The 144179-nt window shown below is 43.0% G+C and overlaps 1 protein-coding gene across 1 annotated transcript; it reads left to right on the forward strand.

Moving 5' to 3' along the window:
* Positions 1–8129: 8129 nt before the first annotated feature.
* Positions 8130–59046, forward strand: CDH20 (cadherin 20). Its single transcript, XM_007080575.3, has 11 exons — positions 8130–8475; positions 16394–16688; positions 17445–17564; positions 20212–20379; positions 24957–25144; positions 34406–34659; positions 41237–41373; positions 44142–44263; positions 48782–48899; positions 53567–53818; positions 58047–59046. Exons 1-11 carry the CDS (start codon positions 8230–8232, stop codon positions 58550–58552), a joined length of 2406 nt encoding a protein of 801 aa, XP_007080637.2. The 5' UTR covers positions 8130–8229; the 3' UTR covers positions 58553–59046.
* The last annotated feature ends 85133 nt before the right edge of the window (positions 59047–144179 follow it).

Below are 144179 nucleotides of genomic sequence, written 5' to 3' on the forward strand. Positions count from 1 at the left end.
ATTAGATCGTGATAATCTTTGACAACCCTTTAAACCCCTTAAAAAAGATATATGAGCCTCAAAAAGGTTAAGCAAACACCCAGCACCACCCATTGAGAGGCTGAGCTAGAAAGAGTCTTTAGCCAAGATGTCCAGAGAGTCCAAATTATGCATCATTTTCCAAAAGAGAGGGAGGTTTTGTATTAGAAGAGAAGTTTCTCTTTTCCTTTAACAGAATAAATAATAAACATCAGTGAGATTTTGTTTTCTTTTGTTCTGTAAGTTTCTCCTTCCCTTGAGCAGAGTAGCCAGTTGGCCTTTTTGCATACATTCCTTCCACACTGGAGAAATGAAAGATACAATACACATGACTCCAATGTGACAGTGGATATTACGTAAAGGGAACAATGTCTGGGAGCTGACAGGTCAAAAAGTCCCTAGCTGAGATGAAGCTTCAGATCAGTTTCACCAAGTCGGCCACAGGAAGCCACTTGGAGCAGGCCTCAACCTGGGGCATGAGCAGGGGGCTGGATGCAGGGTGAGCTCTGGAAGCAGCGAGAAGCACTCTAAAGGAGAGGAAGGAGCTCACGTTCTTTATGCCCAAAGCTGCTTTGAAGTTTTGGACTAAAAAGAGAAGGAAAGTTCTTCCTCTTTAAATAACCAGCCATAGAAGGATGAATTTTTTATCCCTAAATCTAAAGCCAATTTTATTACCTTGCCTCTAACGAATGCCTCCTCCCAACTTCCAGCTGTAGCCGAAGCACAGAAGTTTCCTGCCATTGGTTCAGACCCCCTCCCCGCCCCGTTCCCCACCCCCATACCCACATTCCTTCACATCCATTCAGTGTACAAGCGATGGAGACTCTGCCTCCTCAATGGTTTGGACTCCTCACCAATCCTTTTCTGACCCGGGATTCCTGGTTGGAAGTTCTCCTCGCAGGTTTCCCTGGACTCTCTACCGCCTGGCCCACGGGCCCCCCCCACACTCCAGTGACCCCACTAAACAGTGACCGGAGTGGCCCGCCTGCACACTCAGAAACCTTTCATCGCTCACTGTGAACAACTACAGATACTCAAAACATTTCGGCCCAGCAATGTCCACAGCTCCTAGCTACTGGTTTCTGCCTGTCTCTCCTGCTCATCTCTCATCAGCTCTTGAATGGGCCCCATTCTCCATGCAAATTCAAGTGTTCTTCTCCTGCCGGGCCTCCGCACCCTGCGTCTGCACCTTGCCACTTGCATTTTCTTTCACTTGGAATGCCCTCCTCTCTTTCCTTCAAGGTCTAGTTCACATGCTACCTTAAACTTTTCCTCACTGACGCACATCATTTCCCCCTCCCCTGCCCTGGCCTAGCACTGTTTCCAGGGCTCTGGCGGGCCTTCTCACAAACAGATCTGTGTCACAGTCAGTCATGCACAAAGCGCGTGCGACAGCCGCTCCTGAGAAGAACCCAGGTGCATCCGTTCACGCTCTCCGTCGCACTTGCCAAGAGCTGCGGTGTCAACACTCTCGCCATGACCAGTTTAAGGAGCTGCAAAGGGATGTGCAAACCAGCTCTTGTGAGAGCAGGTGGGAGCCTACGAGCCATCCCAGCACAATGCTCTGTCTCTGTGTAAAACAGGAAAAGAATACCTTTTTGTGGAATTCTTGCAAAGACCAAATGGTAAAGTGAAGGTAAAGGACTTAACACAGGCTGGCATAAAGTGAACACTCCACGCTAATACTTCTGCTGTTCCTGCTTCTGTTATTCCTGCTGCTACAACACTGTCATCCCTGTCACTAGCGATGCTGTCACGCCTACGCCCACTCCTACCACTATTTCTACCACCAGCATTAACGGCAGTATCTCCCCTACCAAACTGTAAACTCCTTGAAGGAGGGAAAAAGAACTAACATTTATTAAGCACCTACTGTTTTTCAAACACAAGGCTTTGACCATCTGCCAAATACTGTGCTAAGAGCTTTGCATGTATTTTCTCGCTTAATGCTGCCAATCACCCTCTAAGAGTCTACAATGATCTCCAGTTTGTAGACGACAGACAGACTGAAAAAGTTTAAGCCACTTGCTCAAGACCACACAGATCAGAAGTAGTAGGGCTAAAACTGAAACTCCGTTCTGTCTGGCTTCACAAACCACTATCGACTAAGCATATTTGAGGTTCCAATATTTACCAAACTGAGAAATTAAGTCTTAACTTTGGCACACTGACTTCTGCCAAAAACTCTTCTTCCTATGGATTAATCTTTATAGTTCAGGAAAGACTGTGGTCCAGGAAAGAACTGTCCTGTTTTCCTAAAGTTCTGTACAAAAGCGAAGTTATAAGAGAAAATACTAAGCAGCAATTATCTGCAACTTCTTTCAAAGAACTTTAGCCGAAGAATTACATTTCAAACACATGCTTTCTTTAAAATGAACAAGCACAAATTAAAGCAATTATAAAGGCCACATAAGGCTACAAATTAGTGAGCATGTGAGACAACTCTGAAAAATCAAAATTGATCATTCTTGTCTAACAGTAGTCAAAAAAATTGCCCGTGGACTGAACTGTACTTTCATTAGCTTGATTAAAAGTGAAAACTGGAGGAAGTGTAAAGTAGGTCAAAAACTTCCTGACTCCTTTAGGATTAAAACATGGACTAGATACTAAGTATGCGTGAAAGGAACTCGCAAGAATCCATTTGCCATTCTTGGAAGATACAGAAAGAAAAGACAGGGCAACCTCAAATGGAAAACTGATTCTAATGGGAACGAAAGCAAGGAGGAATTGGGCAGGAACTCTTGTGAAAGGACTTCTAAAGTGTATATGCCTTTTTTGTGACCCGAGCTAGGGAGTTTACAGCTAGGGGCATCAGCAGATACCCGGGATGCACACAGCAGGATTTATTATGGGCCTCATCAGGTTTTTCAAAGCCAGTTTCTAATTACATAATTCATGCCTTCTCCCATTTTTTTGTTCTACTCTTCTCACCCACACATGGGGACACACACACACACACACACACACACACACACACACCCTCATATAAAACCAGATACTGTTCCTAAACTCTTCGGTTCAGCTACCCTGTGCCTCCCCCTCAGCCACGTCAGCCCCATGCTTCCATTTTTGAACTTCTTAAAAGCACTCCCTCTCATAAACCAGTCTGGTTGTGGGGAAGAAAATGAGAGTAGAAAGAACCAGCGGTGAGAAAAGGAAGATGTCAGAGGCGATAACAGCTTGAGTGAACACTGTAACTGCTGAACCGTTAGGTTCGGGATTTCCAGTTTCTGAGGAACTTGGAGAAATGGGAATTCATCGAGATACACGTCAGCGAAGTTAGAACAAGCAAGAGTGATAACCACCTTCTCTAAGAAGTATCCATGGAAATTAAAGTATTCTTTGTTTTTCTACTTCTGGTCTATTAAAAAAAACAAAGGTCTACCAAAATTCCTCAATTCTAGACACACCATCAATCTATTAACAGCCTCTTGGAGTGGTAAAGGAAGGAAACATGACCACATTAAATGTATACACTGACACTAAGCCGTATCTGTTTCAGAAATGCTAACTTTGGGGATGGGGACAGTGTCACGAGGAAAGTCAGGCATGGAGTAGCAGAATAGAAGTGAGAACACAACCCAAATCCAGGAAATCTAGTACCTGGACAACCTCTTCTGGCTGTGCTGAGGGTCGATCGCCTCCGGAGATGGGTAGCTTTGTGGAAGCTGGTATGCTGATGGCCACAAGAGAGGGATGAAGCTTCTATCATTCATGACCGCCCAGGAAGAAACAAGATGGCACGTCTGTAGCAAATAAAAAAGACTTCTGGTCAGAGAAGTGTCTCATCTTTCAGCACACAAAACCACAGTACACACCTTCTCCAAAACACATCCCCAGTGGTAGACTTTGGTCTGTAGCACACACACACACACACCCAGATTCAGGAATGCTACAAGTTCATTGACACAAGCAATGGAAGTAATTTCTTTACAGAATTTCACAACGGGAATCTTGCTGTTTGTGAACTGTACATATTCAAAGATATCATCATCATATGAATTTTTCACTCCAATTTACACTCACAACCACCTGCTCTGTTCTCTCTGGGTCCTATATCCTATTCTGAAGAATTGTGACTCCTATAAAGTACAGTATTTTTGCTCATATTTCTCAAGCGAGACACCTGATTGAGGCAGGATGGCATTGTGACACTGAGATGCGTTTCGATTCAATGTCGATGCACGTCATAGTACACTGTCACAGCTCACTGTAATATTTAGGATCTTCACAGGTTTCTTCTTTTTCTTTTTAAGTACATTTTTAAGGCTCTTTCCTTAAAAGCGATAGCTTAAGTTTAGTTCCCCAAAACCACAATATCATCATCTATGTTTACCTCTTAAAGGCATGAGGCTACGTTAGAAAATTAAAACACCTTCCCTTTATAGAAAGAGTCTGTGGCAGAGGCAAGTGACTTTCTGCTTCTACAGAGATGTCATTTGAGCTTTACTGAGTAGTACTTCCATTAACCATGAAAGGCTCAGGAAAACTGGAATAATGAAGAAAGAAATCAGAGGGAGACCATAAAAGCCCAGTTCACTTCAAGGAGAAAGCAGTAACCATCCCTTCCCCCTCCATCTTAAATATCACAACGAATTTAAGTAATGAAATAAACAATTCACCAAGAGCACACTTTATATCTACAACTTTAATTTCTTCCTACTGTGTTCATTACCAAGCTGTTTGCTTTCTTCAGGCAGGATGGGGGAAAAACTTTTAAAAGACTCATTTAACACAGAAGTCAATTTCCACTAATGTATTCTCGGTGTGGCATATGTGGTCTTCCAAAGCAAATCCATACATACAAATATACATATATTAGTCTCTTCCTTTATACGAACAACAGAAATCAGCCCACCTTCAAACATGCCATTGCTGTTATTATCCCGTAAGAAAAACATGAACAGGAGAACCGTATTTTTTATAAAAAGTGAAAATGGGTTAGTATTTCTGATAGAACCGATTTCCCTTCACGTGTATAAACAGCCCTAATTATGAAAAGATAATGGAACTTTTGTATAACCCAGACTGTACTTTCTGAAAAGTTAGGCAGGGAGTATTTTTCATGTATTCTGCCCCCGAGGAAGCAGGAATAAAGTGCTTTCCATCAACTGCAGCTATCGAGTTGTTTAACACAAAAGAGTTTACAGGCACAGCGGGCTTTGATATTTCATGTCTGTGACGGGGAGCGTGAGAGGGGCACCCGGACCACCGGAGCTTTCACAGGACCACCGAGGGGGCTCCACAGGTCCTCAACATCCACCCTCGGCCGTGTTCGCCAAAAGGGAAGAACGTGAGGCCTTTGCACTCGTGTGTAGGAGGCCAAAGTGGGCAGGAGAGACAGATGAAAGCTGAGGCAGCTGAACCGCCTACAAAATATTCATCACAAAGATTCCAAAGAACACCTTTTTTTTTTTTCTCCTTGAGCTCTTCAGAGCACACGGAGGGAAAGACGGGGGGGGGGGGGGGTTAACTGGCAAAAATGTATGCATGCGTAGTCTGTAAGAGATGAGAAAATATAAGGGACAGTATTTAAAATCCCTCAAAATTTCCTCAAATCTCATTCTGTCCAGAAAATTCAGCCAGTCCAAGCAGGCAAGGGGGCATCTACAAACCCCACACACAAACGCGTATGCACTTGGGCACTTAGAATTCAAAAGCAAGATGTTAAAACTAGCCAGAGAAAATACAAAATCGTCAAAAATAATGCTTAGGCAAAATGTATACATGTGAAACACAGATATTAAAGGAAATATATTAAATAAAGTGTGTGTGTGTGTGTATATGTGTGTGTGTATGTGTGTGTGTGTGTGTGCGTGTATGTGTGTATTGAGTTTAGTCTAACTTTGATAAATGCAATCCCAGAAAAGAATTTTTCTCTGTTCTACAGAATTTTCAAATAGCTAGCTGGTCCTTCATTAAGCTCCCTTATATGGAAAAAAAAAATAATGTTGTTTATTAGAGAATTAGGCTGGGTCAGAATCTACTACCCCATAGCACTTATCCCAGATATAGAAATCTGAAATAATATATATACATTAAGTCCTTTCAAAATTATAGTCCAAAAAGTGCCCATGAAATATGGTTCAGGCTCAGTTTCGTCGTTTTTACACACTTGGTCGTTCAAATGTCAGCTGGCTCCCCAGCCATTTACAGAGTACGTTCGCCTACATTCTCTCAGCTGATAGATCCTCAGGGTAGTCCTGTGGAGTAGGTACAATTATGCCTCCCTACTTAATAGGAGGAACGGAAGTTTACAGAGTGAATAAGTCAGAGGTAATGAAAATACCACCAGGGGCTGAAGTATCGGACGCTTAATCTAATGCTCTCTGGGGAAGTTACACATGGGTTTGTGCTTCACAACACATGGAATAATCCCCTCGTGATGACGCATCACAGTGTTCTGGCGATAGCTTTTTGGGGTCATGCCCTTCGGTCCATCTTTTAAGCCCCTAAAACAGCATAGCTGTTTCTCACCAATCTTTGTTCATTAATCCATCTCCTCGGGTTAAGACTCCTTCTTCCAGAACAAGACTCCTTCTTCCCTGGAACTGGGTTTCTGCCTATCTGTCCAAAGAGGAAACCGCTAATACTTGGTGAGCAACCTTCTAGCACACGACTGTTCTTTATTAACAAACACGTCACCTTAAATAAGGTACACCTAGCTTGCTTTTACTTAACAGTCAATCTGCCTTTCAAGCTAGAACTTGAGCCATAGCCTCCCATTCTATTACAGAAATTCCCTGGTCTCCCCCAGCTTGTCCTCTTTATCAGTTCTCTCTGAAGTGATTTCTTACCCAGAAATGAAATGGCATATTGTGTGAAGTGATTATAAGATATCTTTTTAATTCTTTTGTTCATTTCAACAGTGAGTATTTGAGAGGTCACTAAAATGAGTTCTGATGACAGGTAGAAGGTGGTAACTGAGATGGCATCAATGCGTTCATTTTAAACCACTTGCAGAAATGGAGCATTGTTTAGCTACATGGGTCGGAAATTCCCAAATACACACATTTGTTCTGAGATGATGACAGCAGTTCGCCACATCAACAGTGAAAACATTAAGCCCTCAGAAGTTACTTTGGTTGTGCTGACAGAGTGGTGGAAGGGCTATGCCATTTCATGACACCCAGCCAAAGTCAAGGAAGAAAAGGTTGATGAGGTCATAGCCCAGGAGTGAGGTCACCAGCTAATCTGACTTCATAGCAACAAAAGAAGTTTGACTGATTAAAAGGTGTCCCCAGGGTAGAAGTCAACATCCCTTTGTCTAAATGACTCTTTCAGATCAGGAAAAAAATGTGTTGGCTAGCCTCTCTTCAAATGCCCACAGAGGCATGTGACTAATGGCACTTTTAAAGTCTGGTGTGAGTGATATAATGATTAACTGGCCGTTCAAATCCTAGAAAGGTCACATTAGCAGCCCCTCTCAGTGCTTCAGAGCCAAAGCAGTAGAGTGTGAAACTCATATTCCACCAGGGGGTCAGAGAATGATTAGAGTCAGAAAGGGATCTGTAGCTGCCTGTAAATGAAGTCCAAGATTCCTAATATTATCGATAACATGGGGTAGACACAAGATAATTGTGGGTGGCAAAAAAAGATAGTTAGATTTGCTTTTGGTTTTTTAATGAGCCAAGAAAAGCAGTTGGGCTAATGAAAATATTAGTTATTAGCTGTAAATTTTGGAAGCGAACGCTATTTTTAAAAGTTTAGGAGGCTGCCTGATCATAAATATTTCAAAGAGCGCACTATTAATTCAAGCCAATCAATAATACAGCATAACCCTCCAACTATGATATCAATGAGAAGAAATTTATTCACCAGTTTTATTCCCACTGAAATCCATATCCAAAGGCTTGCGACTGATTATAGCTAGATAGGTTGTCTTCTTTTTATTAAAATATTATTTGTTACTCAAACATTTCTAAAGCAATAACATGTTATGACTCTTTAATTCGTGGAGTAGAGAACGGAATATTTACTGACATTTCTTGAAAACTTGCTATAAGCCCACAGGAAAGAACGGACATCATCACAGTGTGTTCTCCTTCACTTGACAGGAAGTCAACTTCAAGCAGATTGACCTGAATCGGGATCTCATTTGAGAAGCCTAAGTGTCCAGTAAACTGTAGTAGTTATTTTTTATTTGGAAAACCCTCAAGTTCCAGTGGCTTTATCATCCTGTACTTTACTTTCTGAAAACCTGGCAATCCCATGTGGACTTCTGGTAGAATGAGCAATGCAAAGAGCTGGCTGGGACTTGGCATGTCCTTGTACTTCTGGGGACTGATGGACCTTACGACCACCGTTCTCTCCGGCACGCCAACACCACCAGGCAAATTAGAAGCGCTCCTGTCAGATAAGCCACAGACACACTCGCGGACAAAGAGGAGCTGGGTTTGGAATCAGTTTTTTGTTCTGGAAGAGTACACTGGAACTGACCCTTTGTATGTCGGCAAGGTAAGAATGGCCACATAGACACATTATCAGGGTTCTGAATATTGAAAGAGAATATGAATATGAACTGAATATGAAAAGGTCACCGAGCCCATGTTTGGGTCCTGAGAACAATTTTACCTAGCGGTATGTTACTTGACAGCTAGTTGAAATCTAATTTTTGCTTTGTCAGATACCAGTCAGGAAAGGAAAGATTTCTCTCCTTGTTCATATGTCTGTTCTAAGTGGGAAAAAACAAGGAATTGGATTTTGGAGGAAAAGCCTGGGACTCTGCGAGAAACATTCGAGTCCCAAAAGAGGCAGCAGCAGCCTGGGGAATAACAGGATGGGGAAGAAACTGGGAAATGCAAAGGGAGGAGTGGAGGGAGGGTTTTTTTTACTTTGCTTTGTTTTGGGTTTTTTTGTTGTTTTTTTTTTTTTTTCCAAAGCATTTCCACAGGTATTGCCTGGGGCCTAAATTTAATGGAAAAAAAAAAAAGAATAAAACATTCTTCATTTCAGAAGATCCTAGCATGCACTTTAGAATAGTTGGAGACAATCAATGAATATATTTATAAACTTTACACTCGAATTCCCTTGATTTATCTATCATCATTTCATTTTTAATCCAGGCTTTCTCCTGTGTTTACTTTATTTGGATGCTAATCAGAGACCATTTTGTGAAAGCAACCAAGTGAGAGAAAAGGGGAAACAAGGACCTAATTAGAAAATAAATAATTCATTCAAATCATAACTTAAACACTTGTTTAGCACAGAGGCTAAGAATGTGGATGGGCTTCAGAGTCAAACACATGTGGGTTCAAAACCCAGCTTTACCAACTGCTTCCGGAGTGACTCTGGACAGGACACAAAGCCCCATTAGCCTCTGTTTCCTCAAACATCAAATGGGGATAATAAAAGAACTACTACTTCCCAAGAGTTGTCTCTTTCCTCAACTCCCACCCACTTGTGGATTCAGATCTGACTTCTGTCTGCTGCATTAAAGTTGTGTTTTCAGTGCCCCCAAGGACCTCCCTACTACCAAATCCTGTGGTTTCATATTATGGAACTGCCCAACACAGCCTCAGACGCTGCCCACTAGTCCTTCCTTCTTGACTCACTTTTCTCTCTCTGCCTCATGATCGTCACAATCCCATTTTCCTTCCTTCCTCCTCAGCCTCTTTGCTGGTCTTCTCCCTTCACCTGACCCCCTCCAATTAGTGGTCCATCTCGTCAGCTTTGCCTGGGGTCTCTTCTCTACCCACATTCATGCTCTGGATGGATCTGCCACGCCCTATGATTTTCAACACCACCTCTAAACCGATGAATCCAAAACCTCTATCTCTGGCTCAGACCGCTCGTCTGGGCTTCAGACTCATAAACCCCACTGCACACGTGATAGCTCCCCATTTATGGCTCAAAGCCCTCCCAAACACGGCATATCCGCTAAGGAATTCTTGGTTTTCTTCCCAAATCGAGTCTGCCCACCCCCGGCGTCTTCCCTATGTTCGCACTGCCATCACGCAGTTTGTAAAACCTTTCTCTTGCCCCCCACATGCTCTCCACCGGCAAACTGTCAGTCCCTTGCCAAAACATATCCCCAAATCCTTCATTTCTCCTCCCTCCGCTTCCCCTGTCGCCTCTCACCTTTGCAAACGCCTAGACTCCCAACCAGTTTCCGCACCTCCACCCACACTTTCTTCCAATCCAATCTCCACACATGAGAGTCAGGCCATGTCCCTCTTCTTCCATCCTTCAATGTCCTCCCATTGTACTCTGAATCATCCAGACTCCTCCCCACGGCTGCCATGGCTATTCCTCTCTGACCCAGCCTGCCTCCTGGCCTCCTGCCACACTGCAGGCCACTCTTTCTTTCCCTTGCTCTCATGTTCCAGAGACATAGCTTCCTGGTACTTCCTACCACTTGCCAAGCTTTGCCTTATTGTTCCATAATAAAAATTCTTCGTCTGGCTTCTTTGGTGGTTGGCTTCTCCTAGCTCTTTAGGGCTCATTTTGAATCTAGGTCTTTCTTGACCATTCTCTAAGGTAGGCCCCTTGGTCAGGCTCTCTCACTACCATTATTTTCTTCAGACCTCTAATCACAACCCGCAATATCTCATTCATGCGTTTATTGACAGGAGCATTGTCTGAAGCCTTTGGACTAGACTCTAATAAGGGCAAGGACATTGCTCCCATTTTATCCCCAAGGTACTCAAAAAGACACTTAATAAGTGAATACCTCGTGGTACAGTAAGGGTTAAATAAGCTAGTACATGCAAAGTGCTCAGCACAGTACTTGGTCCAGAGTAAGATCTTCACAGCCATTACTCTGTAGCGGTAGTGGTAAGGATAGTGGTGGTAACAGTGGTGGGCAGGGATTTCGTCACAGGAACTCAGTAGCTCAGGATGCACACGCCTAGTGCAGCTGCAAATCTCTTAGCCTCAAAATCTGTGGCTTTGACTTTCTTTCTCTCCATCCCTCATGCACAACCTGTCACCACATCCTGTCAGCATCTCCTTGCCAGTTTCTCTCAGAGTCACCTCATCCTCTCCAGGCTCTGTCATTACTGTGGTCCCTCTGCTCCTCATGATTAGATTAACTAAGCAGCCACTGCCCATCTCCCTGTAGAGAGGATCTTCCCATTCCTCCCCCCAGGACTCAGGACATTCATCTCCTTGAAGCACCCTTTCCATCATGTCACTCCTCTGATTAAGAAAGCGTTGTGGCTCCAGTGCTTATCAGAGCTCTTAGCATATAGTTCAAGGGCTTGCAGAAAATGAGTCCTTCTCCCTTACCCGGCCCTCCCCCATGATTTCTCAAATCTAGTCCCGATCCCAGTCACGCTGGTCTCCTTACTGACCCTGACACACACACCTAGGGCATCTGTCCCTACCTCAGACATGTACTCAGGCTACTTCCCTGCCCAGGACACACAATCACCAGCTCTCTGCTGAATCACGTCCAGATTTCTCAGGGCCCTAGCTTAAAAGCCACTGCCATCATGAACACATCTTCTATCTATTCAGAATTCCAAAGGCTTCTAGCTACTCATTATTTGTAAAATATTTCTTCCAACTAGACATACATGGCTACTGCTAAAGTAAGTTTCGGAAAATACATTTGTATTCAGTAGTTGCTTTGTGTGCATGTACAGTCTAGAGCCCCCTTCCCTTCTCCCGTGGGTGGAAACTGAGATGCCATCTGTAGCCTTCCCTACGCTTCTCCAACCCTGAGCACCCAGCACAGAGCTGGACATATAAAACTACAGAAAGACGAGAGCACCTAACGTTTTACCGGGCTTCCACAGGACCACGTGCCAGGCACAGTCACACAGAGCAGGTCACTTAACCATCAGAACAATGCTGTGAGGCGAGTATGATTCACCACTTTCCGATAATCAGCCGACCGAACACGGCTCAGAGAGGTTATGCTTACTGCCCCCAGTTACAAAGAAGGTAACAGGAATTCTGACACTGAAGCCACGGGTTTTCCTTTTCATTGCCCTGAGACTTGGCCCTAAGAAATACACACAAGAGTCGATGGCGTTAGGGTGACACCGGGAATCCAAGCAAGCCTGACTGCTTCCTGACAATGGGAATACTTGGCTGTGTAGCACCCTCGAGTACTCAGGATTAGTGCCCACCCTTTCCTAACTACCCCAACCCAGGACACAGAACACCCTGCGTGCATCTCTACAGCCACCTTGTTCAACCAACACTGCGCAGCCACTGAAGTGGGGTGTGACCTCCACATTTTATATTCACTTACCCAGGCACTTCCCTCCGCCCTCACTTTGGTATGAAAGAGAATGCATCCACTTTCACTCCCTCTCCCCCCAGGGGCATTCAGTTTGTCACCTTGAGCTCTGGAAGATGTCTGTTTAGAGAGCCTGCCTGAGTATTTGCCTATTTCAGAAGGAGTATGGCAACAATTACCGGCTGTAATTGGTATGGCCTTATAAAACCCACACTGGGCTTTCCAGGGACAAGGCAGTGTCGAGTTAAAGCTAGATTATATTGACATATGCAAAGAGGGGGATGCAGAGAGCCTGTGCCTGGGCACGACGCTGCGGTTCCAAGGCATGCCGAGGTCCACAGCTCCACGGCAGCTGTCTGACCACAAAGTGGAAGCACTACTGCATTCCTGGAACTGTACGAGGCACTATGAAAGATGACCAAAAAAGAGTGAAAATCACCCTTGATTTTAAAATCCTAAATCAACCAAGATTTGTCATAATCTACATGGACTGCCCATCATTCACTACTCCTTTAGCTGAACTGAAGCATTACGAGGGTAAGTAGGATATCCACCTGTCTTATTCTGCCTGGATTTGGGGGAGAAGAATGTTCTCCCAAGATGTGCATGAGCATGTGCTGCCAACTCCATTCCAGAAGCTCCTTACCTTCTTCAGAAGAGCTGGCACTCAGTCAGTGTTAGTTGAATTAGATACGGTGAAACAGAAAACACATTTTTAGTACACTGCCAATCTGCTGAGTGACTTCGGGGAAAGCCGTCAACGTCTCATGTTTGCAACGGTCGCAACCAAACGTGTCTTCTACGGCTGGTAAACCCTAATACTGAATGTGCACTACCAAGCTGCTCCGGAAGCTGGGGTCTCTCGGCTCTGTGTTCACCTTACCATACTCCACACGGTGATGTCAGGACGCAGACTTTTCCCGACCAGCTTCCCCTTGGGTTCTGACTGTACAATGTACTAGAGGGAGAACCAGAGGCAGGAAGAGGGAGAAGGGACTTGTTCCTGGAAGCCAGCAAATGGCTCCAGTTCCTGGATGCTTCCCCCACCCCCAGCACAGCACCAGCCTCGCCACACCCCCTCAACAATAGCAGCACGACCGGATGGCACACCCTTCTCAGAAATCGGAGTCTGAAGTCTGAGAGATGTGCATGATAGGGGCACGTCCACTGAGCTCCTGAAGCCCCAGCCCCAGGCGGCCGCGCTCCCTCCTCTGATGCCTCAGGCCCAGCCTCCTCCAAACATCTAGATTCCAGAAGCGCCAACTGCTGCCCTCTGTTCCCCCAGCCAGAGGGACGCTAGCTGTTTCCTGGAATATCTCTCTCTCTCTCTCTCTCTCTCTCTCTCTCTCTCTCTCTCTCCAATACTTCCATGTTCCCTTTTTGCCTTTTCAATCCTCCATATTAAATTCACTCTGCGAACATAACTCGTTTAGGTTTTGTTCCCTGACTGGATCCTGAACTGATACAATGATATTCCTCAGAAAACAGTTCTGTGTAAGCAGATTCTGGTCCCTTTCATAGCTGGTCCCCATCTCTTCTTGTTCACGAGAGGCTCATCATGCCTCTTGTTCCTTCCTCCCTCCCTCTCTCCTCTCCCTCTTCCACACAGGCTCACACACACACACAGAAGCTACCTGCAAGATGCTTGCTAGCTCTTCTGAGACAAAGGGAACAAGATCCCACAAAATGCTTTAAACCTAACCCTGTACCCTACGTGCCCCATTCGATACACTTGTACTGAGCATTTGCTGCATGTGAGAACCCACACTGCGATGAAAGCCACATGGTTCCCGCCTTCAAGGAACCTACCATACAGAGTTCCTCAAATTCTTCTCCCAGCACTGACAAAAACAGAGAACAGATCTGAGGTTCAGCCCAGATTATACTGACCTCAGCCAGCCGGATGGCTCCTAAGGAACTAGAACCCCCTGCAGGAGCAATGATGTTAGTCTTCTGTTATTTATTAAGCTCTCCCCACAGGCAGAACACTTATGTTTGGCCTATAATGATAGAGAGCATGCTTAGTTTTTTTAAGGACCACAAGATAAAACTTTTTAGATAATACGCAGAACACCTCAAAACAGTCCTGTGTACTTCATGTCAGATATTCTTTTCTCTTCCCCCTAAATAATCTGCCATGCCCTAAATGAACCTATCTCATTCTAAGTAAATGTTCTATGTCACATGCCTTAAGATTACATGTCTTACAACATATATAAATACTGAGCAACTTTTTTTAAGTTAAAAAACATCCTGAGGTCCTTGTCCTCCTTCGCCCAATTCCATCCCTTTGCCTGGAAACACAGCTCCCGATGGAATGGATTTTCATTTCTTTGTGGCCAGGTCCCAACAAAATGGCTTTCTATTCTACACAATAAGAGCTGGCCACTTCTGCTTTTTTTTTTTTTAACTGCATTATTAGAAGATTCGGATTGCAAAAAATAATAATACTGTACACGGTATGAGGAAACGTGAGAATTGCATATTCTAAATCGAATTCTTGAAGTAGAAAAAAAACCCACAGCTATTTTTTCAGTCAATTTTATTCCCTTATTTCTCTTCTCTAGATAAGACACAGCTGAATTCCTCTAGGCGGCAAAACAGTTGCCCGCATGATGTGGCCGTGAGTCAATCTGAGATCACCTCAGAGCCAGCCACAACCTCCAAACCCACCCTTGTCTTAGGATGCCGTGAATACATTTTTCAGGTGTTCCCCTGGTATCTGTGCCACCTAATCCTCAGAGTAACACTGTCCCAGCAATGCTTCAGGCAGCCTTCTGCAGCTTTTACTGTTAGACTGTGCATAATAAAAAAGCCAACAGGTGGTTTCAGCCGTCTCTGCTAAACTCTTGAAGATTTGAAGGAAGCAGAGAAGATTTGGGGCTGTTAAGACCCTTTTCTCTTTGCACATCACCATTACTATCATCATCATAATCGGCCCCATTTGTAGCGCTCCTATTATGGGAAAGACAGTGTGCCAGGTGCTTTACATCCATTAATTTCTAATGATCCCAACAACCCTTCAAAGTAAGTATTAATGATGTTCTCCACATTTATAATATCAGAAATTTGAGACTAACAAACATCCAGTACTTTGTCAAGGGCCCTCAATTTATAACCGCCTTCGTGTTTTAGACCCCATTTATCTGCCCCACTAGCTTAAGCGTAACACCGGGTTGCCTGATTTATAAACTAAATCTCTGAACTGTGCAAAGTGCTAAAACCCAGGCAACCACAGACCTAGTGGAGGCCCCCTTTAGAGAGAAACTCTTATTATATGATAACACAAAATTCCAGGATTCTTGCCATAGAACTATATCTATAATTAGAGATGCAGAAGAAACGTCTTTCTAGGCCTACTATGAAAATAGGGCCCCGGACTCCTTTTGAGAGTGCATCAGTCATTACAGACAGAGTAATCCAGTAGAAAACACATTTGGATGGGCAGATAAAAGCATGGCCCCATCCACATACAGATTTGAGTGGTTCAATGACAAGCCCAGGAAACGGTCCCACCAAAGAGAGATACATTCATGCAAATAACAACCACCTCCGGTAAACCCATGTTGACACCTAAAACACAAGCACTCATAGTCCTACCGAATGCAATTACTGGATTCGGACCACAGCATCAGAGAGTTTCAAGAGTCCCTGGAAGTCACTTAAAATTTCCAGTACAGTGGCCGCAGCCTATTTTTAAATCAGTTCATCAGTTTTTCAGGCAACTTGAATCATCAGCAGGTTTTTGAAACTCAAAAACTTAATTTATGTCAAAAACTTTACTTTTAAATATTAGGCTTGTTCATTTTTTTCTTAAGTGGAAAAGCTAGGTTCCTCCTTATGATACTTGTTTCTATTCTCATGCTGGGGGCCTATACTTCCCAGAACTCCTGTTTTCTAGACTTCTCAGGGAAAAGAACCTAAAGATATAGTGGTAAGTCTAGGATACTGAACGGGATATGGAAAAACTTTACTTACTCATCAGTCTGTATTTGCTCCTTGATACAATCATGTTCAACGTATGATAATTCTCTGTAGATCAACATTTTAAACACTTGAGTGAAAAAAAAAATTACTCCTGTTTGAAAGGAGGTCATAAGTTTGGACCAAACTGACAATCAATTTATTTCCAACACCTGTTCATATCCATAATGAGATTCCAAGTTTCTCTATTTGTTTCCCCAGCTCCATTCAGACATGGACAGAGGGGATGGATCCATCAAATACATCCTCTCAGGAGAAGGTGCAGGCATCGTGTTTACCATCGACGATACCACTGGAGACATCCACGCCATTCAGAGGCTTGATCGAGAGGAAAGGGCCCAGTACACTTTAAGGGCTCAAGCCCTAGACAGGAGAACAGGCAGGCCTATGGAGCCGGAGTCTGAGTTCATCATCAAAATCCAAGACATCAATGACAATGAGCCCAAGTTCCTGGATGGACCTTATGTCGCCACTGTGCCAGAAATGTCACCAGTGGGTAAGGTGGAGAGTCACTGATTCTCACAAAAAGCAGTTCTACAGAAGATCGCCCTCTTTATACCCAGAAAGAGAGAATGTGCAGAACAGCTCACAAAGTATAAAACTGGACCAAAAATGATAACCAAGTCCTTAGGCAGGAAACTACACAGACACTGAAATCAGTCATATTAAAAAATAATAGTAATAATAAGCCTAGCATGGTTATTTGGTTCTGATTCTTAAAAGACAGATGATAGACGGATACATGTTTGGTTCATGAGGAAGAAGCATTTTGGTATTATCAAAAGAGCAATGAAGAACCCAAAGGCTGTGTTCCTCTTGCTGGTTACTAAGAATTTAAAACCCAAATAACTCGGGGAGCCTGGGTGGCTCAGTCGGTTAAGCGGCCGACTTCGGCTCAGGTCATGATCTCGCGGTCCGTGAGTTCGAGCCCCGCGTCAGGCTCTGTGCTGACAGCTCAGAGCCTGGAGCCTGTTTCAGATTCTGTGTCTCCCTCTCTCTGACCCTCCCCCGTTCATGCTCTGTCTCTCTCTGGCTCAAAAATAAATAAACGTTAAAAAAAAAAAAAAAAAAAAAAAAAAAACCAAACAACTCTTGTCCCACTAGAGAGGCACCAGATAGGAGTTATGGAAACCTGACCTCAAAAGGGATGCTCCCAAGGAAACAAACGTAACAATTCCAAATGCCCATTCAGGACTGCATCCAGCCTTTAGCAATTCAACTTGAACAGGTTTCCATCATCTCTCTTCCTCAGGGACCTCTGTCATCCAGGTGACAGCCACAGATGCTGATGATCCAACCTACGGCAACAGTGCCCGGGTAGTATACAGCATTCTCCAGGGCCAGCCATATTTTTCTGTGGACTCCAAAACAGGTATCTGATGCAAGTTGTGGGAGGTGGTTGCTTTATTCCCTATTAATTTATAACTGCTGCTTACGGCAAACTCAACTCTCCTTTTCAAGGACTCTCTAGGGACCGTATAATACAAAGGAGATTGTTACAAGCTTTAGGATTAAGACAGGAAACCAGCACTGCCCCGGTGGGTAAGAGCAGGGCTACGTATAGACAGTGTACCAAATGTGACTGGAGAGGCCAGAAAGCCTGCCTACACAAAGGTATATCCTCACTAGCCTTCAATAACTCCTACAGCTGAATTTATCCCCAGGGAATATCTTTTATCTCTCCAGAAAGACCTGAGAGGATTGACACATTAACCTGAGCTTGCTAGAGAACTAGGATCATTGATTTTGAAACTATGAAGAGCCTTAGGGGAATCATCCAGTCCATCACTGGTCACTTAACAGATAAGGAAATTGAGAACTGAGACCTAACAAAGTACTTCTATTTATAGATATGTCCCCTGACATGTGGTTTGATGTTCTTCCCACTGAGCCACCCTGCACTAAGCAGAAAACACAGCCAGAATAAATGGATGCTGGGACACACAGGTTTTGTTGAGGCGGGGGAAACGGCACAGAGCATGAGATGTGGCCCCCCAAAAGGCAGGTACTGAGTGGGAAGCTCTAGCAGGGGGGACAGCATAAAGAACTGGATGGGTAAGGAGGAATGTGGCAGAAAAGACAGAAGTTTGGTTTTGTTTTTCTGTTTTGTTTCAGTTCTACCTGACAGTTTTGACTACTCTCATTATCTTGCACTTGTGCCAATCTTTCTTCCTTTTGAAACACTGTCACAGACATTACCATATTTGAGCCTCCCATTATTCTTGTGAACTCATGAAACACATGAGTGCGCCACTGTTCCCATTTTACAAACCAGAAAATTGAAGACCTAAGAGTAATTAGCAAGGAACTTGAGTGAAGAAACTTACAGTCACAGAGGTAGAGTAAATGGTGAACACTCAAAGTCACCTCTCCATTTGAAAGAGAAAAAATACATTTCCATTAGCAACCTGATAGAATTTTTTTTCCCAGAAGTCCTAAGGGGAACGAGGCATTCAGAAACTTATATCATAAAAGTAGAAAGTGAAGGAGTATAAATTAGTAGGAGGAAAGAAAAAAGGTTGCAGTGAGGGACTTCTATAAAACGGTAACTTTAACAATTCTACAAATGGATGGGGGGGGGGGTAGTGAGGAGATGCCCACAGGGAAGAAAAATACAGAAGAAGAGGGTAATGTGTCCTTTATATCCTAAGAGGAACCTTACATTATTTTGACAGCTCCCAGGGGGTATCTTTAGTGTTAAGGTCAAAAATACATGAAAAGATAGTTATTGCTGTGCCCATTGGGCATTTTAAAAAAGGAAAATGCTGCATATTTCACTTAAGAATGGTGTTACTATAATGCAATATATACACTACAGGAGTAAACTGGAGACAGGTTTGTGGTTCCCAATGTCTTCTGTTTGCATGCAAAAGGTCTATTTAGCCCAGGGTCATGCTGTAAACTTGCAGTAAACAAGCCTTTAATCTTTGCCTAGAGTGCTAGAGAAGTCAACTTTTCTAAGTAGCAGGGCTAAAAAGGAGATAAAACATTACAGCACATCCTCCGCAGGATCAAAACAACACATTTCACTGGATTTTGATTTAGACCCCTCTTCTTAAATGGCACTGTATCATCACAATGTGATGCTGCTCCTCACTGTCTGGGGAAGTTCGTCCCTTACGCATGTTAAAAATGAACAACCCAACAGAGCATCTTTCATGTCCCGGCTCACGGAAATCAGTGAAGCACAGAGGTAAGCAGAATGTAACAAAACCGAATGGATATATAAGAAAAGAAAGCGTATCAGAATTCCAAACCTGCTTACAGGTATAGGGGAGGCAGGGAAAAGCAGACTAGGAGTGAGCTGCCTAAAGAAAAGTCATTCACACTACAAAGGCTCTAGGGGCTGAAGAAAGAGCAAGCTGAAAGAGGGAAATCTAAAATCACAGATTTGCAGACATATGAGGCTTTGTTTTCCAGACGCAAAGCCCCAGTTTTCTCTGGTAAGACAGAGACCCTTGAAATCCGCCCAGACTGCAAGTCCCTAACTCTGTTGGAGAACACTGCTGCCACCTCCTGTTCTCTCCCGGTAATGCTGCCAAAGGAAATGGGCTCTGAGCTCTTCCTGAGGGAACAGGGCCTACTCACCAATTGTTTAATTAAGCACAGCATTTTTTTGAAGCTAGACTCCTGACCTCAAGTTTAATAAAACACAGATGATTTGCATCTCGACTCTAGATATTAACAATGCACAAGGGAGAAACCTAGAAGCCCATCTTAAACACTGCATCTGTGGTTTTATTTTTAAAAACAAAATCTTAGGGCACCTGGGTGGCTCAGTCGCTTAAGTATCTGACTCGGTTTCACCTCAGGTCACGATCGCACAGTTTGGTTCGTGGGACTGAGCCTGTTCCCATTGACAGTGCAGAGCCTGCTTGGGATTCTCTCTCTCCCTCTCTCTCTCTGCCCCCACCCCCACTCGTGTGTGCACGCGCACAAGAGCTCTCTCTCTCAAAAAATAAATAAACAAAACTTTTAAAAAAAATAAAAATGAAAACAAAATCTTTTCTGCCCTGCAGGTGTCATTAGGACAGCTCTCATGAACATGGACCGAGAAGCCAAAGAATACTATGAAGTGATTATCCAAGCCAAGGACATGGGAGGGCAGCTTGGAGGGTTAGCTGGGACCACAACGGTCAACATCACCCTCTCAGATGTCAATGATAACCCACCCCGCTTTCCCCAGAGTGAGTACCTAACCAATGAGAATACAGATCTCAGGCCAGAGGGATGCACCTATTACAGAAATGAAAGAAAAAGGGCAGTCTGAGTTCCTCCTTAAGTTCAATTATCCATGGGTTCCCTTCATACATTTATTGTGCAATTCTCACATAAACATTTCCCTTCTGGGTCCCAACATCCCATGGCACTATACCAGTGTTTCTCACTTTTTTCATTATCACCTCTCTCTGAAGCTCTTCTAAACTTTTTTTTTTCCTTGATCGTCATGCCCTGCACCCTGCCCCATAAAATTAAATAGTAAGGAATAAGATTTTGTTGGATAGGGGTGAACTTTAGAAAGCTACAAACCACTGTAGCGTCTAAGATTTTTTTTTTCAGATCTCCCCCTTCCCCGAACCAATGTTTGTCCCCTAGGAGACAATACTGCCCTGTTGAGAATGCACACAGAGAAACTAAGCCAAAACTGTAGGTGAACACATAGCAGCCTAACTATTTAGCCAGTCAACTCATAAGAGTACCAAGTACCTGCTTTGCAATGGCACCGGCCATGAGGGATACAAGATACCTGAGATCCAGTTGCTGCCCCCATGAAGCTTAAAATTCAGCTGGGGAGTACATATTCTAAACTCATAGGAAGTTAACCAACAAGTAGATTTGCCATGCCAGTTGAGTAGTGCAGAATGAAACTTTCACAATGAACTAAGAAGCCTTCACAGAAGGATGATACCTCAACAGGGGACTGAAACATATAAAAGATTTAAATAGAAAGAAAGGACATTCCAGAAGGGGGAAGCCATTCAGTCATTCAAAAAAATTTTTGTTTTGGGCACCATCTAGGTATGGGACATAGAGCGGTTTACAAAACAAACAAAATCTCTGCTTTCCTACAACTCATTCGAGTAGAATCGAAATGTAAGAAAAAAAAATACATATATATATATATATGTATCTCTACAACAGAAAGACCTGGAAATAAAGTAGCGAACGGAATTTTATGTTCAAAGACCGCCTAAAAGTGGAGACGTGCTCTTCAGTGTTTCAAATGTGTTATATTTCTAAAGGAAGTCACTGAAAAGTTTTCGAGCAAGACAGAGACATAAAAGAAGGCTAATCTGACAGCCAGGTACAGGAGGGGTTGGCAAAAGTGGAGGCTAGAAGCTGGGGAACCTGTCAGGGGGCTTTTACAATGGTCAAGATTTGACCTAATAAGGACTTAAAGAAACAGCAGAAGGAGTGGAGTGGGACTAACAAGAAAACATGGATTTCTGTCTCCTGATTTCCTGGCTGAAGGAAACATGGCAGAGGGTGGAGTCAAAGATGACTACGATGTTTTAAGTCTGGGTGACAGAAGAATTGTAGTACTGATGGAAATAGAGGATGCATAATGGAACCAGTGGCAGGGGAGGAGGAAGACAAATACGGATTTGAATATGAAGTGACAGCAGGACAATCTGATTGAATGTCCTTAAGGAAGGTGGAAATACAGAGCTGTAACTGTGGAATGGAGCCCAGCAATGGAGAAGGGAATTTGAGAATCAGATGCCTAAAGGGAGCCGTTGGAGAAATGAGAATTCCAGGTGAAAGCACCCACAATTCCAGGTGAAAGACTTGACCAGGGAAATCAGGTTAAAAAAAAAAAAAACTAAACTAAACTAAAACCAGAGTCAAACCAGACTAGTAGCTGAGTAGCTATATTCTGAACCAGACAGACCAAGTGAGCCATCTCCTTTATCTCTGAAAGATAGAAGAAGTTCAAATACTCACATACAACTGGTGTACACAAAGACCCCCATGAGATTTTATGAAACAGAAAGGCAGAATACTAGGTAAGAATTTCACGAATGGCACAAGCAAGTAGGCTGAGAAGCTAATCGGCTCTACCATACTGAAGAGCAGTGCATCGTGGAACAGTTTGTGAAATGCCATATGGATTGGTTTCTTACTGCTTTGCTGATTCTGTGGGTTCTACCTTTATTACTTCACGAATGGCTCGTATTGCACACTATAGATTATATACACTATATACATGTACACTATAGATACTATTTATACTATATATATATATATATATACACTATATATACTATATATACTATATATACTATATATACTATAGATTCTTGAACATCCTTAAACTACCCTATTTGGCTTTTAAATTTGACACTAGAGGGTATCTCCAATGAAAACAGGGCAAAAAACCATGTTATTATGTAGCTCCTAAGTGTGTGAATTTGGACAAACCGCAGGAAACTCTTTTCACCCCAAACCTGCCAACTTCACAACGGCATCACACAACACAACAAGAAAGAACCAGGGTTTTAGTCCTGCCCCGCAAGCCAACATCTTAACACCCATTCTAAAGCAAACATTTTGAGTTGTCACTTTTTCAAAATAATGGAGAATCCAGCGTAGAGTAAAAGCATGGACTATGTTGCACAGAAGATGAAATGTAAATACATAAAAGTAATCGTCGTTAGGGAGCCTGGGTGGCCTAGTCAGTTAAGCATCCAACTCTTGATCTCAGCTCAAGTCATGATCTCACAGTTCCTGGGTTTGAGCCCCGTGTCAGGCTCTGCACTGTCAGCACAGGGCCTGCTTGAGATTTTCTCTCTCCCTCTCTCCCTCCACACTGAGCATGGAGTCTGACATAGGGCTTGATCCCACGACCCCAAGGTCATGACCTGGGATGAAATCAAGAGCTGGATGCTCAGCCGACTGAGCCACCCAGGCACCCCTTGACTGCTCATTTTAAAAATTCAATTTTCCTTCTTTCTTATAAATATTACCATAATTTGATCATGGGATGTTGACCAAATGACACAACTATTATTTTATACTGAGCAAGCTCAGTTACCTTTAACTGAACCAAATACAAAGGAATATCGAGATCTTAGGCTATTTATTTCTAATACAATCCATCATGTGTAGAAATCTTACGTATACGCTTGTTTAAACACAGAACACGTAGCTTTCCTGGTGTGGGAATAATACTTGTTAGTTTTTCCCAAAAGTTCTACAATAATCCTCAACAACTTTGGAAGAGAATGGAAAGAGATCATGAAATCCAAGTGCCTGCCAGCTTAGTACAGAACTTAGCAATTTCCTGGCTCATATTTGCAAAGAACAGGCTTTATTTCTTTTCCTGTACAAGGGAGGGTGCTGTGAGCTGGTTGGGTGCTATCAACCTCCCCAAATCTTTGTGAAACTCAAGCCCTTACATCCCAGGCTTCCCTGCAGCTTGCCAATACATATTAGAATAAGAGACCATGAACATACTGAAAATGTGATTGTGTGATTTTCCTTGTTATTTAGTCAGTCACATTTTGATTGACAAAATAATGAAGAACGTCAAAAAGTTGAGCCCCAGAGAAGGTAAGTTAGTGAAGACACAACTCTTTGAAAATGAAAATGAACTAAATTTAATTGTGAATTCAAAATATCAAGTTGAAAAGGAGAACATTTCCAACTCTGAGATTCTCACAGATGTGACGGCTTTTGGGATATTCTAACCTGGAACAAGAGAACAAGACACAACAGAGGTCTGCAGTGGGCAGGGCTGAGGGCAAGGACGCACTGATGGACAACACATGGAGCTGGAAGCTGGTCGTAGAGTAGCTGGAGCTGCTCTTTGTGGCTGTTCTTCATTTAGAGCTCACTGATCCCCACTAAATATGGGCAAGTGGACAGAGCTAGAAACTCCATATGCTGGCCAGGCCACGAAGGAAAATGTGGGCATTTCAAGTGTGAACAGAATAAATACATACTTTGCAATCATAATATTTTTTCCTTTGTCAGAAGGAATTAACATTTGGGGAAACAGTTCATTAGGAGGGACCGAAAGATTGGAAAGCAAGAAAATTCCTTCCACTCTGAAGGTAGAGTCACTGAGAGAAGAAATATTTTGGGGACACCTGGGTGGCTCGGTCGGTTAAGCGTCTGACTCGTGATTTTGGCTCAGATCATAATCCCACAGTTCATGGGTTCAGGCCCCGTGTTGGACTCTACACTGACAGTGTGATGCCTGCATGGGATTCTCTGTCCCTCTCTCTACCCTTCCCCCACTCTCAAAAATGTAGAAACTTTAACAAGGGGGGTGGAGAAGAAATATTTTTGTTTTCATCTTGTCCTATTCTTTTTTTTTAATATTCATTTATTTTTCAGAGACAGCATGAGTGGGGTAGGGACACAGAGAGAGAGGGGGACAGAGGATCCGAAGCAGGCTCTGCTCAGACAGCAGCAAGCCTGATGTGGGGCTTGAACTCATGAACCATGAGATCATGACCTGAGCTGAAGTTGGACGCTCAACCAACTGAGCTGCCCAGGCACCCCTCATCCTGTCCTATTCTTAGGATTAGGTCAAGCTATTTTGGTCCCTCCTTATCAAACATCCAGTATAGACTATGACCTCATAATGTTTGCTCAGCCTGTATGGATTTCAGTTTTTCCTCTGTAAAACTCGAGTTTTAATTCTTAAACCAGGAGGAAGGCATTTTGCCCAGCATGTCTGATATGATTTGACACTATTGAGGCATTTTTTATAGCAACAGATTACACGAATGCATGTTCTGACCTTTCTTCACAGAACATTATCAGATGAGTGTGTTGGAATCAGCTCCAGTTAGCTCCACTGTGGGTAGAGTATTTGCCAAGGACTTGGATGAGGGAATCAATGCAGAGATGAAATACACCATCGTGGATGGAGACGGTGCAGATGCCTTTGACATTAACACAGATCCCAATTTCCAAGTTGGCATCATAACTGTGAAGAAGGTAAGGCAACCCCTCTTTTCAAATCATGTTAATGGAGGCTGGGAATACATATGAGGTCAGTAAGGGCTGTTACACTAGAGGTATGTAATGTTTTAAATCCTCGGACAAATGTTCTTTCCACTTGTTAAAAAAAAAAAAAACCTCCTTTCGCTTACATGTAAACACTGGCTGTGTCATCATTTTACAGAGAGGGTACCATGTGATGATAAAAATATAATTATGTCATTTCTCCTAAGTCATTACTTAATCACTTAAAAAACTGTGGTAGCTTAATTCACTAATGATGTTAATGACTTGATCAATGTTTACAGTTGAATAACACTCAGATTTCACTATTTTACACCATAAATAATAAAGCAAGCTATAATATTATTTATGAGTCAATAAATAACATGCAGAGATTTTTTAATTGCTACTCGAAGATCCACAGATGCTAATTAGTCTTGGAAAAGTTTTATCAAACATAGCTACTGAGTGGTATTATCACTTGAAATTCCTTTGCTTCACAAATTACCAAGTTTTCTGAATATAAGTTTTCTGAAAATCAATTTTTTCTGTGACATAAAACACATATGGATATATCGGGGTGGAAAATAAAACCTTAAAAAATTGAAATTTTATCGTCCTAGTAGCTCTATATGTGATAAATTCAAAAACTCATTGATTTAATCTTCCATCTCCTCTACTTTAAATACATCTAAGATATCTTATTTATTCAACAAATATTTGTCGAGCATCTACCTATGTGCCAGGTATCACTCTACACGCATGATGTAGACAGTAAGTAAAATAACTGAAAATATCTGCCTTTGTGGAGCTTACATTCTAAAAAGGGGAAGAAGATAGTTGAAATACCAAATAAATCAACAAAGTAATATAGTACTAGGAAGTGACAAATGCCACGGTGGGGAGGGGTAAAACAGAACAAAAGTGAGATCAGAAAAGCCAACATGACTTCAAATTTAAATTGGGTGTTTGGGACTGGCTTCACAGACAAGCGACATTTATACAAAGATTTAAAGTGGGTAGATTACAGCACAGAGCTGGGCAGGTTGACAACGCACACCCCTGGGAGGTGCCTTACAAATGACTTCAGTGAGAACTACACACAGAGCCCTGCAGACAGGGAATGGGCATGGAAATGTTGTTCCAGGCAAAACCAGTGCCAAGGCCCAGAGATGGGCTCTGTCTAGTCTGTTTCAAAAGCAACAAAGGGGTTGATAAGGCTGAGTACAGGGGAAGACTAGTAGACGAAAAAAGTCAGACCTATACGGTCTGACTTATAGGATCCTATGAAGAGTATAGGATCCTATAAAGAGTATAGGATCCTATACTCCTTATCCTATAGGATCTTACAGGCTACTCTAAGTACTTCTTCCTCTGAGTAAAGCAAGGAACACCTGGAGGACTTCAAAACATGTATGACGTAACTGGACTTTCATTATAAGATAATTACTCTGTAGGCTGTGTGGAAAAAAGACCATAACAGAGAAGCAATAATCCAGGTAGGAGATGATGGTGGCTTGGCCTAGGGTAGTAGGAATGGAGGTGGTGAGATGCGGTCAGAATCTGGATATAATCTGAAAGTAGAGCTAACGAGATTTCCTAACAGCCTGAATGAGGATGAGAAAGAAAGAGAAGAACCAACTGAGCAACAACAGAGCTGCCTCTAACTGAGATGGGAGAATCTGCAGGTAGAGAAGGCGGCAGGCAGGTGGTGACAAATACTGGGATTAAGTGTGGACATCTTACCCAGATGGAGATGTGTAGTAGCTACTGGTTATAGGAATATGGAGTCTAGAGAAGAGTTCTGGGCTGGAAATATAAATTTGGGAGTCACAAGCATATCAATGCTGCTTAAAGCAAATCCAACAGAATGACATTCCAAGGGACTGGGCACATACGGAGAAGACAGTGAAATGAGCCCTATAGCACCCCAGCATGAAGAGGTCAGAGAGAAGGGCAAGGATAAGCAAGGAGACTTAGAAGGAGAGATCAGGGAAACAGGAGGAAAATCGAGGGAGTGTGGTACCCTGGAAGGTATTAAAAACTGTTTCCAGAAAGACAAATGCTGTTGAAGATCATGTGAGAACATTGAAAGCCGACCACAGGGAGATCATCGATGACTTTGACAAAAGCATCAAAGTCGTAACTTAGAATGGAGCACAAGTTAATAATGTCTTTAACGACAACTTCACTACACGCTATTCCAGAGTTGAATTAACACTGATTTAGAAGGGAAAAGTTCACATGTTTGTCCTGTATTTACACAAGCAATATACAAACACAGCAAAAGAACAGATGTATTCAGCATTCCACCAACCAGAAATCTTTATAAACCAGCACACGATGACCTCAAAACAGTGTAAAGTGCTGGTATTAACTTCAGAATAATCAAATGAACCTGGATGTAATTTAAATATTACAATTTTGTATTTTATTCTCATCCTTTGAGCTCATAACACATTAGAATTATAAAAGATGACTAAAAATGGTAATACCAATTTGGTATATGACATAAGATTAAGAACACTCCCCTATGATGTGGCATGCCTCAAGTAAAGAGTTAATAATACACTGCCTACCATGACTGGTAACTGTACACAAGGTAAATGCTCAAAGATTTGGAGAATTATTGTTTCTTTAATGCAAAAATTTTCTTTAAAAAAATTAAACAATCAGAAAAAGAGCTTTTGGCATTCCCCATATATTTTAAATTTCATTTTGTATCTTAAAATAATATATAAGATAATTCAAAATAATAATATATCAGTGTATTTTAAATTATTAGAATATGGCTTAGACCTTATTATAGGCCATTTATTTAAAAAAAATACTAACTATTACAATTTTGTATCTGAAGGGAACCCCACAATATTGTTTCTCCAGCTCCCTTATGTGGAGAAAAGATTAAACCTTATAAGATAGACCACTATCTTTCACTGTCATTACTAAAACTATATCCATATTTAATCAAAATAGGCATCAGTTTTGCCAAGGTCATTTGGATTTCTCTTCTGAACTTAGGAGGTGATAGAAAATAGAATTAAAAAAGAGGTCAATAAGTTGGGTAGATGGACAAGTCAAATATAATAAATACTTTAGAGGCTATTGACTGCTCAGTCTGTACTTTTGGAACAACATTCACTCAGATGCCTGACCCACACCCATCTTCCTACTTTGTCATTAATAATGTCATATAAAAGTGAAACAGAAGTTCTGCTTTTGATTTATTTCCATAAGCCCTGTTATTTGTCTAAAAAGCACATACTTTTTCAAAAAGAAAAATTAAGTTGAATTGATAGAATTGGGTCTTCATAAAACCACACTGATTACTACCCAGTATCTTGGGTCTTTTTGGCTTTTAAGTAATCAATCAATTGATTTCCAGTCTCTTAACTCAAATGCTTGAAAGATAACTTGAAACACGTATTTTTCAGATTGCTCTTTATTCTAGACGAGCGTGCCGTTATGCCCTACTCCAGTCTTCAGCATGTCTTCTATCTGCCAGCATACAACAAGCAATTGTTTGGAGTCCATTTTCCTCTTAGGCAGGCCACAAAAAGCAAAACTTCCATATTTCGTCAAATCTAAGGTGCTCATGAAATGTAAATCACATCATTGTTTTATAAAAGAAAAAAAAAACTCTTGCACTTTAAAAAAGAAAAAAAAACTCTTGCAATTCAAATGATACAATGCTTTCTTCTTCCTTACGGTTTTTTTTGTAAAAAGCTCTTATTGACACAGATACATGTGCTTCACTAATATCAGAGTTACTCCCTGCTGTTGTTTCCAGGCCATTCTGCCCACACAACAATTTTTGTTTCATTGTCAAATCATAGTATAATCATTCTGGAGACATTTTAGAAGGTAATAAAGTTCAACACATGTAGTCCCAACAATGTGCAGAACTCAGCTGAAATACATGCATGCTATCTCCTGCTGGGCCTAAAGCAACTGTAAGATGCCATCAATTGGAGAAACAACTCTATTTCCAAAATGTTAAAATATGAAAAGATGCACGCCTTAAAATCACTGAAATACTGTAACATAAAATCTGTGTATATTATCACCCAACTGGTACTTGTCAATACTCGTCAATACTTGAACTGAAAAACTTTTTTGCACTATTCAATGTAACATTTTTTGCTGCCTTTCAGGTTTTAGGCCCTTGCTAGGCACTGGGGAATAAAAATCTAATTCTTAGCCTTTGCCCTTGAGTTTGGTGAAAAGAACCAACAGGGTCACATTTGTAAAACAAAGAAAGAAGAACCGTAATAAAAGAACCACAAAACATGACAAAGTACTATAGGAACAGAAGAAGGAATAATTAATTCTGCTGAAGGAAAGTACATCACTATTTTGTGCCCAATTTTTGTGGTTCAATTTGCAAGAATATAATGGCTCTTCTTATGTGCTCTAAGTCTAGGAAATTTCTTGAATTTGGAACTTGGGTTCTAAGATTATTCTTCTTTGATTTACTATTATGACTATGGAAATAAACAATTCTTTGATGTTAAAAAATAAGTACAAAAACTTTTCAGGACAAAAGTCAAATTCCTATATCAATTGTGAGCAACTTAAAGCTTAGGGTATTTCGGGCAATGCTTTCTTTCAATTTTAAATCATAAAATTACTTAAGTGAGGAGACAATCTTAATGTAATCATCACTGGGTAATTTATTTCCAAAAAAATTTTAGCAATAACTAAAAACTCACTTTAGTCCTTTCAACAGATAGTACTGGAACAACTGGATATCCATATGCAAGAGAAACCACTTTACTACCTCACAAAAACAAATTCAAAATGGATCATATACTTACCTAAACGTAATAAACTAAAACTATAAAATTTCTAAAAGGAAACATGGAAGAAAATCTTTCTGACCCTTATCAGGCAAAGATTTCTTAGATATGACACCAAAATCCCAATAAGAAAGTGATAAACAAGACTTTATTAAAAGTAAGAGTTTCTTTTCTTCAGGGCACCTGGGTGGCTCAGTCAGTTAAGTGTCCAACTCATGATTTCGGCTCAGGTCTTGATCTCATGGTCATGAGATTGAGCCCCACATCGAGCTCTGTGCTGGTCATGGAGCCTGTTTAAAATTCTCTTTTTCTCTCACTCAGCCCCTCCTCCACAAGCACCCATACATGCTCTCTCTTTCTCTCTTAAAAAAAAAAAAAGTTTCTTCCCTTCAAAAGCACTGTTACAACTAATCACAGGTTGGGAATAAATATTTGCCAACACATGTCAGATAAAGGACTTGAATACAGAATATATAAAGAACTCTTCAAGAAGATATAAAAAACTGCTAAACATTAGACATTAGGGAAATAGAAATCAAAACCACAATGAGATACTTCATATCCACTAGGATGGCTAAAATCAGAAAAACGGATAAAATCAAGTAATGACAAGGATGTTGACCAGCTAGAACTTTCATACATTCCTGGAGGGAATTCAAAATGATACAGTCACTTTAAAAACTGGTGTGGAGGGGCACCTGGGTTGCTCAGTCGGTTGAGCGTCTGACTTCAGCTCAGGTCATGATCTCACAGTTCATGGGTTCGAGCCCTGCATCAGGCTCTATGCTGACCGTTTGCTCAGAGCCTGGAGCCTGCTTCAGATTCTGTGTCTCCTTCCCTCTCTGCCCCTCCCCGCTCACACTGTGTCTCTCACTCTATTTCTCAAAAATAAATAAATGTAAAAAAAAAAAAAAAAAAAAACTTAAAAACTGGTGTGGAGGGGTGTCAGGGTGGCTCAGTCAGTTAAGTATCCGACTTCAGCTCAGGTCATGATCTCACAATTTGTGGGTTCGAGCCTCACATCAGGCTTGCTGTGGTCAGTGCAAAGCCACCTGGGCGCTTCGGATCCTCTGTCTCCCTCTCTCTCTGCCACTCCCCCACTCACACTCTCTCTCTCACAAAGACTAAAAAAAAAAACAAAAACAAACAAAAAAAACTTACAAAAATATATAAATAAAAATTGGTCTGGAAGTTTCTTATAAAGTTAAAAATACATTTAACCAGATAATCCTACAATCCAACTCCTAGGTTTTTACCCAAATTAAATAAAAATCTATGTTCACACAAAAACCTGTATGCAAATGTTCATGGCAGCTTTATTCATAACCATCAGAAACTGGAAACAACCCAAATGTACCTCGAGTAGAGAAGATATAAATAAACTGGTACACCCATATCCATACAGTAAATAGTAATAAAAAGGGACAGACTATTCATTCACAAAATAACATGGATGAATTTCAAACGCATCATGCCTAGTGAAAGAACAGATTCAAAAAAGTATTTCCTGAACAGCTCCATTTATACATTTTTTTTAATTTTTATGTTTTTTTTAAATTTTTATTTTTGAGAGAGAGTGAGAGACAGAGAGAAAGAGAGACAGATGGTGAGTGGGGGAGGGGCAGAGAGAGAGGGAGACACAATCTGAAGCAGGCTCCAGGCTCTGGGCTGACAGCACAGAGCCCGACCCGGGGCTGGAACTCGTAAACCACAAGGTCATGACGTGAGCCAAAGTTAGATGCTCAACCACCCAGGTGCCCCTACTACGTTCTTATAATAGAGACACAACATGGATCAGTGGTTGCCAGTAGGAGGGACTGACCACAAAGGAGCCACTGGACAAGGAGCAATGGTGGGGTAATGACAGTGATGGAACTGTTCCATATCTTATCACGGTGGAAACATAACTATGTGTTAAAACTTACAAAACTTTATACTAAAAAAAGACGAATTTGAATGTATATAAATTAGACCTTAATTAAAAAGAAAATACAAAATGGGGTGCCTGAGTGGCTCAGTCAATTGAGCATCCAACTTCAGCTCAGGTCATGATCTCACAGTTTGTGAGCTCGAGCCCTGCATTGGGCTCTGTGCAGACAGCTTGGAGCCTGGAGCCTGTTTTGGATTCTCTGTCTCCCTCTCTGCCCTTCTCCTGCTCACGCTGTCTCTCTGTCAAAAATAAACATTAAAAAAATAATAATACAAATTTATACCAAATTACAAAATGACTTAAAATTAAGGAAAACAAACTTTACCTAGCTCAAACCTACCATAAACAACAGTGCCTACTTTGGGTTACCAATAAGCAAGAATTCTAAGAGAACATAATGTAATCTAACAGGAATAGATGAATATCTAAATTTTGAGAGTAAGTATAAATAAAATAATTCGTAGGGCACTTGGGTGGCTCAGTGAGTTAAGCATCTGGCTTAGGTCATGATCACACACTTCGGTGTATTCAAGCCCCTTGTTGGGCTCTGCACTGACACAGTGCACAGCCTGCTTGGGGTTTTTGGTCTCTCTCTCTGCCCCTGCCCCAGTCACACTGTCCCTGTACCTCTCAAGATAAATCAATAAACTTTAAATACACAGATAAATAATTGGTAAAACTATTCCTTCAAGTAAAACTACTCCTTCCTATCATATAATCTGAGTGGTAGATTTCCCTGTTAATAAAACTTTGCCTTGTTTAAAACCATTTTATTTATTTACTTATTCACTAAGTTATCTCTAAACCCAACATGGGGCTCAAACTCAAAACCCCAAGATTAAGAGTTGCATGCTCTACTGACTGAGCCAGCCAGGCACCCCTGAAGCCTTGCCTTTTGACTAAGAACTAAGGAGACAGGCAAGCTGGTGGAAATGGTGCCTGGTTTTAAATGGGAATGGCTGACAGCAGGACACAAGGAATACAATGTGTATGTTGTAAGTAAATGCAAAACAAGTAGTAAGGGAACAACAACAAAACAATGTTTTGTTAGAATTTGAAAATACCCAATTTAATTAAAGCCACTTCTGCTGTTTCTCAAAAGCTAAGCACTTAATTAAATGGACACATGCCTCTTTCTAACATCAAATGTGCTGACATGCAGCATATTTTATGAAAAAAAGTGCCAGTGAATATTTAGTTAGAAAAATTTAAGTCACTGCCAAGTGGACAGGTGACTTTTAAGCTTTAGTTACTGCTTCGCTACCCACTGTAATTATTTTAAAGGTTGGACTTGCCATGATTTTTTTTTTATTATTGGTGATGTTTTCAGGTAATTGTTGCTCAAAACATTTTGATATTTTTTTAAAAAAAATAAATGGATCATTCTTTTTTTTAACATAAAAATAAACGGATCGTTCTTAAGGGATACCATTCAAGTTCACTTTCTACCCTAAAATGTTGTATTTTTTTTTTTTGACAAAATATTCTTAAGGTATGAATAGATTTTAAAAAAAGGAACCATCAAAAAAATTGTATGTATAACATGGAATGTTACCAGACAAAGTTAAAGTTTTGTGGATGGCCTCTGAATGAGGAATTTAAAAATCTAGACCAGCAGGGCACCTGGGTAGCTCAGTGTGTTAAGTACCCAACTTTATCTCAGGTCATGATCTCACAGTTCATGAGTTCGAGCCTCGCATCAGGCTCTGTGCTGACAGCTCAAAGCCTGGAACCTGCTTCGGATTATGTGTCTCCCTCACCCTCTCTGCCCCACCCCACTTGTGCTCTGTCTCTCTCTCTCAAAAATAAATAAACATTCAAAAAAAATCTAGACCAGCATTTCCACTCTGACACTACGTAACCATGTCTGCTTAGCCCAGTATTCTGAGCTTCCTGTGTCTCAGTCTCTCCAACTGTAAAATGAGGCCATGGACTTAGGTTCTTAAAAGAGATTTTACAGGAGAACAGCTATGGTAAACTTAATACACAAACACTGATCTAACACAGTGCTCTGAGAACCCTTGTAAGGTGCTTATGGTAGCTCCTTGGGGGTAAAATTCACTATTGCCTCTGTACTTAAGAATTTTTTTAAGAAGAAAATGGAAAAGACTTAGGCCTCAGTTATATGTATATTCTGAAACTGGCCTCAAAATCTCTCTTAATTATCCCATCTTTTCAGACAAAGGAGTATCTCTAAAGATAAGGTAACGAGGTTGATTAAAGAGGAGGCACATTAGAGTTGAGCCTGCCCAGAGTACAGTGGATGTCCTGATCAGGACACTGGCTGCCTTCACTCTCTGAGGTGTCTAGCATCTTCCTTACCTTCTTTACCCGATTTGTGGAAAATGACCTTAAGAACAAGAAATACAGAACAAGGGAAAAATTCCCTTGTTTTTCCCTTTGCCTCTTTCCCACCATTTTAATGAGGATGGAAACCCACCCCTAGCCGTCAATCTTGGCCATCCTTTAGAACCTTGACATACATGCTCACGGCTAATCAATTTTCCTGTTACTGTTACTTTTCAGCCCCTGAGTTTTGAAAGCAAGAAAAGTTACACCTTGAAAGTGGAAGGAGCCAATCCTCACCTAGAGATGCGTTTTCTGAACCTAGGCCCATTTCAGGACACAACAACAGTGCACATCAGTGTGGAAGATGTGGATGAGCCCCCCATATTTGAACCTGGCTTTTATTTTGTGGAGGTTCCTGAGGATGTGGCAATTGGAACAACCATACAGATCATTTCTGCCAAGGACCCAGATGTGACCAACAACTCAATCAGGTTTTTCCACAGATTTCACCTTTCCTACATTTTCTAGCACTTTTTCCCTTTTGCTTCTTCTGAAGACTCTCCTTAGTTCTTCCTGTTTAAATAACACGGCCTTTTCACGTTATTTAGAAGTATTATGTCGGCAACTCACTGTCAACTGGTTTAGCAAAAAGCACACGTGTGCACATACACACACCTTAGTTTTCAATCATGGCCCTAGTGACATTTTGAGATGGATTCTTTGTTGTCATGGGCTGTTCTGTGCATGGTACAATGTTTAGCAACATCTCTGGCCTCTACCCACTAAATGCCAGTAGCACCCCTGAGTTGCAACAACCTAAAATGTCCCCACGTTTACCAATGTCCCAGGAGGAAGGGGTGGGGAAGTCAAAAGCATCCCCAGTTGAGAACTACCAATTCACATAAAGCACAGACAGACACATATATTACCAAAACATTAAAAAAAAAAAAAAAAAAAAAAACCTGTCAAATCTTAGGGCACCTGAGTGGCTCAGTTGGTTAAGATCTGACTTCAGCTCAGGTCATAATCGCACAGCTCGTGAGTTTGAGCCCCACATCAGGCTCTATGCAGACAACTCAGAGCCTAGGGCCTGTTTCAGATTCTGTGTCTCGCTCTTTTTTTGCCCTCCCTGCTCATTCTCTCTCTCTCTCTGTCTCTCTCTCTCTCTGTCTCAAAAATAAACATTAAAAAACAGTTCTTTAATTGTCAAATCTTAGTGAGGAATACAAAAGTGATCATGGCACACTCTCAATTTTTAGGAACATTTTTCTACTTTAAAAAGATTAGAAAAAAAGTATACTATATGTATTTCCATACACTATAGAAAAAAACATAGAAACTACTCCTGTCCAAGGCTTCAATCCCATGTAGAATGGCCAGACAGGGCTTTCTATTTCAAGCCTTCAGATCAGTCTCTCCAAAGTATGTTCTGAACTTAAAGATTCCAATCAAGATGCTTCCCCATCAAGGGGCAGAGGAGAGCGGCTCCTACAGCCATGGGCATTTCCTCCCATCAATTCTGGAACCAAAGTGCAAACAGCTGGTGGACAGGTTGACACCTCAACCTTCCAGAGCAACTGCCAAGCCTCTGAAGCTCAACACAAAAGATCAGGATTCCAAGGCTGTTTGAGGCCATCTGTCACATTCATTGTGGAAGCCACATGGTAAAATGGATCTGGGGCTTTGGTGCATGCAGACAATACATTTTAAATGCACCCAATTTATCAAATGCCTTTTCTATCATGGGTACTTCCTTCACCTAGTGCTATTTTGTATTTAAAATGTGCTTCTTCAGTTCAACGAGGACAGTTCTCTCCTGAGAATAACTATAGTAGGGGAAATCTGCTTCGTCTAACCAATTAGTGAACATTTCACATTTTCAGGCATTACAGAAACGGCTAAAATGATTTTGCTTGAATTCTGATCTCTGATTGTTAGAAGCCAACTAATCTTTCTAGTATAAATTATACCAACTTTATAGAAGTGATATTTCAACCTTAAACTTTTTAAATGTATGATAGGAAGGAAAAAGTTAGTGAAACTATATTATCCCCAACAGAAATGATACATAATAACCATAACATAAATGAAACAAATTCTGTAAATTCATACTTTCAGAAGGCAAGAAAACACACACACATATATATTATATCTATCATATATTAGAGATAAAATAATATATCATAGATATAATATATGTATCTTCTAATCAATTAGTTAACCTACTCATGTTAGGGAAGATACTGTGAGGAAAGCTTCAGAGAATAAAACTTTATGGGGGGAAGAGAGAAGTAAAACAAACACAAGCTTGAAAATATCAGAGCCCATGTCTAAAACAGTCAATCAGAAGACCCAGTGGATACTTCTGCATCTTCTTTTTGGATTCTAACTCTGGACTTCCACATGGTTAGCACTGGAAATATGACTGTTAGACGAGTCACACTGCTAAATGACAAGCAAAAGGGACTGAATGGAGTCAGAAAACACACACCCTAGAGTGTATGTGCAGTATTCAAGACTGAAGTCATGATCTCAAGACATATGTAGAATGAAAGCAAGATACCAACAGGCCTACATCCACTACTGCCATGGAGCAGTAAGGCACACACAATTAAGAAACCCTGTCTGGCTAACAGAAAATGCTGCTTCAGATGACTGGCCTTTGAAAACCATCAGTAGGGGGGCCTGTGTGGCTCAGTCGGTTAAGCATCCGACTTCAGCTCAGGTCATGATCTCGCGGTTTGTAGGTTCAAGCCCCGCATCAGGCTCTGTGCTAACAGCTCAGAGCCTGGAGCCTGTTTCAAATTCTGTGTCTCCTTCGCTCTCTGCCCCTCCTCTGCTCATGCTCTGTCTCTCTCTGTCTCTCAATAATAAATAAACGTTAAAAAAAAAAAAAAAGAAAAGAAAAAGAAAAAGAAAACCATCAGTGGGTCAGCATCAGGAAGGTAGATAATGAAGAGGCTTTCTATTCCAATAGATCCCAGTCAGGAGGAATCCACGAGTGAATGACTCGGCCAGAGGCAGAGAGCAGGGTCCACTGGACGTATTCTGGGGCAGCACTCTAGGTCCTGAGAGAGAAACTGGCAAGAACAGCCTGACGGCCACAGGCCTGGAGACAACAGATAAGCATTCAGGCAGAGAGGGCAAGGGATTCCACTTATCAGAACTGGGGGTAATTTTCCCTCTGCATTTTGGGTGCAAAGGAGAATTCATATTGCTAGCTTTAGGGTCCCTGACTCTTTGTACAGCCTCACAGCAATAAAGAATGGTCCCTAAACCCAAGTAGAACATCAGGGGTCCTGGATTCTCAGAAGCAAAAACACTTAAAATCAAATCTCTGGAGATAATTTAATAATCCCACTTGGAAATTACTGTCCTGTTATCTTTCCCCAAATTGTTCATTTTATCCTTATTTTTTCCTATAGAAGTTATTTTCTTTTAAAATAATTTGCATGTTATATGCACCTTGGCTACTTCATCTTCTACATTTTTATTAAAATTAATGAGATTTATATTCCTAAAAAGCAAACACATATTAAATTGCCCTAAAATCAATATATCACCTGAAGTTAAAATGTTATAGATAAAAGGCCATTTAATTTTTTAAAAAGATTGTTAGGACTTTTATAATCTCCTTTCTAGAAAGTCTATGGCACGTTCAGGCGTATAAACTGGTCGTGATTTACTAGTAAACCCCAAAACTAAATCTCAATATTTAGTTACATATACATGAAAAATATAATGTTTAATATCTCCTAAACAATTTAGGATCTCCTAAATTTTTTAATAAATGCTACAGGCACTTCTGGCAAACAGGAAACTGAACCATTTGGCAACTGAAATAGACTTCTGCTGGTATGGAAACAGCCTGCCCTCCTGTGCTCTCCTACGGTGTGTGTGTGTGTGTGTGTGTGTGTGTGTGTGTGTGTGTGTGTGTGGATTTAGCAAGCCTGCCCGTTGACGCCCTACCTTCAAATCGCTCCCAAATTCCGAGTGTGTCCTCAGCCAAGCCATTAAGCAGGGAGCCCAACAAACACTAGTTATTGTTCACTGAAGGCTGTTTTGTCTGTGTATATTATGCCTATTCTGCCCATAATAGGTGAGAATATTATGGTTAGAGAAAGGAAAACCACCTACATAATTCACTAGTGTGTCCCAATGTCCCATTTTCCATCTGTACCTACACCTTTAATTTGTTCTCCTGCCTCCTGAAAACTGGCCCAGCGTCCCATCCAGGGCAGGGAATGCTACTGCTGCCGCAATTCAGTAGCTTCTGCTTTGGGAAATCGGAGGGGGGTTCCACCTGCTGAGGAAGGCTTCTCTGAGGCGAGCGTGTGGTGCTTCTGCTCGGTATGTCACCAGGCAGTACCGTCAGGGTTCTGTCAGTTACTTCTGTCGCTCCATCTCCTACACTGTCTGTGACATTTGCTGTGGCGCTGTAGGTCTGAGTGTAGAAAGCTGGCGCATCATAGAGGCCGGGGGCTGCCTCGGCACTGTGCCTACCGCTTGGAGAGCCGCCACCAGGGTTATGGCTCTGTGGGCTGAATGGCTGACTGAAGAAAAGACTGTCATGAGCCAACCAGTACTTTTTTCCAAAGACAAATTCAACTCTTCAAATAGTGAACTTTAAAACTACATCACTAATTACACCTAGAAAAGAAACGCTCCAATTAATTTTAAGTGAAATTTTTAGGTATTGTTGGTTCTTTATTAAGAAGCCAATAGTTTGCTATCATGGCTTAATCTATCTTCAAGAAGAGAGAAGGCCGTGTTCCCTTAAAGAATTTCCTACTTTCCATGTGCAGTAAGGCGGAATGGTGTGGTGGTTAGCAGGAACCAGAAACCAAACTGCCCAGGCTTGATTTCAATCTTGAGCAAGTGACTTAACCAATCCAAGCCTCAGTTTCCCTACCTATAAAATCAAGACACTGTTGGGGCGCCTGGGTGGCGCAGTCGGTTAAGCATCCGACTTCAGCCAGGTCACGATCTCACGGTCCGTGAGTTCGAGCCCCGCGTCAGGCTCTGGGCTGATGGCTCGGAGCCTGGAGCCTGTTTCCGATTCTGTGTCTCCCTCTCTCTCTGCCCCTCCCCCGTTCATGCTCTGTCTCTCTCTGTCCCAAAAATAAATAAAAAACGTTGAAAAAAAAATTTAAAACAAAAAAAAAATCAAGACACTGTACCTACCTCTTAGGGATACTGTAAGTATTAAATGAGCCAATATATGTAAGGTGTATAAAGCAGTGCCTGGCTACAGTAAGTGTTCATTAAATAGGGTCAGAAGCAGAGAAAGGCATTAATGTACTTCCTTAAATTTCCCAACTCTTGGAGAATTATAACTGAAATGATTCCAACTTCTCCAGCCCTTAGTGGTCACCTTTCCCTTTAATTCATAATCTCTGAACAGCCATTCTGAATTCCTACAGAAAAAAAAAAAATACGTCTTTGGAAGAAAACATTTTACCAAATAATACATATACATGACATAATACACACATACATATGTGTGTATGTGTGTGTGCATATATACATATCTACACCCTCGTACATATTTGAAACAGGAGTTTTACCATCAATATTTACCCTCACAGCAGTCTGGCATGCGTATGTTCTATTTCATTTTCTTCAACGCTAGTCTGAAAAACAATGCACTAGAGAAACTTATCACTCCCATCAAAATGGCAGTTTCCCAGTTTCCACAACTTTAAGATATACACTGTAATCGCTGAGAACTCTAAATAGAATTCTGAACCCAATATATTACAGTAGTTTTTACATGTACATATATAAATATATATGTGCTACCTTTGCAAATTATTAGCTGTTTAACTGTATGAAAGTGACTTAACTTCTCTTAGTTTTCTTTTCTGCTAATTGAGAGAATACCTACCTCCTAGAGATTTTATAAGAATTTTAAAAGAAGCTATAAAATATCTGGTATTCCATAAATGGCAGCTATTATAATTATTCACCATTACCAAGGACTACATAGATTCTCAAGAATGGTTCTCAATCATGGTGACATATTATGGAGGGTTTTAAACGTACAGATGTCTGAATCTCCCTCCACACTAACTGAATCTCCCCAAATAAGGACCACGTGAAAGAACACAAAGGGTCAGACTGCCAAATCAGGTTCAACAGGAATTATGGAGTACCCAGGTAAATAATAATTCAAAGGATACAGACAATAGCAAACTATGAGGTAAGCATTCTGTCCTTACAGAGGTCTAAAACCGTCAGGTAAATATCCTTCTTTTCCTGTGTAAGGATGAATTTTGGTCGACACTGAACATGAAAGATAAATGCAATGAAGCGCACTGCCTGAACAAGAATGTAGCCATTTGGGTTATGGAACATCTGCTTTGTATATCCCATTCATTATATAACTTACATGATATTTTCTAACAAGTTGTGCCCCATAAATTCATAAATTCCAAGTTTATTTACATGATGCAACCCAGTCAAACCTCGTTCGCCCTACTAAAAATATTGCATGAATAAGGACTCTCTAGCTATTAAACACTATTACTGTGTTTGTCAGATCAGTCATTAGCATGTTTACAAAGGACCTAATGCAAAATCTTTCCTTCTCAATAGGTGATACTAATTATAGGGACTGGAAACACTAACTACAATTTTTCCAGTTCCAATCCAGCATTTCAAAAACTTAAGTGAATAAAATTCATTTTGAACAAAGACATGCAGAGATTGATACTCAGAATGTCCCAAAAGCCTTGGGGCAGTATTAAGATTTAAAAAGCTGAAATGGATCTTCAATTGGCTTAAAACTGCCCTAAGCCTTGGTACCCTGTTTTATTTCAACTTATGAATGAGAAAATTCAAGCAGTAATACTTTGTTGTTGGTTTTTTATGGGTTTTTTTTGGGGGGGGGCGTTGGTGGGGGATTGTATCTGGACATGATGAAAACAGCAAATGCAGTCTTCTAAGTGTCCATAACTCAGAACTCGTTGCACCATGTTTCCCATAGTATGCACTCAGTTCTCTCATGAAATATGCTGTAGTATATTTATCCAAATAAAGCAACGCATTTAATCTGTGTTTTTGCAGATATTCCATTGACAGAAGCAGTGACCCTGGAAGATTCTTCTATGTTGACATTACAACAGGTGCCCTAATGACTGCAAGACCCCTTGATCGGGAGGAGTTTTCTTGGCATAATATCACTGTCCTTGCTATGGAAATGAGTAAGTAACACAATAAATTGCTCTCCATAATGTGACAAAATACAAGCATTGTAAAATGTAGACATTTCTAGAGCTTGTTGGAACAAGCATTACATTCTTTATGGGAAGAGACGGAAATTATGGTTTATACAAGCAAGTGAATGCATTTAGTTCAAATACTTACTGAGTATCTCCGATATACCTAGTCCTGTGCTAGAGATTAAAAACTAAATAAATAAAAAATAAAAAATAAAAAACAAGACACTACACAAAAGCAATACCAAAAATAGCATCCTTAAATCAAGGAGCTAGACTTCTATATGAAGAAAGGGACAATTCCTGAGAAACCTAAAAGGCTTTGAATCCTTAAGAAGACTGGAATGCACACAAATAGTATGGTCAGGGGGCAAGAATTCCTGTCCCCTTCAAGCGTCCGTACAGCTGGACTAAGAATCAAATTGACATGAGACAGATTAACAAGAGAAAATCTAATTTAACAGGCGTATATACAGGGAATCCACACAGACATAAAAATTCCAAAGACAGGCACAATGAGCTATACCTGTCATTCTGAACTACAGAGAAGGGGGTAGGAGTTTGGAATTTCAAAGGAAAGGAATGCACTTTACAGGACTATAAGAAAAGCAAATGTTTAGTAATCAGAGGCTAGCCTGACCATACAGATGCGTCACTCAAATAAAATCTGTTGATAACCCTTATTCTGGGAAAAGTTCCCAATTTAGATTCTTCTCTGTGGGTTAAGGGAGGGACAAAAGTCTGTCTTGAACCCACAGGGCTTCAAGTCCTTCAGCTCAAAATAATCCACATGCAAGAGTGGCACATGGGTGTGGGGGGGGGGGGGGAAGGGGGTTGCTGTCCTTAAGTATAAAATATCATCACTGGATGAAAGGCAGCATTTATAATATATCACCCTTACTATGCACACACATACACACAAACATGGACACAAAAATTTGAGACATCTTGCACTAAAAGGCAGATTTATGGGGCGCCTGAGTGGCTCAGTCAGTTAGGCATCTGACTCTTGATCTTGGCTCAGGTCATGATCTCACAGTTCGTGAGTTCGATTCCTGCATCAGGCTTGCGCTGACAGCACGGAGCCCGCTTGGGATTCTCTCTCTCATGCTCTCTCTCCCCTTCCCCCACTCGTGCTCGCTCACCCTCAAAAATAAACATTAAAGAAAGTAATAAAAGGCAGATTTATGAACATAAATGTAAAAATGGAAAACTACTAAAAACTAGATTAACATTTATTATAAACTTCACAAAAAAGTGGAGTATTTACTACTATACTCAATTTTTTTTCATAACACCTGGTGATGGTAAAAGTTCAGGGAAATGCAGACCCTGAGGTACTGGCAGAATTATGTACAGCCATTCAGAGAGGCAAATGGGCAAGTACGTTTTGAATTAAGATTATCAAAAATATTCACAGTCTTTTTCCTCAAGAATTCTACTTATAATAACCCTCTTAAAGAAATAATCATAGATACCAACAAAAATCCATGCACCAAATGTCTACCGCAGTGTTATTTTAACATAAGGGGGAAAGTGGGAATGACCTAAAAGTCTAATAACACGAGTCTGAGTAAATTGTTATAACCACACAGTAAAATGAGATTATCAGCAGATATTAACATACATGTCTTCAAAGCATATTTCAATGACACAGGATAATACTTCCTAAAAGTTCTAAATCCAACTTTTTAATTTTGCTTAATTGCAGTCTATGCATGTGTGTGTATGTTTCCATACTTTCGGACACATATGTAACATTACATATATAATGGATACAGCCGGTGGTGGGGTTGTAGATCATATCTACCCTGATTTTTTTTTTGTATTTTCATGATTCCTTCTATAAACAAGTACCATGGTTATAATGGAAAAAAATTTAAGTATGTCAGCACTTTTGGTAAATAGGCAATAGAAATATTTAAGGGGAAAATATAGCAGAGCACAGGTCTTTGGGGGAAAGAAAGGAAAAAAGAGTAAGGCATTCTGAGATTTCATAAAACTATTTAGGAAGAATAATTTACGTGTCTTATAATTTCTATTTTGTCTTCCTGGGATGTGGCCAAAACAAAAAAGGACAGCAGGAACATTCCTGGGGCTGTGAAATTGTCCTGTGTGCCATTGCCAAGCAAAAGACAGACCAAAAAGACACACTCCCCCGTGAGTGATTATGAGTAACTTCTCCTGCCCCGGCTAAAGATACAGATTTGGTGTGTGTTTGATCCTGAAATATCTCCTTAGTCCCTAAGCAGAAATAAATGTGCAGTGTTATCTGGACTCCCACAAATAGCTTGAAACCTTCTGAAATATAATTCGATTATTATTCCATAGGAACTGATTACTCCACAGGAATCAAGCCAAGCAATGCCACAGAGTATACATCCAATTAGAAATGGGCTGTTTTCAAGCCCAGAATACAGAACTCACCTGTCTTTAATTCCAGAACCTGAAGCGTGAGCCTCTTTTTTAGACGCGTTTTACGATACTCACCACCCCCTGGGAGTCAGACTCTTCTCCTCAACCTCCTGACGTCACACACTCTCTCAGACACACCCCTTGTTTGCCCAGGCGCCTACGTTCTGACCGCACTCTTACTAGGCAGCACACACACCCTGCATTTATCTTGCCATCTTCATGTTCTTTACCCATTCCTTTAAAACGACAGACTGACAAGGTGAAAACCCATTCCAGCAAAGAGCCACCTTCTTGGACTGCTGACCTCTCACCTTTGGTCTTCTTTGTGTTCTCTTTAGACAACCCTTCCCAGGTTGGAAGTGTTTCCGTCACAATCAAAGTCTTAGATGTGAATGACAATGCTCCAGAATTCCCCAGATTCTATGAAGCTTTTGTATGTGAAAATGCCAAAGCAGGGCAGGTAAGGCAGTCTGTGTGGTGTGTATGTTGGTTAATCTCCAACACATAAAAAGAACCATTACTGGGGCGCCTGGGTGGCTCGGTCAGTTAAGTGTCCGACTTCGGCTCAGGTCATGATCTCACGGTCCGTGAGTTCGAGCCCTGCGTCGGGCTCTGTGCTGACTGCTCAGAGATTCTGTGTCTCCCTCTCTCTCTGCCCCTCCCCTGTTCATGCTCTGTCTCTCTCGGTCTCAAAAATAAATGAACGTTAAAAAAATTTTTAAAAAAAAGAGCCATTACAGATAACCAAATGTGCCCTCAAAGAAATTGAGACTCCAGAAACTAGCAGTTTACAAGAGTCCCCGACTTCTGTGCATCATGCCGCAACAGTCTGTTAGGAAAAGCATGTGGAGCCCCCCGTGCATTTTATGACCTAAACAATGCTTTGATGGTAGCCTGATTCACAGGGTGGCCTGAACTTATCTACCCATCTTGTGACTCAACGGTATAGTACCGACTACAGGAATATGTGCTCTGGGTCCTGGGAGCGAGGGACCATGAAGACCAGGAGAAGAGTCCTCTTTTCCTCAGTTGAGCACTAACAGCTGAAAATATCTGCAGTAGGGAAGGTTTATTCTTGTATCTTTCCATCTCCCTTTCTTAACTTCTGACAAAGGGCACCTTGTTGGGGGACTGCCTGCCCTATTCTCAGAATGCTTTGTTACCTAGAATACCTACACTCTCTCTCCTCCCTCAATTAAAACACCATTTTCTTAATGTTGTTCATGTCACGTAAATTTTGAGAGGAAAGGAATCTGAAGGAACAAGTTTCTACCGATTTGAGACAGCCATAGTTCTATAATCTGTAGAGACATATTTGTACCTTCTTTTAAAATATGCTTTTAAAGGTAAATGAATAATTTGGTTGATCAAACCCCAAGTGGTGTAACTGAGAAACATCCAGAACTCTGCCTGGAGTAGCCATGTAGTCATGCGTGCAATGGGCTACTGCCCACCCTGTGCCCACCCTTCTGTACCTCAGAGCACAGGCCATGGCCCTGCTTCCGTAAGATGCTTTCTTGTCTACCTATAACCCAACAGACCCCCAATAGTCCTAATTTCTTCTTCCAAAGTATATTCTATGGTCCTGTGGATTCTGGTGGTGAGGCAAATGGGTCAGTATAGTTTTAATATGAAACTTATGAGTCTATGAAGCACCTATCTACAAGGCAAGGACTCATGCTTTGGTACTTCAGGTCTTCTGGCTGAAATGCAGATTTTGCTTTCACTTCTACACCTGAAAAGTGGCACCTTGCTGCACAAACTGACGAGTGTGTACAACCAAAACTGCTATCGGCGTCCATACTCACCAAAGATTGAGTCCACACGTCTCCACCATTCTCACTCAAAAGTGATTCACATTCTCCACAGGGAAAAAAAATGTCCTACAATGATTCTCATCTAAATCATCTTATCCACTGTTTCTTAAAATTCAGTGTAATGGTCTATAGCACTCCTAAAAATTTTTTCAACAAGTCTAGGATAATTTTACTTCCACATATATTGAATTTCTAGGAAGACTTGAAACATTACACAGCTAATAAAAGTTACAATGCTGACTTTACAGTGTAACAAATGATCTGTGTTATTATAAGTAAAGAGAGAAAGTATCAAAACTACCTGTATACGCTCGCCCGCTCGCAGTTATATAAAGTTATGACTACATGTGAACGAAGACTGGTGGAGGCAGGATACAAAAACAGCAAGTTACTGTGCTGTGGTAATTGAGTTTTGAGTGAGAAGGTCTGGACCTTGATTTTAATAATTTCTTTTATATTATAATATAAAAATTTCATAATAGCCTATGAAGTAAAATATATAAAATTGTATTGTATAAAATTTTACCATGACAAATGTATAATACACGACAAAGCTAATTACTAATCTCTATTATAAAGAACGTGACTAGCAGCACAGCAAATTAACCTCTTCTCCCCCAGGAAATGATGTACTGACTTTCTTAAAGGTCTTCAGAATAGAAGGTGTATTCTGACAGCTCAATAGCACTTCAACTACCTCTCTTATTTTTGGAGCACACACGTACATCTCCCATTTCTACATTTCTAAATACATCTTTTAATGGCCTATTAGTCCTCTGAAACCCAATTTATTTGTGACTTCAAGTTCAGGTCATGAGCTACAAGTCTGTCATATTTATCACCTTTAGCCCAAGATACTGAAAGTCCTACCCCTTGATTTTGGCTCTGGGACATGTTTTGAAGACTTTTCAAAAGCACACAGCTCGGTAGGCATGTCTGGCGTATAAAGAACCAGGCCTTCTTGGGTTAGAGGCGTCGGGTAGTCGTCAGCTGTGTGTCCGCCGAGGCGGGATATGTGCTTTCCTCCTCGCAAGCAGCCAGGAAGGAGGCCCACAAAGAAATCAGACAACATGCCTGATGCTGGCTAAAGGCAGAATGAAACCAGCTAAGCAGAATACTGCATGGCAAGTGGGGCTGAGAAGGAAATCTGACCTGTCAGGATAGTGGAGGGCAGGAGAGCAGGCCACTATGTTCCCAATTGCTACAGATAACCAAATTTGCCACCAAAGAAATTTAGCCTCCAGAAACTAACCCAGCAAGGCAGTGTCTTTGCTCACTCATTCTTTAAAAGCCCAATCATGGACCAGTCCTGTACCTCAGGGCCCTCATCTCACCAATATATTTATGATTTCACAGGTCAGATATTCTGAAATGATTTACCCAACTATGTTTGCCAAGTTATATATAATCAACCATTTATAACATTCAGTAAGAGGTAGGTTTTGTTAAAAAAGAGAGAGAGGGAGATTCTGTCTTTATGTGTTTGGCACTGTGGGAAAGATGGAAAATACAGGATTTGTCTCAGTAGGGATAGGGTGGTAGGGTGGCCCTCATATGTGAGCAGAACTGACACTAGGCTATGCCATGGGGCAAGTTCATCTCTCAGTGCTCAATCAACCTCTCTCCTTTATGCAACTCCATTCCTTCAACCTTTAGGTTCAAAAGAGGCCAGCTGCCAGTTGGGTTTGCAGGAGGCGTAACCAAAAGTGGAGTTCTGGTATAAGATGTTTATTAAGGAATGCCCTTGGGACCAATGCCTGTAGAAGAGGACGACTTTGCAGGACTAGGCAAAATGAGAAGTCCAGCTGTGATGCAGACCCACTAACAAGGCTTGCATGACTTCAAAGAGCTCTAGCTTGCCCAAGTTTAGATGGGATGGTCAGGCTTTTACACTACTACATCAGTCATTTGCCGTGGGCTTCCCTGGAAGGATGTGGTAAGTGTGAGTAGGTGACTCTCAGCAAATGAGACGATCCTCAAAGAGACTGACAAATCTGGGGCATCAAATCCTTCACTGAAGGGGGATCTGAACAACGCAGTGTCCACCAGAAGGCCCCCAGCTGGGAGCCTCCCTCTCTTGTTATTTAACCTTCGGTATACTGAGGGGTAGCATTACCTCCCTTAATTTACAGAGGAAGAAATACAGACTAGTAAGCAAGCCGACCTGGGCCCGCCAACTGACCCTTGATGCTCTGGTTTCTACCCTGGCAGAGAAGCATAACCCGTTTTAAACAGCAGGAAGGTCAAGTCTACAGGTTCAGGCCCAAGACGGGTGGGAGGTATCTGTGGCATTGGTTGGTAGAGGAAACACACAGGAAGGTGACCATCCATTCAACACTTTTTCTATATCCCTCCCAGTTGGCCTGCTGCTTTTTCAAGCGCATATTCTGCACTGCTTTCTTTAGTAGCTTTTTTACCATGGCCTTTATAACCCTCCTAGCAACCTACTACTTTGAAAAGCACTATGGAAAAGGCAAAGTTTGGGCCAAAGAGCTCAAAAGAAAGCCATCCCTTCTTTTGTTCTCCTCGCCCCCAAACCCTGCTTCTGACGCCAGTCTGTTCCACATATCCCACCCGAGATCTTGGGCTCTCCACGTTTCCTAGCTCCCCTTCCAGCCAACCAAAAGCAACTGCCCTGTGACCCATCCCCTCCCAGCTGTGTTCCATTAACCTGACACAGTAGATGTTGACGTGTCTATTTCTCTTCTAGGTACTGGTCATTTTTCAATAGAGGCTTCTCAAAAATAGCAATCTGACCCCGAAATATTAACCCAAATGGTGAGGTTAAGTAGGTGAAGTAGAAGAATGGAAAACAGAAACAAGCAGGGCCTTGTGGCATCCCACAGTGTTCTTACCCAGTCTTCTCTTTAGACTGCTTAAAAACACTGGTGTCGGTGTGAGAATTTGTTATGCTGATGCCTAACCCCTGAAGTATTCAGGTAACATTCACCATGTGCCAAATATGTACTCAGGCCCAATAATAAAGACCAAAATTCAATCTTGAGTGGTGTGATGCCATGGAGAGTTTCCAGGTAAGTTTCAGGATGCCTTTCTCATTAGGTAAAACAATCCACTATCGGATTTTAGGGCTTGGGATCTCACGGGGTCCTGACGATTTTTCTTCTGACTCTGACTCACATGACTCCATGTCACCCCCTCAGCTGATCCAGACAGTGAGTGCCGTGGACCTAGACGACCCACACAGTGGTCAGCACTTCTACTACAGCTTGGCTCCCGAGGCTGCTAACAACCCCAACTTCACCATTCGGGACAACCAAGGTAACCAGGTGGATAGGTGGCCACCAATGCTCTTCTAGCTTGGGCTGGAGACTTCTGTTTACTCTACCATGCAAACAGTGTCACGCCAAAGGTCACCTGCTCTTTAGCAGCAGCAAAGACATTAATGCTCATTTGCAGTGTCTTTTAAAGTTTTGTTTCAAAACATCAAAGAAAAAAAGAATGTCCTCTGCTGATTCCGAAACTTTCAGTTCGTTGACAAACGTTTGAGGGCTGCCTCTGTGTGAGACACTGTGCCAGGCACACAGGCAAAAGCCTTCCTTCTTTCCCACAGATAACAGCCATGTCTGTATGTTCTATAACTATGGGGGAAATCTGAGAAAGATAGAAATTGAACTAGACAAAGAGAGAAACCTGAGGGAACGTGTCTGGGCAAGCATCAAAGGGGATGACAGTAAAGAGCTCCCAGAACAAAAGGGAGACAAAGCCTAAGATAACAAAGGACAAATATAGGATCACAAAGAGTAGTCTGAGCACTGAAACAACTTTATTACTTTAGAATGGTTTTAAAAAGAAAGAGTCAGGTGGGGTTTCCTATTCTAGAAACCATTCCCCACTACAACTTAGCTGGAATGGAATTCTAGACCCCTCTTTTCCAGTAAGCACTCTGATCAGCTAGGAAATTTGTAAACCTAGCACATTCTTCATCGGGCACAGGTGGGAAAAGGAGGGGCTTCTGTTCTCCAGCCAGATGATTTTCAAAGGAGATCAGAAAAAAAAATTTTAAACTGTCAAGTGAACTCCTTCTGTTACTAACTCTGCTACTTTCTGTCTGACCTTGCGGAGAGAGATCGTCACTTCTCTGGGCTCTACTAGCCTCATTTTTATTCCAATTATAAAATATTAATTGTCACTGTATAACAATCTAAACAAAGGGTAACAAAAAGTCATGACTAGGCCTGCCTGGTCTTAGTCTCAAACACCAATTATTTGAGACTTAAAGTATTAATTCCACCCCCCATCATATTCTGCCATTAAAACTTAAGACTATTAAACCTGTTTTCTTTTACGTGGAAAATGTTCCTCCAAGTCTTTCCTTTAACCTTCTACATGTTATCATAAAATCACTCTAACAATTCTGGAAGGAAGGGTAATATAAATCATAACAACAGAAGTACTACAATTACACATCCCAACATTTTTATTGGATCAAAGTTTGAAGTATTCATTTATCTGCTTCACAGGGAAATCCTTCCTACAAAAAGTGATTTTAGTCCCCTTAGGACTGGTTTTACAGCAGAAACCCTGGGGTTGGGAGGATGATACATTACACCGTTTCTCCACATTTTCAGTGAAATGTCACTCCGTTCTTTCACTCTATTTGTCAGATTCAGTACAGAAACAACATGCAGCAAAATGCTGCAACTTTCTTAAAGATGACTTTGGCCACCAATTCACGGAGCCAATACTTTAAAAAGAAAAGCCACTAGAACATGATGACTATAAAAGAAATGACTCATTACTTGGAAGGTTTTCCAAAATGAAAGTCAGCACATCTTCAATAGAAACAACGAACTCTTAATTTCCTCATAACAATTATCCCATGAGTACCTTTTACTAAGGCTCATGAAAAATTGAACATCTGATTTGGTGGATCCGCTGTCAGGACTCCAACTCTCGTGCCCTACACATGATATCCTTTTATAAACACAACAGGCACTACCTCAAGTAGCGCCTTTTTAATCCCCAAAGCATTATTAAGAGGACTGTGTGTGTATAACAATTTGCAGTTTCAAACGTATTTTCCCATACTTTGCTTTATTTGATATTTTTAATAATCTTCTAAGGTTTCAAGGAAGTTACTAATCCCTCCGATTCTCACTGTCTCATATGATAGATAAGAAAGCAAATGGCCCAAGATTAGAAACTGAGTAGGCTAAGTGTCTTTCACTGGTGTGAAGTGTATCTTCCTGGAGTCAGAGAAAGACAGAAATCGTATGTTTTTACTCATATGTGGAACTTGAGAAACTTAACCGAAGACCATGGAGGAAGGGAAGGGGAAAAAATAGTTACAGACAGAGGGAGAGGGAGGTAAACCATGAGAGACTCTTAAATACAGAGAACAAACTAAGAGTTGATGGGGGATGGGGGAAGAGGGAAAAATCGATGATGGGCATTGAGGAGGGCCCTTGTTGGGATGAGCACCGAGTGTTGATGTAAGCGACGAATCATGGGAATCTACCCCAAAACCAAGACCACACTGTATACACTATATGTCAGCCAACTTGACAATAAATTATGTTACAAACAAAATAATAAAGTAAGTAAGCATTTAGAGTAGAACTAGAATTTGGGAACGGTTTCAGAAAAAAAAAATGTTTTGTGTCACCTTGGAAACAAATATTGCTTCCAAATGGGTTACTAAAGCCCTAATTATCATGTTCAACAAAATCTTCACAAGTGGCTACTATATGCCAGACCCCTTCTAAGACTAGACTTAGCAACACAATGCTCTGATCTTTTTTATTTAACTGTAAATAATTCTAAGATCAAGAAGTATGTTGTGTAAGTAGGCATGATATAATACTTTTATGAAATTCATCTCTGGTCAAGCTTTCTACAAGTCTTACAACCTAGCCTTGATTAAACTGAAAAATAAAAAACAAAACAGCATTCTGTCTGAAAAAAACTTGGTTTCTGGAAACACAAAATTGACACTGTGAAAAAGAATTAATAATACTTAGCTACAAAATCTGGACAAACAGAAAAGTAGGTGGGCTGTAGAGTAGATAGAGATACTAATTAATCCTCAGGTTGGCAACGAGTTGCTACATTCCTCCACTGAGAAGGAAATAAAAGAGGAAAGGGGCCTGTACCAAAGCAGGAAGGGATTTCCACTGGCTGGATAATTTTCTAGAGTTAGTATCACTAAACTAAATTAGTAGTTACACAGCACAATAGAAGAAATGTTTATGTGGAATCAGAGAGACCAGAGTTCAAATCCCAGCTCTGCTACTAAGTAACTTTGAACAAATTATATAATCTCTCTAGGCCTTAACCCATCCACTGCAAAAGGGTCAGATTATCACTATCTCATCAAAGGTGAAAATTAAATGAGATACTGGGTATAAAGACTAAGTATTTGCACATGAGCACTCAGTAAACCGTAACTGCTACCATGAAAAGGCAAGGCAAGGAGGAAGTGAAACAGCTAACAAAGGACAATGTGTTCATCAGAATAGGCTAGCCTATGCCGCAGCAACAAATGACACCAAACTTTCAGTGGCTTAACACAACTAAAGTTAATTTCTTGCTCACATAAGGCTGATCGTGGGTGTGAGCAACGAGGACAGCTGTCCACGTAGCTCGGTGTCCCAGGCTGCCTGGATCTCCACCTTGAACGTTCCTGCATAACGCCACGCCAAGGCAAGAGAACACAGACACACACATACCACCTGCTACGTGCTTCTGCCTGGAAGTGACAGGAATCACTTTCGCCCATTTATCGTTATCAAAAGCAAATCCTGTAGACGTGCCAAAATTTAAGAGGGTAGAAAAATATAATCCTTCATTATGTCCAAGAAGGGAAAGAGAACCAGAAATATTGGTATTAATAATGTTCACTTTGGTCAGGCTCTCAGAAGTTTTTGTGTAGTTCTAGACTCTTCCCGGTGAAATGTAAAACACATCCAGAGGACCATCCACGTCGATATTAGCTTTGAGAGTCACTGCCTACATGTCCTACCACATCTCTCAAACTTTTCTTCTACGGAAAATGATCTGAACTTTGCAAAAAATACATGACTTACGATGCAAACCCACTCGAGGAAACGTGAAAACACAGATTAAAAAAATAAAAGATCCCAAAACACTACATTAGGCAAATATAAATATAAATACACACACTCACACACACCACCTTTGTGGAAACACATCAAATAATTTTCTAATCCCTTTAAAACTGGAGGAAAAAAACTAGTATTGCTGACCAGGTACGAATTTTCACCACATTCATATTGTGTAAACTCAGACCACCAAGAAGGGGGGAGATAACAGGGTGTGATTAATCATGTGATTAGGGGATTTCAAGTAAGCTTCTGCTAAATGAGCAGGTTCTTCAGAAAGCACAGGAGGAGGTGGTGACTGTGTTTCAGAGACATAAAAGAAAATAGCAGAAGACGTGAATTCCAGCCAAAATGGCAAAAATAAGCAATCTGCCACAGCCAAGAAGGCTCGTCAGCGTTCTTTTCCTGGAGGCACGAAGCAGCCCTGTGGCCTTGGAAACCTGCTGAGCGGGAACAAACAGGGACCACAAGTGGCCAATGATTGTTCATTTATATCAAGCTTTCACAGGAACATTTCAGTTAGATCTGAAGTCTAACAGTTCGCCCTGGGCACTTTATGTCACAAAGGGTAAAACAGACTCTCAAAAAGGGTTTCTCTCCTAAGCCTCAGGGTTTTGCCTAGAAGCAAGCAAAAATCCAATGTGTCTGAATTCAAATGCTGATCCACACAAACCAGGAGTGGCTGCAGCTAAATGCCTCCAGGAAATGTGCGACCGTCCCTCTCTGCCCATCCCGCAGCCCATCCCTGCGCTCTTGCTTTCCTCAACCCAAGAAGTTAATTCACTCGTCGGTTCTTCCATTTGCTTCTTTCCTCCCATTACCCCTCTCCCCATTTTTCAATCCTGGAATCCCTGTCTTCTTCAGATAACACTGCCCGGATTCTCACCAGGAGATCTGGCTTCCGGCAGCAGGAGCAGAGTGTGTTTTACCTGCCCATCCTGATAGCAGACAGCGGGCAGCCGGTACTGAGCAGCACGGGCACGCTGACCATCCAGGTGTGCGGCTGTGACGACGACGGCCATGTCCTGTCCTGCAGCCCCGAGGCCTACATGCTCCCGGTCAGTTTGAGCCGGGGCGCCCTCATCGCCATCCTGGCCTGCATCTTCGTCCTCCTAGGTGAGCAGGTGGCTCCCTTCTATTCTGTGGGGTCCCGCAAGTGCCTACTTCGCCATCATCCTAACACAGCTGTTCAGACCCGCTCTTCTACACCAGGCTCGGTGAAAAGGTGACAGAGGGAGGCTGGGAAAAAAGAAAGAGACCAAAGATAGTCCCTTCCTTCAAGGAACGCGTGGCCTCTTTGGCCGGATCAAAGCACATCTGTTTCTCTGGCATCTACTCTGGGCCAGGATACCTTTCCATGTGCTGGGATTGATAAAACACACATGTCTGTCTTCACAAAGCTTACTTCAGAACAAAGCAAGCTCATTTTGACACCACAAAATCAATGTGACAATTTGGGCGGGATACAAGAAACACCTCTTCTAACCCCTTCATTTCAAATAAGTAGGAGCTAAATCACAAAAGGATAGTGACGGGCCCAAGGCCAATTGTCAGAGGCAGAGCCAGAAGTGAAATGCAGCCCAACCCTACACTGTGTATCTCTGTATCTGAGCGGTAAAGGTTCTTCTCCTAAATGTTCATTCTCAACTTCCGGAGGTGGTGTTACAGAGAAGAGGGACAGGGTATCCTGAGGGGACAGGAGACAAGGGTAGGCGTCATTTTAAACAAAGTGGTCAGGGGCGCCTGGATGGCTCAGTCTGTCAAGCGTCAGACTCGTGATTTCAGCTCAGGTCAGGATCTCACGGTTCATGGGTTCAAGTTCCACACGGCGTTCTGCGCTCACAGCGCAGAGCCTGCTGGGGATTCTCTCTCTCCCTCTCTCTCTGCTCCTCCCCCCACCACACACACATGCTTTCTCTCTCTCTCTCTCTCTCTCCTTCTCAAAATAAATAAGCTTTAAAAAAGGTGGTCAGGGCAGGCCTCACTGTAAAGGAGACCTTTGAGCGGAGACCTGAAAGAAGGGACAGAGTGAACCCCATGGGCGTCTGGGAGAACAAGCTCTCCGGGGGCATTAGCACCCCTCCGATGCACCACAGCCATCTAAGGGGGAGCAGAGACTACACAGGGCCCACGGGGCCGGTGTGCCACTGCTGCTGAAATACAAAGATGCAATGACAGGCTAGTGGGAGAGCGCCAGTGAGACAGAACCCTTTATTCCTCCTCTCAAATCATACAGTGAGGCTGCCACCCACCTCCCTTGCGTATCAGGCTACTGGAGCAATTATTTTTTAACTCAACACTCAAAAACAAACAACAAAACACCTAAACTAATTCTGGAAACCACAAAAGCATCTGTGCATGTATCCCAACTCTTCTGATTGAATTACTTCACGGCACACATGTTTTGCTTAGAAAAAAAGCAGACACAGAAGAGAGTAATATTATTCAACGTGAAAGAACTCCTAGCGTTCTATGAGGAAAAAGAGTACAGCCCTGCGGATTTAAGTGAGAATAGACATTCAGAAATCCACATAACCCCTTGATCCCAGGTTTACCTATACACCACGAGACTGAGTCAGACCAGAGAAAGAAGGTTCTACGGCAAAATATCAGCACCTGTTTGAATTTCTAGGTCAGTCTATGGAATATGCTTCTCACAAAACATTTACAAACACAACATGTGGTTTGATTGTGTTGTTTTAGTTCAGTGCCATGTGAAGGGAGAAGTAATATAAATAACTAACTTTTCTAAGTCCTCAGATCCCTGGATCAGAGAGAACTGTTTGGTTTCCGCTCCCTGTCTGCATTGACAAATAACACCTTCCTGCAATTCCTTGATTGTCCGTAAGATGGCATTGGGAGTCCTTGAGTGCAGAACAGGATAAACTACAAGAGGCCTTTGAAGGAACTTGCTCCTAGGAGAAATTTCCAAACTGGCTGTCCCTACTTCTATGTTTGGAAAATGTCTGCATTGTAAGTTCACCCTTGCCCACAAAGAGTAGAAAAAGCCATCATTACGGAAAGATTGATTTCAAAAGACTGGCACAGAGAGGCTCTCAAGCTAGAAATGGTGGGCAAGGAGCAATTTATATTGTGCTTCCCAAGCCCATTATGCCTTACCTTTTGAATTGTATGGAATAAATAGACAGCTTTCAGGAGCTAAACTGAGCAGAGCTATGCAACTTTATTTACAATCCTCACAGTTTTAGGCACTCTTATTTCTAAGAATGCACATCCTAAATTAAATATAATTCATAAAACTGAGTAAGATTCAATTGCAGTGGATCTGTCAACAAAATACACTTTGTGGACAATTAAATAAATGTAATTTTGACTTAACAGGATTTTTTTCATGTCTCCAGTATGTATCTACTTCCTAAAAAATCTCATAGGCCCTTTGGACTGTGCCTATAATACTTAAAGAAAAAAACACCCCTAGAACGGACTCTCTTCTGTCCGGGAAGCCTTTCAGTTGAATAGGACCATGTTTCCCAGAATCTGATTTTCAGGGCATTATCCAATACTTGTTATTTAAATCAGATTACCTAAAAAATAAGATATTTTACCTTATTTTGTAAGATATAAGTAAGATTTCTGTACAACAAATACAAGATGGACCAGGTCTATAAGCTGCCTAATTCTCTATCTTCAGAATTCTTTCCAGAATATATTCAAAGACTTTTCTAATTTTGCTTCCTAGCATTTTCTAAACTACCACACTAGCATCCCAATGTAATCTATGTGAAGGTTTTCCAGTCCCCTAGGAAGAATTACTTGGCCCTGCTTCCGTATTCTCTTTGAAACACTTAGAACCCTCTGATAGGCCCTATCACTGCCTGACTTGCATTAACCATCAGTGCCCACAACCTCCTTAGATTACAAGCTTATAAGAGCAAAAATCATCAGTGTTGTTTCTCTTTTGCTTTGCACAGTGCCTAAAACAATATTTGAGTTTAGTAACTGTTTACTGAACCCCACAAACAGAGCATGTTCACACAGAATCCCATTCATCCAGCCTGCATCCATCCAGATCACGCCCCAGCCTCCCATGCCCAGTTTAAGCCCCTACTTGTTTAGGGCCTTGTTAGTCCACTTCTCTGAAATCACACAATCCGGTAGTCCATGAGCTGTATTCTGGCACACAGAGAAAACACACGAGAATATATCATTGTTTCCTGGGTGTGCATTCTGTCACCCAAGCTATTTGGGAAAATATTAGGTACGAACATTATTAAATGCAATTTACGGAAAGCACCTTCTACATTCAAATTTTTTAAATCGTTACTGTGAAATTTTTTTGTCAGTTCATAATCTTACTGGGCATACAACCAAATTCCACTTTTGTCCCCCTTGGTAAACTGCAGTTTTATTTTGCAATGTTGTCAAGCTGTTACTGTTCACAAGCTGCAACAAAGCGTATCAGGGGAAAAAAAAATCAATAGCAGTTCTACGGCTAAAACCTCAACACACTTTCCTGGAAAACATTTTCAGTCACAGAGATAAACAGTTCAATGGGATTATCTCTCTCTCCCCTTTAAACCCCAGGGAACACATCCTGGAAAAAAATACGTTTGTTGGGATAAAATTTTATCCAAATCTGCAAGGGCACATCTAACAGCGTGGTGCTTCTTTGAGAACATGATGAATTATATAAAATGTCACTGCTCATTCCCTCCCTTCCACGAACATCACTGGAGCCAGAGTCCCCACCACCACCTTAATGGAAGGCTGTCTGAAGAATCAGAGTTTATTGGAAAACAGCGCTCCCTTACACTTGTTTTTGAAAGAGGTATAAAAAGACTAAGACTTCGATTCATACTTAGCCTATGTCTACATGCATACGTATTAGTGTATGATATTTACACAGCAGGATCCTATTTAGATACTAACGTCAAAAAAAAAAAAAAAAGCCGTATTCCACCTACATAATAAGACTCCCACGTTATAATCCGAGAAATGTATACTGTCCTGATCCCTGGCATAGACTCTATGGCGGGCCACAAGGCTCTGTGCTTAGTTAACGGGATTGTATTTTGGGTGGCTGGCTGGACACATATCCCCACACAATTTCGAAGCAATAAGCTAATGCAACGAGACTTTATATACCACTTCTCCAAAGTGGACCGCTTGGAAAAAATAGAAGGCTTCGTGTGCCTACACAACCTGCCCTACAGAACAGGTGAGAACGAGGCCGACCCTGGGGTTTAACGTATCCAAATGCGGTCCCTGAGCTCACAGCCCAAAGAACTCTCCCGGTACCTGTGGTCAATCATGAATATTTCAAGTCACGGCACACACGGCCAGGTCTCCCGGGTAAATATCCTGTCGTCTTTGTTTCCGGCAGTGCTGGTGCTGCTCATTTTGTCCATGAGGAGGCACCGGAAACAGCCGTACATCATCGACGACGAGGAGAACATCCACGAGAACATCGTCCGCTACGACGACGAGGGCGGCGGCGAGGAAGACACCGAGGCCTTCGACATCGCGGCCATGTGGAACCCGCGGGAGGCGCAGGGGGGAGGCGCCCCCAAGACGCGGCAGGACATGCTGCCCGAGATCGAGAGCCTCTCCCGCTACGTGCCTCAGACGTGCGCCGTGAGCAGCACGGTCCACAGCTACGTGCTGGCCAAGCTCTACGAGGCCGACATGGACCTGTGGGCCCCGCCCTTCGACTCCCTCCAGACGTACATGTTCGAGGGGGACGGCTCCGTGGCCGGGTCGCTGAGCTCCCTGCAGTCGGCCACGTCGGACTCGGAGCAGAGCTTCGACTTCCTGACGGACTGGGGGCCCCGCTTCCGGAAGCTGGCGGAGCTCTACGGGGCGTCGGAGGGGCCCGCGCCCCTGTGGTGACGGAAGCCGGGAGGCAGGCGCGCGTCCAAACCCAGACGTTCTCGGCGGACGCTCGCCGTGGGCGCCGCCAACCGCACGAGCAATACTGTGCTGGAGAGCGAGAACGGGGTGAGCGGCGAAGAGAGCTCTCTCTGGATCAGCTTTACTTGGTTACCTTAAGTTAAGTAATCAAAAGGAAACACAGGAAGAGGGGGGCAGTAACTCCAATTACCTTTCTTTTCTTTTTCCTTTTTTCGTTTCAATTTTTGTGACACTGTCTGCCAGGGCTTGGAGCCCAAGGTTAAGTTCTAGCGAGCTTGGCTTTTCTCTGCCACGCGCCAAGGCCTTGGTCCCTTGGCCACCGCTGAGAGTTTCTGGTCTTACATACACAGGTGGCGAGTGAAAGAAAGTCTGACTCCTCATATCCTTTTCTTTGTCTTTCTTCCTCCCTTTTAAAAAAAAAATCTTCTTTTATTCTCCATTTAAGAGTTTTGCTGGCTCATCAAACCGCACAAACCAACCCACACAAAAGAACACTGAAAACTTGTTATTCGGTGAAATTAACCTACTTGTCCTGGGATGGATGGCATTTCTTTTAACCCTTTTGAGACAAGGTTAAGGCGAATCGGCCTTGCATGATGGGTGGGTGGGGGATGGGAGAAGGAAGAGGCATTGACTTTGTGCTCAAGTTTAACGGCTGAACCAAGAGTTGTTGGCATTAGGATGGCTCCAACTCCATCAAGTTAGAGTGCCCTGTTCTCTCGGCTCTTTAACGGTGCCCCTGCAAAATTGTTCAGAACGAAACCAGAAAATCTGCCTCTTTTGCACTGTAGATGTCTCTTCCATGTGCCAAATGTGAAGATTAGATGCTACAAATGAAAGCCAAATAAAAAGAAGTATCTGATAAAAGCATGGGTTAGAGGGCTTTCCTAATCTGTGTGAGGTCAATCCAAGGGATGTTTACATACTGTAGATAACCTACTTGAACAAAAATCAGTATTATAGAGAATAAATGGATGTAAGAAAATTACATGTATAAGTTTTGTATATTTGTTAATAATTTTGGTAATAAATATGATGTACTGCATCTCAGTACCCTAGCGCTTCTTTTAATAAAAGCTAAATAGAAGGGAAAGTCTATGGCACATTTGTTTAATTGCTGAGCCCAAAGGAGGCTTTGTGATCTTGACCTAGCCTCAGGTTCCCGGGGCTGGAGCTGATTCATAAGGCAAAGGCAACAGCAAAGAAGTATGAGGCTATGCATCCCTTTTCAGTCGCTGATCATAGGAACGTTGTGGTTCCTACCGTTAAGCTTTTCATGAACACTCTTCATTCCCCATCTCTGGAAAGAGTAAAGGACGATTTGGTAACATCAATGATATAATGGTGAATTTTGCCCGTATTTTTCATTTTGTGAGAGGGTTTTACACATAGCCACCAAGGAGGCACGCCACTAGGCTTTTACCGCTGTTCTGTTGGTCGATCAAACATATACAAATTCATGTGTGCAAATAGGTACAGCTCACCAACACTGGATGAGTTCACAGAAGGCTGGGACCATATTTTTATTCTTCTTTCTTTGCCCCGCAGTTGATTGTGAACAAAAGTGTTTTCTGTGGATCTTGTTTATAGAAATGGATATCAAATTTTAATGGGTATCAGCATCCTGGAACACTTGTTAAACAATAGCTTGTTGGGCCTTACCTCCTCCCTGCACCCCCCACCCCCACCCCAGATTGGAATTTAGTTGATCTGGGGAAATTTGCATTTCTCACAAGTTTCTAGGTGGTGCCAATGCTGCTGGTCCAGAGATCACACTTTCAGAACATATGGTGTGTGGCCTCTCTCTCTCAAACATAAGAAGATTAGATTATCAGCCCACTTGCTCTGGAAGCCAACCCATCCATAAAATGGTGTGAATTTTTTTTCCGGTATAAAGAACAGTTTGGCAGAAATGTGTGAGAGGGCTGATGAGGGTCCAGGAGCCAGAAGGATGTGCTTTATGGTCTATTATATGGTACACTAATAACCAAGTAAATTCGCATCATCAGCCTTCAGCATATTAACCCCTTCTTCCTATGAAAGCTCTCATAATCCTCTATCGGGGTCAATGGTATAAAAATAAACAAAGTTAGCAAAGAAAGAAAGCATGAACTTGTGTTCAAACTAGGCTCTACAACATACCAGTTATTTGAATGTGGCCAAATTAACCCCTATATCATTTTTCCTTTCTGTCACTAGCCATGAGGATAATTGTGTGACTATTTCACTTTGTATTGCATGTGTTAAAAACTGAGAACAGCTGCTCTCCTAACCACAGGAGGTTATCATGCCCCACATCCTGCAAATGTGGTACCCATGATACTGGGCATGAAGTGATTAAACAATCTCCTGGAGCTTCTGGTCCCTGGGAGGATGTTTAATGGTGTGATACAGGAAGTGGGAGAGAAGCACAGAATGAGAGATCCATTTCAGCTCACACTCTAAGCTGAAAAAGATTTTCCCTCCAAATGGGTTTTAAAATTCTCTTTCCACTGCCACAGTTTGCCACAAATGCTGGCCCCTCTGAAAAGAAAACATTATCACCGCCAGACAGAATGCAGGATGTGATCAGGTTAGGCAAAAGAGCTGTAAAAATATCCAGCCATTTCTTTGTTAAAACGTAAAGGAGCTAGCCTATAATTTACACGTTGGGGGGAAAACAGGAGCGTCCGTAGAAATCCATTGATAAGACTGTCTGAAATTATTCTGGATCCAGAGCCCAAGCAGATAAAAATTATCAATGAATTTTCTGAATCAAAAACAGTAGAAAATCCCAACATAACAGATGGCAAAGACAAAGATGGAGTGGTTCACACAAGGAAAATCTGTAAATCCTGAACACAAAATTCAGACAAGACAAAATCAGTGCAGGCACACCGATTACAGGTTGTTGCTAGTTCACTAGTGATGCAGAACTAGACCTTGATGTCAGAATTCATAATATATCATTTATAGTCATGGGACTACATTAACATAGGATACACTTTACAAGTAGCTCTTGTTGCAGATGGGCTTATTCTCAAGTCCATTCGTCATCTTTGTAATGGAGCTAAAGAACTCTAAATATTTTTATGCATAAATACCTGGATTTGGGAGGCTTTTGCCTGATTCTAAGGGTCAAGGTTCTGATCTAGGGAGTGGACAAAAGTACATCAAGGAATCCTTTTTAAAATTATCCAATAATGGGGCGCCTGGGTGGCTCAGTTGGTTGGGCGTTCAACTTCGGCTCAGGTCATGATCTTGCAGTTGGTGAGTTCGAACCCTTCATCGGGCTCTGTGCTGACAACTTGGAGCCTGGAGCCTGCTTCGGATTCTGTGTCTCCCTCTCTCTCTGCCCGCCCGCCTTGTGCTCTGTCTCTCTCTGACTCTCAAAAATAAATAAATGCAAAAAAGAAAAAAATTTCAAAATGATCTACTAATGAGACATATCTGTCTCTTGTGATTCATGTTGTGCAAAAATCATGAGTACTAATTATAGTATGTGCAATTAACTACAACATTAACCCCAAACAAAATTTTTCTTAAATCTGAAATAAATTTCAGAGACAAGAGACTTACAAATCCTACCCCATGTGTTTGGCCACATTTTTGGTTTTGAAAGGATTGTCAGGGGGCTGACGATGAAGGAGTTTCTTCCACTCCAATACTTGTGCTACTGTGGCCACTTTTCTGGTACCCATGATAATAAGGGCTACTTCCCATCCCAGAAAACCTTAGACTACTTCTCAAGAGTATCAACTCTTGGGGTGCCTGGGTGACTCAGTTGGTTAAACAGCTGACCTCGGCTCTGGTCATCACCTCACAGTTAATGAGTTTGAGCCCCACATCGGGCTCTGCACTGATGGCTCAGATCCTGGAGCTGACTTCAGATATTCTCATTCTCTCTCTCTCTCTCTCTCTCTCTCTCTCTCTCTCTCCCCCCCCCCTCCACTTCTCACACTCTGTCTCTCCCTGTCTCTCAAAAAAAAATGAATAAACAAAAAAAAATTAAAAAGAGCAGCAACTCTCAAAAGCCAGTAAAACTACTTTTCTAATTTTTCAGAAGAGCTGGATCCTAGCTCTCTTGTACTATTTCTATGTCTTCCCCTTCCGCCCTAATAACTTATTTTGTGACCATTGCTGCATAAAAGGACATTCCAAACTTAGTGGTGTAAAAGGACAATGACTTTAGCATGCTTACAGATTCTGAGGGTTGGGAATTCAGGAAGAATCCATCAAGGACACCTCCTCTCTGCTCCACAATGTCAGGACCTTAGCTGGGGTGATCAAGGTCTGGGGGTGACTCATCCATCTCCTCCATATGTCTTGGGCTTGGTGCTGGCCATCCAGACCTGACGGAACTGGCAACTTGTTGCCTCCTCGTGGCTGCTTGGACTTCCCCACAACACCAGAACTGGATTTCGGGAGTGAACGTCACAAGAAAAGGCGGAAGCTGAATCATCTTTTATGACTTCGGAAGTCACATAACATTACTTCCGAAGTAGTCACAAGCCTCCCCATATTGAAAATAAGGAAACCTAGACTCCACCTCTCAATGGGAAGTGTGTCAGAGCTACAGTGTAAGAAGAACCAATGTGCCCATTGTTGGACAATATGATCAACCACATTATCTCTCCCCTTTTCTGCCTACCTCCTCCCTCTATTCCAGGAATCATTCTTGGTTCCATTCACCATTTCCTTTCTCTCTTCCACTCCTCCTTCTCTCCAAAGACTACATTCTTGTCCTAGGGGTATATTATTCTTCTCTGAAATTCAGTTGTATCCCTACCACACAGTACTTTCAGAAGTAAATTAATATTTCCAGAAAACAGGAAAATACCCAAGCATGTGTGTGTGTGTGTGTGTATGTGTATGACAAGCATATATTTTTATTGAGGTGTAATTAACATACAATAAACTACACATATTTAAGGTAGACAATAAGGGTTTTTTGAGAGAGGGGGGCAGGGTGTGCAAATGCATGCACACACACAACTGGAGAAGGGGCAGAGAGAGAAGAGAGAGAGAACCTTAAGCAGGCTCCTCACCCAGTATGGAGTCCAAAACAGGTCTCAATCTTGAGAGCATGACCATGAGATCATGACCTGAGCCAAAAATCAAGGATCAGACACTTAACCAACTGAACCACACAGATGCCCCCAATTTAATAAGTTTTGGCAAATATGTAGACCCATGAAGCCATTACCACGATCAATCATGAAGCCAAATCACAATCAACTATATCTGTCACCCCTAAAGGTTTTCTCACACCCCTTTATGATACACCCTTTCCACACCTGCCTATCACCCCCAACTCTAAGCAACCACTGTTGTGCTTTCTATAGACTAGCTTGCATTTTCTAGAGTTTTATATAAATGAAATTATATAGTGTGTGCTTTTTCGTGTGTGGAGGTGGAGATCTGGATTCTTTCACTCAGCATTAGTTTGAGATTCATCCAGATCACTGTGTGTGTCAGTAGTCCATTGCTTTGTATTGCCAAGCAGTATTGTATTATAGATAGACTGCAACTTGTTGGTCCATTCATCCATCAGTCTGCTTGGGCTGCCATAACAAAATACCATAAACTGGGTGGCTTACACAACAGAAATTACTTTTCTCACAGTTCTGGAATCTGGAATTACAAAATCATGGGTGCCAGCATGGTTAGGTGCTGAGGATGACCGTCTCTCTAGTTTGCAAATGGCTGCTTTCTCATGGTGTCCTCACATGCTAGAGAGAGCAAGTGAGCTCTCTGGTGTTTCTTCCCATAAAGACACTAATGCTCTTAGATTAGTGTCCCATCCTCATGACCTCATTCAATTTTAGTTACCTCTTTACTCCAGTCATAGTCACATTAAGCATTGGGGCTTCAGCATATGAATTTTGGAGAAACACAGTCCATAGCAATTCACATGTTGATGGACATCCATGTTGTTTGCAGCTTTCGGCCAATACAAGTTAAGCTGCTATGAGTATTTGCATATGAGTCTTTGTACAGACATATTTTTTTTTTTCCTCTTGGATAAAAACATAGGAATGGAATGGCTGGAATCATAGGGTGAATATATGTTTTGTTTTGTTTTGTTTAACTGCCAACCTGTTTTCCAAAGTCTTTTCATCATTTTACATCCCCACCAGCAGTGTATGAGAGCTCTATTTCCTCCACAACCTCATCACCCCTTGGCATGGTCAGTTTTTTTCATTTTGGTCATTACAATAGAAGTATTATAGTATCTCACTGTGGTTCTTGTGTCTGACAGCTTAGTGATTCATAATGTTGAACATTTCTCTGCATTTTTTTGCTTTCCATTTATCTTCTCTAGTGGCGCATCCAGATGTATTTGCCCATTTTTAATTGAGTTGTTTGTTTCATTATTGTTGAGTTTTGAGATTTCCTTGTATTTTCTGCATTCAAGTCCTTTATCGGGTATATGCTTTGCAAAGATTTTCTCCCAGTCTGTGGCTTGTCTGTTCATTCCTTTAACAATGTCTTTTGAAGGACAGGAGTTTTTTATTTTAATGAAACCCAATTCATCAATTATTCTCTTATAGATTGTGCTTTGGTGTCATTTGTAAGAGATCTTTGCCTACCCAAGGTCACAGAGATTTTCTTTCATGCTTTATTCTAGAACTTTTATGGTTTCTGGTTTTAATGTCTATGATTCATTTTGAGTTTATTTTTATAGTTTAGCAGGTTTGAATTGAAACTCTCTTTTTTCTTTTTTTCACATATCAATATCCAATTGTTCTAGCTCATTTGTCCCATTATTATAGCTCCATGTTTTTAAATGTTTATTTATTTTTGAGAGAGAGAGAGAGAGTGTGAGCCAGGGAAGGGCAGAGAGAGGGACAGAGGATCCAAAGCAGGCTCTGTGACAGCAGAGAGCCAGTGTGGGGCTCGAACTCACGAACCCATGAGATCATGACCTGAGCCAAAGTCAGACCTTTAACCAACAGAGATACCCAGGCACCCCCAGCTCCATTTTTAAAGGACTATCTAAGGGCTATTTTTTTTTTAACTATACTGTGTTTGAGCCTTGTTGTGAGTTGAATTGTGTCTGCCAAAAGATATGTTCAAGCCCTAACCCTCAGTACCTGTGAATATGACCTTATTTGGAAAGAGGGTCTTTGATTACAGATGTAATCAAGTTGAGATGAGGTCATACTGGATTAGAGTGGGTCCTTATCCAATGACTGCTGTCTCTATGGAAGAGAAAGTTGGACAAAGAAACAGAGACACAGAGAGGGTAGCACCATATGACAACAGGCATAGTTGGAGTGATGTGTCCATAAACCAAGAAGCATTGAGGATTGCTTTCAACCACCAAAAGCTAAGAGGGAAGCTTGGGACAAATTCTCCCTCCGAACTTTCAGAAGGAACCAACACTGCCCACACCTTGATTTCACACTCTTGGCTTCCAGAACTGTGAGAGAATAAATGCCCACCATTTTAAACAACCCAGCTTATAGGAATTAGCTATGGCTTCCCTAGAAAACCAATACTAGCCTCATGTAGTACATTTTAAAAGATCTATTTTAGGGGTGCCTGGGTGGTTCAGTCAGTTGAGCGTCGGGCTTCGGCTCAGGTCACGATCTCATGATTTGTGGGTTCAAGCCCCATATCAGGATCCATGCTGACAGCTCAGAGCCTGGAGCCCGCTTCGGATTCTGCGTCTCCCTCTCTCTCTGCTCCTCCCCCGCTTGTGCTCTCTCTCCCTCTCAAAAATAAACATTTACAAAACATAATAAATAAATAAAAGATCTATTTTAACGTAAAAAAAAAATAACTAAGCATGCATCCTTTACGGGATCCTGTCATTTTGGCTGGATCTACAACACATACACACACACACACACACACACACACACACACACACGCCAGCTTCTGTATTAATTAACTAATTTGCGTGTTTGCTTTGTGGGATGTTTGTGATTTCCACCCAGCCGTTGCACGTGTTTCGAGTGTATGGCGAAGGCCTGTGAGGGTGCCCCGTTGTCTGGCAGGCCGCGGGCAGCAGCGGCCCTCGTCAGCTGACTTGGCAGCGCGTGAGCAGCTTTCACGGTTCCAGGCGGGGGGTAGGGAAGAATGAATCACCAGATGGCTCGGAAGAGACACTTGCATTCGTGTGACCCCAGCGACGTGGGCGGTGCAGAGAGGTTGCACACAACGGAGAGAGGCATGCTGCTGGCCGAAAACAGCACTAAGTGCCCGCCGGTCCTCAGGCACCACAGTAAAAGGACGATGGTCTGAGTGGCGTCCCCCACTGCGCTGTCACACGGAGCATATGTGCCACGTAGGGGAAGAGCTGTACCGCGAAGCGGAAAAATTCACCTTCAAAGAGCGGGCCGCGTGGTTTCCGTCTGTGCCTCACGCCGCACCCCGGCCGCCCCAGGCCCCTGCTGCGGTCCTCTGTGTTCCCCTGCCAGGCCCATATGTAGTGACAGCCACCCTAATTGCTATTCTTCACTAGCCTCCTGAGGGACACTGGCTGTCCAGCCTGGTGTTTACCTCCACGATTAGCTGCGTCAACCTCAAACCTCATTGTTTGCCGATGACTTCTTGGGACTCTGACTGTTGGACTACATAATGGTCAGTGCAAGATGAGATTCTCAAATGAGGGCCGCTACCTGAGGATGAATATTCATGGCACAAGAGGGGACAGAGGCCCTCATCGGCATGCTCCAGGCTGCCCGACATCACTGCCGATGAGCTGCAGACTTTAGGAAAGAGAAGGGAGCAGGAAACAGCTGGCGATCGAGCAGCTACTGAATGCAGGTACTGTGCCAGGTGTTTTCACGCCAAGTATTTCACACACCTTGAAATATATGCAAAGTACAGACCCAGAATCAGAAAAGGAGATGGAGCTGTGTATGGCACATTTACCTTGGATGCTGAGGCCATTGGCCCCTCTGGGAATTGCAACGCGTAATAGGCTCTGCGCGCATTCTTTACCATTGGTTACCGACACCCCTTGTACACCTTGAGCCCTGGAGGGTTGGAGGCTGGCCTTCACAGTGAACGGTGAAGCCAGGTGAGGACAGCTGACGTGAGTCATCCGAGAAATACTGAGCAATCCTGCTTTCGAAGTTCCAGTCTTGGGTTCTTTCCTGAAAGCGTGATTTCACTACAGATGTAAGAGTTTTTTAAAAATAGATGTCATTGGCTAGGACTTCATTATCAAGGACCCAGGTTAATCCCCTCTCAAAGGAGTGGGAGGCTATTTCCGGAGGATGCTGGCAAGCCGCCATGTCTACAGCGTGTCCCGTACCTACAAACTGGGTACAAATCCTCTATAAACTCAAAGCCACTTACCCCATCCAGACTCCACATGGATCTAAGCATATGCCATGTACACCTCAGGCACATTGGGGAAACAGATTATTTATGGGACTTGGCAGAGAAGTCATTAGCAGGCTTTCTAGTCATAGTCTCAGTGACGGCACCCACTGTGACAGCGAACAGGTAAAGTGAATAATAATACATCCAACTTGGAAGGTCAATTCCTGCTCATATTTCTAATTATTAAGTACACCATTATCGAGGGCCTCTCTGTGGCAGTTTCCCACCATGGAGACCGTTCATTATTCAAAGCTGTTATTTGTTGCAGACATACACCAGCACAAGCAGAAATCGCTCTAGTACAATCCCTTTATTTGGGGGGAAAAAAGAGTTTTTTTCTCGAAATGGAAGCTGAGTGCTTATTTCTCCTCATTCCATTTCCATGTCATCCTCACTGTTAGAGTTCACTGGTAAACATGAGGCTCAATTAAAACAGACCTTGATTAGGGAGCACCCTTCCGCCGTGCCTGGGTGGCTCAGTCGGTTGAGCGTCCGACTTCGGCTCAGGTCATGATCTTGTGGTTCGTGAGTTCAAGCCCCATGTCAGGCTCACTGCTGTCAGTCAGCCTATCAGTACAGAGCCCACTTTGGATGCTCTGCCCCCCCCCCTCTGCCCCCCCCCTCCACGTACTCTCTTTCTCTCTCTCTCAAAAACTAAAAACATTTTTAAAAAAGGGATCACCCTTTAGCGCCCCTTTAATTGGTCTGTTGCCCTCCTGTCTAAACACTTTCTTGTGAAGGAAAAGAAAATGATGGGACTCTCCCATTTTATCTCAAAGAGAAAAAAACACATACAAAAAGAAATTTCAGTTTGCAGAAATAGGAACTCACAGCACAGGAGAAGTCTCAATGGGCTCCCGCTCACCAAACATAGACTAGGCTCAAAAACACCAACACAGGAGAAACGTGACCATCTAAATGAGGGTCACATTAATTGTATTACTTGACTGTCCTTGGCCAAGTTTTCTAACAAGGCCCAAATGGATGGATGAGATAAATTGCAAGCTTACGTCAGTAGGTTATTTTTATATCTCCTATATTAACTAGCACACTTGGGAGCCTAAATTATTGAATACTAATCATAAGACTATTCATGGGATGACCCTATATCCTTTGTCCTTCTGTTTTTAAGTCTTTGCTTATAAATGGCATTATTACCCATGGCCGTGTTCTAAGAGTTTGCTCAGCATCATATTAGTGGTTTCATCCAAGTGCCACACCACGGGGAGTATATTCTGCCTCTCCAAAGTAATAAGCATGGTGACGTCAATGTGTAGTCACTGCTGAAAGAAAGCTGCATCTCAATGTGGTGGACATTAGGGCTGTTCACAAATATTCCACTTCTCCTCCTTACGAGCACACAGTAGGTCTGCGCTTCCCTACCTTCTATGGTCAGACCTGGCCGTGTGACTGCACTGAGTTAATGAAACATGGGCAGGAGCCTTACCAGTCAATGTAGGAATTGCCACATTCCCTGACCCAGCTACAGTGATGTTTAAAGTCTACTCTAAGGTGGAGCCTCTGTCTGCTTAGGTCTCTGAGTGGCTGTGTTAAGTAGGGTCCCCCTGCTGGCTTGTAGCCTGAGATAGAAATGAGAGCTGTCCTATGACAGAGACATCAACTTTTGTAGTATTAAGCAACTGAGATTTGGGAGTTACTTATCAGTGCAGTATAACTTAGCCTATCCTGACTAATACAACAAAAATTGTTAACTTCTCTAAGAAGAGAAACTAGAGCAGGGTGCCTGGGTGGCTCACTCGGTTAAGCCTCTGACTTTGGCTCAGGTCGTGATCTCACAATTCCTGAGTTTGAGCCCCACCTCGGGCTCTGTGCTGACAGCTCAGAGCCTGGAGCCTGCTTCAGATACTGTGTCTCCCTCTTCCTCTGCCCCTCTCCCACTCATATTCTCATTCTCATTCTCATTCTCATTCTCATTCTCATTCTCTCTCTCTCTCTCTCTCTCTCTCTCTCTCTCTCTCAAAAAATAAACATTAAAAAAGAGAGAGAAACTAGGGGTGCCTGGGTGGCTCTGTCAGCTGAGTGCCCAACTCCTGATTTCAGCTCAGGTCATGATCTCAAAGTTCATGACTTCAAGCCCCGCATTGGGATTTGTGCTGACAGCATGGAGCCTGCTTGGGATTCTCTCTCTCCCTCTCTCTCTCTGCCCCTCCCCTGCTTGCATGCGCACATGTGTGTGTGTGTGTGTGTGTGTGTGTGTGTGTGTGTTCTCTCTCTCTCAAAATAAATAAATAAATGTTTAAAGACATAGATAGCACTGCATCCCGAGATGGACAAGCACAGAGGCAGTGTGGCCATGTGACAGTGGACACAGATTAGAGAGACGCAGCTATAAGCCCAAGTTTGCAGGCAACCACCGGATGCTAGGAGAGAAGCATGGACAGATACTCCCTCTGAACCCCCAGTAAGTTACCAATCCTGCCGATACCTCGATTTTTGGACTTCTTGGCATCGAGAGCTATCAAAGAATAAATTCCTGATGTCTTCTGCCATCCAGTAATAGGCAATTGGTCACAGCAGCACTAGAAAATAATACAGTGACCTTGACTGTACTTCCTACCATTCCTCAGTCTGTTTGGCATTTAAAGAAAATTTTTTTAATGTTTGTTTGTTTTTTAGAGAGAGAGCACAAGCAGGAGGAGAGGCAGAGAGAGAGGGAGACACAGAACCTGAAGCTGGCTCCAGACTCTGAGCTGTCAGCACTGAGCCCGACACGGGGCTCGAACCCACAAACCGTGAGATCATGACCTGAGCCAAAGTTGGATGCTTAACCAAGTCACCCGTTTGCCATTTTTATGATGAGTCTTTACACAGTAGTCCTGCACAAACCTATATTTTAAACCCTGATGCTTTCCAGGCCTCTTCCCGAGTGGAGTAAAATAGAGCATGAGGCCTAAACCCCTCTTTCACCAAATAAACCCCATCAAGCAATGTCTTGCTCATCCTTTACTCCTTCTTCCAAGATCTTCTCAGAACCTAGCACAGCACCTGGCCCTCCAAAGTATTTGTTTAGAAAATCACAGAACAAATATTGGACATTACCCCTTACAGCACCCCTCATCCCATACTAAACAGTGATTTAATACGACTGAATTCCTGTCTGTTAGTGTTGGCTCACTTCATGGCCAATGACTAAACAATAAACTGGGTCACTTTGGTAGCCAATCTAAATCTGTCCATGTATATACAGTGCCAACTATTCCATGGTCCATTAATGCCATTTTCATCAATGATTATATCAAGTCAAGCAAAGGAGCAGCCAATCACCAGAGCCAGGCTTGGGGTGTTTGAAGTAACAGAACATCATTAATCACTGAGGGCAGAACAAGAAACCTAAGATTTAAGAAACGAAAGGAAAAGTTAATCTGAAAAAAAAAAATGGGATTCCATGTGCATAAAGCCAGTCATCAAAGACTGTGTAACACATACCTCATCTCTCAACAGAATTTCTGTTTATTCATTTGTTATTCGTCTTAATGAGCTGGCTCACAGGTAAGATATATTCTGGCTTCCATATATACTTGACTTTCTTTCCAGGCATAAGGTAAAGTCAGTTTTCTCATTCTGGCTGAGAAGGAGTCCTAATTACCTTAAGAACCAGCACATTTCAATGTTGAGAGGACTGAGTTTCACTGTGTGAAAATGCCACCAACACACAGAGTTCTGTCTCACACACAGAGAAAACGAATCGAAGGTCTCCCCCCAAACCATTTAATGCCTGGGAGAATCTCCAGTCAACTTTATCATTCAAAACCATATCCCTTACAGGCAAACAAATGATCCTTGAAGCACCCCTTTCACCATTAATCTTTCCAATTTGTGGCATTTGGGGGATGTTTTAATTAGCTCAGCTGCTTTATCATTCCCTTAAGTCTCTCCAGGTATCTGCTGGCTTCCTACGGGTCTCAGGAAAATGGCCCTCCTCCCTAGAGGAGGTTAGGAAATCTATATTTGCTTTCAAAGTTCTATGACAAGCAGTTCATCTTCTTATTTCCTTTCCACTGCTGGTTACTAAATATTCCAAACCTGGGGCACCTGGGTGGCTTAGTCAGTTAAGTGCCCGTCCGACTCCTGGTTTTGACTCAGGTCATGATCTTGCGGTTCATGAATTCAAGCCCTGTATTGGGCTCTGTGCTGACAGTGCAGAGCCTGCTTGGGATTCCCTCTCTTTCTCTCTCCCTCCCTTCCTCCCTCTCTCTCTCTCTCCCTCTCCCCTGCTCGTGTTCTCTCTCTCTCCCAAAATAAATAAATGAGCTTTTTTAAAAAAATGTTCAAGACCTTAGCTAATTCTTCGTGCCCTAATCCACAGTAAATCTGAAACAAGGGAAAATCAACTGAAAGCTAGATCGTGGATGTTCCTGTACCCATATTAGGACCAGACTGGTCACAAAGGTAGAATAGCTAACTATCCTCTTTGAGTTCCCAAAAGGATCTCAAACTTCTTAGCATTCCCCTCCACCCCCAGATCCTCTCTAAAAATGCAAGAAACCTGAGGGAGATAAATCCTCTTTATGAAGACATCTTTTTCCCATGGCAGCATTGATCAGGGCACTGAGGTGATGATGATTTTTGTAGAGCTAGAGAGAAAAGGGGTCTGACAGTGCCTGGGTAGGCACAGAGCTAGAGAGGGGATCCAAAGAGTAGATGATAATATCGTGATCTGAAATTTAGAAATAAGAAATTTAGAAATTTAGAAATAAGGCAACTGAGTCCTTTAGAATTAAGAATGGCACCCTGTCGAACAGGAAGAAGACACTAGAAGAGAACGAAAAAGGGCAGTGGGAAGATGCCAAATCCTAGCTGGCTCCTTCATAACTGTGCCCAGAATTTTCTACACTATGTGAAAATGCTAGTGTCACCTGTGAAGGTGACACATTAAGTCAACACCAATTATGGCTCTGAAGAGGTAGGACATGAGAGAGGGGTGTTGACGTGAGGGAAGGGGTGCCGGGCCCAGGAGACATGGTGGTGGGGGTAAGAAGGAGAATAGAGAGTCAGGGACCTTGAGGGCTCTGAATATCTGGCTGAGAAAGCTGGGAAATGGGGAGAGCAAAGACAAAGCTTGCTTTTTTATTGCTCGGAAGCCAGCACTAGCCCTGACTTTTTTCTTGCATTTAGGATAGATCAACAAGTAGTGGGGGAGTGGGGAGGGGGGCAGGGAGTGACCAGAAAAAAAGTCAAAGTAACGCAGAAATGAGTAAATCCAAAGCTTTTCTGTGTAAAATCCATTGTTTGAAAACCTCTACACTAACATCCACAACTCTACCCTGGACCTTACCCATGCTATGGTGGACGTGGCCATGGATCAGTTAAGAGCGTCTCCAAGTAACAGAAAAGCGTATTAACGGTGGCCTAAGCCAAGATTTATTTTTCTCACAAACAAGAACTCCATGTTGCTTCGGTGACTCAGTGGTGTCAGGGCCAACGTTGCCGAAATCCGAAGTTCACAAGACAGCAACAGAGCAAATCTCACACTGCACACTGTGTTCGAAGGCAGGAAGCCTAGGACAGGGCTAGGTCGGGTTCTCTTCTGTACCTTCCTCTTACCAGGTAGGAAAAATCTTTCCTGGAAGGTCCCAGCAGATTCCTTATATTCTTGTTGCTCAATATGACATGCTTGCCCTTAGATTAGGGACTGCACCCACATTCCTGAAAATTAAAAGTTCCCTATCTGAAGCCTGTCCAAAATCGCTTGCCCCTGCTCCTTCCTGTGAGCATGGAAGACAGGGGCAATGGCTTTAGAGGTTTTAACTTCTATTGTTGATGAGATCTGAGGGTAGACTGAGCACTACTCTTGGCAGAGAGTTGTCAAAGCAAGCGGAAGCAGAAGGCTGCCCGGACTGCCATGGAGAGAGAAGCATGCATCCCAGACAGGCATCCTGTCCAGATTTAGAAGCAAGAACTAGCCCTCCCAGGGGCTCCTTTGAAACTGGTAAGAAGTTATAATTAGACTTTGTGCTTCTGCTTAGCCTTTCATCCCAGGAGCTCAGGGCACTTCCCTGCATCATCTCATTAATCTTCACACGATTCAAAGCCACCAGCATCTATTGTCGTCTTTATTTTCAGGATGAAGGAACTGAAATGTAGGCATAGGTTAATGATTTGCCTGATGTCATGTGCTCAGTGAGTCACCAGCCGACTGGGGACAGGACCAAAATCGATGGGTCCCCAACTACCCCAACTCACTGAAGACTCTGGGCAAGTACATGGAGGTCATCAACTTACTCAGATAGCATGAGTCCTGAAATGTGACTTGAGAAGGTCAGAGCTCTGGGCCAAAAGGCAGGAAGAAGAACAAAGTGTGAGCTGTGAGTTACTGTCCGGGCAACCTTGGGCATGTCACCTGCACTTTCTGAACACTTTCCTTATTTAAACAATGAGGAGAGTAACATCTATCCCATCTAATTCACTCAGCTGTCTTAAAGACAAAATGCGTGTTTCAAATGAAACCATGTGGGCGAGGACATTTAGCCTAAATCTAAGTCAACTGAAGGAGTTGATAGAACCAACATTTAAAATCAGCCTGCTGCTTTTGGCTCACAATGACAATCCTAAATTGCAATCAGACAGATCGTACAGAACTCTTCCCGCTTGACCAAGAAATTTCCTCTTGCCATTCAGTGCGCTAAGAACCTGTTTTCAGCATGTACTGTATGGAATATGGGAGGTGGGATGCAGGCATAGCCAGGATATGACCCACTTTTCTTTAGGAAATAAAAGTCTGGTGGGGAAGGCAGACGAATGAACCACTTATTTCACTGGGAGGCAAAAAATGGAGTAAGAATTATAATGGACAAGAAGGTCAAAAGGTGGAGGTGGGGAGGAGAGGCAGTGATGCTTTGGATGAGCCAGTGAGCTCATCCAAGACGGTGAAATGGGGAGGAGGCCAGCATACCAAAGCTAAAACAGGAAAAAATAGATACCCTTGGCCCTTCTTTTTCTTCCCCACCATCTGTCATTCTTCCCTCTGAGAAAGGTGAAGTCAAGGTGGTAAAGCAGAAGAGTGGAAGGTTGGATTCGCTTGGTTTATACCTGTGGGCAAGGATATTTACAGAGAGAACATTTCCTCTGTGCACCTTGGGCTGGCCTCTCTGTGGACAGTCTTACTTTCAGCCACAGGAGGGCGCTTCTCCTCCTCTACTGGTTTCTTCTCCGCAGCCGGCGCCACCCAGCTTCCCAGCTACATCTGGCTGGCAGGGGTTGTGTCTCCAACACCTGCAGCCTAGAAGCAGTGCGCCAACAGCTGGGGAGCCTGGAAGACGGGGTCACAGGCATGCCCAACTTCCAACGTGTTATCTGTTTTAAACGAGCTGAGATAGATGTTCAAAAAACAATTACTCTCCCATCAACAATGTACATTATGTAGACAATAATCCCTAGAAAATTCTCAGGGAGCACTGTTGGAACACTGTCTATAGGAAAGAAAGAAACTGATTCATCAGGAGGTGGAAACAGTTTCTGCAGCCCTGGCAGAGAGGTCTCCCCTGTTCTAGGCTTAAAATAAGGTGGTAACGAATTGACATAGCAGGACGCTTTCCCTTCCCAGGGACATCCAGTGTGATGTGAAGGGGGCTGACAGGAGAAGAAAGGTGCTTCCAGATCTCAGACATGATCAGAAAGGGAAAGCAGCCACCTTTCATTTATTTTTGTTTGGGCAATTAATCGTTAAGATATCTGAAGAAAGGAGGCTCTTTGGGCTGGCTCTGTACCAAGCAAGAATTCCTAAATTGCACTAACATGGCAGTTCCCCAAAGTTCCTTTGCTCTCTCCACACCCTCATGTAAACACACCCCTTACCACCACCCTGTGTTATTTGACCTCAAAGAATTAGAAAGAAGGTTTTAAGATAAGGCCGGATGAAACACTGACAGCCAATTAGGAGTCTTTCACGCAAAACTCCCCCTCAGAATTAATGGAGGACTGTTTTGTTTGTTTGGTTTTGCCTAAGAGTAAGTAATTCCATGATTTGGGGGTCACCACTGGATTAGAAAGAAACAGCCTAAACGTTCCTAAACTTTGAGATGAACAAAACCATCACAGCGGGTAAAAACAAAAATGTCCAGCACACTAAAATTACCCCTTCTCATAAAGGGAAAAAAAAATCTCAGCTTATAAAAAAGTTCTAAAACAATCTAATAACTGCACACTAACACCCAAAATAGATCTTAAATAATCTGAGGAATGCTTGAGCTAAAACCCCGTTACTCGCTCCAGAATATTTGTCAAGACACATGCCTAAAACATACTGCATATACAGAAAGGTGCTGTCAGACGAGGGGGCCATCATCATTGAATAAAGTGGTTTATTAGCCAGAGGCTGGCTCAGGTAGAAGCCATCATTAAACCCTAACTTTTCCCCCTTTATTTGCTGAGCCTGAGTCCCGATGTTGGCACGCTTGCTGGGTCATGGATTGCCTCCGTGTTACTGTGGACACTAAAGAAAGCCTCTCTCCAGTTCCTTCCCCAGAGCAGAGCACTATGGATTACATGTGAATTACAGCATAAGAGGAACAGAGCAAAATTGGGCTGAGTGCATCTATTTCTGGAGACATGTCTATGGATGTTATGGGCTGGCAGGAAAAACAATGATTCATGTGCTTTCTATAGTGGCCGCACTCTCGCCATAGGTTTATGCTTCTGAAATCACACCATCACCACCCACTTCAAGGAGATTTGAAACTGGAAACATTAAGGAAACATTAAGTAAGTCTAGAGAATAAAGATTATGTGATGGTTAACTTCATGTGTCAACTCGGCTACGTTACGGTACCCAGTTGTTGGGGCAAACACTAGTCTAGATGCTGCTGTGAAGGTATTTTGTAGGTGTAGTTACTATGTACAACCAGTTGACTTTGAGTAAAGCGGATGACTCCTGATGAAGGGAGCATGCGTCCTCCAGTCAGTGGAAGGCCTTACGAACAAACACGAGGTTTGCTGTAGAAGGAATTCTGCCTCGAGACTCCACCATCTCGGGAGCTCCTCTCTTCTTGCTACCTGGGATGCTGCCCAATTCTTGAATTGTTTAGTAAAGCCAGTTAGCTCTCCAGACTTAAACTGTGTCTCCAGCATGCTGGGCTGCCCTACAGATTTCAAACTTGCTAGGTCCCACAACGGAGCCAGTTTTTAAAGTAATTCTGTGTGTGTGTGTGTGTGTGTGTGTGTGTGTGTGTGTGTGTGTGTGTGTGGTGTATGTTGGTATATACCATTGGTACTGTTTCTCTGAAGAATCCTGGCTGATACAGATTTCAAGTGAATCTATTTTCATTTTTATGCTATCTAAATTAAAACAGTGAAGACCTTTAGTAATGCTATTTTACATGATCTTACACACAGCACCCAGGCACCCCAATAAACATTTTTTTTTAAAGAGGGGCTCCTGAGGGCACCTGGGTGGCTCAGTCGGTTAAGCGTCCGACTTCGGCTCAGGTGACGATCTCGCAGTTTGTGAGTTCGAGTCCTGCCTTGGGCTCTGTGCTGTCAGCTCAGAGCCTGAAGCCTGCTTCGGATTCTGTGTCTCCCTCTCTGCCCCTCCCCCACTCATGCTCTGTCTCTCTCTTAAAAATAAATAAACATTAAACAACAAATTTTAAAGACAGGCTCCTGTGTGGCTCAGTCAGTTAAGCATCTGGCTCTTAATTTTTAGCTCAGGTCATGATCTCACGGTCCATGGGGTTGAGCCCTGTGTTGGGCTCTACTTGGGATTCTCTCTCTCTTTGCCCCTCCCCCACCCACAGGCTGGCTCTCTCTCTCTCTCTCTCTCTCAAAAATAAATAAATATTGAGGGCGCCTGGGTGGCGCAGTCGGTTAAGCATCCGACTTCAGCCAGGTCACGATCTCGCGGTCCGTGAGTTCGAGCCCCGCGTCAGGCTCTGGGCTGATGGCTCGGAGCCTGGAGCCTGTTTCCGATTCTGTGTCTCCCTCTCTCTCTGCCCCTCCCCCGTTCATGCTCTGTCTCTCTCTGTCCCAAAAATAAATAAAAAACGTTGAAAAAAAAATTTTAAATAAATAAATAAATAAATAAATAAATAAATATCGGGGCACCTGGGTGGCTCAGTCTGTTGGGCATCCGATTTCAGCTCAGGATCTTACTGTTCCTAATAAGCCCTGCGCTGGGCTCCACACTGACAGCTCAGAGCCTGGAGCCTGCTTCACATTCTGTGTGTCTCTCTCTGCCCCTCCCCTGCTTGTGCTCTCTCTCTCTCTCTCTCTCTCTCTCAAAACCAAACAAATAAACACAAAATGTTACAAATAAGTTAAAAAAACATTTAAGAAACTACAGATACATTCACTCTTCACCCCAACCATTCCCATCTAGAACTTTATCCGACAGTTATATTTGCTCATGTATAAAATGATGTTATTTGTAATTGCGATAATTGGAAGCAAAGTCCTATCAGTGGAGCAAGGATTAAATCATCATAGATGTAGACAATAGGATAAAGAAAGGAGGTAGCTCTCTGCCGTAAAATGGAATAATCTCTAAATTGTATGTTAAGTAAAAATATAAAGACGAATGACAATGAGTATTGTATGCTACCATTTATATTTTCTTCTTTTATTTTAGAGATGGGGTGGGGAGAGGGAGAGAGGTAGAAGGAGAGAGAAAACCCCAAGCAGGCTCCACACTCAGCTCCGAGCTGGACATGGGGCTTGATCCCACGACTCTGGGATCATGACTTGAGCTGAAATCAAGAATCAGATGCTCAACTGACTGAGCCACCCAAGTGCCCCTTACATTTTCTTTTATTAAAAGCTAAATATATGTTTGTGTAGAGATCAAGTAGGAGCCTACCTAAGAAACCGGAAATTGTGGCTCTATCTAGGGATTATAACCCAGGAACTAGAACACAGGGTGAGAGAGAGTTAATGTTCCACTGAATATCTTAAAAAAAAAAAAAAATTAACATATAAATGTACATCAGTTATTTTAAAATTAATAAACTTGGGGAGAAAGTGAAATTATTATATATACATTTCCAGATTTGCTATAATGACAGTAATTCTGAAAGTAAACTACCACGCTTATATGTTGGATAAATGATAATTAATGATCAGATATAAAACAATGATTTGGTACATTTGTTCTCATTTCCCTTTCTGTCTAAATAAGGGCAGTAGAAAAAGGATCTTGAATTAAGGAAAGAAAATGACTCTTATCTATAACGTTTTAAAAACTAGTTTGCTAGGCATTGGGCTTTTCCATGCATTCTACCCCTAAAGTGCCGGGTCTAGATGTCTTCTAATCCAGGGTCCTATCATTCATTCACATCCACTCGTTCGAGAGATACTTAACTAAATGCCTTCATTGTGCTGGACACTGGGGCTACAAAAGAATAAGAGCCGATAACTGCCATCTCCACGAACTCAATCCATTCACTATTGTCATCCTTCAAGGCAGATAGGAAGAGTGATGGTGTAACCAACACACTGAGAGCTGCAGACCCTAAAAATACAGAGAACCCACTAGAAGAAATGATCACAATCTGGGAAGGAAGACATTGAGAATTCATGAAGAATACTATTGTTCCATAGAAAATCATTCTAGAAAGAACCTTTTCCACCCAATGGTTGCCATGACCCAGGAAAAGCTTATATTAGGAAAAAAAAAAATTAAGAAGGAAGAAGGAAGGAGGAAGTGAAAAACAAAGAAAAGAATGGGCCCAGCTGCCAGAATAATGCTGGAGAAGTAACCTCCAAACCTGGGGTTAATACATTCATTAATTCATCCACTTGTTTAACAAATGTTTAGGAAGAGCTTACTAGGTGCCAGGCTAAGAGTCAGAGGTAAACCAAAAGCCCCTGCCCTTGAGAAGCTAATACACAAGAGACATAGATAATAAGTGGCTAAATGTATAATGTACTGGCAGGTCATAATAAATGTTATAAATAAAGGAAAACAGGGTAAGTAGAATGACGGGCTGCCATTTTAAATTGATGCTGAGAGAAAGTCTCTCTGAGGAGACACTGAGCACAGATTTGAAGGAAGTGAGAGACCCATATGGGTACCTGGGGGAAGAGTTTTCCAGGGAGAGGAAAGACCCCTGGTGTGGAAACATTTAGGAAGTTGAAGAATCAAGAGACAAATATGAGTGACTGTCCTCATTGAGTTTAGAAAAACATAGCTGGGAAAAATGTCAGTGTTTCTTCGGGAAACCGCACCCAACAGTTACATAACTCCACACAGACAGTCCTGGATCTTTAAAGCAGAAACAGACTCTCATTTAGACACAGGGTAGGAATGTGCTCACATGAAATGGTGTCGGTGACACTTATGAATTGCCCTCTGACCAAGAAACACTGCCCCCGCCCCCCATGGTCATCGACCCTTGGGTTTCCTTCCATAGGAAGCAACACTTTGGGGTCCATATTTTTAGGTGAGCTTCAAAATGTGACATCCCATAGAAAGATAATGTATAGATTTGAATTCATGCCAGGGTAAAAATAACCATTATCTGATAGAGCAGTATAGGCTTTCTGAAATCAGGGAGGGCAGGACATCATCAAAATTAAACAGTTAAAACACAAAAACTGTAAGCCCCAAATCAAGCTTCAGCTGTGCACTATCTTCTCTCACACTGCAGAAATATTCTTTCTCCCCAGAGAGAATAAAGGTATTTCTGTTAAGCTACCATAGCTCGTTACAAATATCCCTTAGGGACCCACAGCTCCCTTTGGAGTCTAATTATATATTCACCCAGCGGTGTTCTGATCTGAATTTAGCTACCCGGGAAAAGCCCAAGAAGGGAATGCCATTTGCAGACAGCTGTACTAAAGGCATGTTGTAAATTAATAAATGTATCTTGTTCTGTATAATTCCAACTCTGATGAATTTTGCAAGTGTGATAGAGCCAAAGACCCAACTCTGAAACAACCTAATAAACAGAAGTGTCACTGAATTGAAATCTGTGAATGCCTTGGTTAGACCTCATTATTCCCAAACCTCTCCAGATTTGATAACTAAGGACATTGATTTCCTGGTCGTAGACGGTGGAAGGAAGAATCCATTCATTCCACAAAAGATGTAAGCAGATACTCCGTGCTAGGTGCAGGACTCCCAAGGAAAAACAGGATGTGCCTCTTTCCATGTGAGGCCACCCACATCCAGCAGTTAAGCAGAGTGGGACCAAGACCCCAACGCTGAGTCCTGTCCCTCAGGCTGGCTGTCAAAGGGCAGGTAGAGAACTCGCCCAGCCTCAGTCTCTGTGGCAGGAGAAGGACCTTCTGCACCTCGTCCCTGACCCCACAAGACACACAGTGAAAGGAGGCTCCAGAAATAGGAAGTAGGTATGGTTTGGGACCTTCAAAAAAAAAAAAAAAACACACTTGGATGGCAGTTGATGTTGGAAGTCAGACTGAGAGGCAACAAAGAGGGACAACAGGAACGGACTCCACAGATAGCTGATCTCAAAATCAAAATTCACAGAGTCTATCTCTACATACAGAAAGATGCTCCAAGTGAAAAGAGTCGAGTTTGAGAGCAATGCTGGGAATAAGACGTCCATAGTTACCTGCAAAGAGATATCTCTTGGGGGGGGGGGTAAATGACAGTCCCACCTGCCTTGAACAGTGTTATTGAGAGATTTTGAGAAATGAGTTATCCAAAGCACAAATCAAAGTCACCCCAGAATTATAAGATAAAAATTTAATGTTACTTATGTTTAGTACAGTTAGCACATCAGAAATGAGTCAAATTTATGATATGGTAAAGTTATATATTTTTTTAATTTTTTTTTTTTTTGAGAGAGAGAGAGAGAGCGCACGAGCAGGAGAGAGGCAGAGAGAGAAGAGGACAGAGGACCCAAAGAGGGCTGTGAGCTGTCAGCACAAAGTCTGATACAGGGCTCGAACTCATGAATTGTGAGATCATGATCAGAGCCAAAGTCAGTCGCCCACCGACTGAGCCACCCGGGTGCCTCTAAAGTTATATTTTTAATAAAACATACATATATTCTATAACACATTTGTGCCTATTTTATACTCAACATACAGAGTACAGTTATGTCTATTTTATGACATCAAGTATAATTTTACTACTTATATGATTATAGTAAAGGTTTATGGATGTTGTGGCTTTACATGTATTAGTCTGGTCCATAATTTCTTTGGAATAAGGATGTAACCTCCAAATCATTTAAGACTGACCCTTCCTTCTGCAATAATCTGCTTTATAGCATTGTTTCCAGGGTCACAGAGCAAAAACTGAGGCCTGACCATTTACTGTACATAACTTTTGACTTATTATTATAATAAAATGGTTGAGGTTTTTTGGCTGCATTCTCTTTGAACCTACAAAACTTGAACTTTACAAAATTATACACTATGGATGCTTTCCAAAGTTTACATTTTCCAAAATGTAAATGTTCTGATGTTCTATTCTGTTAATGTTCCAAATATCCCATTAATGTCTCGGAGCTGTGATGGACATTTCTACAGTCCAAGACCGGAAGAGACTATAACGAAAGTTTACAGGAAAGGAAGGCGTGTGGAGAACATCTCCACTGCTCACCTGGGTCTGGAGCTTATACCAAAGTTGATTGACTCAAGACTTTCCCATCAACGCTCACTCATTACGCTGTCCCCTAATGCCTGCCTCCCAACAGCGCCCTATGAGTTTGATGCTCTGCTCAGCCCATGCTGTGCCTTTGCAGGAGTTGATGAAGATGTGCGTTGAGGACAGAAATAATTCTGAAATATATATATATATATATATATATATGTATATATATATATATATATACATATATATATATATATATATATATATACACACATACATACATACATACCAAATCCATCCCCCAAATCCCACATGGTTTGCATTTTCATGATTTCAACAATCTAAAAGTTTACACTCCTGGTAAACTTCTAGCCTGGGCTGAATTGTGTCCTTCCAAAATTCATATGTTTAAGTCCTAACCCCTGGCACCTCAGCTGTTGACTGGAGATGAAGTCTTTAAAGTGGTAATTAGGTAAAAATAAGGCCAGCAGGATGGAACCTAATCTGCTATGACTGGTGCCCTGAAGGGAAGAAAAATTAGGACCCAAACACAGAGAGAAGACCAAGAAGTCTCAGGGAGAAGACCACCACAAGCCACTGGGAGAGGCCTCAGAAGACGTCAACCCTGTCAGCACGTTGATCTTAGAATTATGGACCCAGAACCATGAGATAATGAGTTCACTTGTTCAAACCACACATCAGCCTAGCAACGGCGTTACATCAGCCCTAGCAACTAATATCTTTGGGTAAACTTAAATACATTGATACTAATAGATGTGGAGAACAAAGGCAAAAGAAATGGAGAAAAAAATTCAAACTCCTGACAACTTGCAGCCCATGCCTAATACTTGGGACCGGCAGGGTGACCTTCCTCAAGGAACTCAACCGCCTTCGTGTGAATACTTTGCTAAAGGCAAAAGGCAACCTTAGCTTGCCATGAGCCCTACCTCCAGGATCCTGTAATTCTTCTTTAACATATGAAAATCCCTTTGGAAGCTTCCTTTATCTCTCCCCACCCCCCAGATATACATTAGCAATCATCCTCCAAGCATATAGCCCCCGATACACCTCTGAAGGGTCTCATGGCTTTACTAGACAATGTGGTCTAGATCGGTTTTCTTGCCGTGTGGCCCCACGTGCAGCTCACATTGTGGACCTTTGTTTTCTTCCAGACCAGCCAAGACACATGCATATGACTTCCAGTTCCCCTCCAGTCAGCTATAGCAAGATATCCTGTCACACTGCGGTATAACATGACCTAATCAAGAGAAAGACGATCCTATCCATTCACAGGCCTGCCCATGCCAGGGCAGTGGGCATCCGTGAGGTCCCCTTCGGAGCTCTGCCTCCTATGAGGGTCTGGATGGCTCTCTGCAGCCACGAGTGTCCGAAGCGGCTGACAGCTGAAGGCTGGGCACCAAGTCCCCTACTGCAGGGGGATCCGAAGCTCATCCCAGTATGACTCATCATGTGCTACCTCTCTGGGGGAATACTGTACTTTTTGGACTGCCTGCTGCCAGCAACTTGCTTGGACTTGTTTTTCACAGTTTCTCTGTAGTTATGGTAATACTAGCTCCTGTAACATGTAAACCCTGAAACCTCGGCTTAAGGCAATAAAGGTTTACTTCTCGCTGCTCTGAAGTTGGCTTGGGCATCTGGAAGGCAGCCATCTGCATACGATGAGTAGAGACTCAGGCTCTCTCTGTGGCACCCATCCGTCATCCTCTAGACGTCAAGATTTTTGTTTCGAGCAAGTGTAACAGAGAGAGAGAGAGAGAGGGTGCTAAAGACACCCATGTCAGTATGGGAGTGACACACGTCGCTTCCACTCCTATCCCACCGGTGACAACTAGTCCCGGGGTCCCACTTGGAAACGGGGAGAGCTGGGTAATGCAGACCCCCGCTGGGCAGCCACCTCCCACCTCCCACTGGCCGAGGAGAGGGAGCAGGACAGCTGGGCTGACTGCCTCTGCCATGTTCCCTTTGTGCCCGCCCAGACTGTCACCAGCAACCTGGCCTCTTCTTTCCCACCCAGTCACCAGTGCACCTGCCCAGCCCTGCCCAGGCCCAGTTTGGACAGGAGCTCAGTGGGCCACTGGTCTATATTTGCCATTTCTGAGGAGGGTGCTTTCTGCAGGAGGAACACACCCTGATTAACATCTACCCCCCCGAAAGGGCTAAGTGGTGAAACCAAAGGACAGCAGGACATGCCAGTGCTTTGATGAGCTCTCCATCCACTGGGGAAGATGGACTTTACAATATAACCACAAGGCAGCACGAAACCCACCACAACAGAGGCTTATAAGGGCCTGCAGGCATATGGGTGAAGCAGAGTCTGCCTTTGCCCAGAGTAACACAAGGATTCTCCTAGGAGGCAACGTTCAAGCTCAAGTCGAACAGATAAAAGGGGAAGGATGTGCATTCCAGATCGAGGGTGAAATGTCCGTCAAGATACAATTGTGTGAAGAATCAAAAAGCTGCAAAGAATTGGGACACCTGGGTGGCTCAGTCTGTGAAGCAACCAGCTCTTGGTTTTCAGCTCAGATCATGACCTCGCAGTTCCTGAGTTTGAGCCCCACCTGGGGCTCTCCCCTGACGATGCAGAGCCTGCTAGCGATTCTCTCTCTCTCCCCTCTCTCTCTGTCTCTGTCTCTGTCTCTGTCTCTCTCTTTCTCAATAAATAAACTTTAAAAAAAAAAGCTACAAAGAATCCAGGTGTCCATCAACAGATGAATGAATAAACAAAATGTGGTATAGACATATGAAGGGACATTACTCAGCCTAAAAGGGAAGGAAATCCAGACACACGCTGTAACACGGATGAACCTCGGAAATATTGTGCCCAGTAAAATAAGCCAGTCACAAGAGGACGAGTATTGTATGATTTCACTTACGTAAAAGATCTAGAATAGGCAAGCTCAGAGACAGAAAGTAGATTCGAGGTTACTAGGGTCTAGGAAAGAGAGAATGGGGATTTGTTGTTTAATGGGCACAGAGGTTCTGTCGGGGATGATGAAAATAGGGAGTGGCCACGGTTGCACAACACTGTGAATGTAATTAATGCCACTAACTTAGATACTTTAAAATGGGAAGTTTTGGGGCGCCTGGGTGGCTCAGTCGGTTAAGTGTCCGACTTCGGCTCAGGTCATGATCTCGTGGTTCACTAGTTCAAGCCCCACGTCGGGCTCTGTGTGCTGACAGCTCAGAGCCTGGAGCCTGCTTCCGATTCTGTGTCTCCCTCTCTCTCTGACCCTCCCCCCATTCATGCTCTCTGTCTCAAAAGTAAATAAATGTTAAAAAAAAATTTTGGGGGGGGCACCTGGGTGGCTCAGTCGGTTAAGCGGCCGACTTCGGCTCAGGTCATGATCTCGCGGTTCCTGAGTTCAAGCCCCGCGTCAGGCTCTGTGCTGACGGCTCAGAGCCTGGAGCTTGTTTCGGATTCTGTGTCTCCCTCTCTCTCTGACCCTCTCCCGTTCATGCTCTGTCTCTCTCTGTCTCAAAAATAAATAAACGTTAAAAAAAAAATTTTTTTAATAAAATAAAATGGCAAGTTTGTATTAGTTATATATTTTACCACATTAAAAAAAAAAGATATGTTTGCATGAAAGAGCATAGGGAAAGGGAAGAAGTTTCTTGATGATCTCTATTTTTAAACATTGAAATTTAATTAAAGATCAATTTGGTTCCTGGTTACAGCCTGCAGCTTCTTTTTTCTAAATTAAAAGGGGGAGGATTGAGCAGGAATAGAAAAAAAAGGAGCCTCAGAAATTCCTCTGCAGACCAGCTCTAGCGAGATGCTGCCTTGTTTTTAGAGGGTTAGCTGTTTGTGGGAAGGGAAAGGCCCTGTGTGCTTCAACTCTGACTTCCTTTGAAATGTTCTTTTCATTAGGCAACAGTCCATTAAATGAGATTTAATTAAAGTTGATTTGATTGATGCGCTAAGACCCCACAGCCTCTCCAAAGACAACGTAGGTTTGTGTCATTGATCCAAAAAACCCTCACCTTTTGGCAACCATGTGGCAAAATGATTTATTTCCATGGTAAAAGCAGGCAAGACTATTGATCTAAAGAAACATCCCTTCAGTCATTCCTGTGTAGTAGAGGTTCTTAACTGTTATTAAATCAGCTACTCATTGGCTGACACATCGCAAATTGAAACTACGCACACAAATCACAGGGCTGAACTTGAAAAGCCAAATCTGTTTTTATTGCACTGTGGAAACTAGAAATGGGATTTCATTCTGCTGAGGTTATCACATGGAAATAAAAAAAAAATGCAAAACATCCCTCCTTTAAAAACTAATAAGTGGCATAAATCATCTCGACAGCTGACCATTACGCTGCAATATTCCAGTGAGTTTTGCACTAACAAGAGGCTGAATTAGATTAATAACTGTGCATTCTCCTCAACGTTTCAAGGAAATTAATTTAGCTCTTCATATGTCTGAACGAAATGCTTTGGAAATATTAACTACCTGATTCTTGCCACCAAAAACACATTTTCTTTACACCTATTTGCACATGGGGATTTTCTAAGCAATTCAAACTGATGGATTATATAATCTAAAAATGTAGTTTTCCTATTAAAAAGACAACTTGGAACTTGTTTATTTAAGTGGCAAACCGTGCTGAATTTTTTTTTTTAAGTTGGATTATTTCTGGTTATAAAAATGCAGGGAGGTCTTATTTCATACAAAGGGTACATCTCAGAAGGCCTTGTGTAATTTGAACCTGCATAATTCAAGAACAATTTTCTCAAAGGAATAAATATAAAATAAGACAGATGTATTCTCAGAGCACATTTACAACTTGTAACATATTTTTGCTTTAAACCCGCTTTTCCTGCTCCTGACATTATATCTAATATTTCAGAATGTCGTCTCCCGTGTTAACGGCACTATGTTTCATTGTGGTTGTTTGCCCTTCTTCTTGGCATCTTATCACATATAACTTCCCTTCCAAAGCTATTGATTTGGGGGCACTTTTTTCAGCTTGAGCCCTTGCATTGCTATTTTATGAATACTTAAGTGACATTGTTATGGGTCATAAAAATATTTTACATGATAATAACAGTGAATGCTAAAATAATAGCATCATAGTTAAAACACACACACACACACACACACACACACACACACACACACACACACAGAAAACTCACTTGTAGAAGTTCCATTGCACATAAAAAAACAGCATGCTTTAGAGGACACTGCAAAGCCAGGCTAGAATTTCTGTTTGCAACCCAAAGCGGCAAGCCGTGTTATAAAAGCGTAAACAAGGTTTGCAATAATCAGTCTGCCCATTTGCTTTGAAATTACGTGAGTATTGACAATTTTTTTAATTTGATGGGATTGACACATTTTCATCTTAGTACATGAATTAAGATTTTATTGGCATTTGTATTTTTTAAATGTTTAAGTTTATTTATTTATTGGTGGGGGCGGGGAAGGCAGAGAGAGAGAGAGAATTCCAAGCAGGCTCTGGCTGTCAGCACAAAGCCCAGTGTGGGGCCCGAACTCCCCAACTGTGAGATCACGACCTGAGCCGAAATCGAGAGTCAGATGCTTAACCGACTGAGCCACCAAGATTTCATTGGTACTTTTATATTCATGTTTTCAAGTTTATATACTCCCCGGGGCTGCTTCCCCTGGGGGTAGCAAAGGAAAGTGGTGCATTGCATGGAAGCCCAGGGTGGCCAATGAGCAGAGGCAGAAGATGGAAGGAAGATTTCATCTCGTATCATGCCTACAAAGCAGAAATTGCAGGACCCACACTCCCCAGAGAATAAAGATCACTCAGAACCCCTGTCTACCCCAGCACCTTCCTCCTCCTACAGCTCTGAGAGGGCCCGTGGATTTAGGGTGGAAAAAGAGATCTGTGTCTGTTTTGGTCACTGTTGCCCCACCGAGAGGGTGAAGTCCCTCCCTCTGTGCCCCCTCTGTGGGCGTCTGTGTTTGCAGGGAACACCCGTCACCTCCACCCCGCTCCTCCTCCGCTCAGGTGGCTGTGAACAGCAGGTGAACAAATGATAGTCATTCTCAGTGGAGGGCAGCAGAACCACCAACCTAGGTATCAGGGGGCTTTTGTGGTTTGGAAAAAAAAATACATTATTCTTTCTTAAGCGGAAAAGCAAAGATAGAGTTGCCACTAGAACTGGAAATAGACTTATTTTAATTTTTTTAATGTTTATTTATTTTGAGAGAGAGAGAGAGAGAGAGAGAGAGAGAGAGAGCGCGAGCATGCGCAGGGGAGGGACAGAGAGAGAGGGAGACACAGAATCTGAAACAGGCTCCAGGCTCTGAGCTGTCAGCACAGAACCCCATGCGGGGCTCGAACTCACAAACCATGAGATCATGACCTGAGCCAAAGTCAGATGCTTAATCGGCTGAGCCACCCAGGCACCCCTAGACTTGCTTATTTTAAAATAAACTTCTAGGGGCGCCTGGGTGGCTTGGTCAGTTGAGCGTCTGACTTCAGCTCAGGTCGTGGTCTCACAGACCGTGGGTTCGAGCCCCGCGTCAGGCTCTGGGCTGACAGCTCAGAGCCTGGAGCCTGCTTCCGATTCTGTGTCTCCCTCTCTGTCTGCCCCTCCCCCGTTCATGCTCTGTCTCTCTCTGTCTCAAAAATAAACGTAAAAAAAAAAAAAGATAAAATAAACTTCTAGGAAATGTGAAAAATTCTAAAAAGCATGAAGACAAATAATTTATTATTCCACTACTAAGAAATACACATACTAAAATCATAGTGTACTTCTTCCCCTCCTTTTTTTATGCCTTATTTCTTCCCTTATTACCATGACATATACCATTTTTTAATTCTACTTTAAAAAAATCTTATTTGGAAACATTTTTCATGTCATTATACCAAATCCTTCTAAAATGCAGTTGGAATGCCTGATTTCTAACCCAACATTGGCCTCGTGACTTCTATTGCTGAGCATTTAGACTGTTCCAGAAAACCAACATTGTAAACATATTATTCTCCAAGTGTAGAGAACATTCAGAATTTTTTTATTTTTCAAATTTTACAATATGATTTTTGAATTCTTAAATTAAAGAGTTTGCTATATACTGATTAATACTCTATCAGTAAGGGACACCTGGGCAGCTCAGTTGGTTAAGCATCCAACTCTTGATTTCAGCTCAGGTCATGATCTCACAGTCATGAGATCAAACCCAGCTTGGGATTCTCTCTTTCCCTCTCTCTCTGCCCCTCCCCCACTTGCGCTGTCTCTCAAAATAAATAAGTAAACATTAAAAAAATATGCTATACTAAGTTCTTGAATTGCCTATGATTTTCAGGCCCTGATGATCCAACAGTAACAAAATAACATCTCTGCCTTTATGAAAATTTATATTCTAAAGGTTTGCCAAGGTAAAGGGAAAAGAGGTACAGAAAAACAAATATCAAACAAATGTATAAAAATCAGGTAGTGGGAAGAATTATGGGTGGGGGGGGGGAAAGTAGGTATACAATGCCAGGTGCCCAAAAGACATTTGAATACAGAGCTGAGGAAAATGAAGGAATTTGTAGGCACAAATATGTGAGAAGAAATTACCACAGGCACAGAGGAGAGCAGATGCAAAGGCCCTGAGGCAGGTGTTTGCTTAGAGTGTTAAGGGAACCACAAGAAGGCCAGGAACAGCAGCAACAGTATGACAGCTGGAGAGAGTGGTCATGGATGTTATCATAGAGAGAGCAGAAGTGGGAAAGATTGCGTAGGGTCTTTTGAGTTGTAGGATTTTGAGTTTTACTCTGAATGACAATGAAGCCTTGTAAAGATTTGGGGCAGTTGATAGACATGACCAGTCTTAAAATTTTTTTAAATATCACTCTGGTTACTGTGTTGAGAATAAGTTATGACAAGACAAGGGCAGAGAAGGGATGCCAGTTAGGAGACTATCGCAAAAACCTACGGCACAAATCATCGCCACTTGGACCAGGAAGACAGTGGTTAGAGATGGTGAAACATGGTCAGATTCTGGGTATATTTTGAAAGGGATTCCGATAGGATTTGCTAATGGTGGCACGTGGAGTGGAATAGGAAGAGAAGAATAAAGGCTTTCTACACCTGACAACAGAAGAATGGATTGCATTTTCTGAGATGAGGACAATTGTCCAAGGAACAGGACTGACAGAGGGTTGACAGGGTGAGAATCAGGACTCCAGTTTTGGACACATTCATTTTGAGATACCTGTTAGGGTTCTGCCTCAGCTAGATAGTGTGAATCCCAAACCACCTCATAGCTCAATAGCTCACAGGACACAAATCCAGAAAAGAAAACAATTGCTAAGCTTGGACTTCATCAAAATTAAAACTTTTTGCTGCTCAGAAATCAAAATGGCAAGCCGCAGGGTAGGAGAAAATGTTCACAACACACATGTCTAACAAAGAACTTGTATCTAGAATATATAAAGAACTCTTATAAATCAAAAATATGAGACCAAATCGCACAATTTTATAAAGGGCAAAAAATTCAAATAGACACTCACAAAAAAAGATAAACAAATAACCAGTAAGCTAGGATCTGCTCTAGTCTTGCTTAGTGTAGACTCCTTAGCTGAGAATCTCTTCTCTAAGTCCCTCCTTGAGGGGGGAGCAAAATACGTGACTCCAATATATGCCACTTTACCATGTGGGTTAATTTGAACTGAAGGCAATCAAGATCCAGTAGATCCAAGAAAAACTTTTACCTCTCCATGAGCTACTGAAAGAATTTAGATAGGGGCCTGGGCCAGAAAAAGAGCTATTACCAGAGATAGTGTTTTTATCTGTAAGACCAATCTGTACGGCAGGGCAAATATCTAATTACCAAAACTCTGCTTTTCTTCTTGTCCCATGAATCATCCTTCTCCCCTTTGAAGCCCCAAACTCCTATCCTGTTGCTTAGCTCAGGGTGGCGTAGAAACTTCAATTGCCTAACTTGTCCTTCGGTTTCATATTTCACGTGAGGCTTCCACACATAAGTATTTACGTTTGCTTTTCTCCTTTTAATCTATTTTTTAATGTTTATTTTTGAGAGAGCGTTAAGTGGGGAAGGGGCAGAGAGAAGGGGACAGAGGATCTGAAGCAGGTTCTGTGCTGACAATAGCAAGCCGGATGTGGGGCTTGAACTCGTGAGCCACAAGGTCATGACCTGAGCCAAAGTTCAATGCTCAACTGACTGAGTCACCCAGGTGCCCCTCCTTTTAATCTATTTTATGTCAGTATGATCAATAGACCAGCGAAAAGAACACAGAAAGGTAGAGGAAAATAATTTTTCCTCCCCTACATCCTCTGCGACCACATTGGCTCGCCTGGTCTTGTATTTCTCATAGCGATAGCAGAAGCACAAGAGTAAAAGAGACAGTAAGTAGAAACACACATCCTCTTGAGGCGTCAGCATGGAACTTACATACCATGAATTCTACCTCATCTTTTTGGCAAAGCAAGCGACATGGCTCAGCCCAGATTGAGCAGGGGTGACAGGAAAGGTAAACCTTACCTCTTTAGTGAGAGAAAAGGTAAAGTCTCATGGGCAAAGGCTGTGGATATTAATACAATCAACTTCAATACCCCACTAGAGATATCACAGGGCAGTTGGAAATGGGGTGTGTGGAATTTGAAGGTCTGGGCTGAAGAAATAAGTGTGAGGGTTGTCAAAATAGGAAGGTATTTGATGTTATGTGACTAGATGAATCACCAAAAGGGTGATGTTGATAGATACGAAGAGTTCAAGGTTGGGAGATGAAATTCCCCCAATTCAGGACAGTGAGTTCTGAAATGAGGTGCTCGTAAGGAAGGTGAATAGTCAAGAGACAAGAGTATTCTAGAAGACAAGCTAAGAAAGGGTTTTGTTTTGTCTTGTTTTTTAGGTTTTGGGTTTTTTTCTAAGATTTTATTTTTTTTAAGTGTATTTATTTATTTTGAGAGAGAGAGCATGTATGAGCAGGAGAGGGGCAGAGGGAGAGGAAGAGAGAGAATCCCAAGCAGGCTCTGCACTGCCAGCACTGAGCCCAGTGGAGGGCTCAATCCCATGAACCGTGTGATCATGACCTGAGCTGATATCAAGAGTCAGACGCTTAACTGACTGAGCCAACCAGGTGCCCCAAAAGTGTTTTAAGGGAGGAATGATCAGTTGTGGAGCAATGATTGCTCCACATGCATTAAACAAAACTTTTTAACTGCCACCTATTTCTTCTTAAGGAGCCATGAAACTATTGGATATATCACTGTGCTAATCTAGGATCCAGTTAGAATTTAATAAAGAAACCCGTCTCACCATGCTCACCATATATGCAGACACATAAATAAACCAGCTAAGATTACTTTAGCCCAGCCAAAACTAAATCTTTTGCTACATTCGTGTATTGATAGATCCCGGAGGGGGGGGGGGGGGGGGCAATTTCCAACATTCAAGAGATCTTCATGTAACAAGCATTTATTGGGGGCCTTGTTTGGTCAAACACTGCTCGAAGCAATGAGGCTATAACAGAAAATAAGATAAGTAGGTTTCCAGCTGTCATAGGGTTTACATTTCAGTGGAGGAAACAGACAAAATATAAATGAGGAAACATACAAATTAGCAAGCAATTTCAGATAGTGGAGAGTGTTGTAATGATGATAAAGCAGAATGATGATTAGAGAGTTGACCAGGGGAAGTACTTTTGACCACATGGTCAGGGAAGGCTTCTCTGAAAAGATGGCAATTGGCTGAGATCTAAATTATTCCAATTAGACAAATCCTCAGTGAGTTCCATTTCAGCTCTTTGACCTTCCACCACCCTTGAGCTGCTGCACAGAATGAGGAGTCCAGCATCATCCCATGGTCCTCTCCACAGCCACCTGGGAGCTGTAAGTAAAAGGGACAGCAAGGATATCACGTGACTGGCCATCCTGCTGTCGGAGAGGTGAAGGGAGGTGCTGGGTTATATATGCACCACATTTCCTTGAGACTCATCAGCAAATGAGATAGTAGGAATCACTGGAATGAAGACACTGGTTCAGAGGACCTAAAGAACTTACCCAAGGTCATCCGGATAATAAGAGACAAAACCAGAATATGAGCAACGAGACTATGAACCAAGGGCTGGCTGTTTCCAAAGACCATGCTCTTTCAGCTAAATGACCCTGCCAGGCTGGACATCAGAAAATATAAACCATTAAAAGATACAGGGCAGAAGCAATTCATTTGTAAAATTCTTCTAAGGGGGCAAAAGGGAGGGAGAGTAAGATCAATAATGCTGTGTTGTATTTTTAGTGATGGGCAGTGAGAACAGCACACAACAATTTATAGAAAAGGAAAGGAATTTGTATTCCCCGGGGCTGGGAAGTTGTTAGACATTAATAGCAAGAAAATTGTTAGGGAGATGACAGGAGGTAAAGGAAATGTCCTTGCTTTCTCCCCTGCAAAAACCTCACTGCAGGAAATGTGGGACAGAACACAGGATTGAAATTTGAAGCAGATTTGGAGTAGGAAAAAAAACGCAGGAGGGAAACGTGAGAAAATTTCAAAGAAAACAATATGAAATGAAAGAACTTCAAAGCAAAAAGAAAAATAAGCTTACCTATTGTAAGGGGAGCAGCATGGCTAATTAACAAGGGGCTTAAAAATGGCCTGCAGATAATATTTATCATCTTTCCCAGTTTTCCTGTGGCTTTATTTGTGCCCATCTGTCAGCTCAATCTTTTCCAAGTGTGTGCTGCCTCAAACACAGCCCATTAATTTATTGAAAATATTACCGAAATTTGATTGCTTCTGACTTTCCAATTGTTTCCCTTTAAACTTTAAAAAAAATTGTGTTTATCCGTTTGCCTGTTTGTGTTTTCATTTGGCAAGTGGGAATGATGCCCAGGCTCAGAAACATAGTCTTCCCAATCCGTAACAAAAAGAAAACTTGGGAAACATCCCCGTGTCCAAAAGCACACCCATCTACATTTACAAAACGATTTTGCCAAATGTACCTCTGCCCACACCCCTCATCCCCTGGGGTGAGAAAGCTCAACCTGAAACATGCGGACGAAAAGAAAGCAATGGCGACATTGCATTTATTTGCCTTAGCGGAGCACAGAGGTACATGGGTGGTTCTTACTACAAACACATCCAGTTTACATTAAAAATAATAATCCATTAGCATCCCCTAAGAAATAAGTAGGTGATACATTTAGATTATACTCATTTTTATTTCAAAATCGGGACAAAGAACCTTTTGATCAATGCTGTCACAGGCTAATTGAAGCCACTATCAAAGGAAGAGAATTACGATATTTTTAATGTGACATCATCAGATTTTTAAATCAGCAGCTGAGTACCTATTTCCGGAGTTGTGGAGAAAAAACTGTGCAAAGGGCCTGAGGCCTTGATTTGATTTCTTCGGCTCCCCAAGCTTGCCCCCAAAGAACAGACAGGCCACCCCAAACCTCCAGTTTGTCAAACCGGCTCCAGCCCCAGCAGGAATTTATGAGTGCTGCTCTTCAAGATGTCACCCAGGCTGGTTGGCTGCGGAGATGAGCCGCCTGTGATTTCTCCTTCAAACCTCAGGAAGTCTGAGTGCGAGAGCTCTCACCTCCCCATGGGCTCTAGGCCTGCCCCTTCTTACCCCTTCTCATGCTGAGCACCTACTCACAGCCAATCGAGGCCGCTCTCCCACTCCCCATTCACCTGCTGGCAGCTTGAGGTGCAAGACAGAGATGGAGATGAAAAAGCAATCCACTTTCAGAGGCTTTGCAGGGGGGAGGGAAAAATTATTTTTCCCTCTACCCATCTGAGGTTGGCTGAAGCCCCTGAATCATACTGATAAAAGACGGATTAACAAGAGGGGGGTGGGAACCCATATTTAATTACATTTGTATGCACTGGGATTTCACAAAGAAATGAGATGTAAGGAGACAGCCTCCATCACGGAGGTTTATATACCAACTTAGGCTAAACAAAGGAAAAGGGGTTTGGGGCTTCTGGATCGCGGAGGCAAATTATGCAAAGGGACAAGTAAAAGTATGGTAAACAAGGGTTGTTTGGTATGGTCTGTTATGCAGAATTTAGTGGGTGCTTATTCCACTGATGAAAGTTGTTGGAAGTTCTCTTCCACCTGGCAGTTGGTTAAGGATGAGAAAAAGAAGGGAGGTGGGGGGAGGCCCGGGTGGCCTCAGTCGGTTAAGTGTCTGACCTTAAGTCATGATCTCGCGGTTTCATGGGTTCGAGCCCCACACTGGGCTCTGTGCTGGCAGCACGGAGCCTGCTTAGGATTCTCTCTCTCCCTTTCTCTCTGCCCCTCCCCCAACTTGCACTGTCTCTCTCTCTCTCTCTCTCTCTCTCAAAATAAATAAACTTAAAAAAAAAAAAAGGATGAGGAAAAGACTCAAAGCAAGCCTATACACGATTTCAGATATGGATGACTAGACGGGGGGGTCATTGCGCTATGGGCAGATGAGGAAGTCAGGTGGACGAGAAGGGGCTGGGACTGGGAAGGAGGTCATTGAAAATTAGCGTAATTTTAGATGTAATGGATTCAAGAAGGCAGTAGGACATCCAGGCTGAATGAATATGTTCTATAGAAAGTAAAAATGTCAGACGTGACCAGAAGGTAAATTTTGAAATTCATTTCACTTGTGTTGAAATAAAAGCTAAAGGTTAGAAATGAGTGAGAGGGCCAGATATGCAAAATAGAGAATTGAAACTCAAATATGAAATCCTGGTCAACACTTAGCTTTAGGGACCTGGAAGAGGAAGAGGAAGAGGAAGAGGAAGAGTTAGAATTTGCCAGAAAGAGAGAACAGAGAACCAGGACCCCGTGGGATTATAATATTGTAAATGTGAGTGTGTTTATTTCCCAGTAACAAAATGTCATGAACTGAATGGCTTCAAACAACAGAAGTTTATCATTTCACAGTTCCAAGGTCTAGAAGTCCAAACCCAAGGGCTCAGCAGGGCCATGCCCTCTCTGAAGCCTATAGGAGAGACCCCTTCCTTGCCTCTTTTTTAATTTATTTTTTATTTTTTTAAATTTATTTTTGAGAGAGTGCAAGCTAGGGAGGGGCAGAGAGAAGGGGACAGAAGATCTGAAGTGGGCTATGCACTGACAGCAGCGAGCCCATAAACTCATGTACCTCAAGATCATGACTTGAGCTGCAGTTGGGTGATCAACCAACTGAGCCATCCGAATGAGGCCCTGTTCCTCGTCTTGCCTCTGGTGGTGGCCAGTGAGCTGTGCTGCTCCTGGGCTCACATCTGCAGCCCTCCCATCTCTGCCTCCATCATCAGGGAATAAAACCGTGTGGCCTTCTCCCTATGAGTCTCTGTCTCTTTTCTCATAAAGACACCAGCCATATTGGATTAGGGGCCAACCTAATCTCATTTTAACTTGATTACCTCTGCAAACACCCTGTTTCAAAATATGGTCCCATTCACAGGTAGTAGGGGTTGGGATTTCACATATCTTTTTTGGGGGGACACGATTCAACCTGTAACAATTAGCAACCTCAAAGAAGGAGAAAATGATTGGCATTCTATGCTTTTAAGGAAGCTGGGACTGAGAGAGGGTCATTTTGAGAGCTGACGAGTGAACATTACAATAAAGTGGTGGTAATGGAAGCCAGCTACCAAGAGCCGAAAATGAAGTAAAAGAGGCAACAGGCACAGCCTGCAATTTAGACCGTGGCGGGGGGAAGCAGTGGGGGAGGGCTGGCAGCATGAAGAAGCCAGACTTGACTGTTCAGTGGCCCCGACCACAGAAACACTCTCACCTGGATCCCTTCCACACTGCTCTGTCATTTCCTGCTTCAAAGTTTGTGCCCTCCTGAGGGCCACCCACAGACATCCTATTTCCTGTCTGAAGACCACCCTGGTTCATTTGTAGAGCATGGATAACTGATGTGCCAGTGGATGATGAGCCCTGGGACCCAGCCACCACCCCTTTCCTGGAAGGCTTTTTGGTGACTCACTGGTCGGGTATTCCCAGAGGAAGATGGATGATTTTCCTAAGATGACTAGATCATGTTTTCAAGGTTTAAAAGGGAGAACTATGTATCTAAGGCTGTCCACTTTTAGACGAGAATAATCCAACGCCCAAATTGCTAGAGTGCACAAGGAGAGCTGATCAGATGTGCAAGCCCAAGCAGGGAAGTTTGGGAAGCAACTCAGGACCCAGGCCAGGGATGTAAAGTAGGACATGACGGAGGGTTCACCGCAGCCTAAGGACATAGCAGCAGGAACCAGGCTCCAAACGAAGACCAATGCCCACGAGGTTGGTAGAGATTCTCCCCACGAAGGGCCTCTCTCTAACATTGGAGGATGGATTACAGATTCAGTCCCAGGATAATCTGTGCTCTGCCCTGGTTTTCCTCCTCTGGGATCTGATTTGTTATACATCTTCCTTATTCTAAAAAAAAAAAAAAAAAAAAAAAAAAAAAGCCCTACTGATACACTAGCCCCAAAATTGTGCTCATTCTCTCCATGTAACGTAAATGTGTGCTAATGAGGAACACACATCTGGTACATGCAGAAGACTCAAAAGTGCAGAATGTTGAGTTGGATCAAAACTTGCATGATTATAGGCTCTGAAGGGGTCCAGAATAAGCCACCATGGCAGAAAAATTATTTTGAGCCAAAGGCATCTGGGTTCCTGAAATCCCTTATCTGCTTAAAAGCAGAGCCTCCCCAAGAATTGTCATAAATCCCCTCCACAGAGGGACTCTAATTTTCTCTCCTTAGAGAATAGAAGTTGGCATCACACCGAAAGAGGCATTGCCATGAAACTATCATATCTTCCAAATATTTTCCTTAGTGCCCATTTATCTTTTAAAAACTTCCTTTGTTTTTCTATAAGTACCCTGTTTCCATTCCCCACTAAGACATGGGCCTCTGTCTCTCCCCATTCCCTGTTAAGATGGTATATAAGCCCTTGGGATGCCTGGGTGGCTCAGTTGGTTAAGCAGCCAACTCTTGATTTCAGCTCAGGTCAAGATCTCACAGTTTGCGAGATCAAGCCCTGAGTGGGGCTCTGAGCTGACGGTGCAGAGCCTGCTTGGGATTCTCTGTCTCCCTCTCTCTCCATCTCTCCCCCACTTTTTCTCTCTCTCAAAATAAATAAATAAACATTTAAGAAAAAGATGGTATATAATCCCCAAATTCTGCCTGACTCCTTGAGTCACATTTCTCTGTGAACTCCCATACATGCATATGTAATTAAATATGTTTATTCCTCTTGCTAATCTCTTTGTCAGATTAATTTGCAGTCCCTCAAGCACTGAACTTAAGAGAGTAGAGGAAAAGTGTATCTTCCCCAGATAGTAATGGAAACCTATTCACATTCAAGACCATAATAAAAGAGGGTTGCTTTTGGCTCAGGTGACTCCAAAGATAGAATCAAGTCCACTTAGGGAAAAGCTCAGGAGCTGATCCTCAGGGTTGGCCAGATTTCCTCTAAAAAGAAAGGACATATTACTACCACTCTTCTCCAAGACCTCTAGACCCTCCCAGTCATAAAGTAGCTATCTGTACATGATGATTCAACTGTCTTGGTTAACCAAAAAAATGGTAGCCTGAATAATGACCCTCAATGATATCCAGATCTTATTCCCTGGAGCCTATAAATGTTACCATATATGGCAAAATGTTACATATATGTTACCATATAAGGACATTACCACATTTCTGCAGATGTGATTAAATTGAGCATCTTAAGGAGATTATCCTGCATTATCTACAATTTTACATGGGCCCTGAATATAATAAGTTTCCTTATAAGAGGAAGACAGAGGGATATTTGACTACATAAAAGGAAGAAGGGGAGGTGAGGTTAGCAACAGAGCCTGGAGTGATGTAGCCACAAGCCAAGAAATGCTTGCAGCCTCTAGAAGGTAGAAGAGGCAAGGAACGGATTCTCCCCTGGAGAATCTTCTAGCCCTCCATCCCTTCCAATGCAAAAGGAAAGAAAATCTGTGTCCCACTTAGTTGAGAATGGAGATAGCAAATAGGGACAGGATGGGTTGCCTTCAGGATACCATGAACCCAGAGGGGGTGTTAGTAGTAATTAAGGGCTTGCTGGTAAATGTTCTGGCACATTAGTAAATCTTTGGCAGGTTCACTACGTCAGTTAATATATTAAATACCATGTTTTATAATGTTCATAAAGAGGAGTGCCATTTAGACCTTGCCAGGACCTCTTCTGAGAAAGCTGAGAGTTCTCAGATTTTTGGAAAAGGATTCTTCCAAATTTCCAGGCAAAACAAATTAAAGAAGAAAACAGAGCTTCCCAACTACCTGACTTTTTTTCCCTATTTATACCTTCTGATTTTATAGATTTGTGGAGAGGAGTCAGGAGTTAACATCTTAGATCAGTCCCTGGCCCACATTAGCACTGATTCAATGTAGATTATATCATTATTATTATCATCATCATCATCATCATCATCATCATCATAAGGGCCTATATTATTATAAGGACCTATACAAAGATCCAACTGGGACTTGCTTCTCTTGAGAATTGCCTCCTGCTTCAAGAACAACTTTTTACATATGCATCTTGCATTAAAATGGTATTTTTCTTTCCTTCTCTTGTCTATGTGAAAACAAATGAATCTGTTGTCCTGTCAAAAATACTTAAATTGATCCCAGCCATGGGTCACTCCACTCCAGACTTCCAAGTGATCTGCCTTGCCCCCAGGAAAATCCATAGGACTGATTCCAAGTGCAGAGATGAATATGATGGAAATCTGGATTTGCCAAACAATCCTAGAGGGAAAGCTTAAGGAACAATGCTCTGCTCTTGGCTGCATCCAAGATCAAGAATCACTGGGATATGTGAAAATCCAAGTGCCCTGGCCCCACATTTTGAATTTGACCTCATGCCTGAACATGCTTTCTCATCTCTGGACAGTGCATCCCCACATTTTCCTTGCCCTCTTTATTTCAGGATCTTTCCTCTCTCTACACACTCCCTTCCACTTCCCTGCCTTCCCTACCTCCAACTCCACAGTAGGCTTCTCTGTGCCTTACCCATTTTCTTCAGAATGAAGAGTCTTGGAAAAAGGAAAAGTAAATCGTGCTACAAACTTGGGATTCATTTTTTAAAACTGCGCATACTTTTGTACATATTAAATCAAGGCAGGGAATAGAGTCACAAAGAATGATCTTCAAAGTAAATTGGAGCATCTCGTATGGCTCAAAGCAACTTACAAACTATATGGAAGTAAATTAACTTGTGTTATTCATCCCTTCATTCTTCCTTGCTTGGGTATCTAATATCCAGCAAATGTATAATGTCAAATTTTAATGTACACAGACCATTCCGTGTTATTAAAGAACCTAAAATTTATATACAAAGGTGGTATTCTCAAAGGTCAGCTCTTTCAAAGAGTCATTCAATCTCAGCCTCCTTCTCCTCTGAGGCTGTGAAAAAGGCCAGCACTCCAGCCTGGAAACGTAATGTCAGCTCAGGATCTATCACAGCAAATATCGCTGCACATCCAGAGCACAACAGAGGGAGCGATTATTTGTATTTCCAAGAAACTGTATTTGTCTGAGAAATCTTCACATCTGTTTTCTCACCTAAAAACAATTAAAATAAATTCTGAATGGAGAAGTGACCACTATATTTCAGTCTGTGCCACCCACCTTATATTGCTACGTACTTCACTCAAACATGACTCCCACACTGCTGTTTCCAGTTTTGTAGGAAGCACGGCTATTTACTGGCCATAACTTTAATGAGGGGAAAAATGATTCTGGATAGGAGACAGAAACAAGCAATCACTGATCTGGCCATTCAACTACTTTAAGACAGGGCTGTTTCAAAAACTTACTCTATAACTTGCTAATGCCAAGTATTTGCAGTACTCGATACTCATTAAAATGTTAGAGGTCTACCCTATTAATAATGGAGTAAGCTGAATAAGCGTTCCTTAAGCCTCATTTAAATAAATCAGAAGACAAATGAACTATGTCTTTGGATGTTATGCCATGATGAGTAAATAACCATGTGCAAACCTTCAGGAATAGAGTTAAAAATAAGAATCAATACACTTTCCCCCAAATGCCTCATGGATGTCCTTGACAATTGTCTCAAAACATTAAGAGCACTCATCTAATCCCAAAACTCTCCAATCTTTAATAATTCATGTCAGCAAACCTTTATCAATCATTTACCATGTACAAGTGACTGGGCTTGTCATTTCAGCAGGCATAAAGATGAGTAAGACATGGTACCTACGTAAGAACTTATTTATTTCTCACCCATTAAGATATTGACACTTTGTCAGTGCCCAATCTTATTTTCTGTTCCCAAAATGACTTGAATTAGGGACAATCAAAGCATGTCCTGCCCCTTGTGGCATGAGTTGAATCTAATGTCAAAATAAAGGAGGAGGACAATATTAACAATTTTTTTTCCATTTAATCAATTTATGTTGTTTAGAATCTCTTTTCTCAGAGCCCTCTGTTCCCTAAAAAATTCTTAGATGAGTTCTCAAATATTTGTTCTCATTGTAATTTTGCTTCTGGTTTGCTTTAAGACCCATAGGGAAAATCTTATGCTTTATTACATGACAGAAAGGGAAGCTAGCTTCCTTCTCAGGAAAACACTAAACCAGTGAGAAATGGCTGCTGAAACAATGAACCCCATTATGTCTTGTGAAATTTGGAGAATTCCCCTTAAGCTGAAATTTTGAACACAGACAAAATGCTGAATAGGTAATGCCCAGAGACAACCAATTCTAATGAGCCCTAAGGAGATCTAATGTTTAATTTTGAATCAGAAATGTGAAATATGCTGCCCATGTCAGGAGGGCTGGGGTTTGAACAAGCAGCAACATTTTCTCTGAAATCCTGAAGTCCTTTGCCTGGCCCAGCCAGGGGATCAGTTTAATGCACTGTCATGAGAAAATGCTCTAGTCTGAGTTTGGACTTGCTTAAAGGCTACATAAATCTAGCAGGGTTGTTGATGTGTAGGATAGGGAAACAATCTCCCTTCTATCTTTCTTAGTTCTTGGCTGGGGCCCCTATAACAAAAGACAGATTAATAAGAAAAAAGCAGAAGTTTCATGACACATATATTTCTATCTTTCTTAGTTCTTGGCTGGGGTACCTATAACAAAAGACAGATTAATAAGAAAAAAGCAGAAGTTTGATAACACGTATAATTCGTGTATACATAGGAGATACCCAGAGAAAAATGAGTAACTCTAAGAAGTGGCTTAGAACTCCAGGCTAAATACCATGGTCAGCTAAAGACAAAAGAAGAAAAGTATAGTCGAGGAGGAGGTCAGTTATGGGGAGGTTATTTGGAAAAGCATGGCAAACAAGGATAAAGCTTGTTATTCAAATTTAAATCAATGCTTTCTCTATTGACAAAAAAAAATTCTCTTGTAATTTAGAGCCATTCTTCTGTTCCTGATACAGAGAGGCAGACACCCTTTATAAATGTAAATTTTCCCTGCCAAAGGGTAACTTCTATTGTGTTTTCAGAATTAAAAAAGTTTTTAATTAATTCCTAATAACTTTTATTAAGGAAGTAAAAGTAACTGAAACAGTTTCATATGGTATATAATGCAAGGCCTATGCACAAGGACAGCTGCCCCAGTTCCACACTCTCCCCCTCAGGCACCCTATTAAGATGTCGTCCCGGTTGGCCACAAAATGGTGGTAACGTTATCCGAAACAATACACCCATATTAATGCATTAAAACATGGGGTCGAGATGAGAAAGGGCAGAGAAGACAGCAATGTTCAAACGATCAAACTTCTGCTAACAGGGCTAGCATCCTTCCAATTTTATACTAGGCTATTTTATTTGAAAACTTTTTTCGGTGTAAAAATGCTCCACATGAACCCTTTTCTGCTTTCTGCTCAGCTTCTCCCCAAGTGCAGCTCAACCATATGCACTATTTCATAAAATAAATTAATTTAAATATTTTTCAACAATGAGAACAGTAAAGAAAAGAGCCACGAAAGTAAGAACATCAGTTGCTATATTTGCATGTATGATCCATGGTACTTAATCAATAGGAATACATTCATAAATATTCAGAACTGGAAGTAAGCTTGAAATTTTTACTGCAGCCATCTCATTTTATCAGTTTTAGATACCGAAGCTCAGAGAGATTCAAATTGCCCTCACTCACATTTCCAATATGTGGTAGAAACTGCAATAAAAATTAATTTACTGAAATGAAACCACTTTCCTAACATATATGCTACAGCCTGTTTACAATGAGTACAGTACTGCTAATATCACAGAGAAACTTGCACCATATTCTCCTCCTTTTCTTTGCCCTAGCCCCCTCATAGAGCTCTGAAAGAGAAAGAGGTCATTAACAGAAGCAGAAAAGAAATAACAGACGACATCATCTTCCTTCTCCCATCTCTCTCCAGGTATCACAGAAGTAGTAGGAATTAAAAGAAGTAAAAATATTATCCAAATCAGGAATGGGGGTGAGGGGGGTGGGGGGGGGTGTCTTCTTGTGTGGATGCCCTGTTTGGGGGATGCAGCTGACACCAAAGAACGGGACAGGAGGGGAGAACAGGCACCAGGAAGACAAAGTGGTCCCAGCAGCCCCTGTGCTGCACAATCCCAGTAGGCACCATTCACAATGGCCCCTGGAGTTAAAGCAATGGGGACAAATTTGTGCTTTCATGGGAAACTATGCATCATCTAGATTCTAGAGGACTCTTCTGGGTTATAGGATTCTGTGGAAGCTATTTTCCAACTGTGAATCTTTTATGACTGATAGAAATGCAAAATAATTCTTGGCCATAGACATGTAAAATAAGTCCTATCCTTAGAGGTTTCATTGACTTCCCTTCTAATGTAAAAGCTAGGTTGGAGTACATGTTCATTTTAATATTCTTGTACTCCAGAGGTTGTTTTTTGTGTTTTTTTTTTTTTAACTTTTCCATTGGGCTGGTTGTAACACCTCACCAGTTTGAGTTAAATAAAATCTTCAGCATGTGTTTTTTTCATATATGCATGAGAGTTGTGATTTTTATCCTTTTAAAAAAATATTCTTGGGGCGCCCAGATGGGTCAGTAGGTTAAGCGTCTGACTCTTGATTTCAGTTCGGGTCATGATTTCATGGTTCATGAGACTGAGCCCCAAATCAGGATCCTGCTTGGGATTCTCTGTCTCCCTCTCTCTGTGCCTGTTACCCTCCTCCCACTCCACCGACTCTCTCTCAAAACAAATAAATAAACTTAAAAATATATGTATTCTTTAAGAGCCTCTAGTAAGAACCTACCCAGGTCCTTCCCTGTGATTCAGCCACAAGCATCTAAAACTTGGTAGAAGTTGTACACCTGTTCATGGTACATTAGCATAACAATAGATGCTTCACCCTGGAGGCTCAGGCTTTTTCCCTCTCTTCCCTCTGGGTTCCTTAGAGGTGAAAATCTATTGCCCCAGGGAGGGTGTTTTAATTCACATCCAAGCGACTGGACTCAAGCTGAGTCTGCATCCTCAATCCACTGGAGCCTGGATTCATTTGCAAGTAAATAAAATTTAACTTTCCTTTTCTAACAGTCCTTAATGTCAGTGACAACAAGGAGCTATGGCAAAATTTTCATAACTGAAGTGTAAGCTTTGGCTTTAAATGCTAAGTTCTTTAAAAATAAAAATAAAGGCACTGGCCCTCTTCCTATAGTATACAACTTCCCAACCCTTCTTTCCACCCCCTCCAAACCTCTCCCCCACCACTCTCCTGCCCTCTTTCTACTGGAAGGGAAAGTATTCTTTATATCTTCACTAAAATGTATTTGGTACCAAAGCAGACCAATGCTCATCAAGATTCTCAGCCTGCTGGAGGTAACTGGAGGCTCCTGGGTCTTTTGCTGAAACCCAGCCACTCAGAAGAGACAACACAGTGGATTAAAAAAACAAAACAAAACAAAACAAAAAAACCGGGATCTAAAATGAGTCATTCCAAATTCATTGTTGGTTTCCCTACTATACCCTAAACCGAGGGTAGTGTTCTCCAGAGTGACGTGGAGGAAGCAATAATTCAAACTGTTACTTTTCTTTATTTTTAACCTAAAACCATTTTATTGTTTATTGTTAAGTATTTTGTGTATATTTTGCAATATAATGTAGCAGGATTATAGTATATGTATATAATTTATAATCAAATGAATGAATAAATATGTCCGGGCGTATGCTCAAAAATGTATGATAAGGATGACCAGCCAAAACAACTTAGGGGCCTTTTCTTTAGTGATACTGTTGAATGTTAACTAAGCCCTGCATCCCCTGAAAGCAGGGGTGATAGAGGAATTCTCCAGCCATTTTGCGTTCCCAGAAAACACAAAGGACCACTAAGGTAAGAGCCACCTCTGCCCTTATTCAATGATTTAATGGCTCTAAAATAATGGTTAGGACCAACTAGAAAGAATTATGAAAATGAGAACAAGCAAAGGTAGGTTCTGAGATGGTCAGAGTTGGTTGACCCTTAGAATTGAGTTATGGACTAAATTGTTTCCCCTAAAATCCGTACATCAACTCCCTAATCTCCACTGTGCTTGTATTTGGAGATAAGGACTTTAGAGAAGTAATTAAGGTTAACTGAGGTCTTAAGGATGGGGCTCTAATCCTATAGGACCGGTGTCCCTATAAGAAGAGATATCAGCTATCTCTCCCCTTTTCCCCTACAATACACAAACACAGGGGAAAGACCACTTGAGGACACAGCAGGTGGCCATCCACAAGTCAGGAAGAGCGCCTTCACCAGAAAACCACCCCCGAAGGCACCTTGACCTTAAACTTCAAGCCTCCAGAACTGTGAGACAATACATTTCTGTTGTTTAAGCCTCCTTGTCTATGGTATTTTGCTATGGCAGCCTGAGCAGACTGATCTACTTGTCCATTTAAACTCCATTGTCAAAAAATAACTGTTAGAGTGGAAGATGGTAGGGTCTCTAAGAGAATATTGAGGAATGGTTTCCCATAAGAGAGAAATAAATCCCCTGTGAGAAGTCACGCAGAGGAAAGGGGAAAAAACATCTTTTCCTTCTGACCTTCCTTCTGTCCATCTTGGATTTGCTGACCAGAGACCCTGCAAATCAGACTCACAAAAGACAGATTGACGAGAGAAAAACTGAGCAGAGGTTTTATTAACATGTACATCACACGTACACATGGAAGTACCCAGAGGTGAGTAACTCAAAGGGGTGGCAAGAGCTTGGGCTTATATAGCATGTTAATAAAACAACAGTAAGTTTTTAAAGAAGTGACAAGACAAAGGAGACGGACTTTGAGTTTCTAACGTGGCCAACTGTGGAAAGGCAAATATATGGGGAAATAAATGCAAGATAGGGCTGGTTAGCGAGGTTTGCTATGCGGATTCCTCTGGTGCCCTCTCCCGGCAGATAAAGGTCTAAAGTTGTCTCTGGTGATTATCTTTTGTCCTTTCTGGCAGAGAGGAGGGTGGACAACTTTACAAACTTATGTCCTACTTTCAGGCAAAAAGGGGGAAGGTGGAGAACTTTTCTTATATCTCCTTCTTCTCAATTGCCTTCAGCTCAAAACAACCCTCATGTCAACGTGGCATATTTTGTGGTTGTTTATTCTGCTACCCTGCGCAGGGAGATCTTTCCATCTCCAAAAAAAATGTATGAAAATCACTTAATCCTCCCACCTTCCAACCCACAGTGCGAAACACTTGTGACCTTTCTTTTAGTAACTATAAAGCCACTCCATCCTGAATGATTTCTTTTTTTTAATTTTTTTTAAATTTTTTTTAATGTTTTTATTTATTTTTGAGACAGAGAGAGACAGAGCATGAATGGGGGAGGGGCAGAGAGAGATGGAGACACAGAATCGGAACCAGGCTCCAGGCTCTGAGCCATCAGCCCAGAGCCCGAGGCGGGCTCGAACCCACGGACCTCGAGATCGTGACCTGAGCTGAAGTCGGACGCTTAACCGACTGAGCCACCCAGGTGCCCCAATCCTGAATGATTTCTAACATCAAATTAGAAGGTAGGAGTCCAGGGGCACCTGGGTGGCTCAGTCAGTTGAGCATCCAACCTGACTTCGGCTCCGGTCATGATCTCACGGTGCATGAGTTTGAGCCCCGCGTTGGGCTCTGTGCTGACAGCTTGGAGTCTGGAGCCTGCTTCTAATTCTGTGTCTCTCTCTCTCTGCCTCTCCCCGACTCACACTCTGTGTGTGTCTCTCTCTCTCAACAATAAATAAACATTAAACATTAAAAAAAGAAAGAAGGAAAAAGAAAAAAGAAAGTAGGAGTCCAGAAAGTCAAAAAAGCAATCATCTTTTGAACTCTAGGAAGATATAAAGGAAGGGTAAGTGCAAGTTCACATTTCTTAAAAAGTATCTAAGCTGAGGGATACCTGGCTGGCTCAGTCAGTGGAGCGTGCAGTTCTTGATCTCAGGGTTGTGAGTTCAAGCCTCGTGTTGGGTGCAGAGATTACTTAAAAATAAAATCTTTTTTTGTTGTTGTTTTTAATAATAACTAAGCTGACCAAACCTACACCATTTTTCAACTTCTATCTGTCATTTGGGTCTCCCTGTGCCTTGCCTGCAGCTACTCAGAACTTCTTTGTAACCTGCATGGCTTCTCTATTCCCAATCACTCTCTGCATGTTCCTTTCTTGCCTGGAATTTTTTAACGCCTCAAAATCTTTACATACAGTGGCATTTGATTCCATCCCCAGCTACTTTGGCTCACTCTCTGTACACAAAGCTCACTTCGCTGAGCCTTGCCTGACCTTCCTCTTACTTCCTATAACACACCTGTATTAAGCATTGGGCTGGCTTAGTCCATCCGGGTTTCTATAACCAAATACCACATACTAGGTAGCTTACAAATGACAAAAATTTACTTCTCACGGTTCTGGAGGCCGGAAGTCTAAGGCCTCCTCTTCCTGGTTCTAAGCCTAAGAAGTCTAAGAACCAGAAGTCTGAGAGCCCTCTCCCTGGTTCACAGCCACAATCCTGCTGTGTTCTTCCACAGTGAAAGGGGTGAGTGACCTCTCAGGAGCCTCTTTTATAAGGGCACTAATCTCATTCGTGAGGCTCCATCCTTATGACCTAAGCACCATCAAAAGCCCCACCTTTATAGTACCGTCATCTTTGGGGTTTGGGTTTCAACATATGGATTTTGAGGAGGCGCAAAACGTTTTCATTGGCCTAGTGATTCCAGATAGAATCATTGCAAATTGGGGGAGGAAGTATCCCCAAATGGCCCAGAGAAGCATACTTAGCGAAACAACTGTATTGCCCTCAGTTTGGACAAGGTCTGGGCTTCTGGATGACCGGAACTGCAAGGAAGTAGGCGTGTGGGAGAAAGAAGATGACCCTCAGACACAGTAGTCTGTCTCCAAACCTAGTCTCTCTCCTCTAGTGACCTCATTTTCAAGGATGGTTTGATGTCCATTTTAATAGCACTCAGAGCATTAATCTGGGCCAATTTCCTATAGCCCTTCTTGATCAGAACGTTCATAATGTCTCACCCTTTGGATTAAATTTTTCCTGATTCCATAAAGAGATGCTCTACCACTAGTATAAAATATCAGGCTAGAGGCAAGGGTCCATATAGTCTGAGTAGCTGCAGCTTGGAAGATGGTGAATTAAACAGCTAAAATCTAAAATGAGAATGAGATGCCTTACCCAGGACCCTTCATGAAGGGGGGGGGGGGTCACACCCAAGTCACATGACCATGCCGTGCCTCAATCTTCTTACCCTTACGAAGGGCACATTCACTCTTAGGCTAGAAAGAATTTATAGGCTTGGCTTTGCAAAGCCAATTTGAAAGGGCTATTAACTTCCCCCTGCACACCCTGTTATCCAAGTACATGTTAATGCTTGCATATGGCTTTCAGTCTCAGGAACCTGGCTTTTCATAGCCACTGTTAACTGGACTGAAAATGTTACCTGGTAGGACTTAGGAGTTTCATGTTGAATTTTGAGCTTCTGAAATGGAAGTTGATGAACTGGATGTTGAAAACTTACTGAAGATCTTCTCAAGAGTCTCCATTCCCAGTTTGCAACAAACATGAAGGAGAGAACCTCCACCTGGTTTATTCTGTCTCCCTTCACACCCCCTCCCCGGATACATGTTACAAACTAGCCTTTGCCAGAGCCAGGTGACCACATAATGCTGTCCCTGCAATTGCCGTGGCCTTAATTACTATTGCCTATTATTCAAAAACACTAATTGAGTCATGGTCCCATTGCAAATGTGACTTAACTTGCTGTTTTACTGCTTGCTCAGGCACTGCAAATAAAAAATAATGACAGTTGTAATTAACTCAGAACCAGCTATATACCCTGCCCCTCAGCCCGTGACGGGTAAAAGTTCAATTAAAAAGTAAAGTTATTAACAGAGTAAGGTTTGGTCACACATCTGTCAGAGTGTGACAGGACACAAAAATTACCCCATGTTACTAGAGAGGGAATCCTAGGAACCTGCGGTAACTTTAATTTGGGGCTTTCAAGATAAATAGCTCTCTATTTAATTACCATAAAGCAATTAAAATTACTCCATACAGAGGGTCACGTGAGTAGTCACTTGCCAAAAAAAAGTCTAAATAGAGGTGTTTATTTTAGAGTCATGAAAGATAGCAGTAAACCCCTCAACTAGAAGAAAAAAAGGATCATGAAGCAATGCCAAGAATATAAGAACCTTCTAGAAATGTCTGCAAACTACACAAAAGGTTAGTTATTAGAAACCTTGGAAAAGACATTTGACACGATGAGACATTGCTCACATCCACTAGGGCATTTGTCATGAAAAGGAAGGACAATAACAAATGGTGACAAGGATACAGAGAAGTTAGAAAACCTCACCCCCGCCAATGAGAATGTTAAGATTGGTGCAGCCACTTGGAAAACAGTTTGGTGGGTCCTAAAAAGTTAAACAAGAAGTATTCAAATGACCTAGTGGTTCCACTGCCAGATATATACCCAAGATTGAACACATATGTCCAAAACGTGTACATGAATGTTCACAGCAGCATTATTCATAATAGCCGAAAAGTAAGAGACACACAACTGTCCGTTGATGGATGGATGGATAAATAAGTTATGGTATGTCCATACAACAGAATATTATTCAGCCAAAGAAAGGAATAAAGCAGCAACCTTTGCTACAACTTGGATGAATCTTGAAAATGTGCTCAGTGAAAGCAGCTAGTCACAAAAGGCCACACATCATATGATTCCATGGAGACGAAAAGACTAGAATAGGTAAATCTGGAGAGGCAGAGAGTAGAATAGTGGTTGCCGGGGGCTGGGAGATGGGGGTGCAATGGAGGAAAAACCCTTTTCATTGTCTGGGTCCACAAATCATATTGACGAAAGATGGATTAACCAAAGGGAAAACGATTATGTATGTAGGCACAAGAGTTTCATCAAGAAACGAGACACACGGAGGCAGCCAGACAATTGAGGCTTATGTACCATTTTAGGCTACACAAAGGAAAAGGGGTTTAGGCTTCCGGAAAGGTAGGGGGAGAACAACTTATAAGAAGGGGAGGAAATAAATGGTAAATAAGGGTTGTCCTGTTATGCACATTAGAGTCTCTCAGACGATAAAGTTGTCTCTGGGGCACCTGGGTGGCTCAGTTGGTTAAGCATCCGACTCTTGATTTAGGGTCAGGTCATGATCTCACTGTCTGCATGTATGAGCCCCGCATCAGGCTCTGTGCTGACATCTCGGAGACTGCTTGGGATTCTCTCTCCCTCTCTCTGCTCCTCCCCTGCTGGTGCTCTCTATCTCTCTCTCTCTCCCAAAATAAATAAATAAACTTAGGGGAAAAAAAGAGTTGTCTCTGAGAGCGGCTCTCTTCCTATTCTGGAAACACCTTTACAAAAGGGGAAATTTATATTTTGAGGCAGTCAGGAGTGGGCAGTAAAGAAATTTTTTTGCTGGTTTTCAACTGTCTTTAGCACAAAATAATCTTTGTGCCAGAGGGCATTGCCATGACTTGGCCTATTCTGTCAATCCGATGGCCTCTTACTACAGCTTCCTACTTTAGTATAGGAGCTACTGCCTTCAGGAAGTGGAGTATCTTCAGCAACAGATACTAGCAAAGCCAATAACGGAGACAATAAAGACACGACTCCCAGTGAAAACGGAAGAATCGATAGAGGCTTGGTCCTTTATATTCTTGCCTGGGTGTACGTATTGTATTGGGGTTGTAAACTTTAAACTGCACAGAGGGAAATATACATTTTCTTTTTATAAACTTTTTTCTTTGAGAGAGAGAGAGAGCGCGCGCGACTGGGGGAAGGGGCAGAGGGAGAGAGAGAGAATTTTAAACAGGCTCCATGCAGAGCCTGATGCAGGGCTCAATCCCACCACCCTGGGATCATGACCTGAACAGAAGCCAAGAGCTGAAGACTCAACCGACCACCCAGGCACCCCAGAAAATATACATTTTCATTTTGTTCACAAGTAATCTGGCCTCCCACAACTTCTATGATTTAAACAATCTTAAGTAAATGCCCAAACTGGTTTAAAACTAAATCCAATCTGATAATGTAAACAATGCTTTAGGAAGGGTCCAGTATCTTTTAGATAAAGGTGTTCAGCTCTCAGATCGCTTCAGCTTCCCCCAGTTTGTCCCCTGTAGACACCTGGACGTTTAGGGGAAGTGTGATTGCAGCTCATGTAAATTGTGATCCGGTCTTTCCTGGTGTGAGCACTGCTCAGGCTTAACCCCACCCCACCCCCCCAGTTCACTCAACCCTCCCTGCTATAGACCTCTGGCCTTTCCTGCAATCAGCGTGCTCTCCCGGTGGTCCCCTGCTCCCACAGACCTCCCGCAATCCCAGCCTCAGCGCTGATGTTCTTTCACCCTACCACTGTGGCCCCCGGGAGTGTGCACACTCTCAGCTCAGCATCCCACAACAGGGATCCTGGTAGCCTGAGGTAGTTCGATCCAGAGCCTCCCTCTCTGGTGCTACCGGCAGGACTGCTTTCCAGGGTGAGCTGGGCAGGTCTGAGAATTGATCCAGAGAGATTTTCAGGGTCCTCATGAGCATCTTGGTTCGACAGAGCCCTTCTCTGCCTTTGGCTTTTTTCTCTCCTTCCTTGAGCCAAAGCCAGATGAGGCAAAAATCTGGGCATACACAACCCATTTTTGGTCTCCTACCTCGTTCTACAGACCTCTTCTCCACCATCCGCTGGGGCTGGAAGAATCAGGCTTTTTTCCTCTTCCATTACCTGGCAATAAATCCCACTTCTCACTATCATATGTCTACGCCCTAGCAGAACTCTCTGAGTGGGGTTATCCAGGATTGGGCTATGTTAAAGAGGGGCGGGGGAAGGTGGAAGTAGAATGAATTGAAAAAAGTCTCTTCATTCTCATTTGCATGTCAGGAGCTGAATGTTATCTCATCTTTCCTGCATCACACTAGAATATGCTGAATCTCCTTGTCCCATACACACCCCCCTTCCTTGAGCCAAGGTGAGTAGATGCTTAGACCCAACTAGGCCAAAGCCTGGCGCTCAGAAAGGCAACAGAGAAATGCACATTAATACCTTTCAGAAACTTCCCCTTTGCCATATATGTACACGCCGTTTGATGGGGAGTGTTCAGTAGTTAAGAATATTAAGGAATCCTGGAATAGTTTATAGTACTGAAAAAGGATACCGTAATGTATCGTTTTTCTAGATTAACAAGTGCATTTTATCGTGCTAACGGCAGATACTCTTGCACCATGATGAAATGTAGATGCATATATAAAAGGAAAACGTGTTACATAAGGGTCCACAAGAGTGCCCTGGAACCAGATAGCCTGGATACAAATCCTGATGCTGCTGCCTACCCGGGCAAGGTACCACCCTGTGCTTTCGTTTCCTCGTTTATAAAATGGGGGTAATAATTTAGAAGGAGTTTGTGACAAATACAGAAAATAATACATATAAAGGACTTAGAACAGTTCCTAGCATGTAGTAAAAATGTAATAAATATTGTCATAGGTGCATATGTAATTATGATATGCATGTAACTGTGATATGAATCTGACTCCCATGTAGCCTAACAAATATGGGCCAGGTGCTGTGCAAAGCATTAAAATTCAATGTTGAACAAGACAGATATAGCCCTGCCCTCGTGTGTGTACCAGAGCTCACCACAAGGACCCACACAAGCTCATTGTAGCTAGACAAGATCAAGGTGTGTTCTCTCAAGGAATTCCTCAGTTAGCTACAGTTGTATGGCTTCCCGAGGCCATTCGGGCCACCCCACCTGAAATGTCTCCCCAGCTGGCATGTATGTTCTTTGCCAGTACGATGTGGTCAACAGCTCTGCAGCTCCGTTCACAGCTCTGTGCATCCCAATGTCTTTGGTTCTCCCCAGGTATGTGGACTGAGTTTTTTCATCAACAAAACACAAGGGGGCAGTAGCAGCACTCGGGCTTTAAGGTGGTGTGGCTCTTAAAATAGAGCCCTAAAAAGAAAGGAAAATAGAAATGGTGGAAGGCAAGGAAGGAAGGGGGAGGAGAAGAAGAGGAAGAAAGGAAGGAAGGACAGAGAGAAAGGAAGGAAGGAATAGAGGCTCAGGGTAAGAAGAGTTAAAGACATATTGTGTTTTGGCCCAGGTCATTGTTCCCTTCTAGACATGAAGCAAAGCCTGGAATTAATTCACCCAAGCATACAAAGGGGAAGATGGTCTGATGTCCAGGAAGAAGTAAAAGGCCAGTGACACTGGAGCCCCACCCGGAGCTCCTCGGGAAGGCTCCCCCACCCCCCAGCAGCAACTTCTGCACCTGGTTCTTCCTTCCCACCAGCCCCAGGACATAGCCTGGGTTTCCTCTCCTCTGAACCAACTGCAGAGTGAGCCCAGAGTCCCAGCTACCACACCCTACCCAGCCCCAGCAAGCCCACAGTCCATTTTCTTTCTAAGAGATTACTACCAGGAAACAGATAAGAGGTAACAAAAATAAGCAGAGAAGGAATTATCAAGATAAAGGCAATCTTTTATAGCCCCTGGAGTAGAACCCCTAGTTAGTGTTTTCTTTTCAAAACTAGATTGAATGCTTTGCTTTTTCCAGAGAGAGCTAAGGTGACCAAGTGTCCAGGTTTGTCCAGGACAGAGGGGAATCCCGAGATGGGAAACCCTCCCCGCTAAGACTGGAAGAGTCCAGCGCAAAGAGGGAAGAGCTGGCACCCTCCAGGAGCCTCAGCCCTGCCCCTCCCACCCTTCTGACAAAGATTCCAGACTCAACCTTGAGTCAAGGGCTGAACACAAGGCGGGTGTTCGAGCCTCTCTGGGCACCTGCTGTCTCAAGTGGGCAGTTTATATTACTCAAGACGATTAGGAAGGAATCACTCCGGATGTGATACCATCTCCCAGGACCCCTCCTGTTCTGTCCTGCTTCCTCGCCTAGATGGGAGTGAGGAGTAGGGCGGGGCTCTTTCCAGGCTCTCACCTGGCCATTTGTTAGGGAGGGGTTATGTTCGCAAACCCGGGAAACCCGGGAAACCCTCCCACCCCTGACCGCCCAACAGCATTTTGCAAACTGCTATTTCCTGAAAGTCTATCTTATAAACCATCTCGAAGTTAAACAGGATTATTTGCAGCAGGACTTCCAGCGAGGCGATATGCTAACAAACACCATGCACTTCCCAGCGGAACGCAAAGGATGCAGCCCCTCCCAAGCCATGAAACCACAGACTCTCCTCCCTTTTCTTCTGCCAGTTAGGAGAACAGCTTCCAGAACCTGTGTTCTGAAGAGCAGAGCACCCTGGAGTCTTTGATTCCACCTGAAGAGTTTGGGGCTCTCTCCTAATGATACCCAAGCACTATTTTTCGTGGAGAAATCACATGGCATGCTAGAGGAATTTCACTGAGGTGGACCCAGCACCAGCTCAGCCACGCCAAGCAGGGGGCAGAGGTGTGTGTGCGTGCGTGTGTGTGTGTGTGTGTGTGTGTGCGTGCGCGTATGGGTGCGTTTATGGACAGTCTGCCCTACTCAGTTCTTTGCAGCCGAACCCAGTTGCGTGTGGCACCTCTACTGTCGTGGGGAAGGCCATGTAAAATGTCTCTAAGGGCCTCTGTGTCTGCCTGACTTCTTACAGTTTTTAAAAAATTCGTGGGGTCCAGTTTGTGCAAATTCCAGCCAATATAGTTCTGGGGTCACCCCCTGGTGTGCCAGCAGATGTAGGATTTTCCTCAGGTAATTGTAAACAAATGGTAATTTTGTCACATTCTTGCTTAAACGTTCTATCACACACACCCGTTTTAGGTTTCCTAGCAGCGTTAAAGACTGTTGACTTGAGATTAGTTCAAAGCCACACATATGTGACAGGTTCCTTTTTTTTCCTCACGTGACACTTCTTTTCATTTTCTTCCACGTTTTGCTTTTGCAATTTTTTAAAATGGCAAAACCACCAACAAGTGCTGATTTATATACTGAAAGCAGGCTCTCTAAAAGTAAGTTGGGAGAGAAATGCGGTTTGAATTCCTTAATTTATTTATTTTCCCCTCCAGCTACCGTCGCTTGTTATTCTGAATCTGAGTGTTGATGCTAAGAAAGAAAAAGGGTGCCCTCCTGCGGGGCATTTATCACCTGTAAATTTCCATGGGAACTTGTGCCTCTAATCTCTGAATTGGTTTCCTCCAGAGCAAATCGACTTTCCTTGGGGTGACTTTGGAGCCAAGGCCATTTTTGCAGGTCCAGAGAGGTAAAGTCGGCAAGGCCTAAGGCTGAGCCCCCTGGCCGGGATTCCGCCCCACAGAGACCCCCTCTGACATCCCCTCGCCTCAGAGCAGCCTCCATGGGGCAAGAGTAACCCCCCAAACAATCCAAGTTGTTTCATTCAAACATCACCAGCTCCTTATTCCCTAAGTGACGCAGAACGGTAAGTGGCCCCTGCTGTAATGTAAATAACGGAGATCAGCCTTCTCTGGCGCATCCTGGTGAGGGAAACTGCTCTTCAAACTATTGTCAGCCTTTCCAGCACTTTGGGCTGAGACTCACACATATGTGCTATTAAAGTTGATTTCGGGCAAGCGCTGTTAGTGGTACATTTAAAAGAAGCCAAGTATTTCAATGGAGCGAAAACAAACAGGTCTTTCACTCTGTGAGCCCCAACCTACAACCTTTGGCTCAACCTCCTCTGGGTTCTGTTTGGATTTTCAAAAGCTTGACAACACCCTTTAATAAATTCCCTCTTTCTGTACCAACTGGTCTCAACTGGCCCTAGAAATGCCGAAATGCCAAGGAGAAGGTTGACGCTGTCTAGGTGGCCGCTTGCTGAGAAAAATTAACCTCCCTTGGTTTCCTCCTCGGGTTTTAGACGGATCGAGGTCACCTTTTAAAGAACAACCTGTCCACTCTTACCACCCGCAAACGGGGGGCGGGGAGGGGGGTGGCTCCTCCCTGCGGCTCGCGTTACTAATGGTGGCAGCAATGCTCCGGGGCCTGGGTGTTCTGCTGGCCTGGGGAGAGCTGAAGAAGTTAGGGTTGCACAGTGAATTTCAATGTCAGAGTGTGACAGCTGGAAGGAACCCTGGAGAAGATGAATCCCTGCACTTTCCAGAAGAGGAAGCTGAGGCCCAAAGGCCACAGAGCTCGCTGACTGGGGGAAGGGGAGCAAAGTGGTTGCTTCTTCTTGCCGACTCTTTTCCTGACCCCCGAGACTCATTGGCCCCAATTCCCCAGCTTGGATTTCTTTGCTGGGGGGAGGAAGGGACAGTGGGAAAGGGGCCTGATGGTTAAGGAAGACTAATCATTCTTCCAGAAAGCATCCAGCACTGGAGGGGAGAAGAGGGCAGGCACAACCAGAAACAACTGTGGGCTTTAAAATGGGTTTTCTCTGGGGGCGCCTGGGTGGCTCAGTCGGTTAAACGTCCGTCTTCAGCTCAGGTCACGATCTCGCGGTCCTTGAGTTCGAGCCCCGCGTCAGGCTCTGGGCTGATGGCTCAGAGCCTGGACCCTGCTTCGGACTCTGTGTCTCCCTCTCTCTCTGCCCCTCCCCCGTTCATGCTCTGTCTCTCTCTGTCTCAAAAATAAATAAACGTTAAAAAAAATTAAAAAAAATAAAATGGGTTTTCTCTGCCTTCCCTTTTTATTTTTCTTTTTGACTTCAAAGTGCAAAGGTTAGGGTTAATTATGCACATCAGTTCATGGTACATTATCATCTTTGTCCTCTCAATGGCCCTTTGTTGCTTTATTCTTTTTTTTTTAATATTTATTAGAGAGAGAGAGCGCGCATGTGCACAAGTGGGGGAAGGGACAGAGAGAGAATCCCAAACAGGCTCCCTGCTCTCAGTATCAAGCCAGATGCGGGGCTCGATCTCATGAACCGTGAGATCATGACTTGAGCTGAAATCAAGAGCTGGATGCTCAACTGACTGAGCCACCCACGTGCCCCTGTTTATTTATTCTCTTTATCTCCAAACTCTATTTACTTCCATTGATAGGCAACCATCTGTTTATTGTGTATCTTTTTATTTGTATGTGTTCTTGCAAGATGGTATTAGTTTGTGATATACCTGAATATATGGATAGATAGATCACTATGTGATATATAAGAACTTTCAATTTAATTTTGAAACAATTATAGACACACAAGTTGTAATTTTAAAAAATTGTACAGCGAGTCTGTATGTACAAGAGGCTTTGTGATGATGCCTCAAAATGGACGTGGGAAGGCAGTCCTGGGCTGGAGGAAGATCAGCCTGGAGACAGAATCCTGTGTGATCCCCTCATTGCCTTGAACTCTTTACTTCCAAACCTCTCCTGCCCACCTATGGCTAAGACCAGTGAGTGAGTGTCAGCTGCGTCCCCAAGCCCCTTGGGGACTAGACTCAAAAGTCCTTTAGGCCGTCCAGTGCCCACCTCCAATAAGGCTGGCAGTTTGCCTAATGCCCATGCACAGGGGTCTAGCAGTACTGAGCCCCAGGGGACAATTTATGCAGCAAGCCATGTCAGGTCTTCTGCACTCCCTCTTCTGTACTGGTTCATTTTGAACCCTCCTATCCGAGGAGGAAGGCCATGAAATATACAAAAGCTGTTTGTTTTTCAAAAAGGCACTTTTGTTCCCAAAGCTATATGATGTCGAGCAGAAAGGCCGAAGCCATTTGGAAGAAGGTGGCAGCTGTGGCCAGGACCAGGGCTACAGAAGCAGGCGCTGGAGAATTAGATTCTGCCCAAGATGTGGTTCTAAAATGGGCCAGTTTCATCCATCATTAATTTTTACTTCCCTAAACTGTGCTGTCTCCTTGCTTTCTCATGGTACCTTCCCCGAGAGGCCTCTTGCCCTCCACGAATCCCCAAACACACAGCACCTGGATTTCCTGTGTTTGAGAACACTCCCTAGACAAACCACCTGTGGATATGGCGTGGGGAGATGACCAGAAACGAAGTCTTACACGCAAGAAGCTCAACATTTACTTCGCACTGAAAAAGGCAAGATGCCATCTATAAACCCTTTGTACATTAAGATGTAAAATTTTTTCTTCTTCTTCCTTTTTTCTTTAGCCTGTTCTCTCTTGAAAAAGATCCCATGACATAGCTGGGAATGCTGAGAGCTCTTGCAAGACTGGAGAACTCAATCTAGTAGATGTGTTTTGGTAAAGAGCCCTCCCTGTAAAGGATGGCATGCAACCGTTTAACAAACGAGTATTGCCTGTAATTCAAGGCACTCAGTGGCCTTGGCCTTTTTTAATAAAATATTACTGATGAACCAAATTCACCCTATTTATATGAAATTTAAGGTTCTGTATTAGGTTGTATGATCTTGGGATGGGGACTCCACCACGAGACATACAATTTAGAAGCCATAAAGGAAAACGTGCAGATGTGAGTGTACAATAACAATTTTTTTTTTAAAGATTCTGCCTGGCAACAACAAAAATGAGTCAGAAAAATGCAAATTAAGAGACAAGAGAAAGACCCAGAGGAGATAGTGAATCATGTACGAGACATCAGGTCAATGGCCATACTATTCAGAGACCTTCTTCAAACCTGAAAAAAGGCCCCCCAAAAAGGGGTCGGGGGCAGGTGAGAGAGAGGGACAGGGAATTGATAGAGGAAATACAAATGGCAAAAGAATATATGAAAAGATGGGCAACTTACTAAAGAAATAAAAATCGAAAGTACAATACTTTCCTCCTCATAGTAAGAGAAAAAATTTTAAGTGTTTAGGGCACACTGGAACTTTTTTTTTTTTAGTGTTTATTTATTTTGAGAAAGAGAGAGAGCATGCGAGCAGAAGATGGGCAAAGAGAGAGGGAGAAAGAGGATACTAAGCAGGGCTTGATCCCAGGAACCATGAGATCATGACCTGAGCCAAAATCAAGAGTTCAAAGGTGTAACAGAGCCCCAGGCGCCCCCACACTGGAACTTTTATATACTGTCAGTAGACATATAAATTAGTAATTTTTTGGAAGCCAATTTTGTAGTGCCTCATAAACTTTTACACAAGGGGAATAATTAAATAAATTACGGTACGTTATACTATACGTTCTATACAAGAAGAATGAAGCGTCATTCTAAGTACTGACCTGCGGGATGCCTGTGATATATTATTACATGGAAGAATCAGATTGCAGAATAAGAGATACATACGTAAGGATTCCATTTACGTAAAAAAATTCTGAAGATAGGCAAATGGACAAATGGGTGATCGAATAATCACGTGTGAATTCAGCAGAATGGAATGAGACAGACCAAGATATTAAGTGGTGGAATTATCAGGTTTTTTCATCTCATTTTATGATATAAAACTTTCCATAAAATAACCTGTTGTAGGCCTCTCAGATCATGACACAACCCACAGGTAATGGAGCAAGCCCTTCAGAGCCAGGATCTGGGACACCAGCTCTGTATTCCCCAGATCCAGCTCAGCGGCTGGCATCATGTGTTCGACGAATGCTTTGCTGCAGACAATGGGGCTTTACACTTCCCTACTCCACGCAGCTGCAGAGGTTAACACGGCTTTATCGTGATGCAACTTCAGCTTGAGTTCACTGTCAGAACCAAGCTGCAAAATAGGGAAGGCAAAAGTGTAAGGGGCAGAAACTCCCACCCAAGTCTGGTCCGGCTTCTCCTCACCACCGCTGCAGCAATGGCCACCAGCCTGTCCCTGAAGACTTTTTTTAAAATTTTTTAATGTTTATTTATTTTTAAGAGTGAGAGAGAACGAGAGAGAGTGTGTGTGAGCAGGCGAGGGGCAGAGAGAGAGGGAGGGACACAGAATTCGAAGCAGTCTCCGGGCTCCGAGCTGTCAGCGTAGATTCAGACGCCAGGCTCAAACCCACGAACCATGAGATCGTGCCCTGATCCGAAATCGGAGGCTTAGCTGACTGAACCACTCAGGCACACTCCCCCTACCCCCGCCCCCCCCACTGGCCTGAAGACTCAGTTCACAAGGAAGGGCCCAGAACTGAAAGACCAAGTGGTAAGGTTGATGGGGGCCAAAGAGGGGGCAACAGAGAGGGTGGATACCAAGAGAGATGAAGCGGGTGACATGACAGCACGAGGAATTTACTGAAAGCAACCTGGAAGAAACACAGGAGCTTGTACATTTGCATGTAGAGCAAGACTCAGAAAGGCTGGGGGACCTGGTCTTGCCGTGGAAGTGCTCCCGCTCTAGTCATAAAGCCCGCTTTTAAAGACGACCGCAAATAGACCAATCTCTCCTGAGGGGGAGAGGCGGACATTAATAAAATAAACCCCTTGACATTAATCTCCAAACTGGATTTGTAAGCTTTGGCTTCCCAAGCATGCACCACCTGGGGGGCTGACCCTTCAGATGGGTGTCTGACATCACAGTGACTTGCCTTACCCTTCGGTTTGGTGTCGTATTATCAGAAGCCAACGTTTGTCCAGGTCCAACCAATGCCATCATTCAAAGCTCTTTGTGTATATTAACTGTTTTCACCTTTCCTACAATACCAATAAAGTGGGCGCCCCCTTCTATAGTTGTTGGTGTGGTTAAGTAATCGGTTAAGCGTCCGACTTCCGCTCAGGTCATGATTTCACAGTCCATGAGTTCGAGCCCCATGTCTGGCTCTGTGCTGACAGCTCAGAGCCTGGACCCTGCTTCGAATTCTGTGTCTCCCTCTCTCTCTGCCCCTTCCCTACTCACTCTGTCTCTGCCTGCCTGTCTGTCTCTGTCTCTCTCTCTCTCTCTCTCTCAAAAACAGAGATAAACATTAAAAAGAAAGAAAGAAAGAAGGAAATTGTGGTCAGCCTATTAGCTGAGGAGGACACAGTGTGGGGGACAGAGAGATGTGGGCAGGGGCCAGTTCACCATGTACCTTAAAGGCCCAGGATTTAGACCACACAGCATGGCCGAGAGTCTAAGGTGGCGCAAGGTCTTTGAGGGAGTTTTAAGCGGGAATGGACAGGCTAGGACCTCTGTTTTGGGAACGATAGTGTGTGGAATAGAATGGGGGGGGGGTGGGGGGGGGAAGTGGCACCAGGCTGGAGACAGGGTAGCAGTCAGGAGGCTATGGCAGATCCGTGTGAAAAATGTCAGTGAGCCAACGACCTGGGAGGCCAGCAGCTGGTTGCAGGGAAAGAGACAAATTAGAGACACTTGAAAAGAGCGCCGAGTGAATAAAATGAAGGAGAAGCTGTGACTGAGAAAAAGACAGTGTTAAAAGACAATTGTGGGGGGGGGGGGGGGGGGGGGGGTAAAATCATGACTCATAAGGATATAAAATGAACACATGTTAAAGATTTTATTTTACTCATAAAGAAGGAACCAGGCAGCTGTTATAAGTGGTTCCAGGGAGAAATTGAAAAATAGACACATTTATAGATGAGGAATATTGAAATGAATATACAAATGGAGGCAAAACTAGCTTCTTGCACAGTGAGGAGAATTCAGCCGCCCTCTGCGAGACAGAACGGGATCTGCGCGTCTACAGCGAAGAATTATTCTGCAATGTATCAGCTATGTACCATTTATAGAGTTGTCTAGCCGGCCACCGCACCATCAGAATACTCAGAGCTGTGTCCTCTGGACAATGCACACTCTTCCACGGAAGCAAAATTCTTCCTTGCAGCAGGATGACCCTGACAATGTCTGACTTGGACACCCAGGGGGGATGGTTGTGACCATTTGCCGTACAGGGAATGTAGGCAGGGAGGGGGGGCCAGGAACGGAAGGAAGAGAGGAGGACCAATGGACTTGGTCGCATTTCAGGAGCTAACACTCCCACCCAATGGGCAAACATTTGATGGTATTAAGGCAACACTGTTCAAAGGAGAGGAGGGATTAACATGGGGCAGGCATAAAGGGCTAAATGTCTAAGGCTAGTAGTGGTTGTCCTGTTTTTATTTCGGTGGCTTCAGATTTGGGGGAGACATTGCTGAAAAAGCCTACCCCGCTCCCCACCACATTTGAACTTTACCGAACACCATTTTCACAGAAGGTTCTGCGTACAGGACTGTGGTGTATTCCAAACAGATCTTGCCCAGAAGGAACCTCCAATGTGGCTGTTTCAAATCTGGAATGCATTCTGTTCACTGGAAAGCTCATCACCAAGGTGGCCACTTTCCAACCCAACAACTATGCTCTGTTTGAAGACTCCTCAATGCAGCGATGGCTTTCCAAACCAAAAATGGAAAATGTGAAGGGCAAAGGATTGTCTTCAATCTGTCAATTTGTGGCAGATGACGTATAAAAATTATTTTTAAAAAATTAACTTGGTGTTATGACTTCCATGTATTGAAAGCAGTAAAATCGACTGCAGCTTGGGGTTATCCCAGACATTTTAGATCATTTGGTTAGATACAGAACGTAGTTTTAATAGCATATTTTGGATTTTTTGGTTTTTTTTTAACTAAGTAAAGCAATGTGGTGTACTAGTAGTAATTAAATATAACCAGAAAAGGGGAAGATTAAACACACATAGCATTTGTTTGTGCCAATTCTGGGGGGAATTCTATGTTTTGCAGCCTCTGCTCCTCTCCATTCCTCACAGCAAGTGACATCGGACCCTTATGAACAGGCCCAGTCCCATCCCCATCTAGGAAGCTCTTAAATAGAGGCTGTCTGGGTACTTCTAGGTACCCATGGTAGGTTCCGGGTCCCGAACCCCACCACATAGACCTGACTTGTGGAGGGATTGGCGTTCAAGGTCTGTAAACAAGACCCACCTTGCTCTGGTCAGTCTCCTTCTCTGAGCCCAAGCCCAGAGGTTAGGACCCTGCTCCCTGCTGATGCATTTCTTTGAGGTCAGCTGCCAATCTTGCTGGACTTTGAGAACTGCCTCCACCGGATTCTCTGCTGTCATGCTCTGCTTGTTTATTGGAACATTCTGACCTCTGGGGTCAGGCCTACCCACTCACCTCATGCTGAGTGCACCAGGACTCTGGCCAGCACTTGTATCCTTTGGAGGCCCTGCCCTGGACTCCACACCAAACCTCAGCCCAACACCGGCTGCTGGGTTACTGCCAAGCGGCAACACGGCCATGGTGGCCGAGTCCCATGACTGGCTCTGTCCAGCCTCCTTCTCTGTCCACGTGTCACCGGGCCACGTCTGTTTTCACTCTGAAAATCCTGTTAATGCTGGGTTGTGGCACCGTTTACACTTGTATCAAAACTGAAATCTGCCCTTTTTTCATAGATTCATTTACCATGGAAACATCAAGGGACACTGAGAGCCTTTAGCTCAAGCTAGCTTATTCTTTACTCCATCATCCCTTGACACACTGAAATTGAACTCTGCAGAATTTGTCTTCTACTATGTGTCCTCCCCTCCTGCTTTCACCCTGAAGATCCCTGCTCTCTTCTGCACATCTCCAACATCAACAACATTGCTCAGCTTTACTTTCCACAGTTTGTGTTATATAGAAGATGCACTGTTTAGTTTTACAAAAATGATTTTAAATCGAATATTCGCCCTTCTCCTCCCCAACGTTAGAAATCACTGTCTCCCGTGCATGGATGTGTATGTGTGTGTTTGTTGGTATAATTACACCGGAAATGCGGTCCACCTCCCCTTGACCTTCCCTTCCATGATAATCCTGGAGACACTGAGCACTTCCACTCTGCTAAGGGCCTTGTAGGCACTCTCATTCAGCCCTCCTCCCCAAGAAATAGGTCCTCTGATTAAGCCTTAATCGTTCCATGAGAAATTGGAGGCTCAGGGAGATAAGTAATTTGCCAGCATCACAGTTAGTGTGGGGAGCAGAGCAAGAACTGAATCGAAGTCAGGTGCCTGCGGGTGTTCGAAATCTCGGCATCATCCTTGCACCCCCACTCCTGGAATGGCATCGTGCACAGAGAGGGCCCTCAACACATGCTTGCCAAATGAATGAATGTACAACTCCTCCTTACTTAGGATTCAACACCAACTAGCACAGATTATACATCTGTTTAGTACCAGGCACTGTGCTTTGACGTGAAGAAGCAGGTAATGGTTTATCTAAGATCATACCCATAATTAGAAATTAGAAAACAATCATCACATGGCAGAACCAAGTCCAGAATGGACTTTTTTACCCCCCAATAAAACTGCATCACTGACTCTTTTTCGGCCACAATGACTCAATTGTCCTTTGGGCTTGGAAAGGGAATGATAAAGATGAAATTAGAGAAAACGATTTGTTTTTTAATGTAACAGGGGAATACTGAAAAGGAAAAGAAAATCAAAGAGGATGTGTAGTAACCCACAGGATGTTGGGCCCAGAAGTGATTAAATTCAGTTGGAGTGCCAAGGAGGAAGTCGCTGTTTCCTCTTCAGGTGGTTTAAAATATCCCTCCCCTTGCCAAAGCTCACGGGGATCCCAGATCACACCAGAGAGCAGCCACTCCAGGGAACATCAGCCTGGAGGGCTCCGGTTACCAGGTTTCTCTCAACTACCTGAGGCATTGGCCAAGTGCTGGGCCAAGTGCTCTGACTCTGAAACCAGCCCAGCCAGGCTTCAGATTTCATGTCCACCACTCACGGGCCATTTGACTTTACTGAAGGACGAGGACACCCACCTTGCGAGATTATGTCTACAACTTAGCACAGTTTCTTGGCACTCAGTACGTAATCGCTATTATACTTATTAACTATGATTACTTCTTAAAATATACAATGAAATTTTCAAGGCATTTCGAAGAGAAACAAACCCTCCTGTGGAGGTCCATTGACAAAGACCCATTTTTCAAAGTTCACTTGACATATTTGCAGAGGCAGAGAAAGGAGTCACTCCTGAGAGTCCTAAAGCCAAGAAATGAGTATTCCTCCCCAGATGTCCTGGGGCAAGCCAATATGGTGCAAACAATCAAATAGACAAAAATATCCCCAGACCTGGAGAAACAAATTCCAGGCCAGAACCATTTCCTTGTTGACACTAATTAAGAGTTCAAGCCAGTTCCTTAGTGAAGAAGAATTGACATTTGTAACAGAAAGCTTTTTATATCTCTAATAGGCCCTCACACATAACACCTGCGAATAGTCGCTATTACGGACAGTGATTTCAGTCACTTCCAAATTATGTCATTATTTTCACAAGATCTTGAGTTTAAAAATCCCTACAGGTATTCATTCTGCCAGAGATTGTGGAGCTGACTTGCCTCTCCCAGTCAGGGTCCCACAGCGGAGGGGGAAAACTAGCTAGGCGGCTTATTTCTGACTCGCAGGGAGACAGGTTGCACAGTGCAGGGGTGGAAAAATTTTCCCTTCTTCCCTTCTAAGTCCTTTGGCTGTTCAAACAATTAAAATGACATAAGACAGATTAACAGGAGAAAAACAAATTTAATCATGTACAATCAGGACCCCCATAAAGATGTGTAGACTCAAAAGGCAGCCAGGTAATTGAAGCTTATATAACATCTTGAGCTAAGGAGAGGGATAGGGGCTGAGGATATAGAGGGGGTAGGGAGGAGGTCATGCACTGGAAGAGAGAGGAGAGGTTTGAAAAACAAAGATTGCCCTCTTAGGTCAGTAAATTTCTTCTGTAAAGGACAATCTCTGCTATTTCTCTCTTCCTGGTACAGGCTCCCTTTCTAGTGTAAATTTAGGCAATCAAGGTGGATTTTTTTCCTGAACCTGCTGGATTTGACTGCTCTTAGCTCAAAATAATCCTCATGCTACAGTGGCATATTTTGGGGAGACTTGTTCTGAACCCTTTTCAATAGTCATAGGGGAAAGGTCACCTAAAGTGAAACTCACTAAGCAGTCGGGGCTTAAATCAGAGGGAGAAAAGTCATTTTTTTATACCTCCCTCTCTGTGATACCCACATCCGATCTGTCATCAGGTCCTGTTAATGCTCCCATCCGACAGAATGCGAATCCCTCATCCGCCTTCTGTTTCTCCACGTTTATGGCAAACACTTCTCTCCCTTGGTTCCTTCAAATCAATTCTCCATTCACCTGTTAGAATGATCCCTTTATTTATTTTTTAAGGTTTTTTTTTTAGCGTTTATTTATTTTTGAGAGGGCGTGCAGAGAGAGAGAGAGGGAGACACAGAACCCAAAGCAGGCTCCAGGCTCCGAGCTGTCAGTTGGGAGTCTGACGCAGGGCTCGAACTCATGGACCGCACGATCATAACCTGAGTTGAAGTCAGACACTTAACTGACTGAGCCACCCAGGCGCCCCTGGAGTGATCCCTTTAAACCTGAACCCATCTCACCACACTACACTGCTTTAACTCTTCTATTAGCAAAAACCCTGGAGTCCTTGCATGGCCGTGTGACTCCTGCTCACTCCTATCCCAAACTGTGTGTGTACACACACACACACACACACACCCTGGACTTCTTCCAGTCTCTGAGGGCCTTCCTACAGCCTGTTCTCGCTCCCTGGGATTCATTCTTCCTACTTTCTAGGTCCAACCTACCTCAGGTCTTAGCTCCAAAGTGGCCTTCTTTAGGAAGGCTGTTCCCAACCACCCCAGTTTAAATTAGGTCTCTCTTGGGGCCCCTGGGTGGTTCAGTCGGTTCAGTGTCAGACTTTGGCTCAGGTCATCATCTCCAGTTGGTGAGCTCAAGCTCCATGTCAGGCCTGCAGCTGTCAGCGTAGAGCCCGCTTCTGATCCTCTGTCCCTTGCTCTCTCTTTCCCTCCCCCACTCGTGGTCTCTCAAAATACATAAAACATTTAAAAATAAATGTATAAATTAGGTCTCTCTTTTTCTTCCTACCACTTATAACAGTTTGTAGTTTATGTGTGTATATGTGCACATATGTGCATGTGTGTGTGTATATACACAACACACACGTGTGTATACGTCTAGACAAGCACTTTAAGTACTTGTCTCTGCTTTAAGATTAAATTCCACAGAGGTAGGAACCGTGCCCTGTGTTTACTACCCCACAGAACGTATAAGCCACTGTAGAAATTCCTTGAAAGGGAGAAAGAAGAGGCAGAATGAGCTGTCTTTAGCATTAACTGCGAAGACAATGATTCTCCTAGGAGAGGAGGCAATATTTAACCAGCTGCCAACAGATGCAGGAAATCTGAAAACCAAGTATTTTTTACGTAAAACAAATTCTACAGACTTTCTTTAACCATTTAGCATACTGCTCACAATCAAGAACTGAAAAGAACACTTAAAGGAAGGAATGCTATCACCATTCACAGGTGAAAAATCCCTTTTGTGCACATTTCTTACGCTTATAAACTCCCGAGAGGAGATGGTTGACGGCCAGAACAAAGAAATTGCTACTGACAAACAGCTACATGCTGCTGATTTGTGTGTTTTCCGAGCTTTCTCTGGAACAATAGGCTATTTTTGCCTCAACCTGCGAGAGCTAACCTAACACCCTAGATCTCGCTGTTTTTAATGGTCGGCTTTGATGCTGATTTACATTTTACCCCTTTTCACTGACAGATTTGCAAGTTAGCAGAGGTGAAGTGCAGGCAATGTTTAGAATGCAGGATTCAGGCAGACGAAGGTGGTAACGATGTTTCCCTTCCAAGAAAAAAACCTCAGGAAAAAGAGAATTCTTTCCCAATCCCTGCCCGGATGGTTCTCTATTCCAGAAGCTATTAATGTTCTCTGCTCCCACCATGGGAAAATGTTTGGTCTCAAGGGAAACAAGCCAATTAAGCAGTTGCTTAAGGGTGAAACCAAAATAAGTTAGGAAATTTTAATGGTACCACTAATTGTGGTATTAGTGAATTCTGAATTCTAACGAGGGGGACACTCAGATGGAAATTTGGCAGATAGACACCATCAGTGGCAGCCATGGAATGCAATGACATACAGCCTGATGCAATTCAGCAGTCTGAGGCCAGGAAGGACTCTACCCTCCCATAATGCTTTGGGAGACAGAAGGTAGAAAATGTGTTAAGCTGCAGAGAGCTCTTGTTAGGTGTTAGGTAAAGTATGAGTGAGCACGGGGCTGTTGGAGCCTGGTAATCCAAATTCATGTTCTGCTGTCTCCTTCATGTAATGGGGTCTCACAAGGTAGAGGGCTCTGGTCCACTTTTGCTTCATGGAACATTCTCAACCCGCTGGACCTCTCATTATCTCCACTGATTTCTTGAAAGCCCAGCCCTGCACAGGCTCTGCGGGGGTTAGGATCACAGTGGTAGGATATGTTCAGAATGCAGCATAATGAAAAGCTGGGCAACTTTCTAAAATGTTCCAATGAAATGGAAAATTAAAAATTTAAGCCTCTTAAAATGTAAATAGTGCCAACTGTGCCTTGCAATTTGGAGACTCTTGCCCATTTCGGAAGAAAGCAAGAAAGAAAGCAAGAAAGCAAGAAAGCAAGAAAGCAAGAAAGCAAGAAAGCAAGAAAGCAAGAAAGCAAGAAAGCAAGCAAGCAAGCAAGCAAGAAAGAAAGAAAGAAAGAAAGAAAGAATCCAGAAAGCTGAGTGTGTAAGAGATGAAGTATAACGAATACTGAGTGCTAAGGTAGAAGTTAAGGGACACCATGATTCTGCTCCCAGTGTGATATGATCAGTTCACTCTATGAGCATGCTTCACCCACCCTTCCTCTCCCAGGAAATTGCTCTGAGTTCAAATCATGCTGATGACCCTAAAAGTCGCCTGAAAGTATGAACTACTTCTGTAAATGCCTGATCTTTGCCAATCGGCCCTACTCAAATCGGAGGGACAAGAGAGAGTATAAGGATTTCAGGACACTCCCATCCACCTCTCAAAAGTCGTCATTTCCTGGGTGCCTGGTGGCTAGTTGGTTAAGCATCCACTTCTTTTCTTTTCTTTCTTTCTTCTTCTTTTTTTAATGTTTATTTACTTACGTTGAGAGAGGGGGAAAGAGCACTCAAGCAGAGGAGGGGCAGAGAGAGAGGGAGAGAGAGAGTCCAAACAGGCTCCACGCTGTCAGTGCAGAGCCCGATGCAGGACTCAATCTCACCAAGTGCGAGATCATGACCTGAGCTGAATCCAGAGTCAGACGCTTAACCGACCGAGCCGCCCAGGTGCCCCACTAAGCATCCGACTCTCGATTTTGGCTCAGGGTTCCTGAGATGGAGCCCTGCGTTGTGCTCTGCCCTGACATCACAGAGCCTGCTTGGGATTCTCTGTCTCTCTCTCTCTCTCTGCCCCTCTCCCATTCACGTGCACACTTTTTCTCTCTCTCATAATTAACATGAAAAAAAAGGCATAATTTCCCACATAGTAGGAAGGAAAACTGACCGCATGTCTCATCAGCCTGTTGCAGGAATTCTTTCTTGCTGTAACCAATCTCCGATACCCATGTGATGTCTTGCTTTTGTCTTGATAGAGTAGGCACACTCTCTCACCAGGGTACCTGTCGAAATCTTTGAAGGCAGAGCTCAAGGGTCCTCACTTTTCTGTGGCCCGGTCAGAATTAAATGCTGCTTCCAATGGAGCTCCACAGCCCTGGGGCTGAACATCTATTCAGCATGTCGTTTGTCAAGCCCTGTGCATTTGTGTGTCCTGCTAGGCTGGGGGAGCCTGGGGACCCAAGGTGAAGTCTTCTTTGACTTTGGTTCCCTCAGAATGGCCAGCCCAGCGTCTGACACACAGTAGGAACTTGATCACATTTTCCCTTAATTGAACATAATTGCCTTTTCTCTTTTGGGAGGCGTTCTAGACATAACAGCTAAAAACAATATTTGCCGCTTCACAATTGGAAAACTGGAAACTTGCCACTGAGGTGAGTAGAAATTTCCACAAGGTTATTTTTCTTCCTCGACATGAGGAAAGCAGTACTCCCTGACAAATACTATTCTCCTATGTGATGACAGAAACATAGAGCTGGAGCAGGAACGTGTGTGGGACAAACAACATTTGTTATTGTGACTCTACACAAATCTCAAGGACTTTTTTGGCTTCCCTAACCTAGGTGGCTTTCAACTGCTCGCTTACTTGATGCTTGTGCAACCAAACAATGTAGTCCTTTTGTTGCTTAGCATTGCCCCATTCATTCAACAGTTACACCATTTCAGAAATCCTTATTCACTTCAAAATAAGTCTTGATGAAAACTTTGGTAACAGGGAAATTGTAGACTATATGTAATATGATTTGCCTGTCGTTTACGAATAATAAGGTTTGGAGACGTACAGATCCAACTATCAGTTTCGTGAGAAGAAGAAAGGAAGATTATGGATAAATTTTGCTTTCTAATTTACTTATATTTTGTCTGCTTAATAGTAGAAACTATAATTGAGGACTTAATACATGCTAGATACTGTTGTAGGTGTTTTATGTGTATCGACTCTATCTTTTACGTTTTATTATCATCCCCATTTTATAAATGAGGAAACTGAGGCACAAAGAGGGTGAGAACTTGCCCAAAGTCAGACAGTAGTAAATGGCAGAGCTGTAGCCTGGCCCTACAGCCTGATTTAGGAATTTAAACTCTTAACCATCATGCTAAATTCCTTCATATTCTATATTAATCATAAGAGACTGAAGACTTACAGAGTGTTAATAATTTAAATATTTTGGCTGAGCCATGTGACTTTGGTTGAGTCATTCAACTCCTCAGGACAATAGGGTATAGAATTAAACCTTGCCCCAAATGGGATCTGGCCTTTGCCCCTGGCTTCTAGGAGGTAACTGCTATAGCATTGCTTTGGTTTGGAGTGGGGGCTGGTCCTGCCAGAAAGACCGACAATGTGATTGAGGGTAGGGGCTTTAGGTCATGCTCAGAGGGCCTGCAGACTGGAACTGAGATTCACCACACAAGCGATCCATCGATCATGCCTGTATAATGGAGCCCCAATAAAAACTCTGAAGCCCGAGGTTTGGATGAGCTTCTCAGGCTGGAAATATTCCGTCTGTATCGTCACCCATCAATGCCAGGAGACTGGTGTGTCCCAACTCCATGGAAAGAGAACAGAAGCTTTGCATTTGGAACCTTCCTCCTGGGCTCTGCCCTATCTCTTCCTTTGACTGTATCTTATCTACATCCTTTTTCTGTAATAAGCCATAACCATAAGGAGATAGCTTTCAGTGAGTTCTGTCTTTCTAGTAAAATACTGAATCTGAGAGTGGTTTGGGAGCTCCCTTGCAGCTGGTGTCAGAAGTGCAGGGTAGCCTTGTATGGAGACGGTCTTCTTTAACCTTGTAGTTGAAGGTTAGCTCCTCGCAGTGCCTCAGTTTCCTCATGGTTTCAGAATTATAAAGCTTGTTGTTTCCCAAATCCCAGTTCACCGGGTCTAAGTGGTTGGACCTCACTCAACATTGTTCTGCCTACTTGCAGAATGGGGGCACCTGTCACGCACTTCAGTCCTGGGTGGAGACCATCAACCCTATACTCATCACCGTATAGACTCCATCCACCTTATTTCATGACAACAGCTCCTGGCTCGTGTCTTAACCAATTGTGATAATAACAACGGCAACCTTTACCTACTTTTCCAGGCAACAAGTTCATCATAATCTTATTTGATCCTCACAATGGCTCAACAAGTTAGGTACCATGATTTGCCCACTTAGTTTACAGCAAGAAAGTAAGCCTTAAGGAGGTTAAGTAATTCATCCCTGAAAGCATAATGGTGGACAGAATAACGGTTCCCCAAAGATGGTCACATTCTAATCCCTGGAACCTGTGTGTGTGTCACCTTCATGGCAAAGAGACTTTGCCTCTGTGATTAAGTTACGGATCTTGAGATGGGGAGATGATCCTGGGTTATTCAGGTGGGTCCAATGTAGTCAGAAGGATTCTTGTGAGAGAGAAAGAGGCAGGAGGGCCAGTGTGACAATGGAAGCAGAGGCTACAGTGTCGGGAGGAAGGGGCCAGAAGCCAGGGAATGCAGGTGGCCTCTAGAAGCTAGCAAAGGCAAGAAACAGAGTCTCTCCTAGAGCGTCTGAGAAAGAACGCAGCTCTCCTAACACCTCCATTTCAGAACTCCAGAACTGTAAGATAACACATTTGTGTTGTTTGTGGCAATTTGTTATTGTAGCAAGAAGAAACTAAACCAGATGGCTATTAAATGGTTGATCAGGGATTTGAACTCAAGCAGCCTGCCTCCAGGGATCAGCTTTTGCTTCAATATCCCCGTCTCCAATCATCAGCCGCATGGGATCTGGAATCTTACTGACGTTGTCAACGTCCAGTGGTTGCGATTCTTCTCTGCAGGTTCCAGGGAGACCACAAAAGTTGTGGAGTCCTGTGGCCAACACAGAGACAAGGAGCCTGGCGGCATATGGCTGGCCAGGTTGCTCAGGCTCACTGAACCTCAGTTTCGTCCCTTGTAAGATGGGGACCTTGATGGCGCAGGCCTTGCAGGGCTTTTGAAAGGATTTAATGAGACGGTCCACGTAAATCACTGAATGCAATGCCTGGTGTAGAAAAACACACTAAAAATATATTATTCTCTTAAAACTTTATTGAGTGTTTAATATAATCTTTTAGCCTTTTGCTAGGGAGTTTTAACTTCAGAATTTGGGGTTTGCAATAGACCATCACAGGGATTCATAAATAGAAAAGAAAATGATTTCTTGAGTCTTATATAATGCTTTAGATTTAGTGCCCAGTTATTAGCTGACATTTCAGAATAAAGGACACAGTGGTTGCATAGGGTCTCTCTGAAAATCAGGTCCATCCAAAACCTCAGAATTTGACGTCATTTGGAAATAGGATCTTTGTAGATGTAATCAAGGTAAGGATTGAAATAAGATCATACTGGATTCGGGTGAGCCCTAAATTCAGTGACAGTATCCTTAGAAGAGACAGAAAGGTGCCCGCAGGGACACACAGGGAGAACGCCATGTGACAGCAGAGTCAGAATTGGAAGGAAGCGGCACAAACCCAGGAACGCCGTGAATTTCTGGCAACCACAAGCTAGGAAGAGGCGAGGAGGCATTCTTCTCCAGTCCTCAGACACTTTGATTTCAGACTTACAGCCTCCTTAACTGAGAGAGCCTACGTCCCTGTTGTTCCCAGTACCCCCAGTTTGTGGTAACTGGTTAGAGCAGTCCTAGGAAAGGAATACAAATGGTGGTATGGGGTGCTTCCCACAGCCCCCAACTTGTGGGAGGGACCGTTGTATCTACTCCCCGGGGCCCACTCCCTCCTCCCCCACAGGGAATAGTTAGTTCTTCCTCATCACCTCTCTGCAGCCTGTGAACTGCAGCGAGAGAGCAAGCAAAGCAATGCAAAATCAAACAGGAGTTCTCGTCCAGTGTGTAAAGACTCTCCTTGGCCAAGGAGTAGCAGAAGCCTTTCTCTGTTACTTATCAGCTGGGTGACCTTGAGGGGTGACTTAACCTTTTGATGTTCCATTTCCACAAAGGGAAATGGTTGAACATAAGTTCTTTAAGGTGCCCAAATAATAGGATTATTTAGCGAACAATGGCCTTAAAAAAATTTCTTTTAATGTTTATTTATTCCTGAGGGGGAGAGACGGAGAGTGAGTGGGGGAGGAGCAGAGAGAGAGGGAGACGCAGAATTTGAAGCAGGCTCCGGGCTCCGATCTGTCAGCACAGAGCCCGACATGGGGCCTGAGCTCACAAATTGTGAGATCATGACCTAAGCTGAAGTTGGAAGCTTAACCGACTGAGCCACCCAGGAGCCCCAAACAATGGCCTTTTAAGACCAAAGGGGAGACACTAGAGAACTGGGGGGCAATTGCTCCTATAAATGCTTACAGCCCACGTGTTATTACCTAGGGCTTTAGTGGTAGTATGATTTGGGGCCTGTGACTGCCTACTTTTCAGTATTGCTGTAATAGGAGGGTCCTGGCGACAGATGGTCCTTTTAAATACAGACACCCCTGTAGCTGTTCTGAGGTCTACTCTCATCAACAGCAACATCTCAGGGAAAAATGCCCTGGATATGTTTCCCCCTCTGCCTCTACTTGCCTACAGGTAGCCCTTGTTTCTAATTCCTGCTGCAAATTGTGATCTGAGAGGTCTCCCCTGGGCAGAACGCATCGCCTCCCAGCCTCCCTGGGAATCCACTCCATCAACAGGTTGGATCTTGCCTACTCACCTTACAGGCACTCAATACAAGGTTAGAGGAGATTTAATTAGAGAGAAAATATAATCTTTTCAATCTTTAGATTGCATATCAAGGATGAAAGTCTCCAAAAACTCTCCCTGGCTATTTGCAATTTTGCATAAACTCATTGGCAATGGGGAAGAAACCAAGGTTAGCTTCTGGGCCGCATTAAAGTTGCTCTCCTGCTTAGTCCAAGATCCTTAGCCTAGGTTTACTGTCTCTACCGCTACGTCATTCCTCCCCTTTCCCCCAAATCCCTCCACCCACAGCAACCAGCAAGCTGTGAGTTTTGTTTATATTCTTTTACAGCTTAACTATTTCACATCTATTTATGTATTTTACCGAAAGGATCAAAGTCACCAGTGTATCACTTCCTTGTGGCTCTTTAAAACATTTTCTACTATCATTTTCTATTTGAGGAAAATAATCAAATGCTTAAATGCTTAATGCTTAAATGGAAGGAAAGAAGGGGCGCCTGTGTGGCTCAGTTAGTTAAGCATCCGACTCTTGATTTCAGCTCAGGTCATGATCTCACGGATTCATGAGATTGAGCCCCGTGTTGGACTCTATGTTGACAGCACAGAGTCTGCTGGAATTCTCTCTCTCTCTCTCTCTCTCTCTGTCCCTCCCCTGTTTGTGCTCTCCCTCTCCCCCCCCCCCCCGCTGCCTTCAAAATAAGTAAATAAACTTTAAATGGAAGGAAAGAAAGGGAGAATATTGATGTTGATACACTGCTTGAGGCGGACCCATGTGGAAACCAGAAGACTCTGGAAAATCACATGAAGGAAGACTTTTTAAAACGTGAGTCAAATGTTATTGCTAATTCCTTGAAGTTTTGAACCAACAGGTTAAGACTTAAAATGGGCTCAAGTAAAAGAAAAAGTATAAAAGTTCTCTAGCAAAACAGCTTCAGTGAGTAAAAATTCAACGGCTCCTTCCAAGTGAGGATGGGGATAGAAGAGGTTGGAAGTTTGGGGCCAAAGGGGCCGACTGCAGAAAGGGGAGGAAACACTGTTGCAGAAGACACGATCTCTTGGGTGCCTGGGTGGCTCACTTGGTTCAGCCTCTGACTCTTGATTTCGGCTCAGGTCATGATCTCGTGGTTCGTGGGGTCAAGCCCCGTGTTGGGCTCTCTGCTGTCAGTACAGCTCTCCCTTCAGATCCTGTCTCTTCCTCTCTCTGCCCCTTCCCCACTGGTTCTCTTTCTCTAAAATAAATAAACAAACTTAAAAAAAAAAAAAAAGAAGAAGACATGATCTCTCATGCCTTGCTCTTCAAATGCTATTAACTAGACAGGGATAACTGCAAAGTGTCCTCTCTGGGAGCAGCACGAGCCCCACGGAGAGGTGGGGCCCCCAACCAGCTCTCTCTTTCATCTTGAGATCTCTCTCTCAGGCAGAATTCAGGACCAGCACACTCCCTGTGCTGCCTGAACCACACTGACACCCAGGTTACCCAAAGACTCCTGCGGTTCTGAAGTCTAGATGCCAAAGTAGGCCAGGCAGCACCTGGTGACTAATTTCTCAGTGCTCTGAGGATTATTTTTGAAGACATACGTGAATATCGCTCTCTGAGCCCCACAGCTCCCCAAATATGAACCGCTGGGCTAATAATCCAGTGCAGGGCTCTGTGAGTGTGGACTGTATTGCTTCTCCTGGGCCCAAGGGAGAAAGCAGGGTGTTTTCAGTGAGAGCATCAACACAGTGAATTACAGAGAGAATGCAAATGAAGGAACACGAAGGTGACCTTGAGCTCTGCATTTCAAACTGGTTCCCCATTAGCTAATCATGGAGCTGATTGAGAACATCAGGAGCAGAGGTTACAGATGTTCTGTTTATTAAACAGAAAACATTAACAACTTGGTTGTACATTGAAACACACTAAGACATGAAAACAAGCACAGGGCAAAGGGGAAAAGTTCAGTGAATTTCTCCTGAGCTTTAATTTTTTTGGTGCTATCTCATCCCTGGCATTTTTCAAATAGAAGTGAAAGGAGAAATTCATAAGAGGATTTTTTTAAGGTGTTTTCAGCCCTACAAAGTTGACAGTTTCAATGCAATGCACTCTACATTGTATCTGTTGAGATACAAAACTATAGGTCATATCGTGGAGAAAGGTGGTAGAAAGAGGATTCCTTGGGGGAACACCAGGGACAGAGACTATCCGATCTTCAGGGGACATTTCCATTTTAAGGGTAAGGAAAAGGAGAATGGAGAAATTCAAGCGACTTGCCCGTGATAGTGATGGAGATAAGTCTAGCACTTAGACTCTTGTCTGTGCACAGGACACGGGTTGTCACTTATCACCTTTACAAAGTTCGGGCTGGGTGCAGAGAAATGGAAGAATGCCATTGTGGTTACCTCTGAGTAACTATAAGCAAGCTGCAGTCATTAAATCCCAATCTTTGACGAACGTGGCTCACAGTCAATGCCTTTACTTAGAGGACTGAAGTGTTGTCTACACTTGTGACCCAAACGCCTCACATACTACCCCAAAGTGTCCTTTGCTGCAGGCTGAACTCTGCCCTGCCCCACCCCGTCACCCAGACCTCTAAATTGGATCTCTGGAATTTCTTTCTGCTTTGGGAACAGGCTTAATTAAGTGCCAGGTGTTCAACGTTTCTCCCTGAGTCCTCTGGGAGAGCCTCCTCCCCTAAGCCCACTCAACACACTAAGCACCCGTGGCCAGGGTAGGCAATGCGGGGAACTTCTTGCCAGAAAGATTCAGAGTTGATTAAAATGTGATCTCGGCCCTCCAGGATTTCACACTCAGCTCTTTTGCCTTTCAGTGAGAGACACAAATCAGGCTGCCTGGCAGGCCTAGAATTACAGCCTGGTTCACCTTGATAACTGGAGAAGCAAAAGCTTGTTTTGTTGCTGTTGTTGTTGTTTTGTTTTTTTCCCCTTCCTGGTCATGGTTCCACTGAAGGGACCGAAGAGATTCAAGAAGCACTGACATCATTTTGTGGAATTCATCGTTTGACTTAGAAAAGGTCAGAAGAGAAATCAGAGTTTGAGTCCATTTTTTTCCATCTACACAAAACCCATCGGTGGCCTTGAGCCAAGGACAAAATTCTAAAATTTAGCCAGCATCTACCTAGAGAAGGTTAACCATAGCAATTGACTCCAGGGATGCTAAGATCTAGAAAGCGGCCATCCCCAGAGCAATAGGAATTAATGGTCTGGAGAGGGGTGTTGGAGGGTCTTATGCCTTCCGTGGGAGCCCAGCCTACACTTTGAAAATCCAAGCATGTCAGACCCTTGGGTGCCCTCAGAGAGTGTCTAGGGATATAAGGTGACAAGGCCAAGAGAGGACAGACCTGTGGGCTTGGTTCATACTGGTTTCAAGCCATTGTGCCTTTGTGGTCACAGCCAAAAGGGATTTATTCCCAGTGCGGTTAGGGAATGAAAGTTTAGAGCATCATGTTGGTGCAACTGGTTGACATTCTTCCAAAGCCAAGAGAAAGAGGAAAAAATTAGGACGGGATCCACCAAGAGACCTAAGTAACTGGCCACATCTCCAATCAGTAGAAACAATGAACCAAGAGACTTGGATTATATTCCCAGTTTTGCTTCTAAGACACTGCATGAGCAAGTCCCTTTGCCCCAGTTTTCTCATCTATGAAATGGGACTCTTGCTTTCCTATTTTCCTCATGGGGCTAGTAGGAGGCTTAGAAGAACCCTTTATGTGTAAAGATCTTTAAAAGTTGGCGGTAAAAAAGAGAAAGACTTATTGACAACAGACTATCTTCCCCTTCCTCCCACGGGTGATTTTGTGGCTCCAGCCGGCATCCCCAAGTTGGCATCATTATTATTTGCTTCTCCAGGACATGCCGGTTCTCAGCGGTTCAGAGATCCAGGTGAATCAAGCAGCCGCAGCAAAGAAAGAGTGGCTGCAGAACGGACATCTCCTCAGGATGTGACCGCTAAGCCCTGGGGCAGGAGTCCTCTCTCTAAGCTGGTGAGAAGCTGGGGAGCAGGCATGCCTTCCTTTCATTAAAAAGAGGTAAAAATCTTCCTCCGTCCTGAAAACCTTATCACATCGCAAAGAGGACCCTGCTGTCTTCCTTGTGTACTTGCTGATTCAGCCTCTGGTTTATGCGTAGATCAGATGGGTCAGAATTTGGAAACAGAACTGTGGTTCGTGCAGAAATCAGGTCAATAATTAGCAACCACGGCCGTTCATTAAGAGCTTCACCAAGCCTGCGTTCAGCTGTGTAATGAGAGGTAGTAAAACCTGACGCTTCCCTGGACTTAATCACTTACTCAACCCTCTTACAGGGAGCTAATTCATAGCCCATGGCATTTTTTTTTTTTTTTTTTTCTGTTTACTCATCCTAATGCTGGCCTCTGTAGTGAAAAACTGGACTAGAGCCTCAGGAGCTGGGCAATGAAGGGCTCCCCTTCCCAAACAGCTATTGTGAATTGCTTGGTGAGTAAGAGACTGAAAGAAATTTGGAGAGGAAGAATGCTTTTGAAAAGGGCGAGGAATCCGTGGTTGGGTTGGCTGCAGCTGCTTCTGGAACACAAAGACAAGAGGAGTCCGGATCTTTACATCCTGCCCAGCGGTAGCCACAAGTTCCTGAAAGGCATGTGCAAAAACCTACATGCTACTGTTGGCCAAGGTTTGGGCCATAAATCCTCAGCTGGCTCTGACCTGTTGGGATGGCCGGGACCACGAGTGAGCAAGAAGAAGGCCCCTTCTGCTCAGATCAGATAAAGGCTTAATCAGCGTTCATCCTGCAGGCCTCTTTTGGGTGGACACCTCCATGAGTATCTTTAAGACAGAGGGCTCCCACCAAGCAGAGGGAGCCCAGGCCCAGCATAGCTTCAAGAAAAAGAGGAGAGGGGCTCCTGGGTAGCTCAGTCCCCAACTCTTGATTTCGGCTCAGGTCATGATCTCATGGTAGTGGGATCAAGCCCCATGTTGGGCTCTGTGCCAACAGCGAAGAACCTGCTTAGGATTCTCTCTCCCTCTCTCTCTGCCTCTCTTACTCTTCCTCAACATCAATAAGCTTAAAAAAAAAAAAAAAAAAAGAATAGAGATAGAGACAGAGATAGAGATATATTGTGTTGAACTGTGTGTGTATATATACATATATTAAAGTATATAATATATAATGAAAAATAAGAGATATACATATGTATATCCCAAACAACAGATAACATTCCACAACAAAGTAAGAGCCTTAGACTTTCACTCCACTTGTTTATAAAATGGGGGATGGCATTAGAAGTAACCAAGCTTCCTATAAGTTCTAACATTTAATAGTTCCCTCAGACCAATGGCTTAAATAGCCACAAAGCTCCTTCCGAATATGCCACATTTGAATGCTCAGACTTTTTTTTTTTTTTTTTTTTTTTTACAAAATTCACGGAGGCTCCCACAGTCTGATAAAAAAAAAAAAAAGCAAATTCAAGAAAGATGAAAGAGTTGTCTGTGCAGCATGGCAGCTTATCAACTTGTTCAGACAATCCTTGGGAGGCTATTCTCTAATGAACAGGCTCCATATCAGTGAAAACATCAGACCGGCAGTGAGAGCGTCTCTTGCAGCCCTGTGATTACAGCACACAATAGTGCTGATTGCCAAGTCACGTCATACACAATAGCCGAAATGATAGCGGTGGCATCTTTCAACCTGAGAATAGACGAACACACACAATGCACGAACACGCGCGCTCAATATTTCTATTCTTCAAGAATCTCTCCTGCGGTAATGTTCCTGAATTCTTTCAATAACACCATCAACGTTTAAAGCCTTTTGTTAAGATATTCTCCTTCGAAAAGGAAGATTACCACCGAGACGAGCTCATGTGCACCTAGAAGGTTAATCCTATCAAATATCTATGGCCAATAAGTAAGTTATTTTTTCCAAAGCGGTGATAAGTATGCTTGAGAGAGACTTGCTTTCAGTTCCCTTTTGTCACAAAAGGCACAGCTGCAAGTGATAAGTCTGGGATCAGGGTTGTTTGGGGGCCACTGGATAATGGTTTCATATAAGCAACTGGTCTGTGCAATGATTGGACCCATAATTCTGATATCAAGTCAGAATTACACTACTTTAGGCTAAAGGCCATTTGGCCAACATTCCTTAGACTTCGTTAGTACGTACTCCAGTCATCAGAACTTGCCAACTGAAACCACAAAGTTAGGTATTATAGGATGATAAAGTGGATGATTTAAAGCACATTTTCCTTGATCAGCACTTTGGGAGTTCAACCTTCTACTGTGGCAGTAAGAGTCGATATCACTTCCTCCTTGTTGAACACCTGGGCCATGGTTTGGGAACCTCTGATTTAGAGCTGAATTTAACCTGTGTCGTCGTCGTCTTCTTTTTTTTTAAGAAACATTTTTGCAGGGGGCGGCGGGGGGCGGGGGGGTGGTGCGGGTGGCTCAGTCGGTTAAGCATCTGGCTTTGGCTCAGGTCATGATGTCGCGGTTCATGGGTTTGAGCCCCACATGGGGCTCCGTGCTGTCAGCTCAGAGCCTGGAGTCTGCTTCAGATTCTGCATCTCCCTCTGTCTCCTCCCCTCCCCTACTCATGTTCTGTCTCTCGCTCTCGCAAATAAAATAAACATTAAAAAATGTTTAAAAAAAGAGGGGCGCCTGGGTGGCTCAGTCGGTTGAGCGTCCTACTTTGGCTCAGGTCATGATCTCACAGCTTGTGAGTTCGAGCCCTGTGTCGGGCTCTATGCTGACAGCTCAGAGCCTGGAGCCTGCTTTGGATTCTGTGTCTCCCACTCTCTCTGCCCCTAACCCACCTGCATTCGGTCTCTATCTCTCTCAAAAATAAATAAAAATTTAAAAAAAGAAAAACATTTTTTAAAAGTTTATTTTTGAGAAAGAGTGCACGTGTATGCAAGTGGGGGAGGGGTAGAGGGAGAGGAGGACAGAGGATCTAAAGCAGGCTCTGTGCTGACAGCAGACAGCTAAATGAGCAGCCCGAACTCACTAGCCGTGAGATCATGACGCGAGCTGAAGTCAGCCGCTTAACTGACTGAGCCACCCAGGCACCCCAGTGTGTCATTTTTTTTAAAGATCTTTTTAAGTAATCTCTACACCCAGTGTGGGGCTCAAACCCACAACCCTGAGATCAAGAGTCGCATACTCCAACAAATGAGCCAGCCAGGTGCCCCTAACCTGTGTCTTAGTTTTAGGTTTGAAGGGTAAGTGCCAGAAAGGGACAACACCACATGTACCTATAAGCTAGGAGGATGGAACATCAACTTCAGGGCCTTCAGAATAAAATTCTAAAGGTAATGCAGAGAGGTTTCTCCAAAAAAATCTGAGTGACGGTGTCTTCTCTGGGCTTGTTTTGCTGGTCAGTATGTCTCGAAGTATTGTTTCCTTCACCTATTACCATGATCCTCATTTTTTTCCAACATTGTATTATGAAAATTTTCCAACACACAGTAAAATTGAAAGAATTTTAGTGAACGCTCATATACTCACTACCTAGATTATACTATTTTACTCTGCTGACTTCATCACATATCTATCCATCTATCCGTTTGCGCGTTCTTTTTTAAAAATATATTTAAAAATGTATTTTGTTTATTTATTTATGAGAGAGACAGAGCACGAGCGGGGGAGGGACAGAGAGGGGGGGAGACACAGAATCCGAAGCAGGCTCCAGGCTCTGAGCTGTCAGCACAGAGCCCGATGTGGAGCTCAAACCCGTGAGCAGTGAGATCATGACCTGAGCCAAAGTCAGATGCTTAATCGATTGAGCCACCGTGGGCCCCTTGAAAATAGATTTTAAAGTAAACTGCCAGGGCACCTGAGTGGCTCTGTAGGTTGAGCGTTCAGCTCTTGATCTCAGCTCAGGGCATGATGCCAGGGTCATGAGATGGAGCCCTGTGTCAGGTTCCCCGCTGAGTGTGCAGCCTGCTTAAGATTCTCTCTCTACCCCCTGCCCCTCTTCCCTGCTCGTATGTGCATGTGTGCTGTCTCTCTAAAATAAAAATAAAATAAACTTCAGACATTAGTCTATAATCCTCATATTTAACTCTCCTTTTTCTCTTCTCTGTCCAATGTCTGTTAGTTTTCATTGATGAGTTTTCACCTGCCTATGAAGATTTTTAAAAACAAATGTACACAGAATTCCAGAGGTAGTAAATTCTGTTCAAACCAATCCAGGTGCCTCAATTCTAAGTACATGTTTCTCACCACATATTTGATTTTTTTCTCTTATTCAAATGAGCTAGGTTTTTCCCTTCATGGACGCTTGATTATTTATGTTTCCTAAAAACTAGAGAGCTGAATAACCTTCAAGAGAAAAAAAAAAAGTTCCCTATCTGTCCTTGGTATTAAAGATCTATTTATATATCTAAGAACATTCCATGTCAGACAATAGCATTCTGCTTCTCTGTTTATTATTTCCCCCCCACTTTTGGATACTCTCCATACCGCTTCATTGTCAGCATCAATTCTGACATGGAATTAGAGTATTAGAAAGACTCTAGAAGGTTAGTTAAGAAGTCAATTCAAACACAGTAGACTGAAAAAAATGTATCTCTGTCTCCTCCTGAAACACCATCAATATATAAGTAAAGGAATAAAAAGAAGACATAAAATCAGAAGGACAAAGAGAACAGGAGCAGGGATGAAAGCTGACAACAGATGTCACCAAGTTTGGGAAGATTAAATATGGACAGTGGCGTGAAACTCATCTAGCCAGACAGAGAAAGCATAAATCCACCCGCCCTCCTGGGAGGCAATGATAAGAAACAAATCAGTTTGCTCTCAGGAAAAAGTCTCAGGGCTTGGGTGTACAGGGAATCATGAGGAGTGGTTTGGGGCTAAAGACCCAAGGGTTAGCCAAAAGACTACAGATGGGTAGTCTCAAGCCCATCGCCTCCCGTTCCCTCACCCCTGAAGATCCGAGACTTACATGGGGAAAACAAATCAGAGTGTCACCTCAGAAATGGGGAATACCAAGCAAAGCGGAGAGAAGATGGGAGGCAGGATTTTGAAAACAGGGACATTGAATGAAAGCCTACATACCAAATAGTGAAATACCCTTCCTCTCTTTCTTTACCTGCTCTTGCAATGCTTCTGGCTAGGAGTACTTTAGGATTTGGTCTCTGGAGAAATCAAGGTACCAGAGGGAAAGGAATTATGGATGCTGACATCTGGGTTTCCCTCCAAGAAAAGACAAAGTCTCTATCAATGCATTTATGTACAGCTTATCAGCCAACAACAAGAAGACACATACACGCCCTCCAACCAGTTTTTTATTGTTACTCTTCAACATGAACAAAGAGGCAAGGATCAGCAGATAGTTGAAGAAAGTCTATAACAGGAAAGGCAAAAACCCCAAGGAACAAAGAACGCAGAGAAAACAAAACATAGAGGGAACAGAGAATATGCCAAAAAAGATCTGTCATTAATACAGTCAGAAAGATAACAGAAAACAGTACACCCATAGTAAAAGAACAGGAGGCTACCAAAAAAAGGAATAATCAGATTAAGAGGGACTCTTGGTCATTTATTTTTATT

Source organism: Panthera tigris, chromosome D3 (genome assembly GCF_018350195.1).
Source record: "Panthera tigris isolate Pti1 chromosome D3, P.tigris_Pti1_mat1.1, whole genome shotgun sequence".
NCBI classification, from domain to species: domain Eukaryota; kingdom Metazoa; phylum Chordata; class Mammalia; order Carnivora; family Felidae; genus Panthera; species Panthera tigris.

Bases quoted from the DNA above. Each gene is read 5' to 3' on its own strand.
- CDH20 (XM_007080575.3), top strand. From the start codon at position 8,230: ATGTGGACTTCTGGTAGAATGAGCAATGCAAAGAGCTGGCTGGGACTT. The intron at 34,660-41,236 runs GTTTTTCCACAG...GTGTTTTTGCAG, and splicing joins GTGACCAACAACTCAATCAG to ATATTCCATTGACAGAAGCA. The intron at 48,900-53,566 runs GTAACCAGGTGG...TGTCTTCTTCAG, and splicing joins CACCATTCGGGACAACCAAG to ATAACACTGCCCGGATTCTC.